At 37.6% G+C, this 144179-nt stretch overlaps 3 protein-coding genes across 9 annotated transcripts; 2 read left to right on the top strand and 1 right to left on the bottom strand.

Moving 5' to 3' along the window:
* Positions 1 to 46569: 46569 nt before the first annotated feature.
* LOC127084407 (disease resistance protein SUMM2) lies at positions 46570 to 52800 on the bottom strand. 3 transcript variants are annotated; one of them, XM_051024856.1, is made up of 8 exons: positions 52692 to 52800; positions 48789 to 51659; positions 48173 to 48712; positions 47808 to 47916; positions 47505 to 47718; positions 46989 to 47395; positions 46865 to 46909; positions 46570 to 46780 (listed from the first exon to the last, which is right to left on the bottom strand). In XM_051024856.1, exons 2-6 carry the CDS (start codon positions 51657 to 51659, stop codon positions 47383 to 47385), a joined length of 3747 nt encoding a protein of 1248 aa, XP_050880813.1. In that variant the 5' UTR covers positions 52692 to 52800; the 3' UTR covers positions 46570 to 46780; positions 46865 to 46909; positions 46989 to 47382. The 3 variants fall into 3 exon arrangements, with proteins under 3 accessions (XP_050880813.1, XP_050880812.1, XP_050880811.1); XM_051024855.1 differs by having other exon boundaries at positions 46570 to 46909; positions 46989 to 47141; positions 47289 to 47395; XM_051024854.1 differs by having other exon boundaries at positions 46570 to 46909.
* An 11063-nt stretch (positions 52801 to 63863) lies between these two features.
* LOC127084406 (probable disease resistance protein At4g27220) lies at positions 63864 to 128758 on the top strand. 3 transcript variants are annotated; one of them, XM_051024852.1, is made up of 9 exons: positions 63864 to 64035; positions 122767 to 122849; positions 123038 to 126031; positions 126365 to 126938; positions 127241 to 127416; positions 127497 to 127586; positions 127673 to 127780; positions 127889 to 128039; positions 128266 to 128758. In XM_051024852.1, exons 3-9 carry the CDS (start codon positions 123038 to 123040, stop codon positions 128628 to 128630), a joined length of 4458 nt encoding a protein of 1485 aa, XP_050880809.1. In that variant the 5' UTR covers positions 63864 to 64035; positions 122767 to 122849; the 3' UTR covers positions 128631 to 128758. The 3 variants fall into 3 exon arrangements, with proteins under 3 accessions (XP_050880809.1, XP_050880810.1, XP_050880808.1); XM_051024851.1 differs by lacking the exon at positions 63864 to 64035 and adding an exon at positions 118607 to 118839; XM_051024853.1 differs by lacking the exons at positions 63864 to 64035; positions 122767 to 122849 and adding an exon at positions 65562 to 65629 and having other exon boundaries at positions 123143 to 126031.
* On the top strand, positions 65658 to 72528 carry LOC127084405 (uncharacterized). 3 transcript variants are annotated; one of them, XM_051024850.1, is made up of 8 exons: positions 65658 to 68862; positions 69023 to 69532; positions 70017 to 70737; positions 71023 to 71198; positions 71273 to 71368; positions 71455 to 71562; positions 71671 to 71821; positions 72054 to 72528. In XM_051024850.1, the coding sequence occupies exons 1-8, from the start codon at positions 65845 to 65847 to the stop codon at positions 72410 to 72412; spliced, it is 5139 nt and encodes a 1712-aa protein (XP_050880807.1). In that variant the 5' UTR covers positions 65658 to 65844; the 3' UTR covers positions 72413 to 72528. The 3 variants fall into 3 exon arrangements, with proteins under 3 accessions (XP_050880807.1, XP_050880806.1, XP_050880805.1); XM_051024849.1 differs by having other exon boundaries at positions 65659 to 68862; positions 71279 to 71368; positions 72048 to 72528; XM_051024848.1 differs by having other exon boundaries at positions 65659 to 68862; positions 72048 to 72528.
* Positions 128759 to 144179: the final 15421 nt, after the last annotated feature.

Here is a 144179-nt window from a genome sequence, read left to right as displayed (position 1 = left end):
CGACTCAACGCATCAACCACTACATTTGCTTTACCCGGATGGTAATTCAAACCAAAGTCATAATCCTTCAGAAATTCTAACCATCTTCTCTGTCTCATATTCAGTTCTTTCTGATCGAACAAATACTTTAAACTTTTATGGTCACTGAAAACCTCAAATCTCGACCCGTACAAGTAATGCCTCCATAACTTCAGAACAAATACCACAGCTGCCAACTCTAAATCATGTGTCGGATAGTTCCTCTCATGAACTCTCAGTTGTCTCGAAGCATAAGCTATAACCTGCTTATTCTGCACCAACACACCACCCAAACCCAACAATGAAGCATCACAGTAAACCTCAAATGGTTCCGACGGACTCGGTAATATCAGAATAGGAGCAGTAGTCAACCTTCTCTTTAACTCTTGGAAACCTTCTTCACATTTTGAGTCCCAAACAAATGCTTGCCCCTTTCTAGTCAACATCGTCAACGGTAACGCCAACTTAGAAAATCCCTCAATGAATTTCCTATAGTAACCAGCCAATCCCAGGAAACTGTGAATCTCAGCAACAGACTTCGGAGCTTCCCACTTAGACACCGCTTCTATCTTAGAAGGATCAACAGCAACACCACCTCTTGAAATCACATGACCAAGAAAACTAACCTCTTCTAACCAAAATTCACATTTAGAGAGTTTAGCAAATAACTTCTTTTCTTGTAGAACTTCTAAAACCACTCTCAAATGCTCAGCATGCTCTTCTTCAGATTTCGAATACACCAAAATGTCGTCAATAAACACCACAACAAACTTATCTAGGAACGGATGGAAAATCCTATTCATGTACTCCATAAATACTCCAGGCGCATTAGTCACACCAAAAGGCATTACAGAATACTCATAATGTCCATACCTTGTTCTGAAAGCAGTCTTCTGAATATCCTCAGTTTTCACACGTATCTGATGATATCCCGATCTCAAATCTATCTTGCTGAACACACTCGCACCAACCAACTGATCCATCAAATCATCAATCCTCGGCAAAGGATATCGATTCTTGATCGTCACTTTATTCAGTTGCCTGTAGTCCACACACAACCTCATAGTACCTTCTTTCTTCTTAACCAACAACACTGGTGCACCCCACGGTGACACACTCGGACGAATAAATTTCTTATCCAACAGATCTTCCAACTGACTCTTCAATTCAGCCAACTCAACAGCAGACATACGGTACGGAGCCATCGATATCGGTCTAGTACCAGGTACCAACTCAATCGAGAACTCAATTTCACGCTCTGGCGGCAATTCATTCACTTCTTCTGGAAACACATCAGGAAAATCACACACCACGGCTAGATCACAAATCGCCAGTTTATCTTTAGCCTCCAGAGTCGCTAACAGCATAAACAACTCCGCCCCATCTGCTACTTCCTCATTCACCTGCCTGGCTGATAGAAACAAATTCTTTCCTCCTTCAATCTCAGGAAATATTACAGTCTTATCAAAACAGTTGATGGAAACCCGGTTAAACACCAACCAGTTCATTCCCAAGATAACATCAATCTGCACTAACGGAAGACACACAAGGTCTATCCCAAAGTCTCTACCAAAAATACTCAAAGGACAACTCAAACAAACTGAAGTAGTAGTCACTGAACCCTTTGCAGGAGTATCAATCACCATACTACCATACATCTCAGATATCTCTAACTTAAGTTTCACAGCACAATCCAAAGATATAAAGGAATGAGTAGCACCGGTGTCAATAATAGCTACAAGAGGAAAGCCATTAATATAACACGTACCTCAGATCAAACGATCATCTGCAGAAGTCTCAGAACCCGATAAAGCAAAGACCTTGCCTCCTGACTGATTCTCTTTCTTCGGCTTAGGACACTGTGGACTGATATGACCCAACTCTCCACAGTTGAAACAAGTTACAGTCTTCAACCGACACTCTGCAGCCAAATGACCACCTTTTCCACACTTGAAACACTTCATCTCAGCACTGGTACACTCATGGACACGATGTCCAGCCCGACCACATCTATAACACTTAGCAGGGGCACTAGAGTCTCCCCCACTAGGCCTCTTCATCCCACTCTGCTTCTGGAAACCTTTGCCAGCTGCATACGGTTTTCCACGGTCATTCTGATTCTTGCCTTTCCTATCAACTCTCTGCTGATAGCTCTCTGCTCTGGCTTTGGAATCCTGTTCAAAAATCCTGCAACAGTCAACCAAGTCAGAAAACACTCTGATCCGTTGGTATCCAATAGCCTGTTTGATCTCGGGACGCAACCCGTTCTCAAACTTCACACATTTCGAAAATTCTCCAGCAGCCTCATTATAGGGAGTATAATACTTTGACAGCTCCGTGAACTTAGCAGCATACTCCGTAACAGACTTGTTACCCTGCTTCAACTCTAAGAACTCTATCTCTTTCTTTCCTCTGACATCCTCTGGAAAGTATTCCTCAGGAATCTCTCTCTGAACACAGCCCAAGTAATCTCAGCATTCCCAGCAGATTCCAACTCAGTGCGGGTAGCAACCCACCAATCATCTGCTTCCTCTGACAGCATATGCGTACCGAACCTGACCTTCTGGTTATCGGCACACTCAGTCACTCGGAAGATCCTCTCGATCTCCTTCAACCACTTCTGAGCACCATCTGGATCGTATGCTCCCTTGAACATTGGAGGATTGTTCTTCTGAAACTCACTCAGTTGACGAGCAGCTCCCATTCCCACCACATTCGGATTCCCTCCAAGTACTCCAGCTAGCATACCCAGAGCCTCAGCAATCGCAGCATCATCTCTACCTCTTCCAGCCATCTCTATTCTGAAAACCCAAACAAGCTAAAACAATAAGTACTGATAGGGTTACACAACACCTATCCCGTACAGGGGAAACAGGATAATTACGACTCGACTCGACCGACTATGCTCTGATACCACTAATGTAACACCCTTCTAAAATACCCCAAATATTTAATTAAGATAACAACATATATAAATCAGAGTAATTATGCCTCCAAGGGTGTCACACAACATTTCACACTATTCATCAAAGTAGCTTGTCATGCTCATTTATTTATCAAATAAAACAGTTGCATAATACGCAGCGGATAGAGATCAAATTATCATTCAAAACATGTAACATATTACACGTAAAATGGTTCACAACCAATCAATAAAATATTCAAAACATCCCATCTCGATGTTACATCTATCAGAGCATGACCCACTAAGGAGACTACACTAGACTCCAAGTATTAGCTTCTACTCAACTCATTGCTCGTTACCTGAAAAATAGTGTAAGGGTGAGTTCCTCAATCGATATAACAAGCATTATAAAATATCATGTAATGCTAAGTAAATAACACATTTCATCACCCAAATCAGATTACACATTCAGTAACAGCAATATCAACTCAATCATACTCAACATCAACACAACACACAACACACGTATAATACTGGAATACATCCATTCATATTATACGCCATACAAAATTTATGCAATGAGACTCCACACATGCGGTACCGACTATTCTTGAACATATAGTTCAAGCTCACCGATCAAATCCAGATACGGCTACTAAGCTCACTAGTCCCACTCATTTGAGATCTAATGACTCACTCACTAATTCCTCACCATGGGAATTAGCTACAGCCCCGAAGGCTATGCTATGCACATTAATCATCTAGCATGCAAACATCAACAACAAATCCACAATGATTCACTCACTAATTCCTCACCATGGGAATTAGCTACAGCCCCACAGGCTATGCTATGCACGCTAATCATCTAGCAATGCAACATCAACAACAATCCACAATGGACATATGCTCACACTCTAAGCCATACAACAGTCCATTCACAAATACATGCATAATATATACATTCACAGCATTATGCATATCATCTTACATCATCAACACATGTATCAACACATCCTATCATGTCAAATAATTAAACACAGTATTAGCACACTCTACTAATACCTATACTGCTCAAAACAGCGGGAAATAATCCCTACCATATCACACACTGATATAGGCAACCACCAATTAGGCACACAACATTTAAATTAACACTTTTTCCATACTGCAACAGTGTTAACCGGTTAACGCCCTGGGTTAACCGGTTAACGCAGGCAAAACACGCTTACTGCCCAAAACTTAACAGTGTTAACCGGTTAACGCCCTGGGTTAACCGGTTAACGCAGGCAAAACAGCACTAATTCTCAATTCGTAACAGTGTTAACCGGTTAACACCCTGGGTTAACCGGTTAACGCAGACAAAACAGCAGTTCCTGCGCTAACACAAAGCAGAATGCAGAATTCTCCGCATTTTCCGCCGTTAGAGGACTTCCGGACCTCCGATTCCAATTCCGTAACAAGCTATACATCCAGCAAATTACGACTCACACGACTATCGATTCAATTACAGTTTTTAACACAGTTTATCCAACGTAATTTTCAGCATTCACGATCCCAATTAGGGTCAATTCAACGGTTTATCACTACCCATTACATGCTAACCCATAATACCCATTAAACGACGATAAACCCCCCTTACCTGAGTTAATCCGGCGAATCTTTAAGCTCCAAGCTCTTCTCTTCTCCAACCTTCTTCCTCTTGCTCTGCCTCTTTGCCCTTTTCCTCTTTCACGATCGCTCCTCTATTTTTCACGTAAAAACCTTTTTACTCCAAATGGGCTCTTTTCCTTATTTCCAACTTATATATATTTTCCAATAATAATAATAATCCAATAATAATAATAATAAAATTTCCAATTATTTAATTAAATTAATAAATATATTATTAACTCAATTTAAATAATTATTTTATTATTATCGGGGTGTTACACTTTCCCCCACACACAAGTATGATACTTCCTTACTCAAGCACACAAGATCAAGAATTCCTTGCTCACACACACAAGTATGAGACTTCTTTACTCAAGAACACAAGCTCAAGGCCTCCTTGTTTAATCACTTAGTAAGAGACTTCTAACAATCTACCTAGTGGATAAATGATTGTTAAACAAATACACTTGATATACAATCAAAGGTGTATAAATAATACAACACAATAGGACTCGCTGAAGACTTATGGATTTCTAAGATATACAAGGATAAAAAACCATAAGTTTAACTTGTGCTAAAACTTTGACATAGTAGTTTCTCTTTAGTTGTCAATTGTTGTTCATTAGCATGTTCAACGTTTATGTGTGTATCTCATATGTTGTGTGTTCCTTAAGTATTTTAGCCCCTTAAATAGTGAAAAAAAGAGTCGTTGAAGATGCAATAATAGAGTCTATTGAGAAGCTTCAAAATAGACGTTGGGAGACATTGGGATGTTTCACCCGACTACCAAGTTAGGTGAAATCTAGTTTGAAAAACCTTTGCTACAAAAGGAATTAACAATTGTATGCCAACTGACTATATGAAGAAACTAGAGCTTAGGTCATCACGTGATAAAGTATGTCAAGAGGTGAATAATAACCTATTAATGTCACCTTGATTCTTGCACTTTAATTAGCTCAAGTTCTGATCACCAGAAGTAGACTTCTCCAAAGTTTGCTCTTCAAAGGTTGATTCCTTCAGACTCCGATGTTTGAGTTCTAGCCTCTTTAGGAGATGACTTCTTCAGAGCCAGTTCTTAAGCTTCAAATACATCATAACATGATCTTCACTCTTTTCTTTGGATGTTCAAAGTCAGAATAATTACTTAGATTTAATATAAATTTTAGTATATGGTCCTACACACTTAAACAACCATTAGTATACCATATTATTCTTTAAATACTTTGTTTTCATCAAACCTCAAAGGATATGGGACAAACCAATTTTGTTGGAACAATCTTCCACTTTTTTATGATGGGAAACATAAGTATTTAAGAACAATGGTTGATAACTTAATTACCTAGTTGACGGTAGGGCCTGAGGTTTGTAAGCTCCCCTTGAGTCTAATAGCCCACAGGGTTAGGCTTGTAAGCTCCCCTACGTCTTATCCAGGTAAATTAAACTTAAACATGTAAAGCACATAATATATTTATTCAGAACTCAAGCAAGATAATGACTGCCAGGTGCTTAAATACTTCTATATTTACTCCTCATTTTGTCATCAACAAAAAAATAATGAAAGGAAGTAGAAAGGTTTTGAAGAAAAATATTTTCATTTAAAATAGATGTCAAAAAAATATTCAAAAAGGTGTTATAAAACCTAAAGACTAAGGTTTTTTCCTAAGAAGCTCCAAGATAGTCTTCAGATCAAAATCAATTTCATCCTATCTTGCAACAATAGTCTATAACTTGACATAAAGATTATTGTCACATTTTGCACTTTCCATACTTTGATACATGTAGTTAGCTACTTACATATGGTTGAAAGGGGAGATGAAATATTATTAAGATGAAATCTATTTAGTTGTTGGTATGAGGATTAGAAAAACTTTATGCATAGGATTGTGTGCTTACTAACAAAATATATCTATAATTATCAACATGCAATTAAACTATATATGTCATATAAAAATTGAGCTAACAACCTGCCAAACATGTTAGATGCATTGTTATATCAAACTCACGACCACTTAGGATTTCCTCAACATGAGACACAACCCCAATCATCTCATATTTTTTCATTAGTGAATTAAAACCCTCAGTTAAAATGATCCTACAAAAAATGAATGATGGTAAAAGAGTGACATCCAAAATAATAAACTCACATATAATTTAAATATAACTATCTTAAATTGTACTAAATCATACCTGTTTTCTTTGACAACACTTACTAACAAAAGTGCTGCTTAATCAGAAAGCATTGCCTAAAGATGCATTACGCCATCGCTTATAACAGAAAACATTGCCTAACAGAAAACACTCCCTAAAGGTCACTTAAGCCATCACTTTTAACAAAAAACGCTGCCTAAAGGTCACTTAAGCCATTGCTTTTAACAGAAAACGATGCCTATAGGTCACTTAAGTAAACACTTTTAACATAAAACGCTGCCTAAAGGTCACTTAAGCCATTACTTTTAACAGAAAACGCTGCCTATAGGTCACTTAAGTAAACACTTTTAACATAAAATGCTGCCTAAAGGTCACTTAAGCCAAGGCTTTTAACAAAAAATGTTACCTAAAGGCCACTTAAGCCAACGCTTTGAACAAAAGTGTTGTCTAAAGTTCACTTAAGCCAGCACTTTGAAAAGAAAGTGTTGCTTAATGATGACTTATGACAGCGCTTTTAACAAAAAGTGCTGCTTAAACTGCACTTATGCCACCGCTTTTACATTAAAGAAAAACGTTGTCTATACCTATTGTCATACCCCAAAATTCACCCTACCCCGATACAATTTTCATCTGATTCATGACCCTACTGCACATGCATACATTCATTATTTAAAAAAAAGCAAATTGGGTAACCGGTTACCCTAATTAGGGTAACCGATTACCCAGACCAAAAACTGATTTTTTGGTCATTTTGGGACTGTGTAACCGATTACCCTAATCAGGGTAACCGATTACACCTACGCAGACAGTAGATAAGCTCTGTTTTTTACCCAGGGGACCTTTTCTTTCACCCACTTCAACCCATTTGCTTCCCTTATAAATAGAGCACTATCCCCACTCATTTTTCAAGCTTGAAAGCCACAAAACCTCTGTCTAAATCACATTTAAGCTCCCTCTTTTCAACCTAAACCCTAACTCATCCAAACCCTCTTTTCTCCTTTGAACCACCCAACCACCATGTAAAAAATCCACCATCTCCACACAACAAAAACAGTAGCAAACTTGTGAACTTCACTTACATAATCATTCACCACCACCACCACATAAACATACAACTTTCTTCCCTTCAATTTTTCCACCACAACAACCATAACCACCCTCTTCCAAGCTTTTTGCTTCATTCTCAAACCCAAACACAACAACAACCTAGTTTTGACACCACAATCTTGGTAATATTTTGGACTCAAACTCCTTGATATTTTTGGTTTTGTTTTGTGTTTGAAAATGGATTTTTACTCTTGGATTGTATTTTGAGAGATATTTGAGTCAACTTTGAGACAAGTGGTTTTTGTTGGGTTTACACCCTTTTGGGGATTTTTTGCTCTTACTACTTTTTATCCACCATTTTCAATCAAACTTTGTTTCTTATTATCATTTACATTTATTTGGTTGATGAGATCTATTAGATCATGACTATGGTTGTTTAGAGTTGATAAAACCTTCAATATTTCAAATCTATTAATGATTAATCAATAGATCTTTCATGATACTTTGAGGCATTGATAGGTTGCCTCTATTTACACCATGTTTGGGTCATTTGATACATAGATGAAACAATTTCCTTTACATTGTTTCTTGTTATCATTTAATATTTATTGTTGACTTGTTATTACATTTATTTGGTTGATGAGTTCTATTAGATCATGATGTAACACCTCAAAATTTGCCCTCCTCTCTTGGGACTAGCATTAACATATTTGCATTTCATTCTAGGTCATTAGGCATTTCATATTGCATAACATGTGGTTACATAGTGCAAGCTATCTTCCCAAGTCTTGATCAGAAGATGAGGAAGTCAAGTGCAAGTCAGGGTTTTATTGATTGATCATGGGCCATCTGAGGATTGGGCTGTGGATTAGGGTTTTATGATTCTCCAAGGGTATTGGTCTTCATATTGTTTGAATTGATACATCATCATCATCATGGTTAGATGTCATCAGGAGATTGAAGAACGTTCCTTGAGATTAGGGTTTTGACCACTGGCCAACCCTAATCAGTTGTATTGGGCCAATCAGGGCTGGATCAGGAGATGGGGTTTGAGATGGAGATGAGGTTCATTTTGTGATTATATTGTGCTTATTGAGGCTAGGGTGTCACCCTTGAGCCATTTCAGTTGGAGATTGGGGTTCAAATTGATCTATGCATTGCCAGATTCATCTGTCAGATGAAAAGTCAACTGTGGTCAACTGTACATGATCTGATGGATTTGGAGGTGGAAATGAGTTGAAGACAATTCATTCATGTTGGAACAAGTGTTAAATGACATCTCAAAGCTTAAAAATGAAGAAAATCAAGTCAGGACAGAAACTGCCAAAAATAGCAAGTGACCTGTAACTGAAGTTTCCAAAAATGGAAAGTTTTGGACCTCAAAAACAGATGTCCAAGGAAGCTTCAAATGAAAAATTGTTCAACATGAAAGTTGTAGATATTGTTCTCACCTTTCCAAAAAGTCCAAGAGCTTGAAAATCCAATGTATGGTTGGGGAGATATGGCTCAGTGAATTTCAGAAAAGATCCGTAATCAGGAGGCCATAACTACCACATACTTTGTCCAAATTGCAAGTTCTTTATATGCACAAACTCCATTTGACATGTACTTTGAGGGTGCATCATTGGATTTTCCCAAAAATGGCCAAGGCAAAAAGTCACTTTTCAACTGGACAGCTGAATTGGACCAGGGGCAAAATTGTCCAACTCTCAAAATAATTGGAATTTTTGAATGGGACTTTTTCCAACACCTCAGGAATGGCATTTTAAGTGTGTTTGAATATTCATTTTGTGGTTAATGCACATGGTTTGAGTTTTGGGTTGAAAAATGAAATGCACAAAATGGATCAATTACCACACACATATGATTTTGAGAAATACTCAACCAATTGGAATGGGAATAGTTTCTACACATCACATATGGCATTTGGGGATTGCTTGAGCTGTCAAAACAGCTGGCACTAGCTGTCATAGTGCATTTACCATTTTACCCTCCATTTGCAAAATTGCAATTTCACTAATTATGCCAAAATGCTAATTAACATGATTAGTGATGGATTAAGCTACCATATATATTCTAAATCATCTCCTAATCATAACAGAACTCTCACAATTACCAAGAACAGATCTAGAAACCTCTCATTCTCTCCATTTTGCTCAAGAACACACCAATCTTCAAATCCAAATTTCTTCCTCAATCTTCAACCAAAACTTGATTTTCTTTTTGCTGTGATCTTGTTTCAACATGTACTAGGACTGTTTTCATGATTCATCATCAATCAAGTCGTGCATCGCAACTGTTCAAGAACACCTCAACAATGGCAAATTCGAATTAAGAGCAGTAGAGGTCGAAGCAATTGGAACTGGACGCGTCATTCATCTTCCACAAGGCTCTAGTACAACTGTTTTGAAGAGTTGGAGCTTAAAGCCGCGATCTACGCACTGCCATTGCCGGTATGTCGAAATTTTGAATCTCCTGTTTTGTTCGATTGATAGGTGCTTTGTGTAGTGCATTTCTTGTAGAATCCAATGGTGCTTGCGGTTTATAGAATGGTTGACTGTAGCTTAAGAAATCGCGATTTGAAGATAAGAACATAAACCCTAAGTGAGTCGATTCGAGAGATTTAGGAACAATTAGGTTTGGATAGTGTGATATTTGGATTGTAGGAGTTGAGACGAGTTCAACGGATATAGCCTCGTCCATTTTCGTTAACTTTTTGTGTTCTTCGTTTTTTTCATTTTCTGGAAACGTTGTGTGTTGAAGACGATGAGAAACCTTGTTTGATCTTGAAAATGCATTTGAAAATTCAAAAAGCTGTTTACCGCCCCCGCCAAATGATAATTACAAGTATGCTATTGCTAGTTTAATTTAATTTTGTTTAATTATTAAAAATATTTAACACATTAAAAAAATCCATAAAAAATAGCAAAAAAATCCTAAAAATATGGAGATTTTTTCTATGACTTTGTTGACTTGTGTAGGATTTTTTTGACCTATTGGTCAAAGTTGTGCATGGCAAAAATATTATTTGACCTAGGTTTGTTTCACATGTATCCATTTTTGATACATTTTGGCAATTTGGTCATGAAATACTCATATCATAAAATAAATGGCTGAAAATTTTTGTGGTGGTTCTTGACTCATTGAGGATTATTTATATGTAAATTTCATGAATTTTTGATACCTGGTTAGAGAGCAGCAAATTCTGGAACTTAGGTGTGACAATTTGTGTCACACCTCTTGATGTCAACTTGTTGAATTTAATTGGATGACCTATGCATGTTGGAATTGGCTGAAATTTTGCATGGTGAATTGTTGATATGTTAGGATGTTGTATGAATTTTTGTAGAATTTTTCATTGCATTTTCAATTTAATCTTGATTTTTCATTTCTGGTGATTAAATTTGCAAGTCCATGTGACATAGGTTGGTAGATTGATTGGGAAATCCTCATATTGTATTGTATGGCCATGAAATTTGATATGCATGAACTAGACACATGTTAGGACCTCCCTGTTTTGGTCTCATCCATTTCTTTTTAGTTTCCAATGAGATATGAATTTTTGAAGTGGATGTATGCATTGATGGTGTGAATTGAAGCATGAAATTGTGTCTGTTTTTGTTGATTTTCATTGACATGGTTCCATTTGCCCAATTGAGCTCAAATTTGACATGGTAGACCTTGATTACCCCCTGTTTAGGTGTAATTAATTTGAGAATTTTTGGAAGTGTTTTGAGGTGGATTTGAATGCAATAGTTCTGTTTGTATGCTTGGTGCTTCATTTGAACTAGTTTGCCTTATTTTGTGCATAACATGAGCATAATGAATGATATAAACATGAGACCAATGATGTTTGCTCTTGTTTGACTTTAATTTGAGATTGGTTTGTGAATGCCTTGCTGTTTAAGGATTTTTTCTTGTTTTGGACCCTAGGCTTAGCCTAGTGGTCTAGTTGCTAATGTTTGCTTGATTTTTCAGGATCAAAGGCATAATGCACATGGAGAATGATCCAAATCTATTTTAATTGATGTTGTTGATGTTGGTACACTAACATAACATTGTTTTGTAGGTTTTGACGCTTGGGCTTAAGCTTTGAGCTTGCTTTGTTGTGCATTGCTTTGTATAGTTTGATTGATTGAACACTTGCTGTTTGGTTTTGTCTGTCTGAGTACTAACTGTGTTTGATTGTTTCCAGGTACTTTAGTTGCTCAGTTCCTTGTGAACTATTGCTTTGCTTTGCTTAAGCAACTTGCATTGAGGTAGGTCCTCTAACTTCATGTAGTCTGGAGACCCGGCTGTTACCGGGCCGGGCAAATAAATGTCTGAAGTCCTTCTTAAGAGGCAATGATTGTGGTTGTTTATTTTTAAGCCCAAGCAGGTGAAAGTCCTTTAAATAAGGCAATTGGTGGAAGGTAGGGGTATGCAGCCTACCCCCCACTATTCAGTTGAGTCTTCTCCTTGCTCCCATTACATGGTTGTAGCATTGAGATCAAAAGCCCAAGATCCTGTGCAGTGCACATTGAGTCAGAGTCATCGAGTATAGAAGGGTTCCCCTATTCTGGACCCATGCTCATTTGTCAGCTCTCCCTGGTTAGGGATATGAGCTGTGAGGTCTGATCCTCACTTCGCCTTTTCATCTGCTTCACCTTAGCCTCGTAATGGCAAGGTTAAGAGCAAACACAGCCTGTACAGACGATTGCTTAGGCAGTCAAACCTGATTGATTGAGCCCCTTGTTTGGCTATAGTGCGTGTTATGTGGATATCTGATTGACATGCTTGTTTGAGATACCTGTTCTCATTTGATGATGTATGATTGTATGCTTGTGTGCTAGCTTCTTTCCTGGTTAGGTTAGTTTGCTTATGCAAGTAGGATAGAAAACCGAACTTAGGGTTAACGATGCATGACAACATTAGGCTCGAGTCTCAGCTCCCTAGTTGTGTATCTTTCCCCGGTTTCTGGTTAGCAATTTAGTCCCTTTCAGGGGAACTACATCGCCCTGATCCTTGTTCCAGACAAGGTATGTAGGCAGGTGGTCGTGCGAGACCACTCCGGGCAACCTTTTTCTTTTTGTGTGTGTTAACTTGTTATCTGATTGTGTGTTTTGGCTCGGATGCCGACGTAAGCCCAGTGATTGGCAGTCGGGCTCCCTGTTTGCCGTTTTGTACATGTTTTGGTTCGGATGCCGACGTAATTCCATCCAGTGGTTGTCGGGCTCCATGTTTGCCATCCTTGTTTGTTTGTGTTGTTTGTGTTGTTTGGCGTGCGTAAGCCGAACTACAGTGGCTCTGATTCTTGTTTCAGACAAGATATGTAGGCATAAGGTGCGATACCTTATCGAGCCCGTTTCTCTTAACCCCACCTGCGTTCCCTGTGTGTGTGTGTGATGTTTAGCAACCTTTTCTTTTCTTAGAACGTGGATCCCTAGGAGTACCTAGGACGTGAGGGGTGCTAATACCTTCCCCTTGCGTAACCGACTCCCGAACCTTTTCTCTCTGGTCGCGAGACCATGTCTTTCCAGGTTTCTCTGAGCGTTTCCTTTCCCTATCTTGGGATAAATAACGTTTAGTGGCGGCTCTGTGTGTGTTTTATTTTTAGGCTCGCCGGTTGTTTTTCGCAGGATGCGACAGCTGGCGACTCTGCTGGGGACATTCTGATGTAGACCTATGCTGGTCCATCGTCCCTAAGCGAGTCCTTCCTAGCGCTTTAGGATAGTTTAGGTTGCTTGTGTTGTTTATTTATTGCATTTATTATACTAACCTTTGTTTATATATTTGCATTAAATACTTGCATGCATCATTACTGTCATGCTGCCATCTTCCTCTGCAGGTGGTTCCTCTGTTTGGGGGTGGGTGTTCTGAGTGGGGCTAAAACCCAGGCCCGAGTATACACCTAGGACTAGTGTGGTCTCACGTTGCCTCTTTCATGTTAAGTCAACATGTGCCTGGCGGCGTGATGTACCACAAGCCGGACGAGGCTCATTTGGTAGTGCTCATCTCTGTGGATATTCCGCTTTGTTTGAGTTACTCCATCTGAGTTATTGACTCTGGTGACCGATCATTTCCCGGATCTTTGGTTTAGACGGTCTTAAGGGAGCTACAATGGCACACCCGAAAGGGCAAACCCATTGAGTATCTCCGCCCGATTGTCAAGACCATTATCCGCCTTAGGATGACTTGATTAGAACTTACCTGTGAGGGGAGGGTTGTTCTGTCAGATGTTTGTTCAGATGCATAATCAGATGGTGACTTTTTGAGCTGTGATTCAGAGACATATTTATGAGTCGGATTTATGGTTATTTGTTGCCGTAACGCCGGAGTGCTGTCCGTGATTTATCAGTGGGGATCCGTTTATTTCAGGATTCCCCGGGCCGAGATATTTATCAGTGGGGATCCGTTTATTTCAGGATTCCCCGGGCCGATTCAGATGGTTGAGAATGTCTGCTCAGAGACCAGTGATGATGATGATGTATCTGTCTTCCGTTTGTTTCGGAACCCTTGAGTTGGATTTGTGGTTACAGATTCCTCAGATGGTTGTGATCGGTTCAGAGATCAGGGCTGTAATTCAGAGCAACAAGTGATCAGATGACTTGGAGGATGGCCCAGTGCATTGCATACATCTGCGTCATTCTCATTTTGCATTCATCTGCATCGAACCTACGTCTAGCCATATGGGGAATGTGATGGATTGAGAATCTGGTTGAGAGACATCTTGAATGTCAAAATGTTATTGGTGAAATATTATCTGTCTCGATGAAGCCAGGATCAAAAGACAGAATCTTCCTCATATGGACAGACGTTGCATTCATGCATATTAACCTGTTTGCTGTTTTGCAGGTATCGGTCTAACCAGTGCGCACAACTTTTCTGCCCAGATACTCTCCCAGACTCAGCAAATCCAAACTGATGGATCCGTACAACGCCGACATTCTCGAGCTGAAAGAGAAGATGGGAGAGCTGATTCATGTCACGCAAGAGTTCGCCTTGGGGCAGAGAGTAATGGCCGAAAAGGTGGGGAGGATTGAAGACTGGCTGAAGATGGGGAACATGCAAGGAAACGCTTCGTCATCTGGACTGAAGAAATCCTTTGGTAACGACCAGCGCAAGGAGGAGGGTGGATCGAGTGCTGTGTACGCCCAGAGAGGACATGGTAGGGGTCGTTACTACCAGCACACTGCTGCTGTAACCATCCCTGCTGGTAATCGGGCAGTCCGACAGCAACCTCAGACTAATCCCCAGAAGATACAGGGAGCTGGGAGTCAAGTGAAAGGAAAGGGGGTTGATCGTCATTTTGACAAGCCACCCATGCCATATGCTGCTCTGTTTAAAAAGTTGATGGATCTGGGGATGGTTCAGCCAAGGATGTTAGCTCCATTGAGGTCAGATCAGAGGCCACCTAACTATAATGAGAACGCCAGATGTGAATTTCATTCTGGTACGCAGGGGCATGACATTGAGGGTTGCAGAGCCTTTAAGCATACTGTTCAAGACCTACTGGAGTCCAAGGCCCTCCATTTTTCAATGTTGACAGATGTTAATGCTAATCCCATGCCGGCGCATGGTCAGGTGATGGGGAAGGCAGTTGCTGAAGATTCAGATCACACCCGGGCAGTGGGTAAAGAAGCTAACAGTGACTGGGGAATTGATCAATGGATAAAATTGTGCGTGCCAGGGAGCTGGAAGGCCTAGAAAGAATCAGCACTGTTACTCATCTGGAAGAGTATTATTTCTTGTTTTCAGTTTATTTGCATGAAAGCCATACGTGTTGCCCGACACGTAATGGTTCATTGTAAGGGCCACCTCATGTTTAAATTTGCAACATTTCTGCATCATTAATAAAAGGATGTTTTTCAGTCAAAAAACGGTGTTCCTTGTTTTTCATTTATTTTTGCAGTTTAAAACAAAATAAAAATGGCAATGTTTATTTTCATTTTTCATCTTTTTGTGTTGTCTCGTTCCGACGTCGAAAAATAATTCTCCGGATCTCATTGATAACGATTTGGTTACCCCTCATATGACTTCGACAATTCGATCTATCTTGCTGAAGAAGAAGACGAAGAAGATTGGGATCTGCTGGAATTAGCCAGGTTGTTGAAACAAAAGGAGAAGGTGATTCAGCCGCCTGTGGAGCAGATTGAGATTGTTATTCCACGCACCGACGAGGTCAGGAAGGAGTTGAAATTGGAGCCGCCTCAGAGGCAAGTCAAGAGCAGAATGGTAGCCCTGTTAAAAGAGCATGTGGATATTTCCGCTTGGTCGTGTCAGGATACGCCAGGGTTGAACACCGATGTCGTTGTACACAAGCTACCATGGAGAGAAGACCGTCCTCTAAAGAAGCAGAACGCCAGTGCCTGTATCAGAGAGCCATGGTGACTTTGTTTCATGATATGATTTATCATGAAATTGAATGCTATGCTATGACTTGATAGCAAAGTCCCAGACAAGAGAGGGGCATCTGGCAGACCGGGGCAGGTCGGTTAACCAGTTAAGACAATTCAAACTGAGGTTGAATTCAAGCAAGTGCACTATCAGAGTGCGATCCGGTAAGATGTTGGGGTTCATCATAAGTGGAAAAGAGGAATCGAGGTTCATCCTGCAAAAAAAAAAAAAAAAAAAAAAAAAAAAAAAAAAGAAAACGCCTGAACCGAGGATAAAGAAAAGAGGTTCGTGGTTTCATAGATAGATTGAACTACCTGTCATGGTTCATATCTCATCTAACAGCCACGTAGGAACCCATATTCAAGATGTTGAAAGAAAAAAAAGAAGATCAAACGGTCAGGTGAAATAATGATTGCCAAGGGGCATTGAAGAATAAAAAAGAATAAGTTGCAGGAACCTCTGATTCTGATACCTCCTGTGGAGGAGAGACTGTTAACCTGTACTTGACGGCCTTCGAGGAGTCTACAAGGTGAATTGGGTCCGCATGACAAGTCTTGTCGAAAAGAGCATGCAATTTACCTTAGCAAAAAGTTTACCGACTGTGAAACAATACATTCACTGTTCGTGAAAACTTGCTGTACTTTGGCATAGGCTGCTCGCCGACTGAGACAGTTTATGCTGGTTCATACCACTTTGTGGATTTCCCAGATGGGTCCGATCAAGTATGGGTTTGAGAAGCCAGCATCGACCCGACGGGTTGCGGGAGAGCAAAAGAATGTTGACTGGTTTGTGACACTCTCAGAAAGCAATCAAGGGGTGTGTTGTCTGATTACATCTCTCTGCAACCTGTTGAGGTTATCAACCGATGAAGTTTGAGTTCCCTAATGAGGACATCTCGAGGTACTCAAATCGAAAGATTGAGAGTAGTCGATCCCGGAGGAGGGGCCTGACCCTGAATCCGAACGGATTCTGATGTCTGATGGGGAGGTTAAGGTGAATAAGTTTTATTGCCCGGATAATGTTTGAATGCACGACAATGGTGGCTGTGTACGAGGTCTGTCTCATGGGTATCGAACGTCGGTACGCACATCTACTGGGGAAACTCCATTCTCGTTGGTATATGGGATGGAAGCAGTATTACCTGTTGAGGTTCAGATTTCCTCTTTTAGAGTCCTGATGGACGCGAAATTGCAAGAGGCTGAATGGGTAAGGACCCGGTACGAAGAATTGAGCCTGATTGAGGAAAAGAGGCTAGCAGCCATCTGTCATGGGCAGTTGTACCAACAACGGATGAAGCGTGCTTTTGACAAGAAGGTACGACCTCGGGTGTATCACGTAGGTGATATGATGCTGAAAAGGATCCTTCCTCCTCAAAACGATCGAAGGGGCAAATGGACTCCGAATTATGAAGGTCCATTCATGGTCAAGAAGGTTTTCTCTGGTGGAGCCTTGTTGTTAACGGCCATGGATGGCGAGGATTTTCCATCCCCTGTGAATGCGGACGCAGTTAAAAAATACTTCGTATGAATAGACCCGCTGGACGAAAAGAATAAAATAGTCCAGGCAAAAATGGGCATCCCGGCGAACCAAAAACAGAAAGAAAGGTTCGGGCAAAAATTAGGGATAAAACGAAAAAATGTACACCCGGCAAGTCGAAAACCTGGAAGGGCGACTTGGGCAAAAAAGGGTATCCCGGTGGACTGAAAACCCGAAAGGGCGGTCCAGGCAAAAGAGGGATTGAAACGAACAACTGCGTCTAGCATGATCGTTTGCGCTTTGGTTAAAGCATCATGGATAATACCCGGTAGGGATCAATCAGAATCGTCTTGTTCAGAAGGCAGAAAGCATGGAGAGTCTGAGGACATATGGGGTGTAACCGAGTTGGAACTCGATGAGATCATGGGTTTCACATTGCCATTAGGATAGATTTTTCCTTTTGTGCGCAATTACCTCTTTTCAGGAATTGCTTCCTTTTGTACTGCTCATTTGGGCAACACTTTTCCAATCAATAAAATGCACATTCAGTCAAATAATTTTGTTTTTGTTTTTCATTACCGCTTTGATTGCAAAAACATCCAGATATTTTTGATAAAGAATCTTGCATTTTTAATACATACAGGTCCCTTCCAATGCATGTTTATAAGATGGAAAGCTTGAAATCTTATTTGGAAGGTTGAGTGACCCAAGTGTTGAAATCTTGACATGCCTGGGGCACGGTTTTATCTGACGATCTGTTTTGCAGGAACTGTTAGATATTCTTCATTCACTTGCAGGTTGTGATGTGGAAGCTTTGTAATAGATCCCCAGAGAGTTCGCTCAGGGATAAACGAATGAAGAATGACGAAGACGTTGCGGCGTACGACGATCCTTGATGGTAATCAAGAAGACTCTTCAAAGTCGGAAGACTTGAAAGTATGCGATTCCCCGCAGAGTCCGATCAGGGACGAGTGTATGAAGAAAGGACGGAGAGACGACGAGACGTCCGACGACCTTTGGAATTAATCAAGAAGACTCTTCAAAGTCGGAAGATTGGAATTTCTGTATAAAACCCAGGAGTACGTCTCTCGTCGAGCGCGGAGCGACTTGGAATACAAGATGATGGAGCAGAAAAGGTCCAGATGAGTCTGGGGGTTCTCAAAAGTGGAAAGCTGATGCGAAAGTAGGAGGTGGACAGCATGGTTCGACGAGTCGATGGGTGTTGTACCCACTTTTCTCATCTCCCCAGCTAGTCCCCGAGTGGAGCGGGTTTTTTCAATGACATATCTCTCCAACAGTGTTCATTCTACCAGTGGATTGAACGAGTTTCTGTAGCAGACGAATATCTGCATCCCCAGCCGAGGGTATCCTACATGTGGATTGATTGGGTCCTCCCCAGCGGAGTAGTTGTCGTTCCCCTAGCAGGGTCTGGATGGTATTCCCCCAGCAGGTTGAAGATTGCTCTTTTCCCCAGCGGGAGTATCTGTGAGGGTTCCCAAAGCAGAGTTGGGATCTATATCCCCAGCAAGTCAAAGACTGTGGTATTCCCACAGAGTGCAGTGAAGGATCTGTATCCCCAGCATGTCCTCGAGAGGGTGGGGTGCAAAGGAGGTATTCCCCAGCATGTCCTCGAGAGGGTTGGGTGCAAAGGATCTGTATCCCCAGCAAGGGTTGTCTATTTCCTAGCAGCAGTGCTATCCCCAGCAGGGTGGAGATTGGAGTAATGACGAGTTCCTCAACGGAGTGTCTCGTGCTCCCCAGCAGAACCCCTTGAGGGGGATACTTTTTATGCATTCATCATGTAGAGTAAGCATAGCATATTGCATAGAAAAATAATAAAGCGCGTAGCATTTCCATAATTATGGAGCATTACGCAGAAAAATCAATCATGCATCATATTGCAAGCATAGAGCTAGTCTCAAGCCGTGGTTACCGTTTGAGGGGTGGTTTTGCCCAGAGGTGAAGATGTTACTCCGAAGAGTTTAGCCTCATGATTGGATCAGAGATGTACCCCAGTAGTGCGATACTGGAGGGAGTTTTTCCGTCGGACAGAGATGGGGATACAGTCAGAAGTCGTTACGCGATCAGCGCGATTCAAGCCGTGGTTACCGCTTGAGATTTGGTTTTGTCGGACAGTGAAGACGATACTCCGAGGAGTTCAGCATTGTGAGTTTGGAACAACAGTACTTCCCAGACATCAGTAAGTGTCTGGTCGAGCTTGTTTGATGCCTGTAAAACATCATCATTCGATGTTCAGTAAACGTCGAGTTATTTCCCAATCATTGTTTAATGTCTGGTCAATCATTGATTGATGTCTGTCCGCATCATTGTTTGATGTCTGTCCGCATCATTGTTTGATGTCTGTCCGCATCATTGTTTGATGTCTGTCCGCATCATTGTTTGATGTCTGTCCGCATCATTGTTTGATGTCTGTCCGCATCATTGTTTGATGTCTGTCCGCATCATTGTTTGATGTCTGTCCGCATCATTGTTTGATGTCTGTCCGCATCATTGTTTGATGTCTGTCCGCATCATTGTTTGATGTCTGTCCGCATCATTGTTTGATGTCTGTCCGCATCATTGTTTGATGTCTGTCCGCATCATTGATTGATGTCTGTCCGCATCATTGTTTGATGTCTGTCCGCATCATTGTTTGATGTTTGTCCGCATCATTGATTGATGTCTGTCCGCATCATTATTTGATGTCTGTCCGCATCATTGTTTGATGTCTGTCCGCATCATTGTTTGATGTCTGTCCGCATCATTGTTTGATGTCTGTCCGCATCATTGTTTGATGTCTGTCCGCATCATTGTTTGATGTCTGTCCGCATCATTGTTTGATGTCATGTCAACATCATTGTTCGGTGCCTGTAAACATCGAGTTTCCTCCCGGTCATTGGTTAATGTCTGGTCGAGCTTTTTTTGGTGTCAGTAAACATCATCGTCCGATGTTCAGTAAACGTCGAGTTTCTTCCCAGTCATCAGTCAGTGTCTGGTTGAAGGTGTACCCTCTGACGTGTTGCCCTTAGAGTGGTGATTAGTGAAGTTTCCGACTATCAGGTTGAAGCACTTATGGTATTCAGGCCAGTTTTTCGGAGTTCAGACCGAAGTGGTTTTCGGACCAGGTAGAAGAAGAGAAAATTTTCGGGGTTCAAGAAAAGCAAAAAAGGAATGAGAATCCCGAGTGGATGTGGTGTTCAGACCATGGTTATCCCTGCGTTACCATTTATTTTGGCATCCAGGTCGTCGGTTTTTCGAGTTTTTCTTCGCCGATGCTGACAGGCGTTGTTAATTATCATCCCATCAGAGTACAAATTATTCGTCTGTTCTTGGTATTCAATCACTCTTCATCCTGATCATCCGAAAGCCGAGGCTATTTCGTATCGACAGGTTCACAGTGGATTGAATAGGGGCAGCTGTAACACCTCAAAATTTGCCCTCCTCTCTTGGGACTAGCATTAACATATTTGCATTTCATTCTAGGTCATTAGGCATTTCATATTGCATAACATGTGGTTACATAGTGCAAGCTATCTTCCCAAGTCTTGATCAGAAGATGAGGAAGTCAAGTGCAAGTCAGGGTTTTATTGATTGATCATGGGCCATCTAAGGATTGGGCTGTGGATTAGGGTTTTATGATTCTCCAAGGGTATTGGTCTTCATATTGTTTGAATTGATACATCATCATCATCATGGTTGGATGTCATCAGGAGATTGAAGAACGTTCCTTGAGATTAGGGTTTTGACCACTGGCCAACCCTAATCAGTTGTATTGGGCCAATCAGGGCTGGATCAGGAGATGGGGTTTGAGATGGAGATGAGGTTCATTTTGTGATTATATTGTGCTTATTGAGGCTAGGGTGTCACCCTTGAGCCATTTCAGTTGGAGATTGGGGTTCAAATTGATCTATGCATTGCCAGATTCATCTGTCAGATGAAAAGTCAACTGTGGTCAACTGTACATGATCTGATGGATTTGGAGGTGGAAATGAGTTGAAGACAATTCATTCATGTTGGAACAAGTGTTAAATGACATCTCAAAGCTTAAAAATGAAGAAAATCAAGTCAGGACAGAAACTGCCAAAAATAGCAAGTGACCTGTAACTGAAGTTTCCAAAAATGGAAAGTTTTGGACCTCAAAAACAGATGTCCAAGGAAGCTTCAAATGAAAAATTGTTCAACATGAAAGTTGTAGATCTTGTTCTCACCTTTCCAAAAAGTCCAAGAGCTTGAAAATCCAATGTATGGTTGGGGAGATATGGCTCAGTGAATTTCAGAAAAGATCCGTAATCAGGAGGCCATAACTACCACATACTTTGTCCAAATTGCAAGTTCTTTATATGCACAAACTCCATTTGACATGTACTTTGAGGGTGCATCATTGTATTTTCCCAAAAATGGCCAAGGCAAAAAGTCACTTTTCAACTGGACAGCTGAATTGGACCAGGGGCAAAATTGTCCAACTCTCAAAATAATTGGAATTTTTGAATGGGACTTTTTCCAACACCTCAGGAATGGCATTTTAAGTGTGTTTGAATATTCATTTTGTGGTTAATGCACATGGTTTGAGTTTTGGGTTGAAAAATGAAATGCACAAAATGGATCAATTACCACACACATATGATTTTGAGAAATACTCAACCAATTGGAATGGGAATAGTTTCTACACATCACATATGGCATTTGGGGATTGCTTGAGCTGTCAAAACAGCTGGCACTAGCTGTCATAGTGCATTTACCATTTTACCCTCCATTTGCAAAATTGCAATTTCACTAATTATGCCAAAATGCTAATTAACATGATTAGTGATGGATTAAGCTACCATATATATTCTAAATCATCTCCTAATCATAACAGAACTCTCACAATTACCAAGAACAGATCTAGAAACCTCTCATTCTCTCCATTTTGCTCAAGAACACACCAATCTTCAAATCCAAATTTCTTCCTCAATCTTCAACCAAAACTTGATTTTCTTTTTGCTGTGATCTTGTTTCAACATGTACTAGGACTGTTTTCATGATTCATCATCAATCAAGCCGTGCATCGCAACTGTTCAAGAACACCTCAACAATGGCAAATTCGAATTAAGAGCAGTAGAGGTCGAAGCAATTGGAACTGGACGCGTCATTCATCTTCCACAAGGCTCTAGTACAACTGTTTTGAAGAGTTGGAGCTTAAAGCCGCGATCTACGCACTGCCATTGCCGGTATGTCGAAATTTTGAATCTCCTGTTTTGTTCGATTGATAGGTGCTTTGTGTAGTGCATTTCTTGTAGAATCCAATGGTGCTTGCGGTTTATAGAATGGTTGACTGTAGCTTAAGAAATCGCGATTTGAAGATAAGAACATAAACCCTAAGTGAGTCGATTCGAGAGATTTAGGAACAATTAGGTTTGGATAGTGTGATATTTGGATTGTAGGAGTTGAGACGAGTTCAACGGATATAGCCTCGTCCATTTTCGTTAACTTTTTGTGTTCTTCGTTTTTTTCATTTTCTGGAAACGTTGTGTGTTGAAGACGATGAGAAACCTTGTTTGATCTTGAAAATGCATTTGAAAATTCAAAAAGCTGTTTACCGCCCCCGCCAAATGATAATTACAAGTATGCTATTGCTAGTTTAATTTAATTTTGTTTAATTATTAAAAATATTTAACACATTAAAAAAATCCATAAAAAATAGCAAAAAAATCCTAAAAATATGGAGATTTTTTCTATGACTTTGTTGACTTGTGTAGGATTTTTTTGACCTATTGGTCAAAGTTGTGCATGGCAAAAATATTATTTGACCTAGGTTTGTTTCACATGTATCCATTTTTGATACATTTTGGCAATTTGGTCATGAAATACTCATATCATAAAATAAATGGCTGAAAATTTTTGTGGTGGTTCTTGACTCATTGAGGATTATTTATATGTAAATTTCATGAATTTTTGATACCTGGTTAGAGAGCAGCAAATTCTGGAACTTAGGTGTGACAATTTGTGTCACACCTCTTGATGTCAACTTGTTGAATTTAATTGGATGACCTATGCATGTTGGAATTGGCTGAAATTTTGCATGGTGAATTGTTGATATGTTAGGATGTTGTATGAATTTTTGTAGAATTTTTCATTGCATTTTCAATTTAATCTTGATTTTTCATTTCTGGTGATTAAATTTGCAAGTCCATGTGACATAGGTTGGTAGATTGATTGGGAAATCCTCATATTGTATTGTATGGCCATGAAATTTGATATGCATGAACTAGACACATGTTAGGACCTCCCTGTTTTGGTCTCATCCATTTCTTTTTAGTTTCCAATGAGATATGAATTTTTGAAGTGGATGTATGCATTGATGGTGTGAATTGAAGCATGAAATTGTGTCTGTTTTTGTTGATTTTCATTGACATGGTTCCATTTGCCCAATTGAGCTCAAATTTGACATGGTAGACCTTGATTACCCCCTGTTTAGGTGTAATTAATTTGAGAATTTTTGGAAGTGTTTTGAGGTGGATTTGAATGCAATAGTTCTGTTTGTATGCTTGGTGCTTCATTTGAACTAGTTTGCCTTATTTTGTGCATAACATGAGCATAATGAATGATATAAACATGAGACCAATGATGTTTGCTCTTGTTTGACTTTAATTTGAGATTGGTTTGTGAATGCCTTGCTGTTTAAGGATTTTTTCTTGTTTTGGACCCTAGGCTTAGCCTAGTGGTCTAGTTGCTAATGTTTGCTTGATTTTTCAGGATCAAAGGCATAATGCACATGGAGAATGATCCAAATCTATTTTAATTGATGTTGTTGATGTTGGTACACTAACATAACATTGTTTTGTAGGTTTTGACGCTTGGGCTTAAGCTTTGAGCTTGCTTTGTTGTGCATTGCTTTGTATAGTTTGATTGATTGAACACTTGCTGTTTGGTTTTGTCTGTCTGAGTACTAACTGTGTTTGATTGTTTCCAGGTACTTTAGTTGCTCAGTTCCTTGTGAACTATTGTTTTGCTTTGCTTAAGCAACTTGCATTGAGGTAGGTCCTCTAACTTCATGTAGTCTGGAGACCCGGCTGTTACCGGGCCGGGCAAATAAATGTCTGAAGTCCTCCTTAAGAGGCAATGATTGTGGTTGTTTATTTTTAAGCCCAAGCAGGTGAAAGTCCTTTAAATAAGGCAATTGGTGGAAGGTAGGGGTATGCAGCCTACCCCCCACTATTCAGTTGAGTCTTCTCCTTGCTCCCATTACATGGTTGTAGCATTGAGATCAAAAGCCCAAGATCCTGTGCAGTGCACATTGAGTCAGAGTCATCGAGTATAGAAGGGTTCCCCTATTCTGGACCCATGCTCATTTGTCAGCTCTCCCTGGTTAGGGATATGAGCTGTGAGGTCTGATCCTCACTTCGCCTTTTCATCTGCTTCACCTTAGCCTCGTAATGGCAAGGTTAAGAGCAAACACAGCCTGTACAGACGATTGCTTAGGCAGTCAAACCTGATTGATTGAGCCCCTTGTTTGGCTATAGTGCGTGTTATGTGGATATCTGATTGACATGCTTGTTTGAGATACCTGTTCTCATTTGATGATGTATGATTGTATGCTTGTGTGCTAGCTTCTTTCCTGGTTAGGTTAGTTTGCTTATGCAAGTAGGATAGAAAACCGAACTTAGGGTTAACGATGCATGACAACATTAGGCTCGAGTCTCAGCTCCCTAGTTGTGTATCTTTCCCCGGTTTCTGGTTAGCAATTTAGTCCCTTTCAGGGGAACTACATCGCCCTGATCCTTGTTCCAGACAAGGTATGTAGGCAGGTGGTCGTGCGAGACCACTCCGGGCAACCTTTTTCTTTTTGTGTGTGTTAACTTGTTATCTGATTGTGTGTTTTGGCTCGGATGCCGACGTAAGCCCAGTGATTGGCAGTCGGGCTCCCTGTTTGCCGTTTTGTACATGTTTTGGTTCGGATGCCGACGTAATTCCATCCAGTGGTTGTCGGGCTCCATGTTTGCCATCCTTGTTTGTTTGTGTTGTTTGTGTTGTTTGGCGTGCGTAAGCCGAACTACAGTCGCTCTGATTCTTGTTTCAGACAAGATATGTAGGCATAAGGTGCGATACCTTATCGAGCCCGTTTCTCTTAACCCCACCTGCGGTCCCTGTGTGTGTGTGTGATGTTTAGCAACCTTTTCTTTTCTTAGAACGTGGATCCCTAGGAGTACCTAGGACGTGAGGGGTGCTAATACCTTCCCCTTGCGTAACCGACTCCCGAACCTTTTCTCTCTGGTCGCGAGACCATGTCTTTCCAGGTTTCTCTGAGCGTTTCCTTTCCCTATCTTGGGATAAATAACGTTTAGTGGCGGCTCTGTGTGTGTTTTATTTTTAGGCTCGCCGGTTGTTTTTCGCAGGATGCGACACATGACCATGGTTGTTTAGAGTTGATTAAATCTTCAATACTTCAAACCTATTAATGGTTGATCAATAGATCATTCATGATACTTTGAGGCATTGATTACCTCTACTTCAACCATATTTGGGTCATTTGATACATAGATGAAACCATTCTCTTTACATTAACTTGTTATTCTATTTGATTATTGTTATTCTACTAACCACTAACCATTAACCACTAACTTCTAACATTTATATTATTGCACTTTACTTCCTTGCAATTTATTTTATTATTCATTTACATTCAAGTCCTCATTATCATCATCATTGTACAAACTCATCATGCATGTTTATTTACTTGTTATTTATTTTATTGTCATCATACACTAAAAAATAACAAAAACATGATAAAATGATAAAGACCAAAAATATTCACTCCACTCTTAATCAACTTGGGACTTAGAGGATTTCATCTTAGGACCTTTGCTTGGAGGCCTTCCTTCACTTTTTATGATACTTTGTAAACACTTGGATTTTCATTTGTAACTTACATGCATGTTGTAAGAATGGCATCATGGCACCACCTTAGGGGGACATGTTTGTAAGATCATTATCCTTTGTTTAGCTCAGGTCACTTTTGCACACAAAAGGCTTTCTCTTGGGATACCTTACAATGAGACCCTTCAATTCATTGTTGGTTACTTTGCATTCATGTTGCATAAGCCAAATTTCATAATTAAATAAAACAAACCCTTGATTCAACGTCAAGTGACATTTTCATAATCAAATTCGAAACACTTAATAATTACGATTGTTATTGTGCGTCACGAGCCTTAAGTGGTGGAGAATGAGTGAGAATGGAGTATTCCTACCCTTACTCTGATTATCTTGAACGCAAGATGCTTGGCTTGTTGTCTAGAATAATCACCTCCGCCCATAGACTATAGTACAATATAATCACAAACATTCTTTCATAAAACCCTTATTCAAGGTAAAAAAAATACAAGTCATCAAACTCATTTTTGTGCCTTAGGGCATCATCCTGAAAACCCTTTTCTCAAAGGTAAAATCAACCAACACACAAACATTTTCTACTCCGAACTACGGAGCTCTGATTCCTCATCCCCGAATGAGTGATACGTAGGCACAAGGACCTCAATCCTTGGCGAGCACTATAATAACAAAAACACCCCCTTCTTTTCAAACATTATTTTGAAAATAAAACAATAATAGATAAATCCCATGTATGTAAAACAACCCAAATGGTTCCCATGGAGTACCATGGACGTAAGGGGTGCTAATACCTTCCCCTTACGTAACCGACTTCCGAACCCAAATCTCGGTTGCGAGACCGATTCCTTATTCTCTTTTAGCGCTTCCCGTGCGCGTCTCTTTCCCGAGGGTTTTATCGACTATTTCCCCTCTCCTCTCCGATAGAGGTAAACTAAATAAAATTCGGTGACGAATCTTCTGACTTTTCCTCTCTTTGGCATTCTCTTTAGTCCCGGTTTCATTATCGTGAAATCCCGGTAGCGACAACTGGCGACTCTGCTGGGGATTCCAAAATTCCCTAAGCAGGTCTAGCCTAGTTTGGGTTGTTCCTCTTGTAAGTACGTGGAGATTTTATCTATTATCTTTTTTTCTGTATATATTTCTTTTGTTGCTAACCTATACACATTTTCTTTGTTTGCCTATTGGTCCGAAACTTTGGTTCTGTGACGAAGAATTTTTGGAAGCAATAATGATTGTGAAGGACTCTCCACCTGAGTCTGAGAGTTTGCTTGAGATAGGAGAGGTTGAGTAGTATTGATCCGCGAGGTGCCTTCATCGTTAGGGTCGTACGAGAACCTCACTTAGTGGTAGATTCTCTTAAGGGGATTGATGACCATCGTGTTTTCGGCTTAAACATCCTTTCTTTTACTAGAATCAATGACCCTAAGACCCCTTTTAGAACCTTTAGAATTATGGTTAGCCTAGACCGATGGTCGCGTAGTATAGGCCACCGAGGTGCCTTCCTCGTAAGGGTCGATACGAAGATCTCACTTAGAGTAGATGACTTTGATGGAGCAGTCGCCTGGAAAGTAAATTGACATAAGCGACTGACAGTCAAGGAAGTCCATGACTCTAGGGGCAGTGTCTTACACCCAAATTTCCAAAAGCCTTAGATCACACAAAGAGAGAACCTGGGTTTACTAAGCAGTCATTATTAACTCCATGCTTCGTCACGATGGTCCAAAACCATGAACCCATGCCTAAAAACCCGTGGAAATCTTCTCACCCATTCATTCATAAATAAACATCGCATTCATGCATCATTTGCATCTCATAAGCAAAACCTTACACCACCTTCTGTTTCTACCCCGCTAGCTGATTTCCCGATGTACGCTTAGAACTAGAAGCATGTCTCAAGCCACTGTGGAAGAACTCCAACAAGGCCAAGTTGCATTGAAAGAAGAGATCAACCAACTAAAGACTCAGATGAGCTTGGTTATGGAAATCTTGGAAACACTGTTGAAAAAAGAAGGAAATCCTACATCAACCTCCAGGATGGAAATGGTCTCCCCCATGCCTATGTCCGGCTCCACCTTACATCATGAGTTGCCTCAGGGATACCGTCCCCAACCCGAACTACCGAGATTTCTTAATCAACAGCCAGTGTTCGTTCCTCAGCTAGCTCTGGGGAACCAAATGCAGAAGCAGAATTGGTACCCAAGTGGAAGGAAAAACTCTTATGCTCAATGAGGCCAGAAAAAATCAAAGAGGTCAGAGAAACAGTTCGACCTAATTCCCATGTCATATGGTCGAATTCTCCCTCTTCTGCTCAACAAATCATTGGTGAAGTTAAGGGTACTAGGACCTCCTCCAACATCTCTTCCCTTGAACTACGACATGGATGCTAGGTGTGAGTTCCACTCAGGAGCACCCGGACACTCGATCGAGAGTTGTAAGGCTTTCAAATACAAGGTCCAGGAACTGATTGATTCAAAGGCTATCGCGTTCACACCAAACGGCCTGGATATACTGAGCAACCTCATGCTGCCACATGAAGGCACTTCTGCAATGCCACAACCAGTGCCAATGGATGAGGAACAAGAAGCTGAATAAGAGCCTCCTTGGGGACTATCATACATAAGTTCCTACAAGCATGATGACACCGATCTACGGTTGAAACAAGGCTAATCACGCCAGCAATTATGTTATCATTCATTTGTTTTCATGTGTAACTTTCTTGCTTGTCATTGTAATATTAACTCTTAAAAAACTTGTTTTTGCAACAATGAAATGAATACGCATGTTTTAAGTCAATCCAATCGTGTTCACTCTTATCTTACTTTTGTTTAAAAACGAAACTTAGAAGGAGAATGATGAATAAGGTACAATAGCTCATTGCATGTATGCTTTTGAATAGACACCTTGCTGATGATGTAAGGCATTGCTTCAAATCCCCAAACACTGGAGGTATAAGGATGATAATCCCTAGTTAACCCCTTTGAGCCTAGAAGTAGGAGTTTTCTTCAAAGCAAAAAAAAATCACATCTTAAACCCGGGGCAGGGTAGTCTTCAGCTAATTTGACCACGCGTTCAATTCCTAAAATACAAAGTAGGGAGTGTCCCATTTGAGAATCAACCATATTCTATGGAGTGTTTGGTCTAAAAGACAACCACGTCATTTCCCTCACGAGAGGTCAAAATCACAAATCCAGTGGTTGTCCCTCACCAAAAAAAAAAAGAGTGAGACAGTCACAAATCCTTTCAAACCAAATGAACAAACGTCACACGATTTGTCCCAAAAAAAAAACTCCAAAAAAAGAAGAAGAGAAGAAGCCCGCTAAGTCGAAACTTGAAAACAAGTGGCTTAGGCAAAAATTAGGGCATCCCATTGGACTGTAAGCAAAAAAAATCAGTCCAGGCAAAATTAGGGAAGTTAAAAAACAAAAAAAAGCAGAAGAGGAATCAAAAACAAAAATCCTCAACAAGAACAAAGTCGTGTGACTGCAAACACAAAAATAGGAAGGTAAGTGACTGTCACTCCTAAAACCTTGTGGGTTCTCTTACTACCACTCCCATCATTTCAAGAGACGAATGTCTGTGTCAAACTAGTTGAATGTAGGACTGAAGGGTATTAAGAAGAATGGGCGGGCTAAATAAATTTTTGAGCCATAAATCCTTTGTTTCTTAAACTGTGAACCATCCCACATTACAACCCTCAAAAGACCTAATTGAAGCAAGGTTTATTTTGAAAGCATATTGCATTAGAGCTTGTGTCGAAACTGACTCCTATTTGTTTTGCTAAGTATCAATATGACTTTTGTAACTAGTGATTCATTCACTATATGTCATCTTTTCAGTGGACATACTTGGATTCCTAAAACTACCATAAACATAACATTAGCATAAATAGTTTTACTTGTGAATGAGCATTGACATCAAGAGCGTTTTCACAATGAACATGACTTGAGAAGTTTTGGTCACCCAAAAGAGGCAAATTTCCTAAGGACTCCGATGAGCAAAGGTCATCCCCTTAGATTGATCCCACCAAGGGGGCAAGGCATCTGATAACTCCGTTGAGCAAGCCACTCCAAGATTCAGTCAGTCTGGGACAACCACGTCGAGATTAGGCAAATCTCTCCAAAGGCCAGGGGCATTCCCTCAAAGATCAACCAGTCAGGGAAAAAATCCATTCAAGGTTTCATACCAGGGAAGACCACCTCAAAAGCATGAGAAAGTCAAAACACTCCAAGAGATGGATGAATAGGGGTAGGCAGACCCAAGACGTTGGGGCATATCAGATCAAGATCACTTTACCCATGGTTTGCTTCATAACTTGTAATTGGGGCAGTCTATGCAAATACCTAATAGATTAGGGCAAGACTACCCATGGAGAGGAAACATTTCCTTATATTTTTGATGTTCTTGCTCAGATCAAGCACAAGGCATAATAAGGTCTATACCAAGCTCACTACGTCAGCCCAGTTCAAAGCAAATGTCGGGAAGTCATGCTAAACACATCATCCCATAATTTGTCAACAATGAGCCTTGAAGCCAAGCAAAATATTTCCCAGTTCCAAACATTCTTGACCCACCTCAAGGACATTTGTTGAACTATCCAAAACAATTGCATCAATCATTATGCATCAACCATGTTGCTTCACTCATACATATCATGCATCATGCATAACATGAAGCCCTTCCCCAACAAAAATAATGAAGCCAAGCCTCGCTTGATACCTTCCAAAATTAAAGCCTACTTGGCAAACCCAAAAAATCTAATCATCATCAGATCCAACCGGATCCCGTCCAAACCAAAAACCATAAAGCCCAATCGTTATTGGCACCTCCCAAAACAAATCTCTATCATTAACCATAAAGCCTAATCGCTATTGGCATCTCCAAAACCGAAAGCCCACTCCATATTAGCCATCACTAGAAATAAAAGTCCACTTCGCTGGCATCTTCATAAACTCAAATCCAATCAACATTGGTACCCAGAAAGTCTCACCTCCTAAAAGGGAGATCAATCCAAAGACAAACAATATTCATCTTGCATTACCACATGCACTTCATACAATAAACACACATGACCTTCTTTTAAAATAAGGAAGTTGCACATCAAAAAGCTCTCTCACAAAAAAATGAGAAATCCTCATTAACATGCACCATATGCATACATAACATAATAAATCCTCCCCATCAACCCTTCAATGAGGACATAACCTACCCTTCTTTCCATCAACCCTTTGACGATGACAAACTCTTTTCCGTCAACCCTTTGACGAAGACAAATTACCTTTCCGTCAACCCTTTGACGATGACAAACTTTTTTCCGTCAACTCTTTGACAAAGACAAATTACCTTTCCGTCAACCCTGTGACGAAGACAAATTACCTTTTCCGTCAACCCTTTGACGAAGACAAATTACCTTTTTCGTCAACCCTTTGACGAAGACAAATTACCTTTCCGTCAACCCTTTGAAGAAGACAAATTACCTTTCCGTCAACCCTTTGACGATGACAAACTTTTTTCCGTCAACCATTTGACAAAGACAAATTCTTTTCCGTCAACCCTTTGACGATGACAAATTACCTTTCTGTCAACCCTTTGATGAAGACAAATTACCTTTCCGTCAACCCTTTGACGAAGACAAATTACCTTTCCGTCAACCCTTTGACGATGACAAACTATTTTCCGTCAACCCTTTGACGAAGACAAATTACCTTTCCGTCAACCCTTTGACGATGATGAACTCTTTTCCGTCAACCCTTTGACGAAGACAAATTACCTTTCCGTCAACCTTTTGACGAAGACAAATTCTTTTCCGTCAACCCTTTGACGACGACAAACTTTTTTCCGTCAACCCTTTGACGAAGACAAATTACCTTTCCGATCAACCCTTTGACGAAGACAAATTACCTTTCCGTCAATCCTTTGACGAAGACAAATTACCTTTCCGTCAACCCTTTGACGAAGACAAATTATTTTCCGTCAACCCTTTGACGAAGACAAATTCTTTTCCGTCAACCCTTTGACGATGACAAACTTTTTTCCGTCAACCCTTTGACGAAGACAAATTACCTTTCCGTCAACCCTTTGACGAAGACAAATTCTTTTCCGTCAACCCTTTGATGATGACAAACTTTTTTCCGTCAACCCTTTGACGAAGACAAATTACCTTTCCGTCAACCCTTTGACGAAGACAAATTCTTTTCCGTCAACCCTTTGACGATGACAAACTTTTTTCCGTCAACCCTTTGACGAAGACAAATTACCTTTCCATCAACCCTTTGACGATGACAAACTTTTTTCCATCAGCTCTTTGATGACGACATTTTACAATAGTTTCTTTCCGTCAACCCTTTGACGAAGACAAATTACCTTTCCGTCAACCCTTTGACGAAGACAAATTACCTTTTCGTCAACCCTTTGACGATGACAAACTTTTTTCCATCAACCCTTTGATGACGACACCCTTTTCCATCAACCATTTGATGATAATCTCTCATTGGAAACAAAAATAAATCCCTACAAAAATCCAAATACCCAGTTGCAGTCCCACATGCATTGCATGCATCACTTCATGCATAATTTTTCCCGCCGAAACGGAAAGTCCCACTAAAGCCCAACCATACTTGGCACAATCCATAGACCATGCATTTGGATACCCCAGCAGCCCGAGCATACATCGACATTTTACATGCATAACATTGCATCATAACATACTCTTCATATTGGGGCAAGTATGTTTAGCATAAGTTGGATTCAAGCCTTTCTTGAAAGTGCAAGGGTCCCCGTGAACAACCCCAATAGGTTTCCCCAAAGTATCTCTTTTTATTTGCCTTTTGCAAATATTGTTGGCCCTTTGTCAGTACCTCGCCTTTTGCGAGAACCCTCTGCTTTTTGCAAGGGAAAACCCTGTTTTGCCTTTTTGCAAGCCTCCTTGTTGCCTTTTGCACGAGAAAGTTTACCTTTATCAACTTTGCATGTTAAGCAAAAATGAGAGATTGTACGATTGACCTATTTTCTTATCGTTTGTCTTAAAACGCCTGATGTAGGTTTGGCAAGTCCCAAGTGGTAGCCATATTTCGAAAATTTCATCCCCACCGCTGTGCCTGAGGGATATAATGAGTTTTTCGTGCCTACCGTAAATTTTCCTCTACTTTGTGTATGATAACCACCATATCTATTCACCTACCTTTTGCAAGTACTTCTGTGCCTTTTGCACACTTTCAAAAATCAAACCTTCCCAGCCGTTACTAGGGATTGACACTTTCAAAAATCAAACCTTCCCAGCCGTTGCTAGGGATTGACACTTTCAAAAATCAAACCTTCCCAGCCGTTGCTAGGGATTGACACTTTTCAAACTCAAACCTTCCCCGCCGTTGCTAGGGATTGATACTTTTCAAATTCAAACCTTCCCAGCCATTGCTAGGGATTGACATTTTTAAAATTCAAATATCCCCAACCGTTGTTAGGGATTTATACCTTTAGATTTCAGGTATTTCAGCCTTTGCTAGGAAGCGCTACTGAACTAAAACCTCCATAGTCGTTGCTAGGGATCTGTACCTTTAGATTTCAGGTATTCCAGCCATTGCTAGGAAGCGTCACTGAACTAAAACCTCCCTAGTCGTTGCTAGGGATCTTCACCTTTAGATTTTAGGTATTTCAGCCTTTGCTAGGAAGTGTCACTGAACTAAAACCTTCCTAGTCGTTGCTAGGGATCTGCACCTTTAGATTTCAGGTATTCCAGCCATTGCTAGGAAGCGTCACTGAACTAAAACCTCCCTAGTCGTTGCTAGGGATCTGCACCTTTAGATTTCAGGTATTCCAGCCTTTGCTAGGAAGCGTCACTGAACTAAAACCTCCATAGTCGTTGTTAGGGATCTACATCTTTAGATTTCAGGTATTCCAGTAATTGCTAGGAAGCGTCACTGAACTAAAATTTCCCCAACCGTTGCTAGGGATCTACACCTTTAGATTTCAGGTATTCTAGCCATTGCTAGGAAGCGTCACTGAACTAAAATCTTCTCAGCCGTTGTTAGGGATTTTCACTATCTTTTACATAAGAAACTTATCCCCAACGAAGTCATATTCCATCTCATCTTTCTTCTTGACCTTTTGTCATGAAGCTTTTCTCTTTGTTTTCCAGTTGAAGAGATACTTATGTTACACACCATAACATACATTGCATATCATACACATCATGACATAACCATCATACAACTAACCCATGTCCTCCCCACATAATAACATAAACTATCCTCAATAGATGATTTCATATCAAATTTATTTTCCATCCCATGAAATACCTTCACAAATACCCATCACTTCATATCATATTCATTTCATTCCCAATAGGGTGAATTTTTGGATATTTTTATTTATTTAATCCTCTCTTACCTTGGATGTGTGGAAGTCGTTGCTATCTAAACATTCAGGTTCGAGAAGATTAAATAGGGGCAGCTGTCATACCCCAAAATTCACCCTACCCCGATACAATTTTCATCTGATACATGACCCTACTGCACATACATACATTCATTATTTAAAAATAAAATAAAATTTGGGTAACCGGTTACCCTAATCAGGGTAACCGATTACCCAGACCAAAAACTGATTTTTTGGCCATTTTGGGACTGTGTAACCGATTACCCTAATCAGGGTAACCAATTACACCTGCGCAGACAACAGAAAAAGCTCTGTTTTTTACCCAGGGGACCTTTTCTTTCACTCACTTCAACCCATTTGCTTCCCCTATAAATAGAGCACTATCCCCACTCATTTTTCAAGCTTGAAAGCCACAAAACCTCTGTACAAATCACATTCAAGCTCTCTCTTTTCAATCTAAACCCTAACTCACCCAAACCCTTTTTTCTCCTTTGAACCACCCAACCACCATGTAAAAAATCCACCATCTCCACACAACAAAAACAGTAGCAAACTTGTGAATTTCACTTACATAATCATTCACCACCACCACATAAACATACAACTTTCTTCCCTTCCATTTTTCCACCACAACAACCATAACCACCCTCTTCCAAGCTTTTTGCTTCATTCTTAAACCCAAACACAACAACAACCTAGTTTTGACACCACAATCTTGGTAATATTTTGGACTCAAACTCCTTGATATTTTTGGTTTTGTTTTGTGTTTGAAAATGGATTTTTACTCTTGGGTTGTATTTTGAGAGATATTTGAGTCAACTTTGAGACAAGTGGTTTTTGTTGGGTTTACACCCTTTTGGGGATTCTTTGCTCTTACTACTTTTTATCCACCATTTTCAATCAAACTTTGTTTCTTGTTATCATTTACATTTATTTGGTTGATGAGATCTATTAGATCATGACTATGGTTGTTTAGAGTTGATAAAACCTTCAATATTTCAAATCTATTAATGATTGATCAATAGATCCTTCTTGATACTTTGAGGCATTGATAGGTTGCCTCTATTTTAACCATGTTTGGGTCATTTGATACATAGATGAAACCATTTCCTTTATATTGTTTCTTGTTATCATTTAATATTTATTGTTGACTTGTTGTTACATTTATTTGGTTGATGAGTTCTATTAGATCATGACCATGATTGTTTAGAGTTGATTAAATCTTCAATACTTCAAACCTATTAATGGTTGATCAATAGATCATTCATGATACTTTGAGGCATTGATAGATGGCCTCTATTTCAACCATATTTGGGTTATTTGATACATAGATGAAACCATTCTCTTTACATTAACTTGTTATTCTATTTGCTTATTGTTATTCTACTAACCACTAACCATTAACCACTAACTTCTAACATTTATATTATTGCACTTTACTTCCTTGCAATTTATTTTATTATTCATTTACATTCAAGTCCTCATTATCATCATCATTGTACAAACTCATCATGCATGTTTATTTACTTGTTATTTATTTTATTATCATCATACACTAAAAAATAACAAAAACATGATAAAATGATAAAGACCAAAAATATTCACTCCACTCTTAATCAACTTGGGACTTAGAGGATTTCATCTTAGGACTTTTGCTTGGAGGCCTTCCTTCACTCTTTGTGATACTTTGTAAACACTTGGATTTTCATTTGTAACTTACATGCATGTTGTAAGAATGGCATCATGGCACCACCTTAGGGGGACATGTTTGTAAGAGCATTATCCTTTGTTTATCTTAGGTCACTTTTTCACACAAAAGGCTTTCTCTTGGGCTACCTTACAATGAGACCCTTCAATTCATTGTTGGTTACTTTGCATTCATGTTGCATAAGCCAAATTTCATAATTAAATAAAACAAACCCTTGATTCAACGTCAAGTGGCATTTTCATAATCAAATTCAAAACACTTAATAATTACGATTGTTATTGTGCGTCACGAGCCTTAAGTGGTGGAGAATGAGTGAGAATGGAGCATTCCTACCCTTACTCTGATTATCTTGGACGCAAGACGTTTGACTTGTTGTCTAGAATAATCACCTCTGCCAATAGACTTTAGTACAATATAATCACAAACATTCTTTGATAAAACCCTTATTAAAGGTAAAAACAATACAACTCATCAAACTCATATTTGTGCCTTAGGGCATCATCCTGAAAACCCTTTTCTCAAAGGTAAAATCAACCAACACACAAACATTTTCTACTCCGAACTACGGAGCTCTGATTCCTCATCCCCGAATGAGTGATACGTAGGCACAAGGGCCTGAATCCTTGGCGAGCACTATAATAACAAAAAGACCCCCTTCTTTTCACACATTCTTTTGAAAATAAAACAATAATAGATAAATCCCATGTATGTAAAACAACCCAAATGGTTCCCATGGAGTACCATGGACGTAAGGGGTGCTAATACCTTCCCCTTACGTAACTGACTTTCGAACCCAAATCTCGGTTGCGAGACCGATTCCTTATTCTCTTTTAGCGCTTCCCGTGCACGTCTCTTTTCTGAGGGTTTTATCGACTATTTCCCCTCTCCTCTCTGATAGAGGTAAACTAAATAAAATTCGGTGGCGACTCTTCTGACTTTGCCTCTCTTTGGCATTCTCTTTAGTCCCAGTTTCGTTATCGTAAAATCCCGGTAGCGACACCTATAACAGCGCTAGAATAGACAGTGCTTTAAAGCATTATCTAAAATAAAAAAAATGATGTCTAAGGTCTTCTTTGGCATAGTGAAACCTACATGGAGGTTAATCAATCATCACATATCATAAATGTTAAGACTATCCTCAATGAACATTTTCTTTTATAACAATTGTTGATATACACCATCAATGAGTTTTCTTAGATCACAAGCTTTAATACAACAAAACACTATCAGGCATGTCAGGTATACTCAAAGATATAAATTTTTCCTTACACAACTACATTTAATATGTGTTACAACTTCAGTTAACTACGAAGCATACTAGGTTTTCACCTTTAAACCTTCTTAACATATCAAAATAAAATGGCTCTAAGATACCAAGTTTATCACAATAGGAGCATTTGTTAACATGGTGATTCAATTTCTTCTTATTAAACCTTTGGTATGTGATCTAGTAGATTTAAACCCTAATCCATTTTTATTCAAGGAAGGACTTTGATTTGATAGAATCAAATATAGGCTTTCTTTCCTTTTAGTAACTTTACTCTTAGGGTTTCATGCAAATCTTTCACTTATTTTTCCATCGAGACGCAAGTCTCACATGTTTTAGCTTTGTTTCTAATATCATCTATTTCATACTAAATTATTTCATTGCTATTTTCAAGAAATTCAATGTATTCTTTAAGATCTATGTTACTCTTTTCAATAGTATCATGTTCCTTTATTACTTTAGCGTTTAATCTAAACAATTTATTGTATGGTAGCTTTGTTACCTCACAGTCCTTTTCTTCATGAGATGTTTTCAAGTAAACTTGTTCATATTCTTGGTTGGAAGAAGATTCTTCAAGGATTCTACTAGAGGTTGATTCTTCTAGATTTTCCCTTGAAGTTGAGTCTTTGAGGATATGGCTTATTGAGACTTCGTCATCATTTCTAATGGATAAAACTTCTCCATCATATTATTTTCTTTACGAAGTTTCTCCATGTGACACCGAATCTTCGAAAAACCGTTAAACCGCTAAGATTGTTCTCTCGAAGGAGATTACTAGAGTTGGTTTCTTCTTCTTCTTCTTCTCCTTCTTCAAAAGATTTCTTTTATGAAGTTGCTAAATATTATTCTAAGTTTGAGATCATTCTTTCATCTTTTCTTGAAGATGGTAAACATTCCCATCTCACGATTTAAGGATTAGATCAGATTTTTGTTTCTAATTTTTAATTCTTAGGTATTTTTTAATGACAAACGTTCTATAATTATTTGCAACATTTTTAAAGCTCAAAAAATATTTGTAAAAGAAGCATTCATCTTCTTCTCCTCGTGTGTTCATTCCCTTTTGTTCAATAGTTGGAAATTTCCATATATAATTTCAAGAGTGTCTCACATTTCCTTGGAAGAATTAACTTAAGAACATAGAAAAAATGATTTTCATTTCAAGACATGGCTAAAAAAAATTAATTTTAAAATCATTTTCAAACTCTATCTTTTCTTCCAGCGACCAAAGAAAATCTAGTTTATCTACTACTTCACCATTTATGCAATGAGTAGTGATAAACATACCGTTGATTATGATTTCCAATAATTATAGATCAAAATTTTAAATGGATAATTTAAATATAGATTTCCACAATTAAAACCTATCACCATTAAATGGTGGAAGTATGTTTAGGAAATTCAACTTGTTAAAATAATTGTTGGAGGTCATCTTCCTCTTGCGACGATTAATCTTTTAACAAGAGTTAGACTCCGATGCAACTTGTTAGACATATGACTCCATACACAAGGGCGGAGGGAGGTGAATTGTGGATATTTGAAAATCATTGATTTAAATTAAAATTATTTTTGAAATTAGAATTTGAAAACATCTTGTAAAACATTTGAATAAATATACATCAGAAATTCAGAATAAAGAAATTAAGTGGAAAATAAAGAGATAAGAGAACAAAAAGTGAAACTAGAATATTATAGAGGTTCACTCCAATGAAGTGACCTACTCCTCTCCTAAAAAAATTATCTTGAGAGTATTCACTAATTCTTGAGATATTTCAGAAGGTTAAACCCACGAATCCCCTTATACAAGGAAATGGAGTTTCTAGATTAACGTCTAACCAAACAAAAAAAATAGAGCTTGTAGTGGATAGTTTCTAAACCAAACAACAAACAAAATTTAAGCGGTTAGTATTTACACTAAACAAAGATTTTTCACACGCTAGTCTTGAACAAAGCATAACTTTTAAAATTGTTATCCTCTGAACCAAATTGAGGGTTTACATGGGCTGACCACAAACCAAACCTATACTTTTATCGGGCTGGTCTCAACCTACTAAATTTTTACACAGGGCTCAACTTAGAAAACAAGGGAGATTTTATCACCAAAATAATCTCAAACCAATATAGTTTTTAACTATGACAGGCTCAAAACCCATTGGGGAGATATTCACTGGCTGATTTCCACGAATCAAAAGAGAGCTTTTAAACAAGCAAATCTCACTAACCAAACAAAGAGTAAGACTAATCCCCACAAATACAAATAAGAGATTTTAAAGTGATTTATATCTCAACCACAATAATCACTTCTTATTGAAGAATAATTTACTCAATATAATATGCATGCTCTTGATAAATTTAAAATTATACCCTCACCCTACACAATATCATCCATAAGACTGAAGAACATTCATAGAGCCCTATGGCTAAAGTATATGAGAAAATAAGAAGGTTTTTAGAGAGGTGATTAGAAGGTGAATTATGGATATTTGAAAACCATTGATTTAAATTAAAATTATTTTTGAAATTAGAATTTGAAAACATCTTGTAAAACATTTGAATAAATATGCAGTAGAAATTCAGAATAAAGAAATCAAGGGGGAAGGTGAATTATGGATATTTGAAAATCATTGATTTAAATCAACATTATTTTTGAAATTAGAATTTGAAAATATTTTGTAAAACATTTTGAATAAATATGCAGCCGAAATTCAGAATAAAGAAATTAAATGGAAAATAAAGAGATAAGGGTACAACAAAAAGTGAAAGTAGAGAATTGTAGAGGTTCACTCCAATGAAGTGACCTACTCCTCTTCCCCAAAAAATGATCCTGAGAGTATTCACTAATTCTTGAGATATTTCGGAAGGTTAAGCCCACGAATCCCCTTATACAAGGAAATGGAGTTTCTAGGTTAATGTCTAAACAAACAACAAAATAGAGCTTGTAGTGGATAGTTTATAAACCAAACAACGAACAAAATTTAAGCGGTTAGTATTTACACTAAACAAAGATTTTGCACAAGCTTGTCTTGAACCAAGCATAACTTTTAAAATTGTTATCCTCTGAACCGAATCGATGGTTTGCATGGGCTGACCACAAACTGAACTTATACTTTTATCGGGCTGGTCTCAACCTACTGAACTTTTACACTAGGCTCAACTCAGAAAACAAGGGAGATTTTATCACCAAGATGATCTCGAACCAATAGAGCTTTTAACTGTGACGAGCTTAAAACCCATTGTGGAGATATTCACTGGCTGATTTCCACGAATCAAAATAGAGCTTTTAAAGATACAAAGTTCACTAACCAAAACAGAGAGTAAGACTAATCCCCCCAAATACAAATAAGAGATTTTAAATTGATTTATATCTCAACCACAATAATCACTTCTTATTGAAGAATAATTTACTTCAGATAAAATGCATGCTCTTGGTAAATTTAAAATTACACCCTCACCCTAAACAATATCATCCATAAGACTGAATAACATTCATAGAGCCCTATGGCTAAAGTTTATGAGAAAATAAGAAGGTTTTTAGAGACGTGATTAAAGAAATTAAAAGTGAGACTTTTTATATTTTTTCAATGATTTGAAATGATAGAGAAACTCTTTATTTATGGATCAGGACATAAATTGACCTAATCGACTAGACAATGTCAATAATTGACTGTGACTGCTCAAATTAAAAGATATATATATATATATATATATATATATATATATATATATATATATATATATATATATATATATATATATATATATATATATATATTCGTTATTAGAGAATATTATAATTCAATAGAAGTTTGATTAGACAATTTTGAAAAATATTTTTCTAATCAAGCTGATAAACCCATAATAAATTGGCTAGGCTTGAAAAACGTTTTTTATTTTATTTTAAATAAAAGTAAAAGACTTTTTATTATTTTAAGTGTGTGATTTATCTATAATACTGAAAGCAAAAAAGTAATAATAAACAAAAAAAAATAGAATAAAATTACAATGGAGGAACTAAACCAAAATCTAAGCAAAGAGAACAAAAAGTTTCCACATCTACCTCATTAAAAACCTTTTAAAAAAAATCCATTAGAATAAAATTTGAGGAAGGAAAAAGAGTACAACACAACTAACAAAAATATCAGAGTACCTTGACAAACAAAAAAGAAGAAGTCATTATTAATATATATATATTCAAGGATAAAAATTCCAACAAATACTCCTATAGTCTAATAGCCAAACGGGGCGATTAAAGCATCCTTAAGATCTTCCACATGTGCATTAAATAAATATATCATTAAACATATCTCTTCAACTTCTTTGATAACCTGTCAATAGTTTTCGCAATGTATTATGAACAAGAAGATTTGTGTAATTTTAAGTAACTTCATTAAATTTAAACGGTGGATACAACTTTTACCTTGTAGTACAAACAAAGTCCATGCTATGTACAACGCACAAGCTCTTATTGGATTCTAATCTCTAAAAACTTCTTAATTGTTATAATTAACAATTAGTTATTGTGATTAGCTTATTTGATTACATGTCAAATTGATTCTTCAATGTTGTTTTCATTTGAAGAAAATGCATCTTGTAACACCCTTCCACAAATTAATGGTTGATAAATACCAAGCGTAGTTAACTTGGATAATAATCTATTAAAAGGTTCAGGTTACAATGACTTAATTACGAAATCTTCCAGATGATCCTATGAGGAACATGATAGCAAACTTTATCGATCCATTCAACATTTTCTCTCTAACAATATGACAATCAATCTCTAAGTGTTTGGTTCTTTCAATAAACACACGAGTTGCTTCAATGTGTAAAGAACTTTGATTATCATTATATAGCACTGGTGTTTTTATGTATTCAACCTTTAAATCCTTTAACAAATATACAATCCATTGAAGTTCACATGAGGTAGCAGTTAAAACTCGATATTCACTTTCACTTGATGATTTAGAGACAATCAATTAACTCTTGGTTTTCCATGAAATGAGGGATCTTTCAAAAAAGAAACATTAACCTGAAATTGACCTTCTAGTATCCTATCATCCAACCCAATTAGAATTTGAGTATCATTGTCGCTTGATTTGTGAGTCTCTAGATATGAATATTCCCCTTCCAGGACATGATTTCAAGTACTTGAGGATGTTTGTCCTTTTAGGATTGGTTGCATTATGCACAACAACATGGAGCTTGTTCAATTTTTTTCTGGTGGAAAAAGGACGCATGTGGTACACGATGTTTTAACATGTGTGCTCCAACATCTGATCTCTAGCAATTGACATATGATATTGTAGTTTTGGTTCAGAATTATTCTATCCAAGATTCACTCTACAAATAAGATCTACAATTCAGGAAGAAGAGTTAATTTTGATGTACTAGTGAAACATGTGGAACACGATGTTCCAACATGTGTGCTTAGCAATAGCTGACCCTGGTTAGTAGGCCATGATGAATGTTATTTGGTATAAAATTTGTGATTAAATCTCAATCAGATCTGTTGCAGATTATTTGTCAATGTTTGTTATTGAAGATCAAATCAAATTTAAATTTGAATTTGAAATATAACAAATCATATCTTTTGTTCGAGAGATTTATGGAGAAAATCAAATCCAACTAATTCAACTATTATTCATGACGAAATAAATGCAGAAATCCAAGTGGAAAAACCCATAAGAAACTTCTATATAAGGAGACTCAAATCTCATGTTTTACTTGTGGTTTTGTTGACAAGATTAAGCTCTTTGTGTCTAGGGTTTGTGAGTCCGTTGTTTCTTGTATTCCATGCTAATGGTTTATTAGTGTTGAATCTATATTTTGTACACCACTCTATGTTTCAGTAACTTGACATAGTTATTTTTTTATTTGTTTTAGTTGAGTTATAAATTCAACATTCAATAGAGTTGTTATTGAAGTTGATCACTAGGGTTAGTGATCGAAGAAAGTGAGAGGGGTTCTCATATTTAGGGGAGTCCTAAATAGAAGAAAGTCACTAGGATTAAGAAGGGGCATTCAACATCACGGGGTTGATGTTCATAGAAGACTAATTGTATTAATTCGAAGTAGTGAATTTTTTTTCTTGGGTAGAGTGTCCCCTAGACGTAAGTGCGGTTTTATCGAAATGGGTTACAAATCTCGTGTTATTTCATTGCTTTCTACATTGTGTTTTTATTGTTTTCATATTACTACCTTAACTAGTTTAAGTAGTTAGATCAACTGTCCCAACATCTTACGTATTCAACATCTATCCCCTTAGGAATAGAATTTTAGAGGACACAAATGACTGCATTGAAACATTTCACATTTGAAGCAGATAGAAAATGAATTTATTGTTGGGTGCAAAATAATATTTCATGTTTGATAGCCTTAAGGTAAAACAGTCTTCCAAATAGCCTTCTATATGCAAGAATATCATGATATGATGTGCTAGCATCTTTGTGAAATTTTGCCGATGGATCTGATGGTGTGGAAACTGACTTGGCACATAACATTTTTTAATCTTATAAAAGGTACAAACAATACTTCCTTTCATATAAAGAAATTCCAAGTTTGGAATGAGCAACTTATATTCCAAGAAAGTACTTTAACTATCCTAGATCTTTGATTTTGAATTCCTTGTGTAATTCACTATTTTTCAAGTATCTGTCTTCTAAAGAGACTTAAGTTCAGCTTGCATAGCTTGGTTCTAACAATCAAATTTACAAGCCTCAGCATAAGTTCCAGGCTTAGCGTGTGATGATAAAGACAATGAATAATGATATTGGGGTGTAGAGAGATTAGAATAAGACTTGGAGAGAGATATAGGATAGAGTATACCTTTAAATGATTGTTTGGAATTTTGAGATGTGGAGCATACATAGTGTGTAACTCTTGAAGATGCACAAAGTGGTACAATAAATTGGCTATTGGTGTCAGGTATGTTTTGAATAGGTGTAGGTGAATTTTGATTGACTTCAAGGATGTCATATAAGGAGGGACATGGTGGTTAGTTTTTAAAAGATTATGGTTCAGGACTGATATTCTGATCAGGATCAGTATGAGGTGAGGTGGTGGTTGTGAAATGGCCGGGGATGAACTTGGATAGTATGTCCATGATTGATATGAATAAGGTGTTTGTGTGGTGTGTGGTAAAATATGTTCATGGAATGACACATTTCTTGAGGTAAAAGTTTCTTTGGTGTTAATGTTTTGAAAGGTGTAGCCTTTCATTCCATTTGTATAACCCATAAATATATATTTTCTTGCTTTAGGATCAAGCTTGGGCCTGTGAACACTAAGGCTGGAAGCATAACATAATGATCCAAAAGCTTTGAATGAATCAACATCAGGAATTTTATCATGAAAAAGAGGGATACAACGTAGTCATATTGCTAATATTTTTATTGAAAATATGGCCTAGTCTAAAATGCCACAGTGCATTACCAGGTACGATGATATTAATGTTGGTGAAGAAACTTTGTGTAATCAACAAGTGAACAAGCATCCATTTGTAGTATGTATAAACCTCTAATCTACTTACCCAAACCAATCACGTTCTTGGTGCTCAAATCATATATGACACATTCATTAGCAGAGAAGTCAATTGTACATTTCAAAAATTGACACAGTTTGGATATGGAGATCAAATTAAGGTGGAACTCATCTGAATATAAAATATGAATTTGATTGAGCACGATCACAAACCTGGCTGGTTGATGCATTTTCTTGGAGCTTGTTCTTGTTGAATTTAGGATGACCATGCTTTTTGTAACAAAAACCAACTGTGTGGCCACTCCTATTGCAGAAAGTACATTGTCTAGGAGAATTCTTGAAATGTTATGGCTTGCCTTTGTAATCGAATTCCTAAGCTGCATTTACCAATAAGGCATTATCTTCTTCATCAGGATTGATCATTAAGTATAGAATTAACTTTGTTAATTGGTGGTAAAGGTTCCATCAACAAAATTTGAGTTCTCGCAACTGAAAATTGATCACTAGGACTAGTTAAAAACTACATCTCTTGATTTTCATGTCGATATGCACAAACATTCTGCATAGCCAAGCATCTTCATTGGGTTATTCCCATAAACCTTTTAAATCAATGAAGTAATCCATGATAGAGTTAGAAGATTGTTTGAGGCAATTGATGGAAAATCGAAGTGTAAAATTATAAATACAGTCAGCTTTGAAAAATCGATCTTTCAGGCCAGTCCAAACATCTATGGCATTGACATGAAAAAAGATGGTGGATGCAATTTGATTAGAAACAGAATTCAATTATAAATAATGAATCAAGTAATTGTATATTTCCCATTGACTACGATTAAGATCATGGTGAGGTGGAATTTCAAAATTGACTACCATTAAGATCATGGTGAGGTGGAATTTCAATAGATCCGTCAACTAATTGAAGTTTGTTCTTCGCGCCTAGAGCTCTATGCATTGATTTTCTCCATGCAAGATAGTTGGATCCATTCAACTTTGGAGAAATGCAAACAAAATTTGGACCCTCACTTGAATGGACGTAGTAGATGGAATCAATGTCAGCTTGCTGACCGACCGTAGCAACGTGCGGAGGCATGGATATTTTACAGAAATTAGATCAAAGAAGAAGATGATGAACAAATCAAGAACCTTGTCTTGATGAGTGAGGCAAAGAAAAAAATCAACTTAGAAGAAAAAATAGATGAATGATAAGAATGAAGATAGATTGTTCTAACTAATACCATAGTATGAACAAGAAGATTTGGTGTAATTTCAACTAACTTCATTGAATTTAAAAGGTAGATACAACTGTTACTTATAGTACAAGTAAAGTTAATGTTGTGTACAATACACAATATCTTCTTGGTTCTAATCTCTAACAACTTCTTAACTGTTATAGCTAGCATTTAATTATTGTGGATAGCTTATTTGATCAGATGTCAAATTGATTCTTCAATGTTGCTTGCATTTGAAGAAACTGCACCTTGAAAGAATTGAAATCAATAGCGCGCATTTCAACACCATCCAACCATTCCTTATCAAAATAGTTTTCGTAATGCACCTGGAGAGAATTGTAATGCATCTTCTACCATTTGAGAAGTGTCCCCTGAAATTATAGCAAATAATATTATAGCTTCTTTGAAAACAAAAAATTTAGTTAAAAATAAAATGGAGCAATAAAATACCTTTAGAAAGTGTTGAAGAAAACGAAGATGCAATAGGAGATGTGATGCTAGTAGAAGGTCGAGATTTGGAAACTCTAACTTTATCATCATCCTTAGGAATCTGTTTCTCAATATTTGAACTTACTTTCACGAAAGCATCATCATTTAAAGAAACTGAACAACATAGGAAAAATAAGAGATTTCAAAATCAAAAGGATGATTAGGTAGCATAAGAAATGAAAAAATTGATCCCAAGTGTATTCACCTTGATTATTAGGAACTAGTAAGAATAATTAAATGTTTAAAAGCTTGGTTACATACAGGTGAAGATGATTTATGCTCATAATTATAGAATGACACTGATGTTGAAATATTTGGTTCGAATGAGTTGGCGATGTTATTGTGTTGGCATTAGCTAATTTGATTCCCTACATAAAATTTAAAAGATACTTTAGTGAGTTGGAATACAATAATTCATTTCCTATATATGCTGAAAAAGGTATCATTAAACGCGGAACGTTTATAACAAATTCTTGCCTTCCCTCTGTTGTCTGTTTCGTTTTTGTCTCCATGATTTCAAACTCGGCTGACTCAAGGTTGATTTCAAACTCGGCTGACTCAAGGTTGATTTCATATTCAGATGTTGCTTGAACTTCAGTCCCATTTGGAAAACCTTTAGAAGCATCATCTTTAGGAAACTGTTGCTCAGTAGTTGAGCTTACTTTCATGAAAGCATTATCATTTAGAGCGCCTGCACAACGTGTGGAAATGAAGAGAGTTCAAAATCAAAAAGGTGAAGAGGTAGCTTAAGAAATGAAAATGGATCCAAAAAGTACTCACCTATATTTTTAATCTGATTTGTTTCCTGTGAACCTTCAACCTCCCCGGTAAGTGACTCTTTTGTGGAAATTGAAGGCGAAGGTATAGCTATTTGGTCATCATCATATTCCTGCACATAATATCAAGTGTTAAGAAATCATGGCATTCTTCAAATAAGATTGAAACGAGTTCGAAATTATTATCAAATAGATGATGTATATAAATATTTATAAAATTTCAAAATGATTTGATACTTAATCTAATAGATTCAGTTGGACTTATAATATGTTTTTTAAAAACATAAGTAAATGTCCACTATTTGAAATACATAAAAACTATTAAGTGGAATAACTCAATGGTGAGTTACTCTTGGAGTAGGTTGATACCTTTATGATTGTATTGTCAAGAGATTCTGACAATGGATACATTATGAAATTACCAATTGATTTGATAGTAGCCTTAGGACATTCTATTAGTTCAAGTTTCGCCGAAGAAGGAAATGTTGTATGATATTTTTTAGGACACATTGCGACTAAACTTGGCAGATTGCAAAGACTGAGAAATTCCAATCTTGGAAGATTAAGAAGAATCTTAATGTGGTTTTGTTGATCAAGAGTGTCGCGTCCAAATATGTACTCCAATTGCGTGCAACCTTCAATGTAGAGCTCTTTCAATTTTGGGAAGATACTGCCCCAATTATTGCTGCCACTGTCATAATCTCCAAAGTCTATAATGTGCTCCAATTCATCACAGTTCCTAATTGTCAAACTTTCCAACAAAAGTTTTGGAACAATAGATAGGATAAATACTGATTTTATCTCGGAGAACTCAGACAGTTCAATCTTTTTAATATTGTAAAGGATCTTTGATTGTATTTGAATACATTTAGCACGCTCCCATATATTAAGGAAATATGAATTTGATTCCTGAAATGTAATTATGTAATTCGAATGAAAAGAAATTCAAAATCAAACCATAATAGAAAGAAGGTGAGAGGCTTACTGATGCCAGTGCCACTGAATTGTCCTGTGGCTGATTAGACGACTCGTTCGCAGACGAAGATATGGGAAGTTTAGATTCGCGAAACATAGCAATGAAATTTGGTAAATGGCAGAGCTCCAATTGTTTTAGTGAACAGAATTCCACATGTTGGTATTTACCAAATATGTATTTCAACCCATCACATCTTCTAATTTGAAGAGTTTGTAGTACCGGAAGGTCTTGAAAAAAGAGAAGAGGAAATATAGAGGCTAATAGGGGACATCCTTCAATATCAAGGACTTTTAGTTTTGGAAACATCGAGCCATACCATTTGTTACTTGATTCCTCCTCTATTCGTTCATCTACTATTATGTTTTTCAGACTTTCGCAATGAGCTATTTTCAATGTCTCTAGTAGCGCCAAGCTTCCAGAAGTCAAGCGTTGAGAAAATAGGGAAACTAACCTCGGGCAACTCTGCAGTTCGATGACCTTTAGACCAAAGAGATTTAGCTTGCATTTAAACAAACTTCGCAGATGTTTACAGTCCTTGATTGACACCTTCTTTAAATTCTTCAAACAATCAATGGAAAGAGCACCATTGAATAGATCTTCCAATTTTTCCATCCTATCTAGTTTTAGTACAACCAACTTGGAAAAGACATTTGGCATTTGATAACCAGTAGCGTCAACGAGGAACTGTAGTTTCGAATCACAACTCAAACAAAGCTTAACAAGATCATTCATACCTAGATTTGTAGGAACAATCTCAGGCACGAGATTTCTCCACTTCCCCTTAATTCCGTTTAGTCGAAGAACCTCTGCTGTTTGCATACAGTAGATGAGTGTTTCTTTTGAAAACCGATATGCATCGCCATTTGTAGGAAAAACCACACACTTCGATATCCAATTATTCATTTCAACCCACCCTTTACATATATGATATCTTCGCAACTCGGGTAATGCTATTTCTCCACAAACACCATTAAAACTATCTATGAAATACAGCTCTTGAAGTGATGAGCATCTTTTAATAACTTCAAATGGGTCATCCATTTTAATTACACAAGACTCCAAGTTCAACAATTTCAATTTCTCTAGTTTTGCAATTTCTTTTGGAAGTTGATTGATTGTGCATTCAACCAAATCAAGAGTTTCAAGACTTTGCAGTTTTCCTAAAACAGAGATGTCACCTAAATCCACACTATTAACCAATATAGATCGAATATTGGTCAATGACTGAATTGAATATGGTAATGATAGTGGTGTATCATCATCTTCGGCTAAAATATACAAAACTCTAAGCTTGGCCATATTTTCAAAGAAAGAATTTGGAACTTCCATACATTTGCGGTCTTCATCTCTGTCGACGTTGACAAATAGAATCTCAAGTTTGGAATCATCAGACTTACTGGATAACAAATCCACGTCCTTCCCTTCGCATGATGGATATTTAATATCTACTTTCCTTTCAACGAAAGACTTTTGAATCTCTCTGTCTTTTATCGATTGAGCCACGTCACACACCAAATCTTGCATCATTACACGTTTCTCGTCGATCTCCAACAACAAAGAAGAATCTAGGAGTTTATTTTTTACTGCAACTACTAGGTTTCGAGCCTCTCCGTAGGTGTAATAATCTTCCCCAAATAGTCCCGCTCCTATGCAAAGTCTGGTTAGGATTTCAACAGAAATTTCTTCATCTTTTCCAAATACAGAACATAAGAGGAACAATCTCTTGGCTTTTTCATCTTTCATATTATCATAGCTAATCTTCACACGTGTATCGATTTTAGTCATATCATCATCAACCTTGGGAATGAATGCATACCTCATCAACGGTTTTATTGTCGTATCCCACTCATGCACTCGAAGTTTTTTGTCTTTTAAATTGCTAGCGATGATAAAAATTGTGAGTGGTAATTGTTTACATTCCTTCGCAATTACACGTCCCTTAGATATCACATCGTTTGAGGAACTACTATTTATACCGGCATAGTATTGGAACATAATCCAGGCATCTTCGTCAGATAAAAGTCCCAGTTCAATTCTCTCAACACACTCCATTTTGTCGAATATTTGTTTACTACGTGAGGTTACAAGAAGTCTACAACCTTTGTGATTGTCTGAATCAGGAATCCCTATTGCTGCAAAATCAAGTGGGACTTCATCCCACACGTCATCCATTATCAGAAGAATTTTTTCACCATTGGTTAATCTACTCCATAATTTTTTGGATCGGTCTGATTCATTATAGTCCTTCAACTTCAAGTCTAAAGGTCCAGCAATATCATCTTGAATTTTTTTTATACGAGGAGTAAACGAAACACATGTATAAACGACACGGGTGAATTGACCATATTGCCTTAAAAGTGCACCTACTGTACGGGCCAACACAGTTTTTCCGATGCCACCTATCCCTTGTAATACAGTTATAAAGTTATTGTGAAATATTAATGTACTCCACAGTTTTTTGTATTCAGACTCCATGCTTTTACAAAAAATGTAACCATTTAGTAAAAAGCATGGGGGATCTGAACGGTGATAAATGATTCGCATATATTCATTTCCGATTTCGATTAGTCTTTGAATCATTTCTCGCTCTTCCCTTTTATACAGCCATATGTATTTAGGATAATATCCAAAAAAACATGTTTGTAATTTTGTTTTGGTGTTCTCTTGAATGAGCTTATAAACTACCGCTTTCCAAAAAGCAATATAAACTGGAATATCTTCACCCCGGCTTATTACCTCTTGGGCAAGTTCGCCCAAAACCTCGCGCAAAACTTCCAACTCAAGCATTTCTTCTTCACGCTCATCAACAATGCGTTTGAAACAAAATACAAATCGTACATTTTCTCTTGCCTCATTATTCAATTTCACAAAACTCCTCATCTAAATCAACTCAATAAAACAAAGTTAGGCATCTATAAACAGTTACCAACTTCAAATAGGCATTATTTTAATTGGAGTCTGTGTTTTCTGAGAAACAAATATAGGAAAGATATTAAGACAAAAATAAATAAATATTCACTACAACATTTATTAAACCTAGTGTAAATTGTGGGGTGATCGGCGTTGAAGAAAAAACTGAAAGAGAGCTATCAAGCAATTGGATGACACTCATCATTAAATACATCGCAGCAGGAGTATTGTTCATATTCTCCCATTAATGGCAGCATGTATAGACAAGACTTTACAAATCCTTTATTGAAATGTTTAACAAAGGAAGACGAAGACGGAAGAAAGTTCTTGAAAGAAATCAACAAAAGCTTTGTTGGGAAACACTTGGGTAGAAAACCGTTAGGCAACAAAACAATTACAAACGGGTATTATTCGTCGACAGTGTAAATTGATTTTACCCTCAGTTAATCATAATCATTCGATGTTGAAACAAGTTTGACTTTTATTTTAAAAATCTATAAACTAATGCAAACGGATGATGGTGATAAATTGATTGTGTAAAACTTTTTAGCCTGAATAGTAATTAATCTTATATATATTATATATATTGGTCGAGAGTGAGCAAGAAGCTAATAAATGCCAAAGACACTACACCCTCCGACCTAGACCACAAGCCACACTTGGCTACGCCAGACCAGGGGTCGGTCGATAAAAGTTAGATATTAGTAAGAGATTTTACATAACCACTTATGTTTATAATTTTGCACTAAAACTCTAGTATCTAATTAAATATTATATCATTAGAGTATTAATACTAATGGAATCTGATTAGTTAATTTATATATGTTGGATGAGTGGGAATGCATGTATACACAATCATATGTTATGAGGCAATTGTTATTTATGACAACATGGATTATAATTAAAAACAAACAAACTAAGGTGACATTGATTCTAGGTTATGAGGCAACAGCTAATTTTAAATTAAAAAATAAAATAAAAAATCATATGAATGTCATTTACCTTATTTCCAAGGTTGAGCAAATTGATATGAAGAATCTTTGCCTTTCTCCAAATTGCAGTAGCTAGTGTTCAATGAAATTCAAGTTCTCCTTTTTCTTTTTGGGTTTGTTACAACTCATACAGCGACATATTTATGGTGGAAAAATAAAAGAAGGGATGGAATAAATTATATTGCGGTAATGTAAGGAACATTATTACAAACACGTAAAGTGCATTCATTGAGTGATGAAAACGAGTTAAGCAAGGCACAACTTGAACTTCCTTCACAGAATCTTAAGAATTGGAATATATATGTATATAATATAAAATGGAAAAAGACGTTATTAGCTTCTTTTTTTAATTAACTTTTTTATTTATAGAATTATTTTTTCATTTTATCTTTTATCTTTTGTTTTCATTATTCATATAGAATATAAACAAATAAAACAAATTATGGCTTTATGTACAACTAAGCTCTTGATGTGTGCCCCTTCCATTGTTAATAATGATAACCCTCTTGTATATATTAAGATACTCGAGTGTTTTTCAAGGAGATATGTGTGAAGGTATGTGTGTGCAGGTATGACGTTTGCGACAATGTGTTTGATTTTGGCAATGACAACACACTAAAGTGAAGGATTCACGAAAAATGTTGATCAAGTTCATTTGGTGTTAATGACAACATTGTGAGGTGAAGTCGCCATTCGATGTGGTAATCAAGTCCATCTAGCTTTAATGACAACAATGTAAGGTGAAGTCATCATTCGATGTGGTGATCAAGTCCATCTTGGGTTGATGGCAACGTCATGAGATGAAGTCGTCATTCAATGTGGTGATAAAGTTTTCGTGCTCAAAATATCAAAGGTCATCTAGGTAGTGATCAGGTTGTGGTGTTTAAAGATCAATATATCAAAGCTTATCTCTCTAGAGGACAACACTTTGTGTTAACTGGTATTCGGTGAAGTCAATGAAGATCTATGAATAAGTAGTGTTTTTGATGATGATGATTATCATGGAGTTATCTTAATCCTTATTAGACTAAGATTCAAGGTTCCAATGAAGTGTTAAAGTCAAAGATAATATAACAAGAAATCTGAAGTTTCAGAATTGTGAAAGCTCGTCGAGTCTATATCGAGTGATTTAGGTCCGTAAAATTATAAGACTAACTCTCTAATTTATCAAGGAAAATCACACATGGATACTTTCAAATGATTGAAAAGCATCTCTCATTTTATTAAAACAGTCCCAAATTATTTTTGTGTCTAGCTAGTTAGATATTAGCTCAAAAGGTTCTCTGTGAGCAAAATTTACAATGTATAATAAATTATCTCTTAAACCTAATAGATTATCTCTTTTTTAACCTCTTTAATCAATTATTAGGTTTTAGAGTTGATTTGAATTGACTCATTTTATAAACCTTCTTTTTTTTTACTTGATAATTGATTATATGATTTGCTTAACCAGTTATCATCACTAAAAAGGCCCTTGAATCTTTTCCATCTTAAGCCACATTTTGTCATATAAATAGAGGGTTTCCCTTCACTTTATTTAAAATCAAAAAATGTATTTCAAATCTCTCTCTCTCTAACACACAGACACACACTTTATTTCTTCAGTTTTGCCTTATTTATTTTGAGATTGAATTTTTTTATCTATGAGGTGTTTGGGTCTGGTGTAAGGACAATATTGTTCTCTTTGTGAACAATTTTGTTTTGGTTGTGAGCTAAACCAATTGAAAAACTTTTGTTTGGTTGTTAATGTAAATAGTACAAATTTCTATTTGGTTGGGAGGTCTCCGTAATTAAAACTCTTGTTTGGTTCGTGAGCGTATCCTGGTGGTAAAATCTATCCATTGTTTGAGATTTTCCTGGTGGTAAAATCACTTAGTTGGTAGGTCTCCATAGTTAAAACTTTGTGTTTGGTTGGGAAGTTAGCCATTGTAAAATTTCAATCCTTTTTGTAAAGAGGTTTATGGACAAATCTTGTCAAAAACTCAAATCGTAATAAAAACTCTCAAGATGGAATTATTGGGGAGAGGAGTAGGTCATTTTATTAGACCAAACCTCTATAAATCTATGTTTTTTTCTCTCATCCTTTAACTCTTTAATTTTTAGATATTTATTTCTGCTGCATTTCCGTCTATCTGATTTTTTGTTTTCCGCTTCTTTTATCTTGTTTGTTTACAAATGTATGTTAAACTATGATTTTTTTCAAAGATTTTTATTTGAATATGGTTTTTTAAAACCGACACAGTTCATCGCCCCTCTTGTGTTTTGAGTCGCTTATCCAATAAGTGGTATTAGAGCCTAACTTTTGTTTATAGACCAATCGTCTCGGAAGGAAGATGATGACTGAAAACCCTTCTCCTTTTAACAAAGGTCTTTCATAGATATACCTCCATTGTTTGATGGTGATAGTTTTGAATTATGGAAAGCTAGATTTGAAACATTAATAAAAGCTAATTATTTTGATATGTGGAATTTTATAATAAATGGTTTATTTATTCATATGTTTTCCTTTGATGGTAAAGTAGTTGATATAAACCCGAATTTCATTGGACCGAAAAAGATAAACTAGGTTTTAAAGTCAAACATATTTGGATAAATGCTTTAAGTTTCGAATAATTTTATTATGTCTTTACTTGTGAGTCCACCAAACAAGATTGACACACTCTTGAGATGATTTATGAATTTTTATGAGTATCAAACAAGAGAGAATGAATACTAGGAAGTTGAAATGACAAATGAATATGAGAAAATTATCATAGATGGTACTTAAACATTAGAATACTTGGAGGTTTTATTAGAAACTACGTTTTTAACAACTAACTAAAAATTAAGAATTGGATAGGCCGACACTAAAAAGGAAGAAATTAGAATAGAAGAAATCAACAAGTAACTCAAGAGTTGATCCATCTTTTGAAAGATGGAGGAATAAACTCAAGCATTCTAGAAGAATATTCATCAAGAGGATCTAGTAAAGAAATAGTGGAATCAACTTCAATAATATCCTTTGAACGAACAATGTCGATAGATGAAAGATCATATGATAGATTTTATGAAGAAATTATATCCATAAGAAATGATGAAGAAGTTTTATGGAGTAGAATTTCCGAAGAAACATCATCTAGCTAATTAGTATTTGAAGAAGCTTCATCCAATAGAATATTTGAAGTACCTTCAACAAGCAAAATCTTTGAAAATTTAGATGATGAAGAAATAACATAATGTTTTAGGAAGAGTCAACTTCTGGAATTATTTTTAGAGACCCTTCATATCAAGTCTCTTGTAAAGAAGAGGTATAACTGATGCCTTCAAGAATATAAATGATAATACATCACAAGATTTTGATGAAGTGCCTCCTCAAAAATACTAATTTCTAACTTCTCTAACTCATAATCAAATGTTTAACCTCTGTTTTAAGATTAATAAAGAAAAAAAATTATAGAAAAATGACGAGGAATTAAGGATTGTAGAATTTATGAAAAATACCAATAAGATTCTTAGTGAAGAAATTACTAGTACTAGAAGTGAATCCTTAAGATCAAATAATGTGATTCTTGCAATTTCTTAAAAAATGAAGTTATTGGTTTGCATGAAACCTTATAAAATTTACTAAGGGGGAAATATAAGCTCAATTTAATTATTTCTAGTTAAAGGACTTCATTTAATAAAAGAGGCATGATAAGAAAAAATCTAATCGTCCGGTCTTTAAATGCAATTTTTTAAATAAATTTGGTCATCTTGAGTCGTTTTTCTATGCTAAATCAGCAGGATCTAAAGGTAATATATTTAAACCTCTTAAAGTAACTAAGGCACCAGGATCCAAAAATATTTGGCTATCAAAGATGAAAATTTAATCTAGTTTTACAGGAAATACTTTGTAGATTTGAAGGTTTTTATTGCAAATTTAATAAAGTTGTGCAAATCATGTGTGTACTATGAGTATACAAAAGAAGTTTGGTGCTCTTGATGGCATTTGATCCAGTTTTATGGCTTTGATGGGGTTTACTCTACAATGGTTAATGATCCTTGATTGATCATGGTGTTTGATTAACATCGAGGGTGGTGCTTAGCAATCGTGTTTGACCTAGCTGTTTGTTAGCATTAATGGTGATGCTTAGTAGTCTTGATGGTCCTATTTATTTTTGGAGTAGGAGGATTGTAGGTGATTGTATCACTCATGACGTCTTCTAGCCAGCTTTCGCGTGTCAAGCGATTTGTGGAGATGAAATTATGACATTGGTTTATCTTTCCCTTCTATTGGGAGTTTTATCAAGTTTTCTTGAGATTTTGAGATAAAATGCTTGGTAGAAAATTGAATCGAAAAACCTAGATGAAATATTTTAGAAAGCAATCTTTTTCTTGCTTGTTATCACTAGCACTCTTTTTTGAGTTGATTTAGCCTTCAGCCAAAATGCAGAACAAAAATCAAATGATAGGAAAATAGGTAAATTTATGAAGCATAGGGTTGCCAAAAGCAATTATTCAAGCCCAATCTTTTGACAAAGCCCAAAAGAAGCAAAAAAAAAATCCCAAATAATTGATTATACCTAAGGTATAATCAATTATGACCTAGACCAAAGTGCTCCATATCAATCCAATCAACTTGACTTAAATGCTTAACCACTATAATCGATTATCTCATGCAATAATCGATTATCTAGTGGCTATATGCGGTAATACTCTTCTCATTTCTCTTTTTTTCATCTTGTATTCTTCTTCTTTGCTACATAGTTTCTCTTTTGCAAATAATATACTAGTTATACTCTCGGTTCTCATCTATTTGTAGTACCCTAATTTTGTATGGGTAGCTTAAATAGTTTTCTCAATTTTTATCACTTGTTAATATCTTTAATTAACCTAAAAAAACACTTTAATCTTTCATTTTCATTTGTCATTACATTTACCATTATTTTTAATCTTATCAAAAAATTTAAAAAATCTTTTATTTAGGATTTTGGTCTTTTTTAGCAAATAACCAAAATTCAAAATACTAAAGGGAAACTTACAAACTCTTTAACCATGACCAAAAACAAACCAAGGGAGTTACCAAAGTTAGTTTTCAATTTTAACAAAGAAATCTTTCTCTTTGATGCTATTTTGCATAATCATGTGTCACTTTGCATGCTAAATATAGTTGACTTAAGAAACAAGTTTGAAAACAATCTTACCTCTTGCAGATCTTCATTTTTTCATCTCTTATGACAATCTTAAATTCTGGAAAGTTTTATTATCATCCCCACCTAAAACCCTAGTTTTTCATTATAAATAGCGACCCATTTTGTGAGAAAAAAAAAAGGAGTTTTTTTAAGTGCAAGGAAGTGATGAAAATTTTGGGAGAGAAAAAAGTCCCCTTTGTAGTGAAAGTTGAGACAAGAAGCCATTGTTAGTCTCGTAAATAACACTAAGATCCTCCATCTCCAAAGATTTCTTGTTGGTAACAATCCTTCTACATCTTGCATATTTCTCTCTTTTTTTTATGTGTTTTGTATATATATTTGTTTTTTATATAATATGTTGTGTTGTTGATATTTCTTAGTGTTTTTGGTAACCATTATATTTCTCTTCTCTTATTTCTCCCTTTCATTGTAATTTTCTCACAGAACTAAGATACTTTAAGCTCAAATTTCATTAAAACATTAGATAATATTCAATAAAATTATATGATGATAGAGATTCATCATTGGGCTAAGCTAAATAGTCGTTATGGAGATTTTTACGGGTTGATCTTTACGAAAGAAATGGAGACTTCCTAAGACAAACTCAAAAAAAAAAAACAAGAGCTTTGATTGGTTTAGCTCGAAAGCAAAACAACGACTTCCTATTGAAGAATATTTTACACGAGATAATTTACTCTTGATAAATTACAAATAAGTCCTCACCGAGAACAAATATCCTCATTTAGACTCAAGAATACTCTTAAAGTACTATGGCTACATATATGTGAGACAAATGATATATTTAAATAAATGATGAGAGAAATGAGAATGTGGGATCATTATAGGCTATTAGACTATTACTTGCCTATGCATTTTCTTTAAATTTTCAATCATTCCAAATGGATGTTAAAAGTGCATTCTTAAATGGGTATATTCAAGAGGAAATTTATGTAAGTAAACCTATAGGATTTGAAGATTTCAAGAATCTATCTCACGTGTACAAATTAAAGAAGACTCTCTATGACTTGAATCAAGCACCAAGAGCTTGGTATGAAAGATTACACAATTTTCTATGTGAAAGTGGTTTCAACAAAAACATTGACAACCACACCTTTCTAGCTCAAATATATGTTGATGGTATTTTCTTCGGCTCCACACATGAAGCCTTATGTGATGAATTTTCAAGCATGATACAAAGAGAGTTAGAAATGTCCATGATGGGTAAACTTAACTATTTCCTTGGTTTGAAAATCAAATAAGAAAAGTATGGCATATTCATAAATCAATCCAAGTATTGCAAAGAAGTTTGACAGGGATAAATGCAAATAAATTTCCACACCAATTATTTCAAGTTTAGATGCTAATCAAGATGAATCCATAATTCTAGTTGACATAACAAGGTATATAAGTATTATTGGTTCATTACTTTATCTTACTGCAAATAGGTCTGACATAATGTTAAGTGTTTATTTATGTGCTTGTTATTAAAGTTGTCCAAATAATATCATATTTCTTATGTAAAAGGATTATGAAATATCTTAAAGGAACCATAGATGTAGGTTTATGATATTCAAAAGGAAGTTTATGTGATTTGGTCGTATATTCTAATTCTATTGATAGAAAAGCACAAGGGGAACATGTCACATATTATGTAATATATAATTTATTGGTTTCCTAAAAAGCAAGAATACATTTCACTAAGTACTGCAGAAGCATATTATATTGTTGCTGGAAGTCCTTGTGCACAAGTACTTTGGTTAAATCAACATCTATGTATTTATGGTTTAAATATTGGATGCATTCCCCTAAGGTTCGACAACACAGGCGCCATAAATTTAACAAAATATCCAATGATACATTCAAGAACAAAACACATAGACATCAAATATCATTTCTTCAGAGATCACAGATCACGTTCTTACAGGAGATGTGGAAATCCCATTTATGGACACTCATGAACAATTGACTATCATATTTACAAAATCATTGGCTAACGAATCCATCTATAAAATAATAAGAGAATTAGAAATCCTTGATGAAAATGATATATAAGCATGAACATTCATTTGAGACAATGTCAGTTGTGATGATCTTAAAATAAATTCATCTACTTGTTCATCAAATCTAGAAGAACACTCATCAAGGTACACAATCAATCTCATATGTAGTAAAATATACCACATTATCGTAGTCGACTACCAAAGTAAAAGTTGCCGAGAATTTGCCTCTGCTTGTAGTGGTAGTCGAATACCACATTAAAAATTTTCGCAAATTTAAAACACAACAATTACATAGAAGTTTGTTCTCTTTTATTCATATTTTTCATACCCCAGTCATCCAAAAAGCTATCATGACCACTCAATACAACTTCAGAACCAAATATCTTCCTTTTCGAAGATTATAAGGTCAATATTTAAACACAAATGATATGGATTTACATCAATTGCTTGCATCTAACGAGCAAAAGGTATTATTCAAAACAAAATTCTAGAATAGACCAATACACCCAAAATACAGTGATCTTTCTGAATTCTCTGAATTTTCTTTTCCTGGTTTGAAATTTTTCTAGAATTCTCTTGTGACATCTATCCTGGCTTGGTAAGATTATTTTAGTGCAATTTGAAATTACAAGGAAACAAACTTTGTTCATAGATAAAAGTGGTATAACTAATCCTGAAACAACCTGTGTTTGGGAAGGTTTTAACAAGAAAAAAAGCTTATCTTTCCTTATATCGTCTATATAATAGGAAATAATTGCTAATAAACAACGATTGGATAGGGGTACATCGAGAAAAAAATATACTCTCTCTGCTGGAAACATTTTCTTAGAGGATAGGATAGTTACTATCATTTATATTATGTGCTTATGCCAAAACCCTAAACTTCTCAAAAATAAGCGAGTTTGAACTCCAGATTATGTTTGTCATAAAGAACAACATTCCTTTAAATTTGATATATATTGTGAAAATCCCTATGTATATATCTCATGGGAAAACAATTGAATTCCAAGAAATGGACATTCATCCGATATATAGATGTCTACTTGGGAGGCCGTGGATCCATGTTGTAGGGGCATTTACGTTAATGCTTCATCAGAAGCTAAAGTTCATTATCGGAAACAAAATGATTGTGGTAGGCGGAGAGTAAGACATCTTGGTAAGCCATCTGCATTAGTTTTGCTACATTGAAGTTGACAAAGAGACAATTGAGACTCCCTTCCAAGCCTTGGATGTGGCAAGTGATGTGGCAATCCAGCCAATGGCGGAGCATCACGAGTATGAACCATCAATGGCCTCTTAGAAAGGTGCCAAGGCCATTGTTGAGGCAGGAAATGTTGGGGACTAGGGAAAAGTCCTATAACTTCCTGAGAAGAAAGATAGGTTTGGGTTGGTATACCAACCATCTTTAGGAGAAGAGGATTTTCAAGCTGGTGAGAGGCAAGTCCCTTCTGTGCAGGAGACATTCACCAGCGTTGGTCACATTTTTGGAGGCCATGTACCCATGGTAGACAAGGTAGTCTATAATGAAGCAGTGCCAAATTGGGTACGACAAGGCACATTGGAGGAGAAGAGCTTAGAAACTGGAAGTCTGTTGAAATTCTAGAAGTCTTTCAAGTTAAAAAGTAATTTACCATTTTTTACCAAACCTAATGTTATGCCCAAGGCAAAGTGGAAAGCATGGTAGGGCCCCCATTGTTTTGAGCTTTGTTTATTATCAATAAAATACATGTTTGCATTCAATTGAGTTCCTTTCCTTTTTTTCTCATTTTTATTAAAAAATGGCAATATTTTACACATTTCCACTTTCTAAAAAAATGCATAAATCATAACATGCAAAATCATCCATAAGACTATTGATTACAATACTGCTATGGTTCCATATGACTTTGATTGTCCAATTAATCAAGTCAGAGAAGAGGGCGAGAAAGATTATAAACTCCCTGAAGATTTAGCCAAACTACTCAAACAAGAATCAAAGATCATTCAACCGCACTAGGAAGCAGTAGAGATTATCAACATTGAAACTGAATAATATCATAAAAAAGTCGAGATAAGTGCCACCATACAAGATGTTGAGAAACGGAATTTGATAGAACTCCTTCATGAGTATGTGGACGTGTTCGCTTGGTCATATCAAGATATGTTCGGGTTGGATACAAACATCTTTGTGCACAAGCTGCCTCTTAGAGAAGAATGTCCGCCAGTCAAGCAGGAGCTTAGAAGAACTCGACTGGATATGGCTCTCAAGATAAGGGAAGAAGTTATAAAACAATTCGATCCATGCTTCTTAACTGTAGAAAATTACCCACAGTGGGTTTCCAACATTGCACCAGTACCAAAGAAGGATGGGAAAGTCCGAATGTATGCCAGTTACCGAGACCTTAACAAAGAAAGCCCGAAGGATGATTTCCCCTTACCTCACATTGATGTACTAGTGGATAACACAACTAAGTTCTCAATAATACCCTTTAAGGATGGTTTCTCCGGGTATAACCAGATCAAAATGACCCCAAAAGACATGGATAAAGCCATATTTATCACCTCTCTATGAACATTCTGCTACAAGGTGATGCCTTTTGGTTTGAAGAACAATCGGGTCACATATCAATGAGTGATGGTAAGTCTCTTTGATGATATGATTCATAAAGAGATCGAAGCATATATCGATGATATGATTGCGAAATCCCATACGGAAGAGGTTGGATTATCAATCTGCAAAAGCTCTTTGCTCGATTATGAAAGTTCAGACTAAGACTTAACCCCGACAAATGCATATTTGGGGTCCGATCTGGTAAATTGCTTGGATTCATCGTAAGTCAACGAGGAATCGAGGTTGATCCTTACAAAGTAGAGTCATTTAGAGTATGTATGTGCCAAAAATGTAAAAAGAGGTTTGTGGCTTCTTATGAAGATTGAACTATATTTCTAGATTCATATCACATCTCACAGTCTCATGCAAATCAATCTTCAAATTATTACGCAAATATCAAGCTATCGAGTGGAATGACGATTGCCAAGCAGCATTCGAGAAAGTAAAAGAATATTTACAAGAGCCATCGATCTTGATACCCCATATTCAGGGAAGACCTCTCATCATGTAATTTATGGGTTGTGTGATAGGGCAGCAGGATAAAACACGTAGGAAACATCATGTCAACTACTACGTAAGCAAGAAATTTAATGACTATAAGACCAGATATGCACTGCTTGAGAAAACTTGTTTTGCACTCGTGTGGGCTGATCGACGCCTCCGACAATATATGTTGGCCCATACAATGTGGTTGATCTCCAAGATAGATCCAATCAAATATATCTTTGAGTAACCAGCTCTCACTGGAAGAATCTCCCGTTGGCAAATGCTTTTATCTAAGTATGACTTCCAATATGTTACACAGAAAGCCATAAAGGGCAGCTTGTTGATCTTGCCCAGCAACCTATGGAAGACTACCAACCTTTGAGGTTTGATTTTCTTAATGAGGATAAAATTTAGCAAATAAGGTCTCACAAATTTTTTAGTTTTCAACATTCTAATTTGTCCTCCTCAAATTAGATATTAAGTTATTTATCTATGCAATAACCTTTCATGACATGTATACTCTTAACCATAGACTTAATATCAATTAGATCAATTTAATTTTGACTAATTAAATAATCTTTCATGACATATTAAGCTTATGATAATTGTATTGAATTTATATATTCAAATCATTTTACCATATTTATTATCTATTTAACTTTTAATGGAAAATGTTAAAAGAAACAATTTGCAAGCATCCATTTATTTTTGTTTGCAAGTAATCACGAGTTTAATCTAAAAAATATTTTATGAAGTGAAGTTCAATGATAAGACAAAAAGTAAAATTTACAATTCTTATAGTTTGTAGTGGTTAGTAAAATGACCATATTGTTCCCTCTTTTGATTCTTTTCATCTCAAAAAGAAAAGAGTACCCCCAAACCACCATATTTTGTTATGCTTTGCTTAACTTGTTTTCATCACTCAATGAATGCACTTTACGAGTTTGTAACAATGTCTGTCCTTACATTACCGCTATTTTACTTTATTCCATCCCTTAATTTGTTGCTACATAACATATATATGAGTTCTAAGAAACCAAAAAAGAGAAAGGAGAACTTGAATTGCAATTTGGAGAAAGGCCAAGATTGTTCATACCACTTCACTGTTCGCTCATACTTGGGAATAAGGTAAATCACAATCATATGATTTTCTATTTTATTTTTTTATTTTTCAGAATTAGCTGGTGCTCATAACATAGTCAGAATTTTTAAAAACATAATCTATGTTGTTATAAATAACAATTGTCTCATAACCTAGAATCAATAACACTAGTATACACATAGAATAATTGTTTTGGTGGATGATTCACTGAAGACCCCAACCTAGCTGTTATAGGCTATACCTTTTTCTTATATTTAGATTGCTGTGGAATGATAAATAGTGAGATTATATTGTTCGAGTTTATAAATAATGGATAGAATAAAATTGAAAATGATAAAATCCATTCTATATCTATATTTCATTCTTGGTTTGACAATCTACATAAAATATCAAAAAGATAAGAGAAAGATGAAGGGTTCTCAAATTCGATAGATAAGCTATATAGATAAATATCATGTAGGTCTTTGGAGATGGAAGAAGGTGAACATGTGTTCCTATGTGTCATAGTTATCATTATAGTTGGTAGAGCTATCGAGTCAAAAGAGCAGATTATTTTCTCAAAAGAATAAATCATTCCACCACGGTCATCTAAAAGAGTCATGATGATAGATTGTTTACTTAATGAAATTTTATAAAAAAAACTGAAGTGATATCACTTTTAAATAAAAATGAAAGACTCGACTAAAATACGGAAGAAATCACATATTTGCTAGTGTTGGGATTCAAATCTATGAAAGATTAAAGATATCACCATAGTTGTTCAAAATAACCGTTGTAATATGTTAATAATTTTTAATTAAAATAATAGTGGCACCGTGTGCGTTGTGTATATACTTTTTTGTATATTGTTAAGTAATCTAACGTCATACCATATATCATTAATGATTTAAATATGTGTTTATATAAATTGGAGCAGTCTTTACCGTACAAGTCAATTTTTTAAGGTTAAGTTAAATCAATCATAATTTTTAAGATAATATTAGAGTCTCGTTTAAGACCCATTGAAACATCTTCTCAAATGATTAGTTAACCAATGTCTTCACCAAATCTCTATGAAACCTAGTATTGATGCATATGTTATATACGTGAAAGATGTTTCTTCAGAAAGATGTTTCATTGGTCGTTTGATATATTTGATCATCACTCGACTCAACATTATGTTAAGTGACTTTTGTTTTTCTTGGCTGATCTTAAAATTCTTTTATTATGATAATCAAAGTTCATTTCATATTGCAACTAATGTCATAAAGTGCTACATTGTTTTTGACCAAGTACAAACTGGTGTATTGCTTTTGTCATCTGTGAGTTTTCAAGAACAAGTTGTGGACTTTTTCACCAAAGGTCTTCTCCCCTAACCTTTCACGACTTTAGGTTTAAAATTGGGCTTGATAGATATATACCTAGCTCCATCGTGTGAAGGGGTATCGGAGAATGAAATTTATTCCTCGTATATAACAGTTGTGCCAGCACTATATATATATATATATGATGTAATCTTGCTGCTTTTTGTTTACTGCTTGCATAACTTGAACTGAAGAAAGCACTACATATTGGAGAAAGAAGAAGATTAATTTCCCAATCAACCCGAGCTTGCTTGCATTGAAAGTGGTGAAAAAACAGGTAAAAAAACAATAATATGATTTCCTTTTTTAATATTTTGTTGTTTCTCATAACCCCAGAACAATTTATCTTCAATTCTATATTTGTCCCTCAACTTTATGCAGTGTTTAGAATTTATGCATAATTTTGTAAATGCTTAATTTTGATATATTGAAGCAATGTTGAACATGTATGCCTAACTTTGATATATTGAAAATGATTACGCAAAGCAAAATATGGAGAAGTTGATAAATGAAGGGCTAAAAGAATTCCGTTATATATGTTGTTTCACATGCATTGCTAAGGAACTTGAAGAAGAAAAGGTCTGGCTGGAAGCAGAAAGGACAGCTGTTGGGCAGCGTGTTAAAGTTGCAAAAAGAAGAGGAGAAGATGTTGAAGCTAATGCTCTTTTTTGGGAAGAAGAAGCTGATAAGCTCATTCAAGAAGACACCAAAACAAATCAGAAATGTTTTATTGGATTATTTCCTAATTGCATATGGCGATACAGAAGGGGAAAGGAACTGGCAAATAAAAAAGACCAAATAAAAAAATTAATGGAAATTGGAAAGGAACTTACAATCGGACTCCCTGCTCCTCTTCCAGATGTTGAGCGTTATTCATCCCGACACTATATTTCTTTTAAAAGTAGAGAATGCAAATATAAAGAGCTTTTGGATGCATTGGAAGATGACAACAATTATATAATTGGGTTGCAAGGGATGGGGGGCACAGGAAAAACTACATTGGCCAAAGAAGTTGGTAAGAAACTTAAGCAATCCACACAATTTACGTCCATTATTGATACAACAGTTTCATTTTCTCCTGATATTAAAAAGATTCAAGATGATATTGCTGGACCATTGGGATTGAAATTTGATGACTGTAGTGAATCAGACCGACCCAAAAAACTATGGAAAAGATTAACCAATGGTGAAAAGATTCTTCTAATATTGGACGATGTTTGGGGTGATATTGATTTTGAAGAAATAGGGATTCCATATATTGACAATCACAAAGGTTGTAGAATTCTTGTAACCACGCGCAATGTGTTGGTATGCAACAAATTAGGATGCAGTAAGACAATCAAATTGGAGCTCTTGTCTGAAGATGAAGCATGGGAAATGTTCAAATGGTATGCTGGTTTAACTGAAATTTCAACTAAAAGTTTGCTCGACAAGGGACATAAAATTGCGAATGAGTGCAAAAGATTACCAATTGCAATTGCTGTAATCGCTAGTAGTTTGAGGGGCGAACAACGTCAGGATGAGTGGAATGCTGCCTTAAAATCCTTGCAAAAACATATGTCCATGCATGGTGTTGATGATGAACTTGCTAAAATTTATAAATGCTTGAAGTTTAGCTACGATAATATGAAGAATGAAAAGGCAAAGAGTTTATTCCTCTTGTGTTCTGTATTTCGAGAAGATGAAGATATTTTTATTCATAGGTTAGTCAGACTTGCCATCGGAGGAGGTATTTTGGGGGAAGACTATGGCAGCTACGAAGATGCTCGAAGTCAAGTAGTTATAGCCAAAAATAAACTCTTCGATTCTTGTTTATTGTTGGGAGCCGGTAAATATAGGGTAAAAATGCATGACTTGGTTCGCGATGCAGCCCAATGGATAGCGAACAAAGAGATTCAAACAATAAACTTGTATGATAAAAATCAAAAGGCAATGCTAGAACGGGAGAAGAATTTTAAATATTTGTTATGGGAAGGAAAGGTGAAGGACGTGCTTTCATGCAAGCTTGATAGTTCAAAGCTCGAGATTCTAATTGTCATCATGTATAAGGACGGTGATTACCACGACGAGAAAACCGAAGTCCCAAATTCATTTTTCGAAAATATCAGTGGCCTTAGAGTTTTTCATTTATTTAGTGATTTTTATGGAGCACCTCTGTCATTACCTCAATCAATTCAGTCGTTGAAGAATATTCGATCTCTTCTTTTTAACCGTCTTGATTTGGGTGATATATCTATTTTGGGTAATCTACAAAGTCTTGAGACACTTGATTTGGATGTGTGTAAAATTATTGAATTGCCGGACGTACTTGCAAAGCTACATAATCTTAGATTGTTGTACTTGAGATCTTGTGAAATTAGACGGAATAATCCATTTAAAGTGATTGAAGGATGCTCCTCACTTGAAGAGTTGTATTTCATAGACAGTTTTAATGATTGTTGCCGAGAAATATCCTTCCCAATGTTACAAAGATTTATAGTGGATGATAATCAGAGATTTGTGGATGATTCACCATCAAAATGTGTGTCTCTTTTACATCAAGAAAATGAACATTTACTCTCTGAAAAAAAACTCAAGGATTGTATTCAAGCAGCAGAGGTTCTTATACTAAGAACAATCTGGCGGGGATGGATAAATATCATACCTGAGATTGTTCCTATGGATCATGGTATGAATGATCTAGTCGAGCTCAGATTGAGTTGCATTTCACAACTTAAGCGCCTCATCGACACTAAGCATGATAATTCTCAAGAAACAACTGTCTTCTCCAAATTAGTTGTACTAGAATTGAAAGAAATGGCAAGTTTGGAAGAATTGTGCAACGCTCCTCTTTCTTTTGATTCTTTGAAGAATTTAGAGCAGCTGATCATCCAGGAATGCAAACAATTGCAAAGCTTATTTATGTGCAACCTAAACCTTTGCAATTTAAAGAGATTGTTATTGATAGGATGTCCGACGTTGATCTCCCTATTTCAACTGACTACTTCTCGTAGCCTAACGTCGTTGGAGGAATTGACAATAATTCGATGCAGGAATCTTGAATACATAATAACAGATGAAAGAAAAGAGAAGGAACCCAGAGGAGAAATAGTTGTTGACGATGATAATGATAGCAAGAGGAGTCACGGGTCAATGTTTCCAAAACTTAAAGATCTTCGTATTGAACAGTGCCATGGATTAAAATTTATATTTCCGTTTCTCTCAATTCAAGATCTTCCGGCACTAGAATCTTTCTCAATATTTGGTTGTGAGAAGCTGCAATACATATTTGGCCAATATGTACAACTTGGTTCTCTAAAACAAATGGATCTTGGGGATTTGCGAAATTTAATAAATATTTTTCCAAAATGTCATCTTACCACATCTTCCGAACCTAAGAAAGACAGGGTCTTTTTATGGACTGATATATGTTGCTTCGGTAAAAAATACAGACACAAGTCAATGAGTTTTACAAGTACTGAAATCCCAGTGGTTTTTGAAGATAAACATCATGATTGCTTAACAGAATGGGTAACCCTCTCAACTTCTGTTATGGTATCTTTGATACTTTGTTTTTATTAGATATTACAACATTTATGCATTTAGTGCCTCACAGTTCTTTGAATAATTTTTATTTAGATAGGAATAAGGGCTAAAAGATCATTTAACTTGGTTTTTATTTGGATTACAGGAATCAAAATCATATTCCCTCGGCATATGGGAACGTGTTCAATATTTTTTGACACAATCACTCTTCATGTGGAATATTAAAGATATTGTATTGGTTGATATTCCAAAGATAGAATCATTATTTATCCTATCTATTGCTCCAAGAATATTGTTAGAAACTTTGACAATTAGGGACTGCAAAGAATTGAAGCACATAATAATAGACACCGGAGATCATGAAAATGGTGGCAATAACTTGCACAGTGTCTTCCCAAAATTAAAAAATGTCCAGATTGAAACTTGCATGAAATTAGAATATATATTTGGACACTACTCTGATGCTCGTCAAAACCATAATGAGATTCACCTTCAGCTTCAAGCACTGGAGCGTCTCTATCTTAAACATCTGCCAAGTTTAGTTGCCACATGTCCACAGCATTATCGCACAATATTTCCACTTTTGGAAGATCTTTTCGTCGAAAACTGCCTGCAGTTTGCTATCAAATCCATTGGTGATCTCACAATCAAGAAGGTATACCTTTTTCCATATATCTTTGTTGTTTCAGAAATTAATCAAATATTTCAATTTTACTCCATAAATGCCATGAGATTTTAAAATCTACCATGAGCAATTTATCTTTAAAAACTGTGTACATTTGTTTTAAGTGTTGTTTTTATTACTCTAATTTAAAAAAAATAAAAAATATTTTATTGTGTTTAGATTCTCACCTCTCTTTTATTTTTGAAATTTGAAATAATATTTTTAGTTGAAGTAATTAATGGGAAAATATATATAGTTAAACTAATAATTGGATAGTTAGAATAATTTTATTCAAAATGAGATTTTTTTCTATCTTTGCATGAGTTTGAATCCTTGACTTTAACAAAAGAATAGTATATATAAGAATAATTATGATGCGACAAATATAGACTGTGACGCACATGATGTGTTGTTATATAACTTTAAGAATAATCTTAAATGAGATATTATCATACTGCTAATTTATTTTAAGCAGGAATTGAGTGGGAACATGGATCATTTTCTCGCTTTGAAAAGTCTCAAGCTATATTATTGGAAAGTAGAACATATATATTTTCTCAACAAAGAAGTACATGAACAACAAATGAACTTAGGTTTGCAATACATTCTGTTGCATGAGCTGCCTACGACGACATGTCTTTTGGTTGGTCCCAAAAATTCATTTTCCCTCAATCACCTTACAGTGATAAAAATCAGGCGATGTGAAAAATTGGAAATTGTGTTTTCCACATCTATATTAAGATGCCTACCACAATTGGTTGCTCTAAGAATAGTAGAATGCAAAGAGTTGAAGCATATTATTGAAGATGATTTGGAGAATGACAAATCCATAAATTTTGAGTCTACAAACACATACTTTCCAAAGCTAGAAATACTTATTGTAGGAAACTGCAACAAACTCAAATGTGTCTTTCCGACTTCCGTATGTAAAGAGCTTCCAAAGCTAAAAGTTCTGATAATAAGAGAAGCATATGAGCTGCAACAAATATTCAAAACCGAAGGTGATGATCAGAAACTCGAGATTCCAAATTTGGAAGTTGTATCATTTATCAATCTTCCAAACCTCTCTGATGCTCAAAAAGTGCACTTTGAGGCCATAAATTATCGTCTTGTACAAAACTGTCATAATTTCTCTCTGACTTCAGCATCAAAATCCGACACCACTGATAACATTATTGATTCTTTTTACAACATAGGTACACACTATATCCAATATCTTTGAAGACTATTACATGTATGCTTTAAATAATTACATATTTTGATGTAATATACATATTATTACAGGTTTATGCTTACTTTTTCCCATAATTTATGAATTTGTGTGTTTGCACATGCACAAAATGCGGGGAAAAATTGAGTAGAACAGTGAGATGTACATCTCTAAACTTGAAAATGATGATTTATAGTCGATAGATGTTTTGATTTATTATGATTATGAGTTACTATATACCGATTTTAATCTCCATAATAATTTGTTATAGATTCTGAATTCTATACGGAACTCGTGGTTCTATTGCAATTGCAACAAATAAAAGAAGTGTACAAAAGCCACTACACCTGTAATGAAAGTCCTACTTCAGAAATCACTAGAGAATTTGCAGATGGGGTTGGGGTTGAAGCGGAAGCAGCATTAGGACACATATTGACTTCTTCACAGGTCAATACTAATCATATCCTATCCATAAAATTTTTGGATAAATTTAATTAATAGTTTGTTTCTGTTCTTTCTAGTTACAGATGTTATTGAATGAACAATCAATGGATCAACAACTATTGACGAACAAACAACATTCACTTGGAGAAACTGAAACGACCAATAAACCTCAGGTATACCTAAAAAGAAATAAAGTATACTTCTGGTGCTTCTTACAAATATATTACAACTTATTTACATTTGCATGCCATGAAATTAGTTGGAAGGTTCTGTCACGCCGCCAGAAAAAACTTTAGCAGCAAATTCTTCTACCATTTCAGAAACAAAGAAGGAGCAACCTATACAATTACTTGGTCCTAAACAAATGGTATTTCCCCTCTTTTGCATATAATTTTTTACTCTTTTCCGATGCAATAATCAATGATCAAGGTATAAATTTTAAGACAACGTCATTTGTTAATTTGAGTCTAAGCAGGAAGATGTTGATTGCCAAGTAGCCACAACCTCTTTGTCCATTGTCACTACGGAAAACAATGATGAAGGTGAAGAGTCTTTGAATATATTTTTAGAGACCAATGATGAAGGTGAAGACCCTTTGATTAAACTTTCAGAGACCAATGATGAAGGTGAAGACTCTTTGAATATATTTTCCTATCCTACAATTTCTCTAAATGATGATGCTTTCATAAAAGTATGCTCAAATGTTCCTAAAGATGGTGAAAGAGTAGTTTCCAAATCTAAACCCTCTTCTAGCCGTCATATCTCCTATTGCATTTCAATTTCCTTCAAATCCTTCTAAAGGTATTTTATTGCTTCATTTTATTTTTAATTAATTTTATTTGTTTCTTGTAGTTTCAGAAGACTCTTCTCAAATAGATGAAAATTTAAGTGAGCTGGAGCAACTAGCTTCGAAGAAGCATTTGAATGATGAGAACTTGTGTTTGTTGAATGATTTCCTTGCGAAGCACCCTTGTGTTCGTTTAAGAGATACTTCACTTAGTAATAGATACAAGGGCTATGCCTACAACTTACTTGCTGAGCTTTTGAAATTCCTCCAAACGCATAGTCTGGTCGATGTATTGGGCTCACGCCGCTCTGAACTTTTCGAGTTATTACAAGATGTGCGCAGCTTTGCTTTTGATAAGGATTGGTTGGATGGTGTGGAAAGGCGTATAATTCAACAAGACGGGGATTTAAATGCCCCTATTGGCTATTAGACTCATATTCCTCCCATGCTAATTTGATATGCTTTTTAGTGTGGGAGTTGTCTTTGGGTGTAGGTTTCGTCATTTCTCATATGAAATGAGCTTATGAAAGATAACTATACTTTTTATTATTATGATTATTTGTTTTACTATCAAAGTAACTATACTTTTAATAATTATATTTATTTGTTTTCCTATCAAATGTAGGTTTTTTTACCCAAATAATCCACTTTTTTTAAGGAAATTCCCAAAATATCCCTGGTTTCAAAAAAAATCCCAAAATACCCCACTTTTAAGAGGAGTCTCCAATTGAATTGGCGACTCCTCTTAAAACTTGAATGGAGGCGCCAATTGGATTGGCTAGTGCAGGTGCCCTAGCCAATCCAATTGGCGCCTATATGTAGGTTTTAAGAGGAGTCGCCAATTCAATTGGAGACTCCTCCTAAAATGCATTTTTTGTCTTATAAATAGATGTGTTGTGTGACCAATTGTTCCACATCTCATATAATCATTTGGCTATCATGTTTGGTGTTCGTCGCCGATACGGAAAGGTGATTTATGCGAGAGACAAACCTCAAATGCTGATGCTGTTTTGGAACATCACCACGTTCGATCAACTGAAGAGGGAGCTGGTTCGTTGGTTAGATGGGAAAATACCAGAAGGGGAAAAAATCAGAAGTATTGAGAGACTTGACAGTATCTTTGGTTGGGTGCGAATGAAGACTGATAAGGATGCTAGGGAAATGATGTTCGGTCGAGACGACATCAATTTGATTGTTGTAATCAGTTAGAAATATTTATGTTTTCAGATAGCTTATTTTGTACTGATGTTTGTTGTGAACCTCGTGGTAACAAAAACTTAATGATATATAATGATTGAAGGTTACAGAAATACAATGTTACAAAAAGCTTAAGACCTAGATGATGATCCTCGATTGGGACAGTTGTTCTTGTTGTGTCCTGGTTGACGACAGATACTACATAATCTTATCATTTTATCTATGGAATCCATCTCTGTTCTGATACGTGTGTTGTTTGGCCTTCATTTCTTCTTTCTATGCATCTCGTCATTGTGCCAAACAATATCTCCTTCCTATGGAGGCCAGTAATCCTCCATTGGTAGTACTGAGAAGCTTTGAGTATATACATTCATGATGGTGTTGGCCTTGTACACATCAGATAAATGGTTGTAAGCGTCTTGACGAGTATAAGCGCATGCTGCTATGACATGGGAGCAAAGTATGCGGAAGGCCTGGAATTTTCCACAATCGCACCAACTTCTGTTTAGTCTAACAGCATAGGCTAAATTTGGTCTCCCCCCGTTGTTGCTCATTGTTTCCTGGACGCTGAAATTTTGTCTATGACGGTCAAAGACTGTTACAGCGTGTGTGCTAGCTTTGATGCTCTCCTCTTTCATGACCTTCATGCAACACTCACTGAATACTTGCTCGGACATTAACACTGCACTCCATCTTTCACCTCTGGTTGCGAACATAGAAGCCAACCTATAATAGGTTGATCTTACCAAGGCGGTTATCGGCAGATTTCGAATTCCTTTGAAAACCCCGTTCATACATTCCACAATGTTTGTTGTCATGTGGCCCCATCGACAGCCTCTGTCAAATGCCCTTGTCCACTGCTCTATTGGTATGTTATTTATCCATCTCCCTGCGTCTTCATTAGACAGTCTAATTTCATCACGATAATATTGAAATGACGGTTGAGTTAAAGCATACCCAACATTCACCACCTTCTTGCAAAGATTCTTATCTTTTATAACACACATGAAGTTTTATGCAATGTGTCTGATACAGTAGACATGTGTAGAAGGAGGATCATGCCATCCGTTGTCATGGTTGTGTTCGCTGTGAATTTTGGCGAACAATCTCTGGTTTACCAAACTTGTAGAATTGGGTTACTTGCAGGATCAACCACACAAATCCTAGGACATGTGCAGACCTAGATGACTTTGAAGATGTTTAGAACGACTTTTGTATCTTTCATTTTGGTTCTCTAAGTATTTTATGTCGAAGAGACGTTGATTAAGGCGTTTAAAAGGATGCAATTTCGACGAAATAAGGTAAAATGGCAGAAAATAAACTGACAAATGTAAAGTGTCGAAAATAAAGCGTAGAAAGGCAACAAACTGGAAAGCGTAAAAAGAAAATATAAAGAACTTTATTTTCTGTGAAATGTAACTTTGAAATAAATTGGTGTTTGTTTACACATACATGTTCCAAATATGACTCTTTTCTCTCACACGGGTACTTTGAGTGTTTTTCAGGAATTCTGTACAAGTAATTTTTCACCTCTTTTTTCGATAACAACTACCCTATTTATATACAAATAACATAACTGTTACTAACGACCAAATCCTAAAACTGTGACACATGGCTTTCTTCCTTTTGCCAGATCCTCCCACGCGTCTTCTGCCAAACGTCACAACTCTTTTGAATTTGAATTTATATTTTAAATCGAAATGACGCCTTCCTTCAGGCTTTCGTTTGTTGAATTGTCGATATACTGCAATGTTCTCCATGTCTGTCAAAGATGTCTTCCCAGCTGCAGATATCTTGTCGAAAGGTCGAAACCTCCATTTTGTCGAAGTGTCGAACCATACTTATTAGCCAAACGTTTATCCCATGTCATCATTTGTCGAAAGAGTCATTCTTTACACCAAATCTCATGGCGTCGAAAACGCATGTATACAAATTGCCCCCCAGCAAAGACGTTTCGACTGCTTTTTTCTTTGGAGAAACAGTCATTTGTTGTCAACCAGTGTTTTGATGCCATGTCATTTAATCTTTATTAAATCCAAGTCTGATAATCTCAATTTCCAATGCAGATTCATCATTACACCTTCTTCATAATGTCACGTCTAGCCCACGTTCATAACCTACTTCCATCATTTCCTCACATCATGATATCTTTTCAACTTCCACCTCTTTATTATTCCTATCAGAAACGGCCACGTGTCCCACTAACATCATTACCATCCTAAAACGTTTCATCATCTTCTTCCTATAAATACCCATAAACCTTTTCTTTAAACCCTTTTCCGCTTCAGATTTCCTTTCTTCATACCCATTTCTCAAGCTTTTCACATTTTTTGAGAAATCTTCCTACGTTCATCCCAATAATGGCACCTCCAAAACCCTCAAGCAGTAAACATTCCAAGAAGAAACAAGACTCAGCTTTTCCTCCTGTGCACGATTTAAAAGGGGCAATGACCATTGGGAATCAGCAGTATGTTTCAGAACCTCCAAATGAGAAAGAAAAAGAATGCATCTATAAATCTCAGGTACTAATCCCTGTTCTTATTTCTGGAAATTGTCATGCTATGTTAGGTCCCCTTCCAAATCCAGAGATTAAACCGGAGCGCTTAAGAGAATTTTTTCCATCTTACTTCCACACAAAACCCATCGGCGCTGGAAGAAAACCTCAACCTAGAGAGGACGTTGCAGAACAAAATGACCCATCGGACACTGGAGAGTTGGGCTTAGCTTATTTAAATTACAATAGGACATTCAGAACCTGTCCATGGTCGAAAGACCCTTCTGACTACGTATCTTGGTTAGATAAAGTCGAAAAGGTTAAAGGGGTCTTTTGGAAAGAAGTAGGCATTTTCGACCTTATTCAATTGTCGAGAGTAGGACCCAATATCTGCCCAAATATGCTTTTGGCTTCTCTCTACTTTTGGGATAGTACCTACAACACCTTTCACCTCCCTTGTGGGATGGTTACGCCGACCCTTTTCGACGCAGCAGCCATTGTTGGCCTTCATCCCAATGGTGTAGATTTTGACCCTACTGTCCTTAATGGGGACACCATTGCTTTCGAAACTAGCCTTGCTCCCTATTCCTTATTTACGTCTCATTTTCATGACAAGAGAACCAATGAAGTTTCAGACGTCAAACACATAGCTTTTCTGACTTTATGGCTATCCAAATACGTGTTCTGCTCTCGCTCTCTTCAAGTTGCCAAGAGATTTATCACCATAGCCAATCAGCTTCATGCAGGCACGAAACTATGTTTGAGCGAAATGATCCTGGCGAACCTTTACGAATCTCTGAGTGAGAGTGTACAGTTTTTAAAAAACGCCAAAACCCAGGGTAAAATTAACTTATCAGGACCTTTCTGGCTCTTGCAACTATGGCTTAATGCCACCTTTGAGGCTTCTTTCCCTATAGAGCCAGAGATAGACGAAGAGGAAGTAAATAGCAGGACTGTCGAATGGCCAAGGTTGGTGCAACTAACGCCAACTGATGAAGGGATCAGCCTTCGACAAGCTTTCAAAAGCTATGTCATGATGTTCGCCAAGAGCTATCAGTTCACTTCGACCATGGCGCCTTTTGCTGATAGGAAAATTGGACCTAAGTGGTTTACCCAACAACTGCCTTTGGAAATGCAAAAAGATGAAAATACATTTCTGAATGTTTGGGAATCATTCTTAACCCCTCGGCTCCTCTTTTCTTACCGTAACACCACTAAAACTCAAGTTGCTTTGATAGTTTATCAACCCAACCTTGTTTCTAGACAGTTTGGTCTAATCCAAATCAAACCTCGACCTATATTCCCCAAGAAAAGGTCCATCATCTTTTATAATTTACTCCATACTGAAGATGAAGGCAGAGAACTGTCGAAGAAACTGACTGATGATTCTCTCGACATTCGACCCGTTATTTTTCGACCATCATTCCTTTGCACTCCTGAGTTTGATGAATGGTGGAAGGATTATTATTCCAACAAATTTTTCGACGTAGCTGCTTTTGCTACACATTTGACAAATGCTTTCCCTTTTGTGCAGGATCAGACCAAAAAAGGTATTCAGCGACACATTAAGGAAATACAGAAATTTCAAAAATATTTCGAAACTGCGTATAGACCTGATGATCTTAGTCGAACCATATGCGAAGCAGCGGCCGAATTAAAACGTAAATTGACGGAGAAGTTTGAAAAACTGTCATTGCCTTCCAATCTTTCCCCAGAGGCGCGCTATGACCTGGCTTTCAGTTGTCATCCACCGAAGTTTCCTCCTTTGCCAACTGCTGACTTTGGGGTGGCGTTTAGTTTTCCACTTCCAGACTGGTTCCTTTGTGGGGATTTTATGAAAATTCTTCGTCAAAAGTATCAAAAACCTGCTGAGCGTGTGGTTCCGACTAAGTATCATCTGGGCGAATATCCAGGGCACCTTCATATTGGAATAGAACACGTTCGCGTGGAAGATCCCATTCTTGAAGGTGTTCACAGAAAAACATGATTTTCCTTCCGTTATTCTAACTGTCTTATCATGTATCTCTTATATCTGTTTCTGAATTTTCTTTCTTTCCTTAGCCGTGAAGATCCCTGCTAAGAAAGCTTTTGTCGAAGCATCGCCCAGTGCTGCCAAGAAACATTCGACAAAGGTACACACCTTTATTCTTCTTATTTATTTTCTCCTTTCTAACACTAACTGGCTTTGGTCTGCATGACTAGGTAAGTCGAAAACCCGCAATAGTCCAAAAGAGAAAGAATGAAGAGGAGAAAGAGAAAGATGATGTTCCTAATGAAGAATCTGGTGACGAATCTCCAGAACTAATCCCCCCTCCTCAGAAGAAAAAGAAACTTACAAAGGTTTCTTCCCAAAGGTCTATAGTTAAATCAACCAAGAAAGATTCCGCAAGTACTCCCCCTACTAAACTTCAGTCGAAAGACCCGGCAAGTGGGAGATCCAGTTTTAATACTGAGATTCCTGAGGTTAGTTTCCTATCTTGACAGTATATATTCACCTTCCCTACATCTTTTCTTCTAAGTCTTAGAATTATTTTCAGGAACAAGTGGATGTCGAAAAAACACCTGAAAGAATTCTGGAAGACACAATCCTAGAAGAAGATAACCCCGCCAATGATCCAAACAGGCAAACTGTAGCAGACTTCGACGCTACAGTGGGTGAAACTTCTGAGGATGATTCTCCTCCTCATCCAGGATTAGATGCTGCCACTCATGGTAATAATGCTGACATGGGGGCTAGGGTCGAAGATGATCTTGAAGACGAAGCTGCCAAAGATGGGGGCGACCAGTCGAAACATACCGAGGTTGAGCAAACCTTAGAGCGAAACATTCCACCTGCTCTTGTCCAGACCCACGGGAGTGGCAAATCAACTGGTTCGACCAGCTTTTCTCGCGAGGAGCTTGAAAATCTCAAAGTGCAAAGGCCCTTAGAGTATCTGAAGGCTATGCTTAGCGCCCGTTTTAACTTCCAAGATTCTTCTCAGAGCAGTTCGACCAATTATGGGGCCACTTCTGAAGCACCATCGCTCGGCCATATCTTGAACAAAATTAAAACAAAAATCCTTGATGTTGATTTGTTCAAGATTTTGGAAGAGAACTCCCTTGCTCACCTTGACCTTAAAAAACTTTTGAAACAAGTAAATGTCTTGGAAGCTTCTGCTGAGGTTGGAAGTTTTGTGATGGAGTTGATGACCCTTATTGACCTGGCCACTGCAGATCTTCTTCGTCAGACAGACCTTACCAATCAAATCTCCTCAAAGTCTGAAACACAAACCGCTGAATGGAATGTTGTTTCGACTTCGACTGACAAAGTCTCGAGGTTGAAAAAACTTTCTGAAACTTATGTCAATGAAGTTGCTGCTTGTGATGACAACATCCAAAAATGGGAGAAACAGATAGCAGCACTTCAAGAAAAGATCTCCCAAGAGAAAAAACGTAAGGTGTAACACCCCGATAATAATAAAATAATTATTTAAATTGAGTTAATAATATATTTATTAATTTAATTAAATAATTGGAAATTTTATTATTATTATTATTGGAATTATTGGATTGTTATTATTATTGGAAAATATATAAGTTGGAAATAAGGAAAAGAGCCCATTTGGAGTAAAAAGGTTTTTTTGTGAAAAGCAGAGAAGCGATCGTGAAAGAGGAAAAGGGCAAAGAGGCAGAGCAAGAGGAAGAAGGTTGGAGAAGAGAAGAGCTTGGAGCTTAGAGATTCGCCGGATTAACTCAAGTAAGGGGGGTTTATCGTCGTTTAATGGGTATTATGTGTTAGCATGTAATGGGTAGTGATAAACCATGGAATTGACCCTAATTGGGATTATGAATGCTGGAAAATTATGTTGGATAAACTGTGATTAGGCTGTAATTGAATCTGTGTTTGGGTTAGTTGTGATTTTCCGAAAACGTAGCTTTTTACGGAATCGAAATCGGAGGTCCGGAAGTCCTCCAACGGCGGAAAATGCGGAGAATTCTGCATTCTGCTTTGTGTTAGCGCAGGAACAGCTTTCTGTCTTGCGTTAACCGGTTAACCCAGGGTGTTAACCGGTTAACACTGTTGTGATTTATGAAAAATTGCTGTTTTGTCTACGTTAACCGGTTAACCCAGGGTGTTAACCGGTTAACACTGTTATGATTGCTGAGATATTGCTGTTTGTGCTGCGTTAACCGGTTAACCCAGGGCGTTAACCGGTTAACACTGTTGCGTTTTTCCAGAAAGTGTGTTTGTGCTGCGTTAACCGGTTAACCCAGGGCGTTAACCGGTTAACACTGTTGCAGAGTGGAAAATTGGTGTTTTAAATGTTGTGTGCCTATTTGAGTGTTGGCCTATGTTGGCATATGATGTAATAGGGATAAATTCCCGCTGTTTTGAGCAGTGTAGGTATTAGTAGAGTGTGCTAATACTGTGATTGATTAATTGACATGATAGGATGTTTTGATGAATGTGTTGATGATGTATGATGGTGTGCATAATGCTATGAGTGTATATCTTATGCATGTGTTGGTGAATGGACTGTTTTATGGCTTAGAGTGTGAGCATAAGTCCATTGTGGATCATTGTTGATGATTTTGCATTGCTAGGTGCTTTAGCATGCATATTGTAGTCCTTGGTGGTAGCTAATTCCCGTGGTGAGGAGTTAGTGAGTTGGTGGTAGCTAATTCCCGTGGTGAGGAATTAGTGAGTCGGTGGTAGCTAATTCCCGTGGTGAGGAATTAGTGAGGGAGTCACTAGGTCTCAATTGAGTGGGACTAGTGGACTTGGTAGCCGTATCTGGGTTTGATCGGTGAGGTGAACTATATGTTCACGAATAGTCGGTACCGCATGTGTGGAGTCTCATTGCATAATGTATGTATGTATGGCGTATAATATGAATGGATGTATTCCAGTATTATACGTGTGTTTGTGTTGTGTGTTGTGATGATGCTGAGTATGATTGAGTTGATATTATTGTTACTGAATGTGTGTTATGATTAGGGTGATGAAATGTGTTAAATTACTTAACATGACATGATAATTTATAATGCTTATTATATCGATTGAGGAACTCACCCTTACACTATTTTTCAGGTAACGAGCAATGAGTTGAGTAGAAGCTAATGCTTGGAGTCTAGTGTAGTCTCCTAAGTGGGTCATGCTCTGATAGATGTAACATCGGGACGGGATGTTTTTACTTTGTTGAATAATTTACATGTAATATGTTACATGTTTGAATGATCGATTTGATCTCTATCCGCTGCGTATTGTGCAATACTCTATGTTTTGAGTTAAATAATGAGCATGACTAAATATTTATTGTGAAATATTGTGTGACACCCTTGATTGCATATTACTCTGATTGATGTGTTGTTATATTTTAATTAAATAGTTGGGGTATTTTAGAAGGGTGTTACATTAGTGGTATCAGAGCATAGTCGGTAGAGTCGAGTCGTAATTATTCTGTTTCCCCTGTACGGTATAGGTGTTGTGTAACCCTATCAGTACTCATTGTTTTAGTTGTTTGGGTTTTCAGAATAGAGATGGCTGGAAGAGGTCGAGATGATGCTGCGATTGCTGAGGCTCTGGGTATGCTAGCGGGAGTACTTGGAGGGAGTCCGAATGTTGTGGGAATGGGAACTGCTCGTCAACTGAGTGAGTTCCAGAAGAACAATCCTCCAATGTTCAAGGGAGCATACGATCCAGATGGTGCTCAGAAGTGGTTGAAGGAGATCGAGAGGATATTCCGAGTGACTGAGTGTGCCGATAACCAGAAGGTCAGGTTCGGTACGCATATGTTGTCAGAGGAAGCTGATGATTGGTGGGTTGCTACCCGCACTGAGTTGGAATCTGCTGGAAATGCTGAGATCACGTGGGCGGTGTTCAGAGAGAGATTCCTGAGGAAGTACTTTCCGGAGGATGTCAGAGGAAAGAAAGAGATAGAGTTCTTGGAATTGAAGCAGGGCAATCGGTCTGTTACTGAGTATGCTGCTAAGTTCACAGAGTTGTCGAAGTATTACACTCCCTATGATGAGGCTAATGGGGAATTTTCAAAATGTGTGAAGTTTGAGAACGGGTTGCGTCCCGAGATCAAGCAGGCTATTGGGTATCAGCGAATCAGAGTGTTTTCTGACTTGGTTGACTGTTGCAGGATTTTTGAACAGGATTCCAAAGCCAGAGCGGAGAGCTATCAACAGAGGGTTGATAGAAGAGGCAAGAATCAGAATGATCGTGGGAAACCGTATGCAGCTGGCAGAGGGTTCCAGAGTCAGAGTGGGATGAAGAGGCCTAGTGGGGGAGACTCCAGTGCCCCTGCTAAGTGTTACAGATGTGGTCAGGCTGGACATCGTGTCCATGAGTGTACCAGTGCTGTGAGGAAGTGTTTCAAGTGTGGAAAAGGTGGTCATTTGGCTGCAGAGTGCCGGTCGAAGACTGTGACTTGTTTCAACTGTGGAGAGTTGGGTCATATCAGTCCATAGTGTCCTAAGCCAAAGAAGGAGAATCAGTCAGGAGGCAAGGTCTTTGCTTTATCGGGTTCTGAGACTTCTGCAGATGATCGTTTGATCAGAGGTACGTGTTATATTAATGGCTTTCCTCTTGTAGCTATTATTGACACCGGTGCTACTCATTCCTTTGTATCTTTGGATTGTGCTGTGAAACTTAAGTTAGAGATATCTGAGATGCTTGGAAGTATGGTGATTGATACTCCTGCGAAGGGTTCAGTGACTACTACTTCAGTTTGTTTAAATTGTCCTTTGAGTATTTTTGGTAGAGACTTTGGGATAGACCTTGTGTGTCTTCCATTAGTGCAGATTGATGTTATCTTGGGTATGAACTGGTTGGTGTTTAATCGAGTTTTTATCAATTGTTTTGATAAGACTGTGATATTTTCTGAGATTGAGGAAGGAAAGAGTTTGTTTCTATCAGCAAGGCAGGTGAATGAGGAAGTAGCAGATGGGGCAGAGTTGTTTATGCTGTTAGCGACTTTGGAGGCTAAAGATAAACTGGTGATTTGCGATCTAGCTGTGGTGTGTGATTTTCCTGATGTGTTTCCAGAAGAAGTGAATGAATTACCGCCAGAGCGTGAAGTTGAGTTCTCGATTGATTTGGTACCTGGTACTAGACCGATATCGATGGCTCCGTATCGTATGTCTGCTGTTGAGTTAGCTGAATTGAAGAGTCAGCTGGAAGATCTGTTGGATAAGAAGTTTATTCGTCCGAGTGTGTCACCATGGGGTGCACCAGTGTTATTGGTTAAGAAGAAAGAAGGTACTATGAGATTATGTGTGGACTACAGGCAACTGAATAAAGTGACGATCAAGAATCGGTATCCTTTACCGAGGATTGATGATTTGATGGATCAGTTGGTTGGTGCGAGTGTGTTCAGCAAGATAGATTTGAGATCGGGATATCATCAGATACGTGTGAAAACTGAGGATATTCAGAAGACTGCTTTCAGAACAAGGTATGGACATTATGAGTATTCTGTAATGCCTTTTGGCGTGACTAATGCGCCTGGAGTATTCATGGAGTATATGAATAGGATTTTCCATCCGTACCTAGATAAGTTTGTTGTGGTGTTTATTGATGATATTTTGGTGTATTCGAAATCTGAAGAAGAGCATGCTGAGCATTTGAGAGTGGTTTTAGAAGTTCTACGAGAAAAGAAATTATTTGCTAAACTATCCAAGTGTGAATTTTGGTTAGAAGAGGTTAGTTTTCTTGGTCATGTGATTTCAAGAGGTGGTGTTGCTGTTGATCCTTCTAAGATAGAAGCGGTGTCTAAGTGGGAAGCTCCGAAGTCTGTTGCGGAGATTCGCAGTTTCCTGGGATTGGCTGGTTACTATAGGAAATTCATTGAGGGATTTTCTAAGTTGGCGTTACCGTTGACGATGTTGACTAGGAAGGGGCAAGCATTCGTTTGGGACTCAAAATGTGAAGAAGGTTTCCAAGAGTTAAAGAGAAGGTTGACTACTGCTCCTATTCTGATATTACCGAGTCCGTCGGAACCATTTGAGGTTTACTGTGATGCTTCATTGTTGGGTTTGGGTGGTGTGTTGATGCAGAATAAGCAGGTTATAGCTTATGCTTCGAGACAACTGAGGGTTCATGAGAGGAACTATCCGACACATGATTTAGAGTTGGCAGCTGTGGTATTTGTTCTGAAATTATGGAGGCATTACTTGTATGGGTCAAGATTTGAGGTTTTCAGTGACCATAAAAGTTTAAAGTATTTGTTTGATCAGAAAGAGCTGAATATGAGACAGAGGAGATGGTTAGAATTTCTGAAGGATTATGACTTTGGTTTGAATTACCATCCGGGTAAAGCAAACGTAGTGGCTGATGCATTGAGTCGGAAATCATTGCATATGTCTATGTTAATGATTAGAGAATGGGATTTAATTGAGCAGTTTAGAGACTTGAGTTTGGTGTGTGAGAGTACTCACAATAGTGTTAAATTGGGAATGTTGAAGTTAACGAGTGGTATTCTGGATGAGATTAGAGAGGGGCAGAAATCCGATGTGCTTTTGGTTGATAAGTTGACTCTAGTGAATCAAGGTCAAGGTGGTGAATTCAGAGTTGATGAGAATGATGTTTTGAAATTTGGTAATCGGGTGTGTATTCCGAATGTTATCGAACTTAAGAAGAGTATTCTTGAAGAAGGACATCGTAGTGGCCTGAGTATTCATCCTGGAGCTACGAAGATGTATCATGATTTGAAAAAGTTATTTTGGTGGCCGGGAATGAAGAAAGAAATTGCGAGTTTTGTTTATTCCTGTTTGACTTGTCAGAAGTCAAAGATTGAGCATCAGAAGCCGTCTGGGCTAATGCAACCGTTGACTATTCCAGAGTGGAAGTGGGATAGTATCAGTATGGATTTTGTTTCTGGTTTGCCGAGGACAAATAAGAATTTTGAAGCCATTTGGGTGATTGTTGACAGGTTGACAAAATCGGCTCATTTCATTCCGATCAGAATGGATTATCCGTTAGAGAGATTAGCTGAGTTGTATATTGAGAAGGTTGTAAGTTTGCATGGTATTCCGTCGAGTATTGTTTCGGACAGAGATCCTAGATTTACATCGAAGTTCTGGGAAGGTTTGCAGAGGGCTTTGGGAACTAAGCTGAGATTGAGTTCTGCATATCATCCGCAGACTGATGGTCAGACCGAGAGGACGATTCAGTCATTAGAGGATCTTTTGAGAGCTTGTGTTTTGGAAAAGGGAGGTGCTTGGGATTGTTATTTACCTTTGATTGAGTTTACCTACAACAATAGTTTTCATTCGAGCATTGGTATGGCACCGTTTGAAGCTTTGTATGGTAGGAGATGTCGGACACCTTTATGTTGGTATGAGCCCGGTGAAAGTGTTGTGGTTGGACCGGAGATTGTTCAACAAACTACGGAAAAGATTAAGATGATTCAGGAGAAGATGAGAATTGCTCAGAGTCGTCAGAAGAGTTATCATGATAAGAGGAGGAAGTCACTTGAGTTTCAAGAGGGAGATCATGTGTTTCTTCGTGTTACTCCGATAACTGGTGTTGGTCGAGCTTTGAAGTCGAAGAAGTTGACACCTCGATTTATTGGTCCTTATCAGATTTTGGAGAGGATAGGGGAAGTAGCCTATCGTATCGCTTTACCGCCGTCGCTTGCGAATTTGCATGAGGTTTTTCATGTGTCTCAGCTGAGGAGGTACATTCATGATCCGTCGCATGTAGTCCAAGTAGATGATGTACAGGTGAGAGATAACCTGACTGTTGAAACATCACCTATGAGGATAGAGGATCGAGAGTTGAAGCAATTGCGGGGTAAAGAGATTGCCTTGGTGAAGGTAGCTTGGGGAGGACCAGCAGGTGGCAATGTGACTTGGGAACTGGAGAGTCAGATGAAGGAGTCTTATCCGGAGTTATTCGCTTGAGGTATGTTTTCGAGGACGAAAACTCTTTTAGTGGGGGAGAGTTGTAACACCCCGATAATAATAAAATAATTATTTAAATTGAGTTAATAATATATTTATTAATTTAATTAAATAATTGGAAATTTTATTATTATTATTATTGGAATTATTGGATTATTATTATTATTGGAAAATATATAAGTTGGAAATAAGGAAAAGAGCCCATTTGGAGTAAAAAGGTTTTTTTGTGAAAAGCAGAGAAGCGATCGTGAAAGAGGAAAAGGGCAAAGAGGCAGAGCAAGAGGAAGAAGGTTGGAGAAGAGAAGAGCTTGGAGCTTAGAGATTCGCCGGATTAACTCAAGTAAGGGGGGTTTATCGTCGTTTAATGGGTATTATGTGTTAGCATGTAATGGGTAGTGATAAACCATGGAATTGACCCTAATTGGGATTATGAATGCTGGAAAATTATGTTGGATAAACTGTGATTAGGCTGTAATTGAATCTGTGTTTGGGTTAGTTGTGATTTTCCGAAAACGTAGCTTTTTACGGAATCGAAATCGGAGGTCCGGAAGTCCTCCAACGGCGGAAAATGCGGAGAATTCTGCATTCTGCTTTGTGTTAGCGCAGGAACAGCTTTCTGTCTTGCGTTAACCGGTTAACCCAGGGTGTTAACCGGTTAACACTGTTGTGATTTGTGAAAAATTGCTGTTTTGTCTGCGTTAACCGGTTAACCCAGGGTGTTAACCGGTTAACACTGTTATGATTGCTGAGATATTGCTGTTTGTGCTGCGTTAACCGGTTAACCCAGGGCGTTAACCGGTTAACACTGTTGCGTTTTGCCATAAAGTGTGTTTGTGCTGCGTTAACCGGTTAACCCAGGGCGTTAACCGGTTAACACTGTTGCAGAGTGGAAAATTGGTGTTTTAAATGTTGTGTGCCTATTTGAGTGTTGGCCTATGTTGGCATATGATGTAATAGGGATAAATTCCCGCTGTCTTGAGCAGTGTAGGTATTAGTAGAGTGTGCTAATACTGTGATTGATTAATTGACATGATAGGATGTTTTGATGAATGTGTTGATGATGTATGATGGTGTGCATAATGCTATGAGTGTATATCTTATGCATGTGTTGGTGAATGGACTGTTTTATGGCTTAGAGTGTGAGCATAAGTCCATTGTGGATCATTGTTGATGATTTTGCATTGCTAGGTGCTTTAGCATGCATATTGTAGTCCTTGGTGGTAGCTAATTCCCGTGGTGAGGAGTTAGTGAGTTGGTGGTAGCTAATTCCCGTGGTGAGGAATTAGTGAGTCGGTGGTAGCTAATTCCCGTGGTGAGGAATTAGTGAGGGAGTCACTAGGTCTCAATTGAGTGGGACTAGTGGACTTGGTAGCCGTATCTGGGTTTGATCGGTGAGGTGAACTATATGTTCACGAATAGTCGGTACCGCATGTGTGGAGTCTCATTGCATAATGTATGTATGTATGGCGTATAATATGAATGGATGTATTCCAGTATTATACGTGTGTTTGTGTTGTGTGTTGTGATGATGCTGAGTATGATTGAGTTGATATTGTTGTTACTGAATGTGTGTTATGATTAGGGTGATGAAATGTGTTAAATTACTTAACATGACATGATAATTTATAATGCTTATTATATCGATTGAGGAACTCACCCTTACACTATTTTTCAGGTAACGAGCAATGAGTTGAGTAGAAGCTAATGCTTGGAGTCTAGTGTAGTCTCCTAAGTGGGTCATGCTCTGATAGATGTAACATCGGGACGGGATGTTTTTACTTTGTTGAATAATTTACATGTAATATGTTACATGTTTGAATGATCGATTTGATCTCTATCCGCTGCGTATTGTGCAATACTCTATGTTTTGAGTTAAATAATGAGCATGACTAAATATTTATTGTGAAATATTGTGTGACACCCTTGATTGCATATTACTCTGATTGATGTGTTGTTATATTTTAATTAAATAGTTGGGGTATTTTAGAAGGGTGTTACATAAGGCATCCATTCAACAACCTAAACAGAGCGAGATTGACGAAGAATTGAGGATGGGTATTCGACATGCAGAAAAAGCCCAGCAACTTAGTCAGGAGATTGAGACTCTCTCTACTCACAAGAGTCTTTGTGATAATCGACTCCAGTTTCAGAGGCAGAAATTCGCCACTTTGAAGGATACTTTTGCCAATTTTAATTTGTAATCGAATTTATTTAGCAACTCTCAGCCCTTTGAGGCTTTCTTTGTAATAACTTTGAATGCCATTCTTATTTGGCCCATCTTATCACAATTATGTTTGCACTTATTCTGTCACTACTTTTACTTCCTGCAATATAGGCTTATACTTTTTTAAATACTTGCCATTTATTCTTAGGGTTCTCTTATCCTTCTCTGTTTCTTCTATTTCGAACGCGCCGTTTGAAAATGTTTTCAAAACCTGAAAAGGTCCTTCCCATTTAGGAGACCATTTTCCCATTAATTTATACTTTCGATCCATATGAAGGATTACTTTCCACACAAGGTCACCTATTAAGAAGGTCTTGAATCTTACTTTCTTATTGTAAAATCTTTCGACTCTCTCCTTTTGTCTTCTTATTAAGTCTAGCGCGCGCAATCTTTCCTCGTCTAAATCAACTAGTTCGTCCATCATCATACTCCAATAAGTCTCCGACGGGATTTCGTGATGCCTTTGCACTCTAACCGACTGCAAATATATTTCGACTGGCAAAACTGCATCATGTCCGTAGGTCAACTTGAATGGAGTCGAATTCGTTGCCTCTTTGGGGGACGTTCGACAAGCCCACAAGGCTTGATCCAAAGTCTTATGCCAATTTCTAGGTTTCTTTCCCACATGCTTCTTAATCAAGTTTATCACTACCTTGTTGGCTGCTTCAACTTGCCCATTGGCTTGAGCGTAGTAAGGTGTCGAAGTAAGGAGCTTAAAACCTGTTTCTTGTGCAAATTTCTGCATGTTTTTACCAGTGAACACAGATCCTTGATCTGTCGTTATTGTCTCAGGTATCCCAAATCTGTAAATTATGTATTTTTGGATAAAGTCTATGACTGCTTCTTGATCCACATTCGCCAATGGTATAACTTTAGTCCATTTCGTGAAATAGTCTATCCCGACCAAAATGTACCTTTGTCCTCTTGAGGAGGCTGGTCGAATTTCCCCAATTAAGTCCAAAGCCCATCCTCTAAATGGCCAAGGTTTTATAATTGAGTGCAACTCACTTGCAGGGACATGGGGTATGCCTGCATGTACTTGACATTCCTGACAACCTTTTGTGAATTCGATACAATCTTTCAGCATTGTTGGCCAGTACATTCCTTGTCGAAATAATAGCCACTTCATTTTGTGACCTGCTTGGTGTGCGCCACACGCTCCACTGTGTACATTCGACAACGCTATGTAGGCTTCGTCCTCACCCAAGCATTTCAACAAAACTCCCTCTGCAGTCTTTTTGAACAATTCGTTTCCGAACAGTACATAACTCAAAGCTCTGTATTTTATCCTTCTTTCTGCTTTCTGATTTGGGTCTTGTAGGTAACTCTTGATAGGCTTTCTCCAGTCTGTGACTCCTGAATCGTCTATGTTGAATATCTCAAAGTTTTGTTCGTCCCCGTATCCTAACTTTATTGACTCCAGATCTGATGGGGACAACTTGGTGGACACGACTCTCCCTCTGACTTCAATAGCTTCTTCTAACTTTCCTTTCGACACTTTATATCCGGATGCTAGTTGAGCAAGATCGTTCGCCTCTTATTCTCCAACCTAGGAATGTGCCTGAGGGCCACATTGTCGAATTCCTTGAGAAGTCTATTTGCTATTACAAAATACATGATTAAATTTTCTTTCACGCATTTGTATTCTTTCGTCAACTGCTTTATAACCAGTTCGGAATCACCCATTATTTCGACTCTCGTTGCCCCCAATTTCAACAAGATTTCAAGTCCAGCAATCAAAGCTTCATATTCTGCTTCATTGTTTGAACACAGACTTTCGACTTTGTACTTGAATCTTGTTGGAATTCTGTCAGGCGAAATAATCAACATCCCTACGCTCGTTCCATTTTTATGACTGGAACCGTCGAAGTACAATTTCCAAGGTTCTAATTCGACGTATTCCACATCTTCGTTTATAGAATGGTCGGCTATGAAATCAGCGACCACTTGCCCTTTCACAGCTTTTAAAGGCAGATATTTCAAGGAGTATTCTGTTAAAGCTAGAGCCCATTTTCCAATTCGACTATGTAGAATAGATTTAGATAACATATACTTTATTACGTCGAAATGGGAAGAAATATGTACATCGACAGGTTTTATATAATGCTTCAATTTCATACAGGAGAAATATACACATAAGCATAGCTTTTCTATAATGCTATATCTAGTTTCGGCATCATTTAAGACTCTACTGAGATAATAAACGGCTCTTTCGACGCCATTCTCGTCTTCTTGACACAACATACTTCCTAATGTTTTGTCTGACGCCGAGATGTACAATCTCATACTTCTTTTCCTGCAAGGAGACATCAGGATTGTGGGACTAGCCAGGTATTCCTTGATTCTGTCGAAAGCCGCTTGCTGTTCTTGCCCCCATGCGAAGTCTTCCTTCTTTAGTCGAAGTAGAGGAGAGAAAGCTTGTGTCTTCCCACTGAGGTTGGAGATGAATCTTCTGAGAAAGTTGATTTTCCCTAGCAGAGACTGCAACCCCTTTTTGGTTGATGGCGCTTTCGCTTCCATTATGGCCTTGGCTTTGTTTTCGTTTATTTCGATCCCCTTCTTGTGGACCACAAAACCTAAGAAATCACCCGCCTGCACACCAAAAGCACATTTAAGTGGGTTCATTTTCAAACCAAACTTCCTCATCCTTTCAAAAGATTGTCGAAGATGATCTATATGACTTTTCCCTGAAACAGACTTAATCACAATGTCGTCAATATACACTTGCATGAAAGTTTCGATAAAGTCATGAAAGATAGAGTTCATGGCACGCTGGTAAGTCGCTCCAGCGTTCTTTAAACCAAAAGGCATTACTACCCATTCGTACGTTCCTATTGCTCCAGGACAACGGAAAGCCGTTTTAGGAACGTCTTCTTCAGCGGTAAAAATTTGGTTATAGCCAGAGTATCCGTCTAACATACTTAAGTACTTATGGCCGGCTGCAGAATCTATGAGCATTTCTGCCACTGGCATAGGATATTCATCCTTTGGGGTAGCCGAGTTTAAATCTCGAAAATCAATGCATACCCTAAGTTTGCCATTTTTCTTAATTACTGGAACAATATTTGCAATCCATTCGACATACCTGGTTATGCGGATGAAACTGCATTTTAGAAGTCTTTCAACCTCTTCTTTTATTTTCGACAGGATTTCTGGTGCGAAGCGTCTCGGAGTCTGCTTTACTGGCTTCTTTCCTTCCATTATCGGCAATTGCATTTCGACCAAACTTCTGTCAAGACCAGGCATCTCGTCATAATCCCATGCGAAACAGTCTTTGAATTCTTTCAGCAACTGGATTATCTCGACCTTGAACTGGGAGTCCATTTTTGCACTTATGTAGGTTGGTCTATTCTCTGCCCCCACTCCTAAGTTTATTTCTTCTAACGGATCCTGCGCCACCATCTTCTCGTTAGTTGATACTGGATCTTTTTCGAATCCTAGGGGTTCGTCGTCATAAATGGCGTCAAGCTTTTGGTGTTGCCATCCGCCCATTTGGTTGTTTTCGTGATCTTCCGTAACGTCTTTTTGGGGACATTGTTTGTTGGAGTTTTCTTGGTTGGCTTTGACAGCCATATATTTTACTTCAGCCTCGAGGGCCTCTTTTTGTTTGTTTTCGGCTATGTAAGCCGTAATCTTTTTGATCGCTGATTGTTCACTCGTTATCGTCAAATTCACTTCCCCATCCCGTCGGCGCTATATGAGTGGTTCCCCATATGTAAGTTTCGCCAATTACTTCTTTATCCCACTGGAAACCATGTGTTGGATGCAGGTACATGGAGCAATAGGCATTGTCTGTCGTCTTCAAATCGAATTCTGCCGGGCTGCAAGGAGGTATGTGAGCCAGGTTTTTGTCGAAGCTTTGGCTGTTGACACTGTTCACCTCTGTCATGAAGTAGCTTTGGTCAGCCTCGATGTTTTCGACGATCCCGTCTGGCCTCCATATGGCTATCCGCTGATGCATTGACGAGGGTACAACTCCCACGCCGTGAATCCACTCCCTACCAAGCAGTAGGTTGTAGTTGGCCTTTGAAGCGCTGACTATGAACATTGTAGGCCTTGTTATGGTTCCCACAGTTAAGTTCACTTGGATGACTCCCATAGTTGTTCCTATCTTCCCTTCGTAATTCGACAGCACCACCCATATACACATGCTCGGATCCAGGCAATGAAATCGAATCAGACAAATTTGACGCCTCAGGTGTGACATGGTGAGACGCACCTGAATCAGGGTACCACCATTGATTGCTGAATGAGGGATCCACACCAGTGTAGAGAGCTTGAGGCTGAGGAGGACGCTGAGGTGGTGGCCTAGGAGCAGCATAACCAAAGGACGGTTGATACACAGGACGTGCAGGCATCATGAATGGATTGAAGGAAGCTCTTGGAGGAGTAAACGAAGCTGCAGAGTAACGATGATAGCAGATAGAGGCATCATGTCCAGATTTGTGACAAATCCGACATTGAGGTCTACCAAAGCGACCTCCACCACGGCCAAACCGACCACCACTACGGCCAAAACGACCTCCTCGTGAATTGTGACCATGGCTCTCAGCGTGCGCAGTAATATGACTAGTACCTTGAGGAAACGACTCTGTTCCAATGACGGATTGCTCAGAAACAGCTGATGAACCTACCGGAACTGCTTGAGTCAGATTCACCGTCGCCGGCTCAGGGAGAACAACCTTACGATGCTTCTCAAGGCGCGATTCATGCGCAAGAAGACTTGATTCAAGCTCGTCCAAAGAGTTGAGATCTTCTTTGCTATTAACGGCGGCAACTATAGGATCATACTCCTCAGGTAGCGCATCGAGGACGATCTAAATTAGGTTACGCAGCGGAACTGGATCTCCAACAGAAATCAGCGAATCACTGATTTCGCGAACACGAACCATGAATTCCGTAATCACGAGCGATCCTTTCGTGAGATGACGCAATTCCGACCGGAGTTGACGAGCTTTGGTGGCGAGGAGAGTGGCGAAGTACCGGTGAACTTCCGTCCAAACCTGCCATGAGTGACGATAATCCACCAATTTGGGAAGAAGAGAGTCAGAAATTGTTGAGAGAAGCCAAGTGCATATAAGTGCATCTTGTTGCTCCCAGTCAAGGTAAGCTGAGATAGTTCCGGTGAGTGCAGCGTCTGAGTTAGATGAAAACTGCGGTGGAACAACTGGTGAAGTGACGAAGCGTTGAAGCTTGTGACCATGAATGACACCATCTATCTGTTGCTTCCACTGTTTGAAATTCTTATCGTCAAGCTTAACGGAGATCAGATGCGAAAGCTTGACCTGAGAAGAAGGAAAGGCACCGTCGCTGTTAAACGGCGACGCCATGAAAGAGCACTAGATCTGGATCGAAGAAAAAAATGAAGAAGCTCTGGATACCATGATAGAATCTCAGAATCTGTTAGAGAGAATAATTGGGAAATTCATATTGTATTTCTTGAATGAAAGAATTACAAGAGAAATGCTTATAAAGCACACAAGTGTAACAAACTATGCCAGCTCAGCATAACTGAGTGGCTCAGATCTAATCTAAAGGAAAGGCTCAGATTGAAACTAAGCTACCAGAATATGCAATATAATATATAACTCTATCACTACATAACTTAGTTTTCATACAAGATTAATGTGCGCAGTGCAGCAAGAGGCTTAGATATATTTTCATCAGAGCTGTTTTTATTCTCCCCCTTTTTGTCAGACTCAAAAAAAACTTAGGACATAAAAGAGTAGGCAAAAGAAAAGGTTCATATATGATAAAGACAGGTACAGGTAAGCAACAATTCAAAAAAAAGAACACATAATACACAGCAGAAAACATAAAAAAAACAAGAGAAACCTAAGTGCCTAAGGGTTTGGAGGCGGAGGCATCCTCTGGAGCAGCTGAGTCAGCAGGTTCTGAATATTGTTGTTGACAGAGTCCTGTTGATCCAATTTGGCTCTCACAGTTTGTTGTTCCTTCTGCAGCTCTTCCAGAGTCTTCAGTACTAGAGGAGCAAAATTAGGGTTTGATTGCTCCCCCTGAACCAGAGCATCATTGCTTGCCTTTGCAGCTTCTTCTACAGATATGTGTGCCAGTTACCGAGACCTTAACAAAACAAGCCCGAAGGATGATTTCCCCTTACCTCACATTGATGTACTAGTGGATAACACAGCTAAGTTCAGGCTAAGACTTAACCCCGACAAATGCATATTTGGGGTCCGATCTGGTAAATTGCTTGGATTCATCGTAAGTCAACGAGGAATCGAGGTTGATCCTTACAAAGTAGAGTCATTTAGAGTATGTATGTGCCAAAAATGTAAAAAGAGGTTTGTGGCTTCTTATGAAGATTGAACTATATTTCTAGATTCATATCACCTCTCACAGCCTCATGCAAATCAATCTTCAAATTATTACGCAAATATCAAGCTATCAAATGGAATGACGATTGCCAAGCAACATTCGAGAAAGTAAAAGAATATTTACAAGAGCCATCGATCTTGATACCCCATATTCAGGGAAGACCTCTCATCATGCAATTTATGGTACTTGATGAATTTATGGGTTGTGTGATGGGGCAGCAGGATAAAACACGTAGGAAACATCATGCTAACTACTACGTAAGTAAGAAGTTTAATGACTATGAGACCAGATATGCACTGCTTGAGAAAACTTGTTTTGCACTCGCGTGGGCTGATCGACGCCTCCGACAATATATGTTGGCCCATACAATGTGGTTGATCTCCAAGATGGATCCAATCAAATATATCTTTGAGTAACCAGCTCTCACTGGAAGAATCTCCCGTTGGAAAATGCTTTTATCTAAGTATGACTTCCAATATGTTACACAGAAAGCCATCAAGGGCAGCTTGTTGATCTTGCCCAGCAACCTATGGAAGACTACCAGCCTTTGAGGTTTGATTTTCTTAATGAGGATATTATTTCTATGACTGATCAAAATATCATAGGCGACGATGAAAGACCCGAACCAAGGGTTGCTCCTCAAAGAAGTACCCAATGAAGGTGCATCCGAGCTTGGATGGCAATGATAAGAATAAACAAGTGAATGAGGCTAAGGTACATGATTACCTCCGACTAGAATTTTAGAATGCATTAAGAACTTTACTCTTTTTGGTAAATTGAATATTGTCTTTTTGCAACATAATTGAATGAATGTTTCATCTAGGACTTAAAACCACAAATTGTGAGGAAACCTCCATTGTACACTTAAATGCTGGATTCTAATAAGTTTTGTTGTTTCATTTGATTCATGCTTTGTCTTTTATTATTGTGAATATGTGGAAGCAATTAGAAATGATCAAGACACTTGTTTTCTTTCGAGAACAACTACATCCAAAAACAACTTACCTGTGAGCAGAGAGAGTATTTGTTAACCCCTTTGAGCTTAAACAGTTGAATCTCAGCTTGAAATAAAGCGAGATCTCAAAAATCTTTTTTTACAACCCGAAAAATCTTGATTATTGTTCTTTTGCCGTAAAAAGTTAAGAGCATTCACTTAGGGTGAGTAAGAAATAAGTTGGGGAGAATCGGTAAGTACCACAACTCTTGGAAAAAAATGAAAAATCGAGCAAGCATTGAAAATAAAAATATAGAAAAGAAACATTTGTTTTGTAAATATGATGTGAAAGAAAAGAAGAAAAATAGAAAGAATGAAAATGAATGCTTGCTTGGAAGAAAAATAGTGAAAAACAAAAATTGAGTTGTGGAATATGAGTTGTGAAGGTTTCAAACGAGAAACAAATGAAACAAAGTCGAGATGTGTGAATAATGTACAGTGAATGTCTCTTTTGCATCGGCACTTTCGTTTCAATGGCCTTAGAAATGACCCTTGTTTGTTAACCTAACCAAGCTTCAACCGAAAAGCCCTTAGTGATCTTTATGCTTCCACAGTACCATTTATAATTGTTAGACATTGTATGAATCTATTTGATTTCTTCATTGTTTGTTAGAGAGTGAGATTATTCCCGCGGTTGCAAACACGTAAATTCTTCACTCCTTATTCGAAGAGGAGAGATAGGGTGATTCATTCAGAATAATATTGTTGTAGATAGATAAATATTTTGCATTGCTATTAAGTTTTAGTTCTTGTGTATTATTTTATTCGAACCGTTGGACACCTGTATATGCTGATTCGCTTGTGTTTGAGCCGTTTTATCCAACTTCGGAGAAACCATTTTCTTCAAGCAAATCCTCTTGTCCTTCAAGAGGCATACTTTGCTTGAGGACAAGCAAGAATCTAGTTGGGGAGAGTTATTAGATACCCAAAAGTGCTTATTTGAGCTATCAAATGTGGGTATCTTTCACTCCATTTCCTTGCTAAATTGTTAAAACCACCTTTGTTTTAGATGAAATGCAATACATTGATAAACGATCTTGGTACCTTTGATTTGTGTGTTATTGTGCAGGAAGAAGGCATGAAACAATAGAAAATGAAGACACAAGAAAGTTGGCAAAGGAACCAAAGAGAAGTTGCATTCATCAGCTTGCTCGCTAGGCGAGAGCTGTAGCGAAGGACTCGCTAGGTGAGCTTCCAGCGAGCATTGCAGCGAATGCGTCCAGACTTGTGGAAAAGCGCAGCCAGCACTCACTCGCTAGGCGAGCCATCAGCGAGCTCCCAACGAGGATTCCAGTAGCCAAACCTCTCAACCTCGCTGGAGCGAGGGTTGAAGCGTGCCCTTCGCTAGGCGAAGGTTTTGTTCGCTAGGCGAACATGACAGTCCAACAGAGGCTGTTTCTCTGGGCACAGGTGCCTCTGGTGCCACAATTAGACCCTCGCTAGGCGAGCCATTCTGCTCGCCTAGCGAGCATGACAGCCCAATACAGCTCTATAAGTAGCAAGTGCCACTTTTTGGAGCCATATACTACCATACCTACTTTTCATACTTTTGTACTTTCTTAGAGATATTTTCCAGCATTGTTCTTAGGATCTTTTATGCCCTAGATTTCATTTCTCTTCATCTTTTAACCATCTTCTACAAAAAGAAGGTGGATTCCCATCCAATCTCGTTTATTCGACTTGGATGTTGATCAACCTTCTTCCGAGACTTGCCGACCAAGCTACCATGAAAATGAGTAGCTAAGTCATCCATTTGTCAAGGTTAGATGTAGGTGATTACTAGCTTTGTGTGTAAATGTAAGGATCTTCATGTGTAAACTCTTTAATGGTGAATATATGATGAAAACTTTGTTTCTATTTAAAACTCTTTGTGTTGGTTTATGATCGAGAGATGTTTACCAACTCTTGACCTAGGTTTTCATCCAATCTTGTTTGTTAGCTAGAGATAGTAATGAATGATTTTGTTCATCATAAGGTTGAACCAAAAAGTTGTCATTTTGATAGATTGTGTTAGAGATAAACAATCGATCAAAAGGGCAAAACTCACAATGTGTGTTCGAGAGAAACATATTGGGAGGACTTTGTGAAATGATTTATCATCTAAAGGAGTTTATAAGATTGTTGACCGAACAAATACATGCAAAGTGATCATTGAACCCTAACTTTGGCAATATTTCTCATTTATTCAAACCAAAACTTTTACCGCAATTTATTACCTTTTTATGCAAGATAACGTGACAAACACCAAAACCCTATTGTTACCTTAAGCTAGAGTTAATACAACCATCGAACGGCGGTGATATCTTACAATCCCTGTGGATACGATAACAAAAACCCGACACTTAAAATTACAATCAACAAAATGGCGCCGTTGCCGGGGATTGTAAATTGATATTGCGAGCATCGCAATGGTTGCTTAATTTTTAGCTTTTGAATTTTTGACTTGTGCTTGTAATTTGTTTGGTTTAGTGTGCAGCTTACGTTTTATGCGAGGGAAAATCCCTGTGGACGAACTTCTTTTTGATCCTGAGATCGAGAGAATTGCAAGGAGGCTCAATAGCAAAACGAGACGTAAGAGGCAACAGGCTAGACAACGTCAAGAGCAAGGAGAAAGTTCTTCTACCACAAATCCACCACCATTCATACCAAACATGGAGCCACCACCACCACCACCACCTATTTCTACTCCATGCATAAATAGTCCAAGGAACACCGCTCAGTTTGCCAACCACACAGGAAGGCAAGCTGAGATGAAAACGGGAACTCTCAATTTATTATATGGAAGTCCATTCACCGGAATGGACCATGAAGACCCATTTGCTTTTCTCACAAAATTTTATGAGATAGCATTGGCTGCCGGAGTGGATCAGGCTCAGGAGCTTCCGTTGTTCAGACGATTATTTCCCCACGCTTTGCTCGGTAAAGCAAAGGATTGGTACCTAGATCAAACACCAGCCGTAATGACAGACTGGAACGTGTTAGAAGAGAAATTCATCGAAAGATTTTTCTCCCATAACCGATTCATGGAATCCAAGACGGCCATCTCGGTGTTTTCATAAGGAACCAGTGAATCATTAAATGAAGCGTGGGAAAGATTCAAGTCCATGCTTCGGAAATGTAAAGGGCATGGATTTGATGAATTGACTCAAATACATATCTTCAAAAATGGACTTCAACCAAACTGCAAAACGTTGTTGGATGCGACCTCGGGTGGTTCTTTATTGTCAAAAAGTGCCGAAGAAGCCACAAACATCATAAATCGAATGGCTTTAAATGATCTTCAGAGTCAAAGTCGAGGAAACTCTTTGAAGAAGTCGGGAGTGCTTGAGCTAGGGACGAACGATGCCATCCTTGCCCAAAACAAGCTCATCTCACAACAAGTGGAACTCTTAACGCAAAAAATCAAAGAGTTAAGAGAACCGTCAAAAGCTAAACAAATAGCTTGTTGTGAACTTTGTAAAGGTGAACATGACACCGAATTTTGTCCACCTTCCAGTTTTGACGAAGTAAACTACATGGCCAATCAACGGGACTATCAACCGAGACAACAACAACAACAACAACCTTATCAACCGCACCCTCAAAATCAACAACAACAATTCCAAGGGAACCAAGGGTTCCAACCTAGAAGTAACTATTATCATAACCAAGGTTATGGAGGTGGTTCTTCTAGCCGTCAAAACCCTCCCCAAAATCCTTATCAATCTCAACAACCGTCGGTCGTCAATTCTAAGTTGGAAGAGACATTGACGCAATTCATGCAAATGTCAATGGCCAATCAAAAGAGCAATGACACGGCTATAAAAAATCTCGAGACTCAAGTTGGGCAACTTGCTAAGCAACTCGCGGAACAACAAACTGGTCCTTCCTTTTCGGCAAACACGCAAACAAATCCTAAGGAGCATTGTAAGGCGATCATGACGAGAAGTGGGAGGGAGTTGGGTAGTGAGAATAAAAAAAGAGTTGAGAGTGAACAAAGAGAGAAAGAGAAAGAAATTGAGGAGGAAATATTGGAGGAAAATGTTGATGGTGAGGTAGGAGAGTGGAGTGATGAGGAAGAAGTTGAAAAGAACAAAAATAATGGTGAAGTTGAAAAGAAAAAAGGTGTGGAGATTGAGAAAAATACAAGTGATGAGGTGATAAGGGAGGTAGTGAAAAAGCCTAGATGGAAGAGTGCTAGAGTTGCAAAGGGAAAGGAGGTAGTGAGCGCTACTCCAATCCAAAACCTTCCTTATCCTCATGCTCCGTCCAAAAGGGAGAATGAATGGCATTACGCCCGGTTCATGGATATTTTTAAACAACTACAAATCAACATTCCGTTTGCCGAAGCTTTGGAGCAAATGCCCAAGTATGCCAAATTCATGAAGGACATACTAACAAAAAAACGGAGGTATACGGAACCGGAGACCATCGTCCTTGATGCGAGCTGTAGTGCCATTATTCAAAGGACGCTTCCTAAAAAAGAGGTTGATCCGGGAAGAGTTACATTGTCGGTTAAAATTGGTGACATCTATGTCGGGAAAGGACTTATTGACTTGGGGTCAAGCATTAATCTTATACCTTTGTCAATTATCAAGAGGATTGGCAACATTGAGATTAAGTCCATCCGAATGACGTTGCAATTGGCGGATAAATCGACAACCCATCCTCATGGCGTAGCCCAAGATGTTTTGGTTAAAGTCGACAAATTCTTTTTCCCGGTCGATTTTATTGTTATTGATATGGAGGAAGATGATGATGCTCCGCTCATCTTGGGCCGACCATTCATGAAGACCGCACGAATGATGATAGATGTTGATGACGGTTTAATGAAGGTGAGAGTCCAAAATGAGGAAGTAACTTTCGATCTATTCGAAGCAATGAAGCACTCAAAAGATAGAAATGATAGCTTTCGCATTGATGTGATCGAAGACGCTATTTTGGAAGTTTCAAAGCATATTCATGAGATATCTCCTATGGAGTTAGCTCTTGACGACTCATTGGAGGTTTTCACTATTGAAGAAGAGCTAGCTCTTGAGGAATGCTTAAAGGAACTTGATAGTTTAGATGACCTACAACCGTGGGAAGTAGAGGAAGAAGACTTGAAGAAGAAGGTTATTGACGAAAAAGCGCAAATTGAATTGAAAATACTACCCTCTACTTTGAAGTATGTATTCCTAGATGAGACCGAGGCGAAGCCGGTCATCATAAGCAACCTTTTGACAAATGAAGAAGAAGCCCGTCTGATCACCGTGCTAAAAACAAATCAAGAAGCCATGGGTTGGACTCTTTCCGATCTAAAAGGAATTAGTCCATCCTATTGCATGCACAAGATTTTGATGGAAGAGGATTTTAAGCCGGTAGCTCAACCACAACGCCGCTTAAATCCTACCATGAAGGAGGTTGTTCGAAAGGAAGTTGTAAAGCTATTGGATGCGGGAATGATTTACCCGATCTCGGATAGTCCATGGGTTAGTCCTGTGCACGTGGTTCCGAAGAAGGGTGGAATTACCGTGATCCGGAATGACAAGGATGAATTGATCCCTACTAAAGTTGCAACGGGGTGGAGAATGTGTATTGATTATAGGCGGTTGAATACCGCGACTCGAAAGGACCATTTTCCACTCCCATTTATGGATCAAATGCTCGAAAGACTCTCGGGCCAACAATATTATTGTTTCTTGGACGGCTACTCCGGGTATAACCAAATTGCGGTTGACCCGGTTGATCATGAGAAGACCGCTTTCACGTGTCCGTTTGGAGTGTTCGCATACCGAAAAATGCCCTTTGGGCTGTGCAATGCACCGGCGACTTTCCAACGATGTGTGCAAGCCATTTTTTCCGATCTGATAGAGAAAACAATGGAAGTCTTCATGGATGACTTCTCGGTATTTGGTGGGACCTTTAGTTTATGCTTGGCAAACTTGAAAACAGTGTTGGAAAGATGTGTGAAGACCAATTTGGTGCTTAATTGGGAGAAGTGTCACTTCATGGTGATCGAGGGGATCGTGCTAGGCCACAAAGTCTCTTCAAGGGGGCTTGAAGTGGATCGAGCTAAGGTTGAAGTGATAGAAAAGTTACCCCCTCCGGTGAATGTGAAGGGCATCCGAAGCATTTTTGGGCACGCCAGGTTCTACCGGCGCTTTATCAAGGACTTCTCAAAGGTGGCTAAGCCTTTGAGCAATTTGCTCGCTAAGGACCAGGTATTTCTCTTAACCGATGATTGTTTGCAAGCTTTCGAAACTTTGAAAGAAAAATTGGTGACCGCTCCAATTATAGTCGCTCCCAATTGGAATGAAAATTTTGAACTAATGTGTGATGCGAGCGACTACGCAGTTGGAGCGGTACTTGGCCAAAGAAAAGACAAAAATTTTCATGCGATACATTATGCGAGTAAGGTTCTTAACGAGGCTCAAATAAACTATGCCACCACGGAAAAAGAACTACTTGCAAAACTGTTTAAAGTTCAAGTTAGGTCGTGGTTTGCAGACTTTGCGAACCACAAGGCTAGTGGTTTTGTGCCTTCCGACCTAACTTCGAACCAAAAAAGGAAGTTCCTTTCGGATGCCAAGTATTATGTTTGGGATGACCCATACTTGTTTAAGTTGGGTAGTGATAACCTATTAAGGAGATGCGTTACTGGCGATGAAGCGCAGAGCATCCTTTGGCATTGTCACAACTCGCCTTACGGCGGACACTATAATGGGGTTAGAACGGCCACTAAAATCCTTCAATCGGGATTTTATTGGCCCACTATTTTCAAAGACGCACATACCCATGCGCAAAGTTGTGACAGTTGCCAGAGAAGCGGTGGGATAGGTAAGAGAGATGAGATGCCTCTCCAAAATATCCAAGAAGTGGAAGTATTTGATTGTTGGGGCATAGATTTCGTAGGACCATTCCCACCCTCTTATGGGAACGAGGACATGCTTGTCGCAGTCGATTACGTCTCTAAGTGGGTTGAGGCGATTGCCTCACCTCGGGCGGATGCGAAAACGGTGATAATTTTTTTAAAGAAAAACATATTTTCCCGTTTCGGAACCCCCCGAGTGTTGATAAGTGACGGAGGGTCACACTTTTGTAATGCACCGTTGGAAACCATTTTACAACATTACGGTGTATCGCATAGGGTGACAACTCCGTATCACCCACAGGCTAATGGGCAAGCCGAGGTCTCTAATAGTGAGATTAAGAGAATCCTCGAAAAAACCGTGTCTAATTCAAAAAAAGAGTGGTCCCAAAAATTGGATGAAGCGTTATGGGCATACCGTACCGCCTTTAAAGCTCCAATTGGCCTAACTCCCTTTCAATTGGTGTTTGGTAAAACTTGCCATTTGCCGGTTGAATTGGAGCACAAAGCCTTGTGGGCCCTGAAATATTTAAATTTTGAAAATGAGTTGGCCGGTGACAAAAGGAAGGTGCAACTACTTGAGTTGGAAGAGATGCGCAATGCCGCATATCACTCAAGTTGGTTGTACAAAGAAAAGGCAAAAAAGTACCACGACAAGAAGCTCTGAAGCAAAGAATTTGTGCCCGGACAGTTGGTCCTATTGTTCAACTTCAGGTTGGAATTGTTTCCCGGGAAGTTGAAATCAAAATGGTCCGGGCCATTTCGGGTGAAAGAGGTGAAGGAGTACGGGGCTATTGTCATTGAAGACATGGACAAGAAAGATAGTTGGACCGTGAATGGCCAACGATTGAAAGTTTATCTCGGCGGTCATGTGGATCGCGAGAGCTGTGCTATACCGCTTGATGCTCCTCTGTGAGCATCACACCGTCGAGCTTAGCCGATGTTAAACAAGCGCTTGTTGGGAGGCACCCCAACATTGTAAGTATTTACTGCTTTTTCTGTGTGTTGTGATGGGATTCCTAGTGCTAACACCTTGCTGAATGAACATGAATTGCTGCCTTTGAAAAGACAATTGCTGTCATGCTCGCTTGCTGCTCGCTAGGCGAGGCAGTAGCGAGCAGACTCGCTAGCTGCTCGCTAGGCGAAGCAGTAGTGAGCGCTGCATGACAACCCTTATTTAAAATCTCAGCAGGGCACTCACTTTGGCCCAAACACAACTTTTCTGTTTTTCAACTCTGCTGAGGAAATTTTAACAGAGCACTCTCCACACTCTCTCATTTTCATCTCTCTCACTAACACTCTACCCCTATTTGGAAGATTGCAAACCCTACCCCACTTCACATTTCAATCAATCCGTGTAACTAAGGTTTGCCCTACTACAATTTCTTTATGTTTGAACTCTGCTATTTCCGATTTGAATGTCAATTAGGATGAGTTGTGGTATGGGAAACTTTGGGTTTGCATGTGGGATTTTAGGTTTTGCAATTGGGGATTTTAGGTTTTGCATGTAAATGTGTAATCCCCAATAGCATAGAACGTTCGTTTAATTGATAAATCATTAGGTTCTGAAATTGAAACCATTAGAATGTGGGTTTTGGGTAAGATTCTCTGAAAATGCTGCAGAACCCAAAAACCCGTAAGGTTCGCTAGGCGAACCAGGGGCGAGCATTCGCTGCCACTTCGCTAGGCGAAGCAGCAGCGAGCCTGACAGTCTTTTGAATTTTGGTTTTGCTGTCTAATCTGTTTGGTGTGTGTTGTTTCCTTTTATATTTTGTAGATGGAATCAAGGTCTGGAGCGTCAAAGAAGAGAAAGGGAGCGAGCACTTCCCGACCTGTACCTATCCAGTTTGATACCGATAAGTTTGTCGGTCCGAAGCAGGCCGCCAGATACGTTGCTCTGGAGAAGAGAAAAATTCTTCCGGAGAAGCGATTCCTCATCAACCCTCAAGGCACGCACAAAACTTTTGCCGGGTTGATTGACACAAAAAAATGGGATCGGTTGATTAATCCCCTGGAGCATTATGACATAGCAACGGTGCGTGAGTTTTATGCAAACGCACTGCCTGATGACGACGAGCCCTTTACTTGGATATCTAGAGTGGCCGGGCGTCCAGTTGCTTTTGATCGGGATGCCATCAACCGAGTCCTTGGGGAACCGCTCCAGCTGGGAGCCGAAGAGAGGGACACATACCACACAGACCTACGGCTTCACCGGGATGTTGAAGCCATTTCTGCCGCCCTGCTATTAAGGGGGAAATCTGTTGAGTTGAACCCATCTGGGGTTCCAATGAGGTATCACAGGGAGGACATGACTCCCATGGCTCAACTGATACTGCTGTTGGTTTTGACAAACATCCAGCCAAAGTCCCACACCTCTACAGTGCCGATCCTAGTGGCACATTTGGTCCATTGTATCCTCACCAACGTCCAGATCGATGTGGCGAGGATCATCGCTAATGAGCTTAAGTCCGTGATCGAGAGCGGGCTAAAGTCGGGGGCTCGTGTGAATTGTCCCCTGGCTTTCCCGTGCTTAATCATGAGTTTGTGCATTCAGGCAAGGGTGAGGCTTCCGTCTCGGGGTCAGGTAAGGATCCCGTCGCCGATCGATGACCATTATGTGGCCAAATATTGTAGAGCGAAGAATGCTAGAGGCAGTACAGCTGCAGAGAGTACCCGGGCTTCTGATGGTCCTGGTACTTCTACTCCTGGACCAGATCTTTACCTGCAGGCTGTGTGCAATTACAGTTTTGAATGGATGGCGGCATCCCAGCGTGCCATGATAGATATGCACGACTCTATGCAGCGGTTACAGCTGCAGTGAAGTGGTGCTCATGCATTGATGAAGCGTGAGCAGTTTCTGCTTAACGCCAACTGGCCTGTGGACAGGCCTGTGTATGGTGAGGGGGCGGGCGCTGCTGCGTCTTCAGGTGCTGCAACTGATGATGATGATGATGATGATGATGATGATGATGAGGCTACCGGTTCTGAAGCCGGTAGCGAGGAGGATTCTGAGCCCTTAGAGGGTTAAGTTATTGTATTTTTCGGTTTTTATGTTTATTTCTATTTGTATTTTCGGATTCTGTATTTTGACTTTGGTGTTGTACTTTTGGGGTGTTTTGTCCCCCATGAACAAATTTAAATTTTCAGTTAATGTTATTTATTTATGTTTTTAATTTTGTTTGTTTTAATAAATTTTTGGGTGATTAAGTGGCAAACCTTCTAGATTGGTTGCTCCTCAAAGAAGTACCCAATGAAGGTGCATCCGAGCTTGGATGACAATGATAAGAATAAACAAGTGAATGAGGCTAAGGTACATGGTTACCTCCGACTAGAATTTTAGAATGCATTAAGAACTTTACTCTTTTTGGTAAATTGAATATTGTCTTTTTGCAACATAATTGAATGAATGTTTCATCTAGGACTTAAAACCACAAATTGTGAGGAAACCTCCATTGTACACTTAAATGCTGGATTCTAATAAGTTTTGTTGTTTCATTTGATTCATGCTTTGTCTTTTATTATTGTGAATATGTGGAAGCAATTAGAAATGATCAAGGCACTTGTTTTCTTTCGAGCACAACTACATCCAAAAACAACTTACCTGTGAGCAGAGAGAGTATTTGTTAACCCCTTTGAGCTTAAACAGTTGAATCTCGGCTTGAAATAAAGCGAGATCTCAAAAATCTTTTTTTTACAACCCGGAAAATCTTGATTATTGTTCTTTTGCCGTAAAAAGTTAAGAGCATTCACTTAGGGTGAGTAAGAAATAAGTTGGAGAGAATCGGTAAGTACCACAACTCTTGGAAAAAAAATGAAAAACCGAGCAAGCATTGAAAATAAAAATATAGAAAAGAAACATCTGTTTTGTAAATATGATGTGAAAGAAAAGAACAAAAATAGAAAGAATGAAAATGAATGCTTGCTTGGAAGAAAAATAGTGAAAAACAAAAATTGAGTTGTGGAATATGAGTTGTGAAGGTTTCAAACGAGAAACAAATGAAACAAAGTCGAGATGTGTGAATAATGTACAGTGAATGTCTCTTTTGCATCGGCACTTTCGTTTCAATGGCCTTAGAAATGACCCTTGTTTGTTAACCTAACCAAGCTTCAACCGAAAAGCCCTTAGTGATCTTTATGCTTCCACAGTACCATTTATAATTGTTAGACATTGTATGAATCTATTTGATTTCTTCATTGTTTGTTAGAGAGTGAGATTATTCCCGCGGTTGCAAACGCGTAAATTCTTCATTCCTTATTCGAAGAGGAGAGATAGGGTGATTCATTCAGAATAATATTGTTATAGATAGATAAATATTTTGCGTTGCTATTAAGTTTTAGTTCTTGTGTATTATTTTATTCGAACCGTTGGACACCTGTATATGTTGATTCGCTTGTGTTTGAGCCGTTTTATCCAACTTCGGAGAAACCATTTTCTTAAAGCAAATCCTCTTGTCCTTCAAGAGGCATACTTTGCTTGAGGACAAGCAAGAATCTAGTTGGGGAAAGTTGTTAGATACCCAAAAGTGCTTATTTGAGCTATCAAATGTGGGTATCTTTCACTCCATTTCCTTGCTAAATTGTCAAAACCACCTTTGTTTTAGATGAAATGCAATACATTGATAAACGATCTTGGTACCTTTGATTTGTGTGTTATTGTGCAGGAAGAAGGCATGAAACAATAGAAAATGAAGACACAAGAAAGTTGGCAAAGGAACCAAAGAGAAGTTGCATTCATCAGCTTGCTCGCTAGGCGAGAGCTGTAGCGAAGGACTCGCTAGGTGAGCTTCCAGCGAGCGTTGCAGAGAATGCGTCCAGACTTGTGGAAAAGCGCAGCCAGCACTCACTCGCTAGGCGAGCCATCAGCGAGCTCCCAGCGAGGATTCCAGTAGCCAAACCTCTCAACCTCGCTGGAGCGAGGGTTGAAGCGAGCCCTTCGCTAGGCGAAGGTTTTGTTCGCTAGGCGAACATGACAGTCCAACAGAGGCTGTTTCTCTGGGCGCAGGTGCCTCTGGTGCCACAATTAGACCCTCGCTAGGCGAGCCATTCTGCTCGCCTAGCGAGCATGACAACCCAGTACAGCTCTATAAGTAGCAAGTGCCACTTTTTGGAGCCATAGACTACCATACCTACTTTTCATACTTTTGTACTTTCTTAGAGATATTTTCCAGCATTGTTCTTAGGATCTTTTATGCCCTAGATTTCATTTCTCTTCATCTTTTAACCATCTTCTACAAAAAGAAGGTGGATTCCCATCCAATCTCGATTATTCGACTTGGATGTTGATCAACGTTCTTCCGAGACTTGCCGACCAAGCTACCATGAAAATGAGTAGTTAAGTCATCCATTTGTCAAGGTTAAATGTAGGTGATTACTAGCTTTGTGTGTAAATGTAAGGATCTTCATGTGTAAACTCTTTAATGGTGAATATATGATGAAAACTTTGTTTCTATTTAAAACTCTTTGTGTTGGTTTATGATCGAGAGATGTTTACCAACTCTTGACCTAGGTTTTCATCCAATCTTGTTTGTTAGCTAGAGATAGTAATGAATGATTTTGTTCACCATAAGATTGAACCAAAAAGTTGTCATTTTGATAGATTGTGTTAGAGATAAACAATCGATCAAAAGGGCAAAACTCACAATGTGTGTTCGAGAGAAACATATTGGGAGGACTTTGTGAAATGATTTATCATCTAAAGGAGTTTATAAGATTGTTGACCGAACAAATACATGCAAAGTGATCATTGAACCCTAACTTTGGCAATATTTCTCATTTATTCAAACCAAAACTTTTACCGCAATTTATTACCTTTTTATGCAAGATAACGTGACAAACACCAAAACCCTATTGTTACCTTAAGCTAGAATTAATACAACCATCGAACGGCGGTGATATCTTACAATCCCTGTGGATACGATAACAAAAACCCGACACTTAAAATTACAATCAACAGTTACTAGGAAATAAGACACCCTGACCTGATTCCATACCGGGATAATGTGTTGGAGCTACTACCTCAGTTCGAAGAAATTACCTTTTCCCATTTCCTCGAGAGGAAAATCAGATGGAAGATGCTTTGGAAACCTTAGAATCAATATACAATTTGGTTTGACACAATCACCAACCATCTGTCATAATCAGGCGTTTTGATTAACCTTCACATTGCTTGGTAGCAACAGAAGAATCAAATGACAAATTCCGGTTCTACGATATTAAACGCTATCTTGAGAAGAAAGAATACCCAGGAAATGCTTCGATCATAGACAAATGAACTCTGAGGAGGTTATCAACAAAGTTTTTCCTAAATGAAAATCTGCTTTACAAGAGAAATTATGACATGGTCTTGCTCAGTTGCGTGGATAGCCCACTACGCCAAAAAGGACTATTAACAGCGCATCTTAGACAGCGCTTTTAAAAGAAAGCGCTGTCTAAGGTTAAAATTAAAATGAAGCGCTGAAAATGTTCCAAGAAAATAATGAAAGCGCTTTTAAATATAGACCTTAGACAGCGCTTTTGAAAAAGCGCTGTCTAAAGTCTTTAAATTTAAAAAAATAAATAAAACCAAAAGCGCTGTCTAAGGGGGGGTTTAGAAAGCGCTTTTGGAAAGCGCTGTCTAAGGCCCCCCTTAGAAAGCGCTTTCCCCAAAAGCGCTGTCTAAGGTCTAATAAAAATAAAATTTCAGACTTTAGCGCTTTCGTTCTCTGTTCTTTTGTTTTGCCTCTTCACTCACCAGCAACCTTTCACTCACCTCACAGCGCTTCCGCCGCACTCGTATTCCCCTCAATCTCCAGCAACCTTCCACTCTAAAAGACGACAGCACACAACATCACGCCTTCCACTCCAAAACACGAAAACCCTATTTTCCTTCAACTTCCGAAAACCCTTTTATCCGCCGTCGAGGGTCCCTCCGCCGTCAACGAAACATTCGACCGCCGCACTCGCCTCTCACGGTACGTTCTGCTCTAAAAATGTGCTTGTTTGATTGTAATGCAATGAGTTCAAATGTGCTTGTTTGGTGTTAGCATATGGCTGTCCTGTTTGAATCTACACTCAATGCTTGTGGTTTGTCCATTGCCCTGTTGCAATCTTGATCAAATTTTTACTATCCACCACAACTGTCATTGTTAATGGTTTTGCTATTGCCCTGTTGAAATCTTGACCAATAAAAATGTTATTGAAATATTTAGTTTATTGACTGCACTTGTTAGGGTTAACCTCCAAACCAGTAACTTGAGAAAACTCGTTGAATTTCTGCATGACCAACTTAATAGATGTTGGATATCCCCTGGTAAAAATTAGCAAATGCCTTGGAGGTTGGTTGCAGTGGAGCCAACTAAATTGCTATAGAACCTCATAATTTCACTTTCAAACTCTTCATGCTTAGTTAAGATATTAGCATACTCCATAGTCATGGAACTAATATTACTTTGATTTTGCTTACTTTTGAGAGAAGCATAGAAGTACTTATTATTACTATCTCCCAGTTTGAGCCAGTCCACCTTCGATCTTTGTTTCAACATGGTTTTTCAATTAACTTAGAAATATATTAGAAATAGAGACTACAATATAATCAATTAATAAAAGAAGAAAAATTTAAGAATTCGCTTGATTAAATTATGAATTTGCACAAATATTTCACTAACAATAAAAATAACAAATATTTCACTTTTATCTTATGTATATTATGATAAACTTTAATCACAAAATATCTTATCTTCCCTTTTATCTTATGTATGTTATGATCCATTTTTTATGCCATCATAATATTATCATGAATATTTCTCCCTAATACAAAGCGTGATTGAAAAGGAGAGATAGTTGGAGGAATAATAATCTTCAACCTATTTACAACCACTTTGTTAATAATTTTATACGACATGGTTTAATTGTTTACTTTAATAAGTAGGAAAACCATGGATAAAACATGGATCTGTGCCGATCGAATGACCAAAGAGTACGAGAGTGGGGTTTTGGAATTCGTTAAGTATGCTGTTCAACACGCTGAAAACCCCAGACGAATGCATTGTCCTTGCTTGCGTTGTTGTTATATTGGTAAGGTTGACGCACATGGATTGAAATCGCATTTGCTGAGGCATGGAATTGATCAAAGTTATCAGTGTTGGATATTTCATGGTGAGAAAATTAACGAGAATGTTGAATCGAGTGGAAAAAGTAGTACGACCTATGCTTCATACGACAAAGACACGGAAACATACGATTGTGATCGAGTTGAAGAGATTGTAGAAGCACTGGAAGAAGATCTTCATGATTGTCCTGAAATGTTTGAGAGGATGGTAAGCGATGCTGAGAAACCGTTGTACAAAGGTTGCACTAAATTCTCAAGACTTTCTGCGGTATTAAAGTTGTACAACTTAAAGGCGGGTAATGGATGGTCGGATAAAAGTTTCACAGAGTTGTTGGCCCTTATGAGAGAAATGCTACCGGATGATAATGTTCTTCCTAATCGAACCTATGAGGCAAAAAAAATGTTGTGCTCTATTGGCATGAGCTATGATAAGATACATGCTTGTCCTAACGATTGCATTTTGTTTCGTAACGAATATGCAATGTTAACTGAGTGCCCTAAATGCGGTTTGTCTCGATATAAGAAAAGATTATCTCCCGCAAAAGTCTTATGGTATTTTCCGATAATTCCGAGATTTAGGCGCATGTTTCGTAGTGAAACCGATGCAAGACATCTTACTTGGCATGCAGATGAAAGAATTATTGATGGAATGTATCGGCATCCGGCTGATTCACCACAGTGGTCGAAGATTGATAATGATTATCCTGAGTTTGGATCAGAAGCAAGAAACCTTCGATTGGCATTATCTACTGATGGAATGAACCCACATGGTCTTCAAAGTATCTCACATACCACATGGCCTGTGATTCTTATGATTTATAACCTACCTCCGTGGCTATGTATGAAGCGTAAGTACATGATGTTATCTATGTTAATCTCTGGGCCTAAACAACCAGGGAATGACATTGACGTATACTTGACACCTCTGATCGAAGATTTAAAGATTTTGTGGGAGAACGGTGTGGAGGTTTATGATGGATATAGGAAAGAAAGTTTCAATTTGAGGGCGATGTTGTTTGGCACAATTAATGATTTTCCAGCATACGGGAATCTATCTGGGTATAGCATTAAAGGTCAACGTGCGTGTCCTGTTTGTGAAGACAGAACCGATACGATTCGATTGGAACTTTGCCAGAAGAATGTGTTTCTCGGTCATCGTAGATTCTTACATTCTAAACATCACTACCGTGGGTGGAGAAAAGCATTCAATGGAGACACCGAACATCGTAGAGCTCCACCCGCATTGTCAGGTGAACAAGTTTTTGAAAAGGTGAAAGATGTGCGTACTGAGTTTGGCAAGCCTTTTGCACATAAGATTGTGAAAGGTGGGTGGAAGAAAAGGTCGATATTTTTTGAATTGCCATATTGGAAGTCTTTGTACGTGAGACATTTTCTCGATGTTATGCATATTGAAAAAAACGTATTTGAAAGTGTTATCGGTACATTACTCAATATAAAAGGCAAGTCTAAGGATGGCCTTAAAGCAAGGGAGGACATGTTAAAAATGGGAATGAGAACTGAATTAGCACCCGTGAAGAAAGGAAGACGAACATATCTACCACCTGCTGCTTTTACTTTATCTAGAAAGGAGAAAAAAATTTTGTGTAAGTCTCTGAGTGAAGTTAAGGTTCCAGAAGGATACTCATCTGATATCAGAAGACTTGTTTCTATGAAAGACCTCAAGTTGAAGAATTTGAAGACACATGATTGCCATGTTATAATGGAACATTTTCTACCGATAGGTATACGTTCTATTTTGCCAGAAAAAGTAAGAAGTGCCATAACTAAATTGTGTTTTTTCTTTAGGTCAATTTGTAGTAAGGTGATCGATCCCGAGATCTTACCAACACTACAAAAAGAGATTGTAATTACCTTGTGTGAGCTTGAAATGTATTTTCCTCCGTCTTTTTTTGACATAATGGTTCATTTAGTTGTTCATCTTGTGAAAGAGACACAGTTGTGTGGACCAGCTTATATGAGATGGATGTACCCTGCTGAACGGTATATGAAAATATTAAAAGGGTACGTGAAATCCCGAAGTCGACCAGAGGGTTGTATTGTTGAACGATACATTGTTGAAGAAGCTGTTGAGTTTTGTACTGAATATTTGTCTAACGTTCAATCGATTGGACTCCCCAGAGCTCAGATTTTCGACAAAATGGAAGGTAAAAAATTAATTGGGAATAAAATTGTGACAATATCAAGGGATGAACGGGATCAAGTTCATTTGTATGTTCTGCACAATAATAATGAGGTTGAGCCATATGTTGAAATGCACAAGGATGTACTCCGAAGGTTAAATCCGAACAGAAATGAAAATTGGATAGTTATAGAGCACAATCAAAGTTTCATACAATGGTTGAAGGATCATATTTATTTGAAGCGCTCTTCAGATCCTTCTTCGGTAACAGAAAGGTTGAGATGTTTGGCATATGGTCCAAGTTTGCATGTGTTTTCTCATAGCGCATATTCAATTAATGGATACACATTTTATACCAAAGAACAAGATGATAAGAGTACTATGCAAAATAGTGGTGTCACCGTGCTAGCTGAAGCAATGCATATATCAAGTATGAAGGACTTAAACCCCAAATATGCAAATTTGTCATATTTTGGAGTTATTGAGCACATTTGGGTGTTTGATTACGAGAAGTTTCAGATTCCCATCTTTGGTTGCAAGTGGGTGAATAGTAGTGGCATACGAATGGATAAGTCTGGATTTTTGCAAGTTGATCTTACTAGGGTGGGGTACAAAGATGAACCTTTTATTCTAGCATCTCAAGCTAAACAAGTGTTCTATGTGAATGACCCGAAGAGTACAAAATGGTCTATAGTGCTTTTCTCTAACAAAGTGACTGATGATAGCGGTGTCGATCAATGTGATATTGATGTTGAGAATGAGTCATGCATTAGACGGAATGAGTTGAATAGAAATGATGAAGTTGAGGATCTTATACCGGATGAGTCATATATAAGAAACGATCATAATGAGGGAATTTGGATCAATTCATCCGTACGCATTGCTAAGAAACAAGTGATTAATATTCCAACAAAGAAAAGAAAGAGATGTTAGTGACTTAGGTAAATTATCCATGGTTTCTTTATTTTTTTTTCATTTGTTTTGATTATAAGTTATATGTGGTAATGCATGATTTCATTATATTTTTGTACTCAATTGCTTTGATTATAAGTTATATCTGATAATGCATGATTTCTTTATTTTTTTGTTTTCAATTGTTTTGATTATAAGTTATATTTGATATTTGATGGTTTCCTTGGTTTATTACAGGTTAGACATGGCTGATGACCAACATGAGGAAGTTAGTAAAGTATCCGCGGAAGAAGAAATCCGAAGAGGCATCACAGTAATGCGAAGGGTGGTCCAAGGAAGATCTCGAGGCATCATACTAGATGTCTCTTGGAACAACCAGGGATAACTTATAGAACCTAATGGGCATACCTTAACTAGTTTCATCGGTGCACTAGTAAGGAATGAAATTCCCATTACGTGTGATGATTGGAGAAATAAAGAGTTGAAAGAGTCCAAAGAAAAAATTTGGAGTGAGATAAAGGTACAATCATTTGGGCCTTAATTATACCGTATCAATTATGTTTTTTTCAATTACCGATACTAACTATCAATCTGTATGTTTTTCTTAGCGATGTTTTAACATCGAAGAAGAAAGAAGAGGGTTTTGCATGAAATTGGCCGGAAAGCTTCTTAGAGGGTTTCGGACATTTTTATCATCCAAGTTCCTTAAGGATGCGGATGGTAATTTTGTGGATGCGGAGCTTCCTAGAAAATATGAAAGTTTGATATCGGCTGAAGAATGGGAAGCTTTCAAATCCAAAAGACAAGACCCGACTTTTCAAAGAATAAGTGCTACAAATCGGGAAAGAGCATCAAGTCCCGCATATCCGTACCGAAAAGGACGTGTCGGATATGGACGCTTAGAACAATCCATGGTAAGTATTTATAAATTGCGAAAACAAATTTGTTCATCATATATTAGTTTTATCTGATCAAATTGTATGACTTAATGTGTAGCTGCAGAAGGAGGAAAGTTCAGAAACATCTCTTCCTGCACATGTTTTGTGGAAGGAAGCCCGTGTGGGCAAATCTGGAGTTCCACAAGAAGAAGTTTTAAACGTATACCAGAAATGTGTAAGTATAATATTTTTTCATTAATTGAATAACATTTTTATACACATATTTGACAAGTATACGGTATTCATCTGATTTTTCAGGAGGAGCTATCTCAGTCTCTATCTCCCGATGATACTAAGAGCATACTTAGTCGGGCATTAGATGTCCCTGAGTATTCTGGTCGGGTGAGGGGTAAGGGATTTGGAGTCACTCCGACCTCCCTCAGTGTTAGAAAAGGAAAGGCTCCTAGTAATCGGGAGCTTCATGCAAGATTGGAAGCCATGCAAGCTGAGCTTGATGCATTGAGGAGAGAAAGAGAGACTAGCGCCTCAACGGTATACAGAGATGCTTCGGACAAAAACAGTATCAACTGTACCTTTCAGCCGAACATTCCAGAGGTAATTACATATAATTGTCTTAAATTGAACTGTTTGCTTAAATTATGTATTTGACATATATACACATTAACGATTTCTTGTTATTATTGGTTTTAGGGCATTTCCCATTGTCAGCTGTATTTGTCGTCACCACACTATCGGATGGTTGGCAAGGGAAAAGTGCATAACGTTAGCGGAGTATTACTCCACACTAGAGAGCTCCCTGCTGGATGTTTGAAGGTATCAGTTGATATTGCAGTTGACCCGAATGCATTATTACCATATCCTAGCGATGATTCGGATGCAACAACGGTGCACGAAGCAGTAGGTTCGTTTGTTGCATGGCCGACAAACCTCATATGCGTAGGATATGAGGTATGCTTAAAACTTATGTTAACTTTAATGTGTATATTCAAAGTTTAAAATTTATGCTTAAAATTTTACTTACATATTTTCCTTGATTATGTTAAATAGACTCCCACAAAATCCAAATCAAGAAAAGAGGTAATATACAATTATATGACATATATTCATGGAAGTTGTTACATTCTTAATTTGATCTAACTATTTATATGACATGTAGGTTCAAGAAAATGAGGTTAGCAATGCCTCCGCACAACAAATAAAGGAGGTTAAGAACGCCTCCGCACGGGTAAAAAGTTCTGGTGCTAAGAAGACCGTAGCTAGGAAAAAACCTACCACCAAGTATAGGTCGTGCCTCAGGACATTTATAGAGATGACCGATATACCGACCGGAGGTGTTCGGACTATACATATGGAGGAAGGGATTTTCGGCTTTGCTCACGACCAAATGATTGGTAATGAAGACTTCATGCAAGTTTTTGGTCATGAAGAAATCGGCGTCAACGTTGTCAATACATATATTAGGTAAATCCGGTCTACTTTGTTTTATTAATTCGGTTTACTTTATGTTAATCCGGTTTACTTTATGTTTCAAAAGAGGTGTTAATGATGTTTTTATATTAGGTTTTTGTATGACAAAATGATGCGCCCCAATGATTTGGACGAGTCATTCGGATTCTTAGCACCAGCGAGCATCAACTTAGGTGCAATCTTAAATAACCCGGATTCCGTGACGGAGTACGTTCTTCGGATCCTCAATGACAATAAAAATACGGAGAAGTTGTTTTTTATACCGTTTAATACCGGGTTAGCATTTCATTCTAAATTCATATATTATAATTATTTTCCAAGTTACCATCTAACATTTGCCTAATCATTACAGTGGACATTGGTTGTTGCTCGCAATCAATCCTATCCGAGAAATTGTGTATTATCTTGACTCGTTAGGAAATGATTGGACAACATACCCGGATATGAAGCGCCTAATTGACACGTAAGTGAGAATGTTCAAAATTTTTCTTAGTTTATGTTAATTGTTCTAATTGCTTCATTTTTATTTTATTAGCATCCTACAAGCTTTTCGGGCCCAACGAGATATCCAAACCTCAAGGAGGGGCGCCAACCGCATTACATGGATTAAAGTGGCGGTATATTTTTAATTACCACATTTTTTATTATATTAGTGATGACACTTGATAAAACTTAGGATTTATAATCCATATTTTTTTTTCATGTAGTGTCCTCAACAACGTAATCAAATAGATTGCGGGTATTTCGTGTTGAGGTTTATGCGGGATACTCTTGCTTTGGGCCGATTAGTGATTCCCACCGATGTATGTATTACTAACTTATGAGTTAATTTTATATTTACACATATCTCATATAATTAAATAGTTGGAATTAATTCAAAATATTTTTTGCTTCATATGTAGTACTTTGAGGAATTCAAGTGTGCATTTTATACAAAGGATCAAGTGGACGAAATCAAAGAGGAGTGGTGTCAATTCATGATAGAGCTCAAAGTTTTTTCATAAATTTGTGTAATTTTGTAGTATACTTGTAATATATGTAATGACTTGTAAATGTGTACATAAATTTGTAGTATAGGTAATGACTTGTAAATGTGTACATAAATTTGTATATATTTTGATACATTTAAGGCAAAATTGGTTTGAATTGGTATATATATATTTGTTAGCCAAAAATTGGTAGAAAAAAGGCCAAAATGGCATGTATAAAATGTGATTCTGTCTGTCAAAATCTGGTTGAAAACAGGTAGAAATTCTGGTTTATAAACCTGGAAAAAATGTGGTTTAAAACAAAAGCTACAAATATTTTCGTATACATTAGACAGCGCTTTTGGAAAAAGCGCTGTCTAAGGGGGGGCTTAGAAAGCGCTTTAGGCAAAAGCGCTGTCTAAGGGGGGGGCTTAGACAGCGCTTTATGAAAAGCGCTGTCTAAGCCCCCCCCTTAGACAGCGCTTTTGGCAAAAGCGCTGTCTAAGGTATACCTAAAAAAATTAAAATAGGGGGGCTTAGACAGCGCTTTTCAAAAAGCGTTGTCTAAGCCCCCCTATTTTAATTTTTTTAGGTATACCTTAGACAGCGCTTTTGCCAAAAGCGCTGTCTAAGGTATACCTAAAAAAATTAAAATAGGAGGGTCTTAGAAAGCGCTTTAGGCCAAAGCGCTGTCTAAGGGGGGGGCTTAGACAGCGCTTTTAAGATTTCAAAAAGCGTTGTCTAAACCTTTAGCAGCGGAGGTTTAGACAGCGCTTTAAAGCGCTGTCTAAGGCTAAAAAAAGCGCTGTCTAAGGTCTTGTTTGGCGTAGTGGCCACAAAGTAGACATGCTTATAAAGGAAATCCATGAAGGATTCTTCGATACTCATGCAAACGATCATGCAATGACCAAGAAAATCCTGCTGGAAGGCTATTATTGGCTAACTATGAAAACTGATTATTTCCATTTATGCTAAAACGTGCAATAAATGCTAGATTTATCTTTTAACATCTCCAATAATCTAAAATTCCCTATAGTTTACACCTCAATCGGCTTGCCATCTCTAACATAGATGTATCTTTCAACATCATTTGTCTTTTGGTAGTTCAGGAAACCCCTCATTGAAACACTGATGTTAGTAGTTTCACCTAAGTCTTACCACCAAGTGTTTCCAGGCACTGAAGGTAAATTGACCTCAGAACAGACCAAATCATGACTCATACGATTGGAGTGATCACACTTCTCATAATCTTTCTTATGTTCAGAGGTACTAGATTTCAAAGGAGAATGTGGTTACTCCATCATTAATGCAAGGTCAAGATCCATGCAGCCAAAAACAATTTCCATGTTCTCTTTCCAGTCCTTGAATATGGCCAAATTAAGGATAGGAATCGAATTGAGATAAGCAGATATCAAAGCAATTATAGCAGAAAATAGAACAAAAGAAACACTATAAATATACTCATATAAGAGAAAAACCGAATAATCAATATTATTCAATTACGACATAGCCCATCTCAAGGTACCTAGTGAACCATCAATATCAAGTCTTTGGACACTAATATTAAGTTTTCTTGTTGTAATCATCAAACATTAATAATAAAACATGTAAAATAACAAACCCCTCTTTAGATTGATTTATTCATCACATGTGAGACCTTATAACTATCACATGTTTACCATCACAGACATTTATAAATTTAGCAAATAAGGTCTCACAAATTTTTTAATTTTCAATATTCTAATTTGCCCCTCATTAAATTAGATGTTGAGTTATTTATCTACGCAACAACCTTTCATGACATATATACTCATAACCATAGACTTAATATCAATTAGACCAATTTAATTTTAACTAATTAAATAACCTTTCATGACATATTAAGCTTATGATAATTGTATTGAATTTATATATTCAAATCATTTTACTATATTTATTATCTATTTAACTTTTAATGGAAAATGTTAAAAGAAACAATTTGCAAGCATCCATTTATTTTTGTTTGCAAGTAATCACGAGTTTAATCTAAAAAGTATTTTATGAAGTGAAGTTAAATGATAAAACAAAAAGTAAAATTACAATTCTTATAGTTTGTAGTGGTTAGTAAAATGACCATATTGTTCCCCCTTTTGATTCTTTTCATCTCAAAAAGAAAAGGGTACCCCCAAACCACCCTATTTTGTTATGCTTTGCTTAACTTGTTTTCATCACTCAATGAATGCACTTTACGTGTTTGTAACAATGTCTGTCCTTACATTACCGCTATTTTACTTTATTCCATCCCTTAATTTGTTGCTACATAACATATATATGAGTTCTAAGAAACCAAAAAAGAGAAAGGAGAACTTGAATTGCAATTTGGAGAAAGGCCAAGATTGTTCATACCACTTCACTGTTCGCTCATACTTGGGAATAAGGTAAATCACAATCATATGATTTTCTATTTTATTTTTTTATTTTTCAGAATTAGCTGGTGCTCATAACATAGTCAGAATTTTTAAAAACATAATCTAAGTTGTTATAAATAACAATTGTCTCATAACCTAGAATCAATAACACTAGTATACACATAGAATAATTGTTTTGGTGGATGATTCACTTAAGACCCCAACCTAGCTGTTATAGGCTATACCTTTTTCTTATGTTTAGATTGCTGTGGAATGATAAATAGTGAGATTATATTGTTCGAGTTTATAAATAATGGATAGAATAAAATTGAATATGATAAAATCCATTCTGTATCTATATTTTATTCTTGGTTTGACAATCTACATAAAATATCAAAAAGATAAGAGAAAGATGAAGGGTTCTCAAATTCGGTAGATAAGCTATATAGATAAATATCATTATAGTTGGTAGAGCTATCGAGTCAAAAGAGCAGATTATTTTCTCAAAAGAATAAATCATTCCACCACGGTCATCTAAAAGAGTCATGATGATATATTGTTTACTTAATGAAATTTTATAAAAAAAAAGCTGAAGTGATATCACTTTTAAATAAAAATGAAAGACTCAACTAAAATACGGAAGAAATCACGGATTTGTTAATGTTGGGATTCAAAATAACCGTTGTATTATGTTAATAATTTTTAATTAAAAGAATAGTGGCACCTATATATATATATATATATATATATATATATATATATATATATATATATATATATATATATATATATATATTATATATATATATATATATATATATATAATATATATATATATATAATATATATATATATATTATATATATATATATATATATATATATATATATATATATATATATATATATATATATATATATATATATATATATATATATATATATATATATATAAACTAAATATTTTTTACATCAAAATCAAAAATATTATTTACAAATATATATATGTATATACCATTGTCATATTTAACCAACATCAAATTAAGCCAAAATTATATATTTATAAACATCAAAGTCAAAGCCATACACTATCACTCTTTTCATGTAGCACACCGAAAACAAATGTCCAACATCTACAAATTCAAGTCATTGTGAGAGATAGGTGTCATATCGTTAAAAAAGTGAAGATAATTAATATCACATGATTCAAAATATAACAGCAAACTTAAACATTAATATATTATATAGTATAAACATTTCATGACATAATATCTATCTAATCCCAAGAATCAACAATGTCGGCTAAGACAATGTTTAACATGTGTTTCATTACATAGTATCCTCATTTGTTTCCCTCTACTTGTCTCCTCACTTACAAATTTAAACCGCTCATGAATATATAACCACACATGCATGTAACTATATATATATATATATATATATATATATATATATATATATAAATGAGTTTCGCAAATAATACACTTATCTTGGGCTAACAAAATGTGAACTTTTTCTATAATTGTTCATATAATAGTGTTGCTTCCCAACCCTGTATATTGAAAATAATTTTAAAATATTACACGCTAAACTAAACACAAAGTCAAATAAGCATCTTAGGTTAAAATGGATTGTGTAAGAAACAAAATGTAGTTATCATATTCGTCCGAAGAGATATGATAATCAATTGAAAACTTTCAAAAAATGAACATAAGCATATATAACTAGTATTTGGTATAACATGGAAACTGACTGTATATAATAGAGAAACCACGATTTCAAAATTACTCACGCATGGAGAAATGATGCTAAATAACAATCTTTTCTATCCTTTAACCCTGATGTTAAGTATACTTCAATTTCTTTTTTGCAAAATTATTTGTAAAGAGAATACCAACTGGATCCAAGAATCCATAAATATCTGATTTATTTAATATATACAAACACGGTGAATGTACCTAAATGGTTAAATAAAATTAAAAAAATAAGTGAATAATTAGCTCTACATAAAACGATGAATGTACCATAATGAGATATTCAATTCTATATATTTACGTGCACCAAATATGTAGTAGCCCTATATCCATCCACTGATTTCCAATGACCAAATCCTTTATATCTTTAGGATCGACATATAAACAATCTAACTCTCAATCATGTTCTAGCTCAAGAGGAATTAGATTTATCTTATCGATAACATGACATAACATTTTGGTATATCATTCTTCAGAAGAATCCAATAACTCGTTATGGACCTTATAGTAAGTAGGGGTGACTGAACAACTTCCTTTATACTTGCACCATGTACAACAGTTTTTTCAGAGAATTAATCACCATTGACTTCATGTATACATTGTGGGACGATTCCACTAATTCTCTATGTCATAAAAATAACATGAACACAAAATATAATCAACACAAAATATATATATATATATATATATATATATATATATATATATATATATATATATATATATATATATATATATATATATATATATATATATATATATATATATATATATATATATATATATATATCAAATATTTGAGATATCATAATAGTCTCATATACCGCATATAACTCTTCCATCTCTTTCCTGCAATTTCCCGCTCTACTGCTAACACATCTTCAAATTATTTCTTTTGACTTTCCAACTTCCTTTGAAAATCTTCAATTGTTTCTTTTTGCACTTGTTCGGTGCTATTCTAGATGTATCAAACCACACTTTCAGACCAATGTCATCTCTAATACCATGGACACGTCCACCGTGCTCCTTTATTTCGATTGCTTCTACTACTATATCATGTCACGGTTGTGGAATAAACGAATCTTGATTGTCCATATCAATCAACGAATCATACACAATATGATAAGATATACATTGCTAATTATTAAAGAGGTTTAAATAACACATAACATACGCACAAGTAATCCTACATACAATTTTCGCAACGACTAATCTTGAGGCATCTGATATGTAGACTCCAATTGGTATTTGTTGAGCCCTCTTCCACTTCTTTTGTCGTGATGGTTAAGATGGATTGCGATCATGACTCATGGAGTCCTCACCTCCTAGTTGTTGTCTTTTTTAGCAATAATTGTTTTCTCAAGTTTCATGTATCCCTCACGAGACAATCTACGTTTTTTTTTTTTTTTGCCTTGTTTAGCTTCCGTGCTTCACTTTTAATCTGTTTGAATAATAGAAAAAATATTAAGGTGCATGATTGTATCTATAAAGCAGAAAATTATTAGAAAATACAATTATTATTAACTAGGAACTCTTTAGAACTACGAGACTCTACAAACTTTTTTCAAACCTTCTTGTCAAGAAAATTATATCTCTTCTACAAAAGTTCACAATTAGGCTTAGGATCTCTAATATAATCACGTGTGAGTCATGACCTAAAGGCCATCCAACACGTACCAACATAAACGATACAGTTTTTTTTTAACTTAGAATAATCAGAAAACTCAAACGTCAATTACACAGTTACACCAATAAGTATATATATATATATATATATATATATATATATAATATATATATATATATATATATATAATATATATAATATATATATATATATATATATATATATATATTATATATATATATATATTATATATATATATATATATATATATATATATATATATATATATATATATATAATATATATATATATATATATATATATATATATATATATATATATAATATATATATATAATTATATATATATATATAATATATATATATATATATATTATATATATATATATATATATATATATATATATATATATATATATATATATATATATATTATATATATATAATATATATATATATATATATATATTATATATATATATATATATATATATATATATATATATATATGATGTAATCTTGCTTTTTGTTTACTGCTTGCATAACTTGAACTGAAGAAAGCACTACATATTGGAGAAAGAAGAAGATTAATTTCTCAATCAACCTGAGCTTGCTTGCATTGAAAGTGGTGAAAAAACAGGTAAAAAAACAATAATATGATTTCCTTTTTTAATATTTTGTTGTTTCTCATAACCCCAGATCAATTTATCTTCAATTCTATATTTGTCCCTCAACTTTATGCAGTGTTTAGAATTTATGCATAATTTTGATATATTGAAGCAATGTTGAACATGTATGCCTAACTTTGATATATTGAAAATGATTTAGATGACGAGTTTTCTGATTGATTACGCAAAGCAAAATATGGAGAAGTTGATAAATGAAGGGCTAAAAGAATTCCGTTATATATGTTGTTTCACATGCATTGCTAAGGAACTTGAAGAAGAAAAGGTCTGGCTGGAAGCAGAAAGGACAGCTGTTGGGCAGCGTGTTAAAGTTGCAAAAAGAAGAGGAGAAGATGTTGAAGCTAATGCTCTTTTTTGGGAAGAAGAAGCTGATAAGCTCATTCAAGAAGACACCAAAACAAAACAGAAATGTTTTATTGGATTATTTCCTAATTGCATATGGCGATACAGAAGGGGAAAGGAACTGGCAAATAAAAAAGACCAAATAAAAAAATTAATGGAAATTGGAAAGGAACTTGCAATCGGACTCCCTGCTCCTCTTCCAGATGTTGAACGTTATTCATCTCGATACTATATTTCTTTTAAAAGCAGAGAATCGAAATATAATGAGCTTTTGGATGCACTGAAAGATGAAAACAATTATATAATAGGGTTGCAAGGAATGGGGGGAACAGGAAAAACTACATTGTCCAAAGAAGTGGGTAAGATACTTAAGCAATCCAGACAATTTTCGTGCATTATTGTTACGACAGTGTCATTTTCTCCTGATATTAAAAGGATTCAGGATGATATTGCTGGGCCCTTGGGATTGAAGTTTGATGACTGTAGTGAATCAGACCGACCTTTAAAACTATGGAAAAGATTAACAAATGGTGAAAAGATTCTTGTAATACTTGATGATGTTTGGGGAGATATTGATTTTGAAGAAATAGGGATTCCATATAGTGACAATCACAAAGGTTGTAGAGTTCTTGTAACCACGCGCAATGTGGAGGTATGCAACACATTAGGATGCAGTAAGACAATCAGATTGGAGCTCTTGTCTTCAGATGATGCATGGGAAATGTTCAAACGACATGCTGGTCTGACTGAAACTTCAACTAGAAGTTTGCTAGACAAGGGTCGTAAAATTGCAGACGAATGCAAAGGATTACCAATTGCAATTGCTGTTATCGCAAGTAGTTTGAGGGGAAAACAACATCGGGAAGAATGGGATTTTGCCTTAAAATCCTTGCAGAAATATGCTTCAATGCATGATATTGATGATGATGATGATTTGGTTAAAATATATGAACGCTTGAAGTTTAGCTATGATAATATGAACGATGGAAAGGCAAAGAGACTATTCCTGTTGTGTTCTGTATTTCGAGAAGATGAAGAAATTCCTACTGAAAGTTTAATCAGACTTGGCATAGGAGCTGGCCTTTTCGGGGAAGATTATGGCAGCTACGAAGATGCTCGAAGTCAAGTAGTTATATCCAAAAATAAACTCCTAGATTCTTGTTTATTGTTGGAGGTCGATGATGATACAGTGAAAATGCATGACTTGGTTCGTGATGCAGCCCAATGGATAGCAAACAAAGAGATTCAAACAGTAAAGTTGTATGATAAAAATAAAAAAAGAATGGTTGAAAGGGAGAAGAGTATTAAATATTTGTTATGCGAAGGAAAGCTAAAAGACGTGATATTGTGCAAGCTTGAGAGTTCAAAGCTCCAAATTCTAATTGTCAATATCGACAGTGATGATGATTGGCACAAGGAGAAAATCGAAGTCCCAAATTCATTTTTTGAAAACATTAGTGGCCTTCGTGTTTTTCATTTCTTTGGTTATATTTATCCAACAAATCTATCATTACCTCACTCAATTCAGTTGTTGAAGAATATTCGATCTCTTCTTTTTAATTATGTTGATTTAGGTGATATCTCTATTTTGGGAAATCTGCAAAGTCTTGAGACACTTGATTTGATTTGGTGTGAAATTAATGAATTTCCAGAAGGAATGGCAAAACTACCGAATCTTAGATCGTTGAAATTGAAATTTTGTAAAATTAGAAGGAATAATCCATTTAAAGTGATTGAAGGATGCTCCTCACTTGAAGAGTTGTATTTCATAAACAGTTTTAATGATTGTTGCCGAGAAATATCCTTCCCACTGTTACAAAGATTTATAGTGGATGATTGGTGTACAAATGAGAATGTGTCAGTATCAAAATATTTGTCTCTTTTAGGCAAAAAAGATAAATATTTACTCCCCAAAAAACAACTCAAGGACTGTATACAAGCAGTAGAGGTTCTTAGACTAACAGGTGGAATCTGGTGGGAATGGGTAAATATCATACCGGAAATTGTTCCTATGGATTATGGTATGAATGATCTAGTCGAGCTTAAATTGAGTTGCATTCCAAAGCTTAAGTGTCTCATTGACACTAAGCATGGTAATTCTCAAGTAACAACTGTGTTCTCCAAATTAGTTATACTACATTTGGATGAAATGGAAAGTTTGGTAGAATTGTGCAATGGTCCCCTTTCCTTTGATTCTCTCAAGAGTTTAGAGAAGCTGGCCATCATCTGCTGCGATCAATTGCAAAGCTTATTCACGTGCAGCCTAAACCTCTTCAATTTGAAGAGATTGTTATTGCTACAATGTCCGATGTTGATCTTATCCCTATTTCAACTGACTACGTCTGGTAGCCTAGTGTCATTGGAGGTATTGGAAATAATTGGCTGCAAACATCTCGAATACATAATAATAGATGAAAGAAAAGTGAAGGAATCAAGAGGAGAAATAGTTGCTGCTGATGTTGATAATGATCGCAAGATGAGTCAAGACTCAATATTTCCAAAACTGAAACATCTATATATTAAACACTGCCATGGATTAAAATTTATATTTTCAATTCAGGATCTTCCGGCACTGGATTTTTTCTCAATATCTGATTGTGAGAAGCTGCAATCCATATTTGGCCATGATTCAATAAATAATTTTCTAAAATGTGATGTTACCACGCCTTCTCCCATTTCTAGAGATGCTTCCAAGCCAGGAAAACAGTTAGAACCTTTGAAATGCAGTACCTTGTCATGGACCAATATATGTTGCTTTGGCAAAAAATCAAGGACTACTGAAGATCAACAGCAGGTAAGCCTCTCGCCTTCTGTTATGTTATCTTTTGCTATTTTTTATTCTTCGTTTTTATTAGATATTATAACATTTGTGACTTACATCTTAATATTAAGAGGAAGTTTTCTTTGATTGGTTTGTTAGTTTATTCTAAAATGAAATATTATTTAATTTTTTTTACTTAATCTCAAAAATGTTTTTATCTTACTACTTATTTATTTTAAGCAAGAATTGAGTGGGAACATCGATCATTTTGTTGGTTTGAAAAGTCTCAAGCTATATGATTGCAAAGTAGAAATTATATTACATGAACAACAAATGAACTTATGTTTGGAGTACATTGCGTTGCAGGATCTGCCTTCGAAGACTACCAGCCTTTTGGAGAATTCATTTTCCCTCAATTACCTTACAGTGATAAAAATCAGGCGATGTAAAAAATTGGAAATTGTGTTTTCCACATCTATATTAAGATGCCTACCACAATTGGTTGCTCTAAGAATAGTAGAATGCGAAGAGTTGAAGCATATTATTGAAGATGATTTGGAGAATGACAAATCCATAAATTTTGAGTCTACAAACACATACTTTCCAAAGCTAGAAATACTTATTGTAGGAAACTGCAACAAACTCAAATGTGTCTTTCCGACTTCCGTATGTAAAGAGCTTCCAAAGCTAAAAGTTCTGATAATAAGAGAAGCATATGAGCTGCAACAAATATTCAAAACCGAAGGTGATGATCAGAAACTCGAGATTCCAAATCTGGAAGTTGTATCATTTATCAATCTGCCAAACCTCTCTGATGCTCAAAAAGTGCACTTTGAGGCCGTAAATTGTCGTCTTGTACAAAACTGTCATAATTTCTCTCTGACTTCAGCATCAAAATCGGATGACATAGATGACATTATTCATCCTTTGTTCGACATAGGTACACACTATATCCAATATTTTTGAAGACTATTACATGTATGCTTTAAATAATTACATATTTTGATGTAATAGTATTTATATAAATTACATATTATTACAGGTTTATGCTTACTTTTTCCCTTAATTTATGAATTTGTGTGTTTGCACATGCACAAAATGCGGGGAAAAATTGAGTAGAACACAGTGAGATGTACATCTCTAAACTTGAAAATGATGATTTATAGTCAGATAGATGTTTTGATTTATTATGATTATGAGTTACTATATACTGATTTTAATCTCCATAATAATTTGTTATAGATTCTGATATCCATATGGAACTCATGGTTCTATCGCAATCGCAACCATTAAAAGAAGCCTACAAAGGCCACCACACCTGGAATCAAAGTCCTACTTCAGAAATCACTAGAGAATTTGCAGCTGGGGTTGGGATTGAAGCGGAAGCAGCATTAGGACACATATTGACTACTTCACAGGTCAATAGTAATCATATCCTATCCATAAAATTTTTGGATAAATTTAATTAATAGTTTGCTTCTGTTCTTTCTAGTTACAGATGTTATTGAATGAACAATCAATGGATCAACAACTATTGACGAACAAACAACATTCACTTGGAGAAACTGAAACGACCAATAAACCTCAGGTATACCTAAAAAGAAATAAAGTATACTTCTGGTGCTTCTTACAAATATATTACAACTTATTTACATTTGCATGCCATGAAATTAGTTGGATGGTTCTGTCACGCCGCCAGAAAAAACTTTAGCAGCAAATTCTTCTACCATTTCAGAAACAAAGAAGGAGCAACCTATACAATTACTTTCTCCTAAGCAAATGGTATTTCCCCTCTTTTGCATATAATTTTTTACTCTTTTCCAATGCAGTAATCAATGATCAAGGTATAAATTTTAAGACAATGTCATTTGTTGATTTGAGTCTAAGCAGGAAGATGTTGATTGCCAAGTAGCCACAACCTCTTTGTCCATTGTCACTACGGAAAACAATGATGAAGGTGAAGAGTCTTTGAATATATTTTTAGAGACCAATGATGAAGGTGAAGACCCTTTGATTAAACTTTCAGAGACCAATGATGAAGGTGAAGACTCTTTGAATATATTTTCCTATCCTACAATTTCTCTAAATGATGATGCTTTCATAAAAGTATGCTCAAATGTTCCTAAAGATGGTGAAAGAGTAGTTTCCAAATCTAAACCCTCTTCTAGCCGTCATATCTCCTATTGCATTTCAATTTCCTTCAAATCCTTCTAAAGGTATTTTATTGCTTCATTTTATTTTTAATTAATTTTATTTGTTTCTTGTAGTTTCAGAAGACTCTTCTCAAATAGATGAAAATTTAAGTGAGCTGGAGCAACTAGCTTCGAAGAAGCATTTGAATGATGAGAACTTGTGTTTGTTGAATGATTTCCTTGCGAAGCACCCTTGTGTTCGTTTAAGAGATACTTCACTTAGTAATAGATACAAGGGCTATGCCTACAACTTACTTGCTGAGCTTTTGAAATTCCTCCAAACGCATAGTCTGGTCGATGTATTGGGCTCACGCCGCTCTGAACTTTTCGAGTTATTACAAGATGTGCGCAGCTTTGCTTTTGATAAGGATTGGTTGGATGGTGTCGAAAGGCGTATAATTCAACAAGACGGGGATTTAAATGCCCCTATTGGCTATTAGACTCATATTCCTCCCATGCTAATTTGATATGCTTTTTAGTGTGGGAGTTGTCTTTGGGTGTAGGTTTCGTCATTTCTCATATGAAATGAGCTTATGAAAGATAACTATACTTTTCATTATTATGTTTATTTGTTTTACTATCAAAGTAACTATACTTTTAATAACTATATTTATTTGTTTTTCTATTAAGGTTTTTTTTACCCAAATAACCCACTTTTTCAAGAAAATTCGCAAAATACCCCTGGTTTCAAAAAAAATTCCCAAAATACTCCACTTTTAGGAGGAGTCTCCAATTGAATTGGCGACTCCTCTTAAAACTTGAATGGAGGCGCCAATTGGATTGGCTAGTGCATGTGCCCTAGCCAATCCAATTGGCGCCTATGTGTAGGTTTTAAGAGGAGTCGCCAATTCAATTGGAGACTCCTCCTAAAATGCATTTTTTGTCTTTTAAATAGATGCGTTGTGTGACCAATTGTTCCACATCTCATATAATCATTTGGCTATCATGTTTGGTGTTCGTCGCCGATACGGAAAGGTGATTTATGCGAGAGACAAACCTCAAATGCTGATGCTGTTTTGGAACATCACCACGTTCGATCAACTGAAGAGGGAGCTGGTTCGTTGGTTAGATGGGAAAATACCAGAAGGGGAAAAAAATCAGAAGTATTGAGAGACTTGACAGTATCTTTGGTTGGGTGCGAATGAAGACTGATAAGGATGCTAGGGAAATGATGTTCGGTCGAGACGACATCAATTTGATTGTTGTAATCAGTTAGAAATATTTATGTTTTCAGATAGCTTATTTTGTACTGATGTTTGTTGTGAACCTCGTGGTAACAAAAACTTAATGATATATAATGATTGAAGGTTACAGAAATACAATGTTACAAAAAGCTTAAGACCTAGATGATGATCCTCGATTGGGACAGTTGTTCTTGTTGTGTCCTGGTTGACGACAGATACTACATAATCTTATCATTTTATCTATGGAATCCATCTCTGTTCTGATACGTGTGTTGTTTGGCCTTCATTTCTTCTTTCTACGCATCTCGTCATTGTGCCAAACAATATCTCCTTCCTATGGAGGCCAGTAATCCTCCATTGGTAGTACTGAGAAGCTTTGAGTATATACATTCATGATGGTGTTGGCCTTGTACACATCAGATAAATGGTTGTAAGCGTCTTGACGAGTATAAGCGCATGCTGCTATGACATGGGAGCAAAGTATGCGGAAGGCCTGGAATTTTCCACAATCGCACCAACTTCTGTTTAGTCTAACAGCATAGGCTAAATTTGGTCTCCCCCCGTTGTTGCCCATTGTTTCCTGGACGCTGAAATTTTGTCTATGACGGTCAAAGACTGTTACAGCGTGTGTGCTAGCTTTGATGCTCTCCTCTTTCATGACCTTCATGCAACACTCACTGAATACTTGCTCGGACATTAACACTGCACTCCATCTTTCACCTCTGGTTGCGAACATAGAAGCCAACCTATAATAGGTTGATCTTACCAAGGCGGTTATCGGCAGATTTCGAATTCCTTTGAAAACCCCGTTCATACATTCCACAATGTTTGTTGTCATGTGGCCCCATCGACAACCTCTGTCAAATGCCCTTGTCCACTGCTCTACTGGTATGTTATTTATCCATCTCCCTGCGTCTTCATTAGACAGTCTAATTTCATCACGATAATATTGAAATGACGGTTGAGTTAAAGCATACCCAACATTCACCACCTTCTTGCAAAGATTCTTATCTTTTATAACACACATGAAGTTTTATGCAATATGTCTGATACAGTAGACATGTGTAGAAGGAGGATCATGCCATCCGTTGTCATGGTTGTGTTCGCTGTGAATTTTGGCGAACAATCTCTGGTTTACCAAACTTGTAGAATTGGGTTACTTGCAGGATCAACCACACAAATCCAAGGACATGTGCAGACCTAGATGACTTTGAAGATGTTTAGAACGACTTTTGTATCTTTCATTTTGGTTCTCTAAGTATTTTATGTCGAAGAGACGTTGATTAAGGCGTTTAAAAGGATGCAAATTCGACGAAATAAGGTAAAATGGCAGAAAATAAACTAACAAATGTAAAGTGTCGAAAATAAAGCGTAGAAAGGCAACAAACTGGAAAGCGTAAAAAGAAAATATAAAGAACTTTATTTTCTGTGAAATGTAACTTTGAAATAAATTGGTGTTTGTTTACACATACATGTTCCAAATGTGACTCTTTTCTCTCACACGGGTACTTTGAGTGTTTTTCAGGAATTCTGTACAAGTAATTTTTCACCTCTTTTTTCGATAACAACTACCCTATTTATATACAAATAACATAACTGTTACTAACGACCAAATCCTAAAACTGTGACACATGGCTTTCTTCCTTTTGCCAGATCCTCCCACGCGTCTTCTGCCAAACGTCACAACTCTTTTGAATTTGAATTTATATTTTAAATCGAAATGACGCCTTCCTTCAGGCTTTCGTTTGTTGAATTGTCGATATACTGCAATGTTCTCCATGTCTGTCAAAGATGTCTTCCCAGCTGCAGATATCTTGTCGAAAGGTCGAAACCTCCATTTTGTCGAAGTGTCGAACCATACTTATTAGCCAAACGTTTATCCCATGTCATCATTTGTCGAAAGAGTCATTCTTTACACCAAATCTCATGGCGTCGAAAACGCATGTATACAAATTGCCCCCCAGCAAAGACGTTTCGACTGCTTTTTTCTTTGGAGAAACAGTCATTTGTTGTCAACCAGTGTTTTGATGCCATGTCATTTAATCTTTATTAAATCCAAGTCTGATAATCTCAATTTCCAATGCAGATTCATCATTACACCTTCTTCATAATGTCACGTCTAGCCCACGTTCATAACCTACTTCCATCATTTCCTCACATCATGATATCTTTTCAACTTCCACCTCTTTATTATTCCTATCAGAAACGGCCACGTGTCCCACTAACATCATTACCATCCTAAAACGTTTCATCATCTTCTTCCTATAAATACCCATAAACCTTTTTTTTAAACCCTTTTCCGCTTCAGATTTCCTTTCTTCATACCCATTTCTCAAGCTTTTCACATTTTTTGAGAAATCTTCCTACGTTCATCCCAATAATGGCACCTCCAAAACCCTCAAGCAATAAACATTCCAAGAAGAAACAAGACTCAACTTTTCCTCCTGTGCACGATTTAAAAGGGGCAATGACCATTGGGAATCAGCAGTATGTTTCGGAACCTCCAAATGAGAAAGAAAAAGAATGCATCTATAAATCTCAGGTACTAATCCCTGTTCTTATTTCTGGAAATTTTCATGCTATGTTAGGTCCCCTTCCAAATCCAGAGATTAAACCGGAGCGCTTAAGAGAATTTTTTCCATCTTACTTCCACACAAAACCCATCGGCGCTGGAAGAAAACCTCAACCTAGAGAGGACGTTGCAGAACAAAATGACCCATCGGACACTGGAGAGTTGGACTTAGCTTATTTAAATTACAATAGGACATTCAGAACCTGTCCATGGTCGAAAGACCCTTCTGACTACGTATCTTGGTTAGATAAAGTCGAAAAGGTTAAAGGGGTCTTTTGGAAAGAAGTAGGCATTTTCGACCTTATTCAATTGTCGAGAGTAGGACCCAATATCTGCCCAACTATGCTTTTGGCTTCTCTCTACTTTTGGGATAGTACCTACAACACCTTTCACCTCCCTTGTGGGATGGTTACGCCGACCCTTTTCGACGCAGCAGCCATTGTTGGCCTTCATCCCAATGGTGTAGATTTTGACCCTACTGTCCTTAATGGGGACACCATTGCTTTCGAAACTAGCCTTGCTCCCTATTCCTTATTTACGTCTCATTTTCATGACAAGAGCACCAATGAAGTTTCAGACGTCAAACACATAGCTTTTCTGACTTTATGGCTATCCAAATACGTGTTCTGCTCTCGCTCTCTTCAAGTTGCCAAGAGATTTATCACCATAGCCAATCAGCTTCATGCAGGCACGAAACTATGTTTGAGCGAAATGATCCTGGCGAACCTTTACGAATCTCTGAGTGAGAGTGTACAGTTTTTAAAAAACGCCAAAACCCAGGGTAAAATTAACTTATCAGGACCTTTCTGGCTCTTGCAACTATGGCTTAATGCCACCTTTGAGGCTTCTTTCCTTATAGAGCCAGAGATAGACGAAGAGGAAGTAAATAGCAGGACTGTCGAATGGCCAAGGTTGGTGCAACTAACGCCAACTGATGAAGGGATCAGCCTTCGACAAGCTTTCAAAAGCTATGTCATGATGTTCGCCAAGAGCTATCAGTTCACTTCGACCATGGCGCCTTTTGCTGATAGGAAAATTGGACCTAAGTGGTTTACCCAACAACTGCCTTTGGAAATGCAGAAAGATGAAAATACATTTCTGAATGTTTGGGAATCATTCTTAACCCCTCGGCTCCTCTTTTCTTACCGTAACACCACTAAAACTCAAGTTGCTTTGATAGTTTATCAACCCAACCTTGTTTCTAGACAGTTTGGTCTAATCCAAATCAAACCTCGACCTATATTCCCCAAGAAAAGGTCCATCATCTTTTATAATTTACTCCATACTGAAGATGAAGGCAGAGAACTGTCGAAGAAACTGACTGATGATTCTCTCGACATTCGACCCGTTATTTTTCGACCATCATTCCTTTGCACTCCTGAGTTTGATGAATGGTGGAAGGATTATTATTCCAACAAATTTTTCGACGTAGCTGCTTTTGCTACACATTTGACAAATGCTTTCGCTTTTGTGCAGGATCGGACCAAAAAAGGTATTCAGCGACACATTAAGGAAATACATAAATTTCAAAAATATTTCGAAACTGCGTATAGACCTGATGATCTTAGTCGAACCATATGCGAAGCAGCGGCCGAATTAAAACGTAAATTGACGGAGAAGTTTGAAAAACTGTCATTGCCTTCCAATCTTTCCCCAGAGGCGCGCTATGACCTGGCTTTCAGTTGTCATCCACCGAAGTTTCCTCCTTTGCCAACTGCTGACTTTGGGGTGGCGTTTAGTTTTCCACTTCCAGACTGGTTCCTTTGTGGGGATTTTATGAAAATTCTTCGTCAAAAGTATCAAAAACCTGCTGAGCGTGTGGTTCCGACTAAGTATCATCTGGGCGAATATCCAGGGCACCTTCATATTGGAATAGAACACGTTCGCGTGGAAGATCCCATTCTTGAAGGTGTTCACAGAAAAACATGATTTTTCCTTCCGTTATTCTAACTGTCTTATCATGTATCTCTTATATCTGTTTCTGAATTTTCTTTCTTTCCTTAGCCGTGAAGATCCCTGCTAAGAAAGCTTTTGTCGAAGCATCGCCCAGTGCTGCCAAGAAACATTCGACAAAGGTACACACCTTTATTCTTCTTATTTATTTTCTCCTTTCTAACACTAACTGGCTTTGGTCTGCATGACTAGGTAAGTCGAAAACCCGCAATAGTCCAAAAGAGAAAGAATGAAGAGGAGAAAGAGAAAGATGATGTTCCTAATGAAGAATCTAGTGACGAATCTCCAGAACTAATCCCCCCTCCTCAGAAGAAAAAGAAACTTACAAAGGTTTCTTCCCAAAGGTCTATAGTTAAATCAACCAAGAAAGATTCCGCAAGTACTCCCCCTACTAAACTTCAGTCGAAAGACCCGGCAAGTGGGAGATCCAGTTTTAATACTGAGATTCCTGAGGTTAGTTTCCTATCTTGACAGTATATATTCACCTTCCCTACATCTTTTCTTCTAAGTCTTAGAATTATTTTCAGGAACAAGTGGATGTCGAAAAAACACCTGAAAGAATTCTGGAAGACACAATCCTAGAAGAAGATAACCCCGCCAATGATCCAAACAGGAAAACTGTAGCAGACTTCGACGCTACAGTGGGTGAAACTTCTGAGGATGATTCTCCTCCTCATCCAGGATTAGATGCTGCCACTCATGGTAATAATGCTGACATGGGGGCTAGGGTCGAAGATGATCTTGAAGACGAAGCTGCCAAAGATGGGGGCGACCAGTCGAAACATACCGAGGTTGAGCAAACCTTAGAGCGAAACATTCCACCTGCTCTTGTCCAGACCCACGGGAGTGGCAAATCAACTGGTTCGACCAGCTTTTCTCGCGAGGAGCTTGAAAATCTCAAAGTGCAAAGGCCCTTAGAGTATCTGAAGGCTATGCTTAGCGCCCGTTTTAACTTCCAAGATTCTTCTCAGAGCAGTTCGACCAATTATGGGGCCACTTCTGAAGCACCATCGCTCGGCCATATCTTGAACAAAATTAAAACAAAAATCCTTGATGTTGATTTGTTCAAGATTTTGGAAGAGAACTCCCTTGCTCACCTTGACCTTAAAAAACTTTTGAAACAAGTAAATGTCTTGGAAGCTTCTGCTGAGGTTGGAAGTTTTGTGATGGAGTTGATGACCCTTATTGACCTGGCCACTGCAGATCTTCTTCGTCAGACAGACCTTACCAATCAAATCTCCTCAAAGTCTGAAACACAAACCGCTGAATGGAATGTTGTTTCGACTTCGACTGACAAAGTCTCGAGGTTGAAAAAACTTTCTGAAACTTATGTCAATGAAGTTGCTGCTTGTGATGACAACATCCAAAAATGGGAGAAACAGATAGCAGCACTTCAAGAAAAGATCTCCCAAGAGAAAAAACGTAAGGCATCCATTCAATAACCTAAACAGAGCGAGATTGACGAAGAATTGAGGATGGGTATTCGACATGCAGAAAAAGCCCAGCAACTTAGTCAGGAGATTGAGACTCTCTCTACTCACAAGAGTCTTTGTGATCATCGACTCCAGTTTCAGAGGCAGAAATTCGCCACTTTGAAGGATACTTTTGCCAATTTTAATTTGTAATCGAATTTATTTAGCAACTCTCAGCCCTTTGAGGCTTTCTTTGTAATAACTTTGAATGCCATTCTTATTTGGCCCATCTTATCACAATTATGTTTGCACTTATTCTGTCACTACTTTTACTTCCTGCAATATAGGCTTATACTTTTTTAAATACTTGCCATTTATTCTTAGGGTTCTCTTATCCTTCTCTGTTTCTTCTATTTCGAACGCGCCGTTTGAAAATGTTTTCAAAACCTGGAAAGGTCCTTCCCATTTAGGAGACCATTTTCCCATTAATTTATCCTTTCGATCCATATGAAGGATTACTTTCCACACAAGGTCACCTATTAAGAAGGTCTTGAATCTTACTTTCTTATTGTAAAATCTTTTGACTCTCTCCTTTTGTCTTCTTATTAAGTCTAGCGCGCGCAATCTTTCCTCGTCTAAATCAACTAGTTCGTCCATTATCATACTCCAATAAGTCTCCGACGGGATTTCGTGATGCCTTTGCACTCTAACCGACTACAAATATATTTCGACTGGCAAAACTGCATTATGTCCGAAGGTCAACTTGAATGGAGTCGAATTCGTTGCCTCTTTGGGGGACGTTCGACAAGCCCACAAGGCTTGATCCAAAGTCTTATGCCAATTTCTAGGTTTCTTTCCCACATGCTTCTTAATCAAGTTTATCACTACCTTGTTGGCTGCTTCAACTTGCCCATTGGCTTGAGCGTAGTAAGGTGTCGAAGTAAGGAGCTTAAAACCTGTTTCTTGTGCAAATTTCTGCATGTTTTTACCAGTGAACACAGATCCTTGATATGTCGTTATTGTCTCAGGTATCCCAAATCTGTAAATTATGTATTTTTGGATAAAGTCTATGACTGCTTCTTGATCCACATTCGCCAATGGTATAACTTTAGTCCATTTCGTGAAATAGTCTATCCCGACCAAAATGTACCTTTGTCCTCTTGAGGAGGCTGGTCGAATTTCCCCAATTAAGTCCAAAGCCCATCCTCTAAATGGCCAAGGTTTTATAATTGAGTGCAACTCACTTGCAGGGACATGGGGTATGCCTGCATGTACTTGACATTCCTGACAACCTTTTGCAAATTCGATACAGTCTTTCAGCATTGTTGGCCAGTACATTCCTTGTCGAAATAATAGCCACTTCATTTTGTGACCTGCTTGGTGTGCGCCACACGCTCCACTGTGTACATTCGACAACGCTATGTAGGCTTCGTCCTCACCCAAGCATTTCAACAAAACTCCCTCTGCAGTCTTTTTGAACAATTCGTTTCCGAACAGTACATAACTCAAAGCTCTGTATTTTATCCTTCTTTCTGCTTTCTGATTTGGGTCTTGTAGGTAACTCTTGATAGGCTTTCTCCAGTCTGTGACTCCTGAATCGTCTATGTTGAATATCTCAAAGTTTTGTTCGTCCCCGTATCCTAACTTTATTGACTCCAGATCTGATGGGGACAACTTGGTGGACACGACTCTCCCTCTGACTTCAATAGCTTCTTCTAACTTTCCTTTCGACACTTTATATCCGGATGCTAGTTGAGCAAGATCGTTCGCCTCTTGATTCTCCAACCTGGGAATGTGCCTGAGGGCCACATTGTCGAATTCCTTGAGAAGTCTATTTGCTATTACAAAATACATGATTAAATTTTCTTTCACGCATTTGTATTCTTTCGTCAACTGCTTTATAACCAGTTCGGAATCACCCATTATTTCGACTCTCGTTGCCCCCAATTTCAACAAGATTTCAAGTCCAGCAATCAAAGCTTCATATTCTGCTTCATTGTTTGAACACAGACTTTCGACTTTGTACTTGAATCTTGTTGGAATTCTGTCAGGCGAAATAATCAACATCCCCACGCCCGTTCCATTTTTATGACTGGAACCGTCGAAGTACAATTTCCAAGGTTCTAATTCAACGTATTCCACATCTTCGTTTATAGAATGGTCGGCTATGAAATCAGCGACCACTTGCCCTTTCACAGCTTTTAAAGGCAGATATTTCAAGGAGTATTCTGTTAAAGCTAGAGCCCATTTTCCAATTCGACTATGTAGAATAGATTTAGATAACATATACTTTATTACGTCGAAATGGGAAGAAATATGTACATCGACAGGTTTTATATAATGCTTCAATTTCATACAGGAGAAATATACACATAAGCATAGCTTTTCTATAATGCTATATCTAGTTTCGGCATCATTTAAGACTCTACTGAGATAATAAACGGCTCTTTCGACGCCATTCTCGTCTTCTTGACACAACATACTTCCTAATGTTTTGTCTGACGCCGAGATGTACAATCTCATACTTCTTTTCCTGCAAGGAGACATCAGGATTGGGGGACTAGCCAGGTATTCCTTGATTCTGTCGAAAGCCGCTTGCTGTTCTTGCCCCCATGCGAAGTCTTCCTTCTTTAGTCGAAGTAGAGGAGAGAAAGCTTGTGTCTTCCCACTGAGGTTGGAGATGAATCTTCTGAGAAAGTTGATTTTCCCTAGCAGAGACTGCAACCCCTTTTTGGTTAATGGCGCTTTCGCTTCCATTATGGCCTTGGCTTTGTTTTCGTTTATTTCGATCCCCTTCTTGTGGACCACAAAACCTAAGAAATCACCCGCCTGCACACCAAAAGCACATTTAAGTGGGTTCATTTTCAAACCAAACTTCCTCATCCTTTCAAAAGATTGTCGAAGATGATCTATATGACTTTTCCCTGAAACAGACTTAATCACAATGTCGTCAATATACACTTGCATGAAAGTTTCGATAAAGTCATGAAAGATAGAGTTCATGGCACGCTGGTAAGTCACTCCAGCGTTCTTTAAACCAAAAGGCATTACTACCCATTCGTACGTTCCTATTGCTCCAGGACAACGGAAAGCCGTTTTAGGAACGTCTTCTTCAGCGATAAAAATTTGGTTATAGCCAGAGTATCCGTCTAACATACTTAAGTACTTATGGCCGGCTGCAGAATCTATGAGCATTTCTGCCACTGGCATAGGATATTCATCCTTTGGGGTAGCCGAGTTTAAATCTCGAAAATCAATGCATACCCTAAGTTTGCCATTTTTCTTAATTACTGGAACAATATTTGCAATCCATTCGACATACTTGGTTGTGCGGATGAAACTGCATTTTAGAAGTCTTTCGACCTCTTCTTTTATTTTCGACAGGATTTCTGGTGCGAAGCGTCTCGGAGTCTGCTTTACTGGCTTCTTTCCTTCCATTATCGGCAATTGCATTTCGACCAAACTTCTGTCAAGACCAGGCATCTCGTCATAATCCCATGCGAAACAGTCTTTGAATTCTTTCAGCAACTGGATTATCTCGACCTTGAACTGGGAGTCCATTTTTGCACTTATGTAGGTTGGTCTATTCTCTGCCCCCACTCCTAAGTTTATTTCTTCTAACGGATCCTGCGCCACCATCTTCTCGTTAGTTGATACTGGATCTTTTTCGAATCCTAGGGGTTCGTCGTCATAAATGGCGTCAAGCTTTTGGTGTTGCCATCCGCCCATTTGGTTGTTATCGTGATCTTCCGTAACGTCTTCTTGGGGACATTGTTTGTTGGAGTTTTCTTGGTTGGCTTTGACAGCCATATATTTTACTTCAGCCTCGAGGGCCTCTTTTTGTTTGTTTTCGGCTATGTAAGCCGTAATCTTTTCGATCGCTGATTGTTCACTCGTCATCGTCAAATTCACTTCCCCATCCCGTCGGCGCTATATGAGTGGTTCCCCATATGTAAGTTTCGCCAATTACTTCTTTATCCCACTGGAAACCATGTGTTGGATGCAGGTACATGGAGAAATAGGCATTGTCTGTCGTCTTCAAATCGAATTCTGCCGGGCTGCAAGGAGGTATGTGAGCCAGGTTTTTGTCGAAGCTTTGGCTGTTGACACTGTTCACCTCTGTCATGAAGTAGCTTTGGTCAGCCTCGATGTTTTCGACGATCCCGTCTGGCCTCCATATGGCTATCCGCTGATGCATTGACGAGGGTACAGCTCCCACGCCGTGAATCCACTCCCTACCAAGCAGTAGGTTGTAGTTGGCCTTTGAAGCGATGACTATGAACATTGTAGGCCTTGTTATGGTTCCCACAGTTAAGTTCACTTGGATGACTCCCATAGGTGTTCCTATCTTCCCTTCGTAATTCGACAGCACCACCCATATACACATGCTCGGATCCAGGCAATGAAATCGAATCAGACAAATTTGACGCCTCAGGTGTGACATGGTGAGACGCACCTGAATCAGGGTACCACCATTGATTGCTGAATGAGGGATCCACACTAGTGTAGAGAGCTTGAGGCTGAGGAGGACGCTGAGGTGGTGGCCTAGGAGCAGCATAACCAAAGGACGGTTGATACACAGGACGTGCAGGCATCATGAATGGATTGAAGGAAGCTCTTGGAGGAGTAAACGAAGCTGCAGAGTAACGATGATAGCAGATAGAGGCATCATGTCCAGATTTGTGACAAATCTGACATTGAGGTCTACCAAAGCGACCTCCACCACGGCCAAACCGACCACCACTACGGCCAAAACGACCTCCTCGTGAATTGTGACCATGGCTCTCAGCGTGCGCAGTAATATGACTAGTACCTTGAGGAAACGACTCTGTTCCAATGACGGATTGCTCAGAAACAGCTGATGAACCTACCGGAGCTGCTTGAGTCAGATTCACCGTCGCCGGCTCAGGGAGAACAGCCTTACGATGCTTCTCAAGGCGCGATTCATGCGCAAGAAGACTTGATTCAAGCTTGTCCAAAGAGTTGAGATCTTCTTTGCTATTAACGGAGGCAACTATAGGATCATACTCCTCAGGTAGCGCATCGAGGACGATCTAAATTAGGTTACGCAGCGGAACTGGATCTCCAACAGAAATCAGCGAATCACTGATTTCGCGAACACGAACCATGAATTCCGTAATCACGAGCGATCCTTTCGTGAGATGACGCAATTCCGACCGGAGTTGATGAGCTTTGGTGGCGAGGAGAGTGGCGAAGTACCGGTGAACTTCCGTCCAAACCTGCCATGAGTGACGACAATCCACCAATTTGGGAAGAAGAGAGTCAGAAATTGTTGAGAGAAGCCAAGTGCATATAAGTGCATCTTGTTGCTCCCAGTCAAGGTAAGCTGAGATAGTTCCGGTGAGTGCAGCGTCTGAGTTAGATGAAAACTGCGGTGGAACAACTGGTGAAGTGACGAAGCGTTGAAGCTTGTGACCACGAATGACACCATCTATCTGTTGCTTCCACTGTTTGAAATTCTTATCGTCAAGCTTAACGGAGATCAGATGCGAAAGCTTGACCTGAGAAGAAGGAAAGGCACCGTCGCTGTTAAACGGCGACGCCATGAAAGAGCACTAGATCTGGATCGAAGAAAAAAATGAAGAAGCTCTGGATACCATGATAGAATCTCAGAATCTGTTAGAGAGAATAATTGGGAAATTCATATTGTATTTCTTGAATGAAAGAATTACAAGAGAAATGCTTATAAAGCACACAAGTGTAACAAACTATGCCAGCTCAGCATAACTGAGTGGCTTAGATCTAATCTAAAGGAAAGGCTCAGATTGAAACTAAGCTACCAGAATATGCAATATAATATATAACTCTATCACTGCATAACTTAGTTTTCATACAAGATTAATGTGCGCAGTGCAGCAAGAGGCTTAGATATATTTTCATCAGAGCTGTTTTTATTCTCCCCCTTTTTGTCAGACTCAAAAAAAACTTAAGACATAAAAGAGTAGGCAAAAGAAAAGGTTCATATATGATAAAGACAGGTACAGGTAAGCAACAATTCAAAAAAAAGAACACATAATACACAGCAGAAAACATAAAAAAAACAAGAGAAACCTAAGTGCCTAAGGGTTTGGAGGCGGAGGCATCCTCTGGAGCAGCTGAGTCAGCAGGTTCTGAATATTGTTGTTGACAGAGTCCTGTTGATCCAATTTGGCTCTCACAGTTTGTTGTTCCTTCTGCAGCTCTTCCAGAGTCTTCAGTACTAGAGGAGCAAAATTAGGGTTTGATTGCTCCCCCTGAACCAGAGCATCATTGCTTGCCTTTGCAGCTTCTTCTACATATATGTGTGCCAGTTACCGAGACCTTAACAAAACAAGCCCGAAGGATGATTTCCCCTTACCTCACATTGATGTACTAGTGGATAACACAGCTAAGTTCAGGCTAAGACTTAACCCCGACAAATGCATATTTGGGGTCCGATCTGGTAAATTGCTTGGATTCATCGTAAGTCAACGAGGAATCGAGGTTGATCCTTACAAAGTAGAGTCATTTAGAGTATGTATGTGCCAAAAATGTAAAAAGAGGTTTGTGGCTTCTTATGAAGATTGAACTATATTTCTAGATTCATATCACCTCTCACAGCCTCATGCAAATCAATCTTCAAATTATTACGCAAATATCAAGCTATCAAATGGAATGACGATTGCCAAGCAACATTCGAGAAAGTAAAAGAATATTTACAAGAGCCATCGATCTTGATACCCCATATTCAGGGAAGACCTCTCATCATGCAATTTATGGTACTTGATGAATTTATGGGTTGTGTGATGGGGCAGCAGGATAAAACACGTAGGAAACATCATGCCAACTACTACGTAAGCAAGAAATTTAATGACTATGAGACCAGATATGCACTGCTTGAGAAAACTTGTTTTGCACTCGCGTGGGCTGATCGACGCCTCCGACAATATATGTTGGCCCATACAATGTGGTTGATCTCCAAGATGGATCCAATCAAATATATCTTTGAGTAACCAGCTCTCACTGGAAGAATCTCCCGTTGGCAAATGCTTTTATCTAAGTATGACTTCCAATATGTTACACAGAAAGCCATCAAGGGCAGCTTGTTGATCTTGCCCAGCAACCTATGGAAGACTACCAGCCTTTGAGGTTTGATTTTCTTAATGAGGATATTATTTCTATGACTGATCAAAATATCATAGGCGACGATGAAAGACCCGAACCAAGGGTTGCTCCTCAAAGAAGTACCCAATGAAGGTGCATCCGAGCTTGGATGGCAATGATAAGAATAAACAAGTGAATGAGGCTAAGGTACATGGTTACCTCCGACTAGAATTTTATAATGCATTAAGAACTTTACTCTTTTTGGTAAATTGAATATTGTCTTTTTGCAACATAATTGAATGCATGTTTCATCTAGGACTTAAAACCACAAATTGTGAGGAAACCTCCATTGTACACTTAAATGCTGGATTCTAATAAGTTTTGTTGTTTCATTTGATTCATGCTTTGTCTTTTATTATTGTGAATATGTGGAAGCAATTAGAAATGATCAAGGCACTTGTTTTCTTTCGAGCACAACTACATCCAAAAACAACTTACCTATGAGCAGAGAGAGTATTTGTTAACCCCTTTGAGCTTAAACAGTTGAATCTCAACTTGAAATAAAGCGAGATCTCAAAAATCTTTTTTTTACAACCCGAAAAATCTTGATTATTGTTCTTTTTCCGTAAAAAGTTAAGAGCATTCACTTAGGGTGAGTAAGAAATAAGTTGGGGAGAATCGGTAAGTACCACAACTCTTGGAAAAAAATGAAAAATCGAGCAAGCATTGAAAATAAAAATATAGAAAAGAAACATCTGTTTTGTAAATATGATGTGAAAGAAAAGAACAAAAATAGAAAGAATGAAAATGAATGCTTGCTTGGAAGAAAAATAGTGAAAAACAAAAATTGAGTTGTGGAATATGAGTTGTGAAGGTTTCAAACGAGAAACAAATGAAACAAAGTCGAGATGTGTGAATAATGTACAGTGAATGTCTCTTTTGCATCGGCACTTTCGTTTCAATGGCCTTAGAAATGACCCTTGTTTGTTAAACTAACCAAGCTTCAACCGAAAAGCCCTTAGTGATCTTTATGCTTCCACAGTACCATTTATAATTGTTAGACATTGTATGAATCTATTTGATTTCTTCATTGTTTGTTAGAGAGTGAGATTATTCCCGCGGTTGCAAACACGTAAATTCTTCACTCCTTATTCGAAGAGGAGAGATAGGGTGATTCATTCAGAATAATATTGTTGTAGATAGATAAATATTTTGCATTGCTATTAAGTTTTAGTTCTTGTGTATTATTTTATTCGAACCGTTGGACACCTGTATATGCTGATTCGCTTGTGTTTGAGCCGTTTTATCCAACTTCGGAGAAACCATTTTCTTAAAGCAAATCCTCTTGTCCTTCAAGAGGCATACTTTGCTTGAGGACAAGCAAGAATCTAGTTGGGGAGAGTTGTTAGATACCCAAAAGTGCTTATTTGAGCTATCAAATGTGGGTATCTTTCACTCCATTTCCTTGCTAAATTGTCAAAACCACCTTTGTTTTAGATGAAATGCAATACATTGATAAACGATCTTGGTACCTTTGATTTGTGTGTTATTGTGCAGGAAGAAGGCATGAAACAATAGAAAATAAAGACACAAGAAAGTTGGCAAAGGAACCAAAGAGAAGTTGCATTCATCAGCTTGCTCGCTAGGCGAGAGCTGTAGCGAAGGACTCGCTAGGTGAGCTTCTAGCGAGCATTGCAGCGAATGCGTCCAGACTTGTGGAAAAGCGCAGCCAGCACTCACTCGCTAGGCGAGCCATCAGCGAGCTCCCAACGAGGATTCCAGTAG

Source organism: Lathyrus oleraceus, chromosome 5, assembly GCF_024323335.1.
Source record: "Lathyrus oleraceus cultivar Zhongwan6 chromosome 5, CAAS_Psat_ZW6_1.0, whole genome shotgun sequence".
NCBI classification, from domain to species: domain Eukaryota; kingdom Viridiplantae; phylum Streptophyta; class Magnoliopsida; order Fabales; family Fabaceae; genus Lathyrus; species Lathyrus oleraceus.
The sequence above is the reverse complement of the archived record's forward strand: the minus strand, read 5'-3'. Positions and strand labels throughout refer to the sequence as shown.

What these genes read in the sequence shown, in the direction of transcription:
- LOC127084407 (XM_051024854.1), bottom strand. Translation starts at nt 51,659, where the DNA reads ATGAGGAGTTTTGTGAAATTGAATAATGAGGCAAGAGAAAATGTACGA. An exon ending in ATTCAGTGGCACTGGCATCA is followed by an intron (nt 48,713 to 48,788) that starts GTAAGCCTCTCA and finishes ATTACATTTCAG; the next exon opens with GAATCAAATTCATATTTCCT. An exon ending in TTGACAATACAATCATAAAG is followed by an intron (nt 47,917 to 48,172) that starts GTATCAACCTAC and finishes TATTATGTGCAG; the next exon opens with GAATATGATGATGACCAAAT.
- LOC127084405 (XM_051024848.1), top strand. Translation starts at nt 65,845, where the DNA reads ATGGAGAAGTTGATAAATGAAGGGCTAAAAGAATTCCGTTATATATGT. An exon ending in ACATATTGACTTCTTCACAG is followed by an intron (nt 71,199 to 71,272) that starts GTCAATACTAAT and finishes TGTTCTTTCTAG; the next exon opens with TTACAGATGTTATTGAATGA. An exon ending in TACTTGGTCCTAAACAAATG is followed by an intron (nt 71,563 to 71,670) that starts GTATTTCCCCTC and finishes GAGTCTAAGCAG; the next exon opens with GAAGATGTTGATTGCCAAGT.
- LOC127084406 (XM_051024852.1), top strand. Translation starts at nt 123,038, where the DNA reads ATGACGAGTTTTCTGATTGATTACGCAAAGCAAAATATGGAGAAGTTG. An exon ending in TCATCCTTTGTTCGACATAG is followed by an intron (nt 126,939 to 127,240) that starts GTACACACTATA and finishes AATTTGTTATAG; the next exon opens with ATTCTGATATCCATATGGAA. An exon ending in TACTTTCTCCTAAGCAAATG is followed by an intron (nt 127,781 to 127,888) that starts GTATTTCCCCTC and finishes GAGTCTAAGCAG; the next exon opens with GAAGATGTTGATTGCCAAGT.